At 37.6% G+C, this 144,179-nt stretch overlaps 1 protein-coding gene and 1 long non-coding RNA gene across 3 annotated transcripts; one reads left to right on the top strand and one right to left on the bottom strand.

The window, feature by feature from the left end:
- Positions 1-71: 71 nt before the first annotated feature.
- On the bottom strand, positions 72-3,365 carry LOC113639078. The gene is made up of 2 exons (XR_003439755.2): positions 3,177-3,365; positions 72-2,959 (listed from the first exon to the last, which is right to left on the bottom strand). It is a non-coding gene; the product is annotated as an uncharacterized LOC113639078 (long non-coding RNA).
- A 38,969-nt stretch (positions 3,366-42,334) lies between these two features.
- asic1b (acid-sensing (proton-gated) ion channel 1b) lies at positions 42,335-135,379 on the top strand. Of its 2 annotated transcripts, none has more exons than XM_047810251.1 (10): positions 42,335-43,130; positions 92,404-92,554; positions 99,345-99,472; positions 112,602-112,752; positions 114,854-114,910; positions 117,111-117,264; positions 123,505-123,596; positions 123,820-123,899; positions 130,172-130,273; positions 134,487-135,379. In XM_047810251.1, the coding sequence occupies exons 1-10, from the start codon at positions 42,468-42,470 to the stop codon at positions 134,580-134,582; spliced, it is 1,674 nt and encodes a 557-aa protein (XP_047666207.1). In that variant the 5' UTR covers positions 42,335-42,467; the 3' UTR covers positions 134,583-135,379. The 2 variants fall into 2 exon arrangements, with proteins under 2 accessions (XP_047666207.1, XP_026996558.1); XM_027140757.2 differs by lacking the exon at positions 42,335-43,130 and adding an exon at positions 71,755-72,691 and having other exon boundaries at positions 134,487-135,376.
- Positions 135,380-144,179: the final 8,800 nt, after the last annotated feature.

The following is a 144,179-nucleotide window of genomic DNA, read 5'->3' as shown; positions in this document are numbered from 1 at the left end:
TTACTTAAGTACAGTAACGAAGTATTTTTACTTCGTTACATTACAACACTGGAACCTTACAAACAAAATGATGAATTTTTACATTTATTTTATTATTTTGTACACAGTATCAACTGCCACCACTATCTTAGTATACGCTGAATGTAATATAGCAATACAGTATGTCTTGAGATTTCTACCCGCAAGTTCATTCAGTGGGACTTAATGCGTTTAACCTGATCGATAAGACTGGCAGCTGTGGGTTCAAAACAAGACAGATGTTGGTTGTGACTGCATTGTAAAGAAGTAAGTGCTACCCCTTAGTGCTCCCAAACTGCTGGGGAAAATGCTTTAAAACAAAAAAGTATCTGTAATGATTTTTTGGTTTGAGATGAAAATTAACACTCAGGATCAAAAACATTTGAAGGAGGAGCTTGCAAGCAATCAAAATGCTTTAGTATTTCATTCATTACAAACAAGCTTTACATAAATATACATGTTCATATTCTATTGGCAGATTATTTTGCTAATTCATTTTAGAAAGAAGTACAATGATCAAGAACTTTAGCAGAAGGGTTTAATCAATTTAGATTTGGATTCTTGTATTGTTTGTATTGTAATTGAAAACAGCAGACTATATTTGACTATATTCAAACTATTTGCTAACTTATATATTGTACATAAAAGGTGATTCAACACTGCACAAAGACACTAAAATGTCATTTTCAGCTCTTATAATCCAGTCAGAAAGACTTTGAATGAACAAATGGTTTTTTTAACAACATTTTAGTTTGTAACAATATACTCTATTATTTGAACAGTATGGCTTCAATGTACATTATTCAGAAGCTTATAAAAAGGCACAGTGGAAAAGAAAAGACCAAGAGAAAACATTAGAAAGTTTGTTAATTGTATTTTCTCTATTCAGTCAAAGTTCAGTAGGGAATACAATCTCAGGACTTATTAGATAGCGAACAACATCTCCTTTAAATGGTGGCGTTGGGGGAAGGGGGGGAGCCAATTTGGATGCAAATCTATTTTGCAGATTAGAGATGTGCCTCTTGTTATTACACAACAGTAAATTGCCACTGTGGCAACTATTTGTTGTCCCTGTTATAATTGCGCGTTGTGCACTTGCTTCATTATTGGCTCAATTTTCATAACGAGCACATTTCCAGCCGCTTCCTGACCGCCAGATAAAAGCAAAATGTTCCCCTCCTTCTACTCCTCTTCATTGCTATCTCTTTTTTATCATCTCCTCATTAAAAAAAAAGTTGAACCCGCCGGAGCAATAAACTGGGTTCGCCTTAGCGCTGTGTTAATGATGAGATTGAACCTTCCAGAGCCGGTGTTATTTTCATTGCTTATATTTAGCGCTGTATCTGACAAGGCGTTGTAGAAAACCTCCAAACGGTTTCCGAGCAGACACAGCTGGAGATGGCGAAAGGCTCGTGCTCTGTAATTACGTCTTAGAGAGGGGTGACAATCGATGGTGAAGTCAGGGACCAGAGGCCAAGTGAGAGCACCCTTAACCTTTAACCTGAGCATTGAATGGCTGCCAGTCTTCAAACTGAAAAAGCTGTAATTTTTTTATTTATTTTTTGTTGTTCTTCATTCAAAGCTTTCACGCTGAGGGGAAGGAGACTGACCTTTAAACTGTACAAATGCTTATTAGGCAGGAGCATGCCAGTCTCGGTAGGATTGATTTAACAGACAAAGTAGTGCTAATACTTAAATATAAACGGTTTCTGTCTTGTAATTACAGTTTTTACCAATTCCTTACACACGTTTTCAAAACCAAGTCTCCTTTTTTAAAAACTCTACACACAATTCTCAAAACTGCACACACAAAATGCAAAATAGCTCACATCTCCTTCAAAATGCAACACTGAATTCAAAATGCCATAAACACATGTCAGAATGAAACATTTGCATCAAATGGCAAACACCTCTTTCTTAATAATAAATTTCTGGATATACCATGTAAACACTGCTGTGCTAAATCTAAAGCTCTTTGGTCTTTCATAGGCTTATAGCTACATTTCAATACAATGTTCTACAGTGAAATTAATCTGCTGAGAGGTAACATGTACACTGGAAACGGCAATGCAATGTAGAAACAGAAAACATGTATTAGGCCAAAAATGACTGTTGTATACATTAGCATACAACAAAACAATAAACATGTAAACCAAATACAGTAAATTTTGTATGGGGTCCCGGTCCAGGAATTGGCAAGGGGGGGTGGGGTGTAGTCCCCAGTGCTAAATCTCTTTTCCAAGCTGGGTCTGGCCACAACACTTCATCCACATCACAAGCTACGTTTCCTCTTGCCAAACAAACATCGAGGGAAGTATCTCCTAGCATGGCGTATCCAACCTTGAACAGAGGCAAACTCTGTCCCCACATGCGTCCTCCATTGCCTGAAGAAGTGGCATGTGGGCCAAGGGTTGGCGATCATACACTTTCCAGTGCCAATTCCTCTATGGGATTTAGAAAAGGTGAATATTGGGGTAGGTACAAAATTACAAATTGTGTATTTGTGGCAAACCAGTTTTGGACCAGAACAGCCTGGTGAAAACTAACATTGTCCCATATAACCACGAACCTAGCAGGCGCCTGATCTGGATCAGGGACAAGCATTGTGTGAATTGCATCTAGAAAAGTGAGTATATGGCCGGTGTTGCATGGACCCAGTGTGGCATTGTGATGGAAGACCCCGTTTTGAGTGATGGCAGCACATATGGTTATATTACCCCCCCTTGTAAAGTTGTTTCATTGTCAATTGGTGCCATTGGAGGATGCGTTGTATGGTCGACAGGCTTACAGCATTGATGTTGTTGAATATGGTGTCATTACTAAAGAAATGCTCTCTTGAATCCTAATTGCATTGTTGGCCAAAACCATATTTATAATTGCAGTCTCTTGTACATCTGTAAACAAGCGTCCTCGTCCGCGATGATGTCTTAGCCTTTCCACTCTGTACAGAATTCAAAACACAGTATGTGTCCAGCATAGGAACTATAAGCCATTTACAAAAAAATGAGGTACAACATGATAACCAACCTCATTCATTCAATGCAGTGTAGTAAATGGATGGCTTGGAGTTATAAATGTTTATGCAATACTATGCAGCCATACACGTTTTACAGTACATTACTATAATGCTAAAATATAGTCATTACATAGTTGCATACCTGTTCTCATTTCTGAAGGTTCGAATTATGGACGCCACTGTAAATCGACTCAAGTTGGGCTAAACTCTCAGTCCAGCCTCTCTCACTGTCAAACCATGGTTGATTACATGATCAACAAGTGTTGCCCTAATCTCATCAGAGATGCCTCTCCTTCCTTCTCTTATTTGCTCCTCCTCCTCCTCCTCCTCCTCCTCTTGCTCTCTGTTCATTGTTAGCATCCATTGTTCAAAACAGGTAATCTGATCTTTGACCTATTTATAGGTCTATCTATACTACCGCAAAGTAAAGCAGTGATTGGTTAGTGATCAATTAAGCAATTACTGTATTTTTATTTTTTATATTACTGTATTGCAGATGTGTCTGTGTGACCTGGTGACTAAGTGTAGCATTTTGATTGGTTGTGTTTGGAAAAGGAAAGCAAGTCACGTCCTGATAAATCTTTGTGTTTTAGGTAGAGAATTGTGTGTAGTGTTTTGAAAAAAGTGTTTTATGCAATTGAAAACTGAGTCAAAGGCTGAGAAATTGCTTATGGTTTTGAAGATTTGGCTTGTACAGTAGTTTTGCACTTTGTGTGAGAGGTTTCAAAAAATCGTGTGACATGAAAAGATTTTGTGTGTAAGCAATTGGTTAAAAATTGTAAATAAAAATATAAATCTGTTCCACACCATGATCCTGCATATAACTATCTCAGTCTCAGTGAAGATGGATTGAAAATGTTGATGTTTGAAGATATAAAGTTTAACACAAACTACCTCTACTTCTAATGTTAAGGTCCTGCAGATACGCTGGAGGGCGAAATGCAGAAAACACAGACGGTTTGTGTTTCTATGTTTGTCATGCTTTCTGCGTTATACGTTTGCTGTTTCGTTTCCTAATTTGTTCTCAAGCTGAAGTTGCTCTCATGGTTTTGGTTAGTTGTTTTTTTTTTTTCAGAATTTGTTGTCATGTCTTGAATTAGCTATTGTGTTTTAGCTTTCGCTGTCTTTTTTTTTTTAGCTTTCGCTGTCGTGTTTTAGCTTTCGCTGTCGTGTTTTAGCTTTCGCTGTCTTTTTTTTTTTAGCTTTCGCTGTCGTGTTTTAGCTTTCGCTGTCTTTTTTTTTTAGCTTTCGCTGTCGTGTTTTAGCTTTCGCTGTCGTGTTTTAGCTTTCGCTGTCTTTTTTTTTTAGCTTTCGCTGTCGTGTTTTAGCTTTCGCTGTCTTTTTTTTTTTAGCTTTCGCTGTCGTGTTTTAGCTTTCGCTGTCGTGTTTTAGCTTTCGCTGTCGTGTTTTAGCTTTCGCTGTCTTTTTTTTTTAGCTTTCGCTGTCGTGTTTTAGCTTTCGCTGTCTTTTTTTTTTTAGCTTTCGCTGTCGTGTTTTAGCTTTCGCTGTCTTTTTTTTTTTAGCTTTCGCTGTCGTGTTTTAGCTTTCGCTGTCGTGTTTTAGCTTTCGCTGTCGTGTTTTAGCTTTCGCTGTCGTGTTTTAGCTTTCGCTGTCGTGTTTTAGCTTTCGCTGTCTTTTTTTTTAGCTTTTGCTGTCGTGTTTTAACTTTCTCTGTCTTTTTTTAGCTTTCGCTGTCGTGTTTTAGCTTTCGCTGTCGTGTTTTAGCTTTCGCTGTCGTGTTTTAGCTTTCGCTGTCTTTTTTTTTAGCTTTTGCTGTCGTGTTTTAACTTTCTCTGTCTTTTTTTAGCTTTTGCTGTCGTGTTTTAACTTTCTCTGTCTTTTTTTAGCTTTCGCTGTCGTGTTTTAGCTTTCGCTGTCGTGTTTCAGCTTTCGCTGTCTTTTTTTAGCTTTCGCTGTCGTGTTTTAGCTTTCGCTGTCGTGTTTTAGCTTTCGCTGTCGTGTTTTAGCTTTCGCTGTCGTGTTTTAGCTTTCGCTGTCTTTTTTTTAGCGTTCGCTGTCGTGTTTAAGCTTTCGCTGTCGTGTTTAAGCTTTCGCTGTCGTGTTTTAGCTTTCGCTGTCGTGTTTTAGCTTTCGCTGTTGTGTTTTAGCTTTCGCTGTCGTGTTTTGCACTATTGGGCCCTTGAACAAAAGACAAACAAATTACAAAAATATGTTTTCAGAAATGTGTGTGTGTTTATGTGTGTGTTTGTGTGGGCGGGGCATGCAGCTCTGTGATACTTCCTTCTCTGAATTGAATCAGGTGTGAGGAGAATCCATCATCACCGTCTCTATTCCCCTGTGCCCTCGAGTCGGCATCTTGAGAAACCATGAATACATGGACTCACTTGCTCACACACACACACACACACACACACACACACACACACACACACAATGGCAAACCCAATTACATTGGCTTAAAACCTTAATCCTGTATTTTCCATTTTCTCCTCTCTTCTTCTCCACCTCCGGGCTCCTTCTTCTGTGGTGTTTTTCGTTCGTCCCTTCCGTTATTTATGGCTGTGGAAAGTGCCGTGAGCTGTGTTTCTCCCCGCGTTGTCCTCCTGTGTTTTGGAAAAGTCAGTTGCTTTTTAATGAGCTCCGTCTGCTGGACTCCCATCCCGAGGCTGCTCAGCACTGACCTGGTGGCATTTGTCTCTTTGTCTGTCCCTCTTTCTCTCCCTTTGTCAATCTTCATCTCGCTCATTTTCTCTCTCTCTCTCTTGCACTTTTTCTCCATTTTCTCTCTCACCGTCTCTCATCTTGCTCTGTCATCAACTTTTCTCCTTTCCTGCTCCTTCTGTTTCATCTCTCACTTTCAGGCTTCTTTCTGTCATTCTCTCAGGTCTTTCTCTTCCCTCCATCTGAGCTCTTACACACTTTCTCTTTGCCAACTTACCGTCTCAACTCTTTATTTTTCTTTTGTTGCCTTTTTCTTCATTAAATTTTTTTTTTGTATTTACTTTTTTTTATTTTTCATTCTCTCTCTCTGAGCTTTTTCTTTATCCCTTCCTATATATCTCTACCATTTCATCTCTCTTTCACTGTTTTATTCTCTTTTCATCTCTTCTATCTCTTATTCTTTCTTTCTCTAGTTTAATTCTTTCATTCTGTTTTTTACTCGCTCTCCATTTTGCTTGTCCCACTCTTTTTTCTCTATATTTCATGTTACATTTCTCTCATGTTCAACCATTTTGATTGTCTTCCGCCATCTTTTCATTTCTCTAACTTTCTTTCACTTTCTGTGTTACTTTGTCTTTCTTTCCCTCTTTCACGTTCTCCAACCTTTTTTAAATTCTTTTCACTATTTCTCTATTTTATTACTCTATTATTCTATCACTTTTTCACTTGTCTTTTATCTCCATTTCTTTCTTGCTCTTTCTTTCATTCTTCCCTTAGCCTTTTAGTCTCTCTCTCTCTCTCTCTCTCTCTCTCTCTCTCTCTCTCTCTCTCTCTCTCTCTCTCTCTCTCTCTCTCTCTCTCTCTATCTATCTATTTTTGTCTGATATTCGTTCAGTCTCTTACTGTTTCTTTTTCAGTCTTTTTATCTCTCCTCTCTCTTTCTGTGTCTCTTTCCTTCCCTTTCTTCTGATTTTACTGTAGTGAAGGAGGCAGAAAAAGCTAGCTGTGGATAAAGAACAGAAGAACCCAGCATAGAAGAAGTTAATAATGTTCTTTTCTTTTCTTTTCCTTTCTTTTCTTTTTTCTAGAATGTTCTTTTGGGCTTTTCACGGACAACGGCAGAGACGTGTACATCATAACATCCCGAATCGTCCTTTTCTTTCCCCAGTCAGTCCACTTTGATTGAGCATGACCGACCGAACTGACACTTTTTCGCCTGCACTTTGTTCTGAAAGTGATCAGTGCCATGAGGAAGCTTCATGTCTTCCTGTGAACTGACTTTGTCTTTACGCCACAGACGTGCGATGTACAAAAGTTCTTTTTCACAAACACAGCTTTCCTTCATGGCTGTTAGAGCTGTGATGTTGAGAGAGATGTTCTTCACTTTCTTTAGTAGCATCGTTTAAATTCTCATTTTAGATAGCACTAATGAAATAAGAACTGCTTCTCAAAGCCTTTGTGAGTGTAAGCCGGGTTGTGACAGTGTCGTTAGATTGAAACATGGAGCATTTGGTCGAAAGTGGAAGGACACTCTTTTTCGAGTTTGAGTGTTTGATCAACTCGCCTGGTTTAACAGCCCAATAGTGCAGAGACATTTTCTAAGAAATCTACCACTTTCCTCCAGACCTTGTGAAATCATTTATCTTGGCTTTGTTTTCTTTCTATTTCTTTTATCACTTTTCAAAGCACCTCATGCACACACGCTTATACTCGCAGACAAAGGATAGACCAAAATGTAAATTTCCCATCATGCCTTAGAAAAAAATTGTGTGTATCCATCTGCTCTCTAGCTCCCTACAGTAGGTGGTGAATCAGTATAACAGTATAAATGCCATTTCCAGTAACATACAGTAGCGAGCATTGATGCCCCCTGGTTTTTGTGGTGCATTGTGGGATTTTTTTTAGCACACTAAGTAGCATGTCAGTACACCAGTGATATATGTACTATTTAGGGGAAATATTAAGATTTACTGCACAGAATGCAGATTGGGATTAATGAAATCATGTTGAATGTTTAACTGCTGCTGACAGCATTCAATATTTTTTACGAGAAGGAACAGAAATTCTCTCTTATTATCTTTCTAAATTTTTATTTCACTTGGGCACAATTTTATAATTAATTTTACTTATTTTACTCATTTTAAGATTGGAATAGTCTCGTTTTATTGGCATATGATTCTGCTCATTTTAAGCCTCTATAGTCTTTTTAGAAAGAAAATGACATCTTGAATATACTGTATGTACGGAATTTTCTAGCATTGTATAGAGAGAGAGAGAGAGAGAGAGAGAGAGAGAGAGAGAGAGAGAATTTTAAAGAATTATTTAATTAAATGTTCATGTACTTAAAGAGATTATTCAGTCTATAATTCAAATACCTTGTTAAGAGCCAACATCTTAGATAATAAAACAGATCATCAGTGACCACACACAGAGCCAGTTTTTGCCACCATACCTACTCAAAGTAGGTATTTCAGATCTCCTACAGCTTTGTAATATAAAAAAACCCCAATTAATAGTAAACATTAACACAACATTGTGCTTTTTATAATAACATATATTGCTATTTTTCCATAGCAGCAATTTTAACACTCATACCATCATCTCTGAACATATTTAAAACCAAAACTAAATGTCTTCACTAAAAATGTTGCATTAAACGGTTAGTGTCTGTAAAACGACAAATAATGGTCATAATCTAGAACAGTGAATAAAAGCATGGAGAGAGAGAGAGAGAGAGAGAGAGAGAGAGAGAGAGAGAGAGAGAGAAGGGAGGTTGGAAATACTTTGTTGGAACTAAGATAACATCTCACTAGCATTTTAGTGAATCGTGCGTCTCTGTACTGTACTACAAAGATGTACCGCAGCACAGATTCTCAGACAAAATAAACCCTGAAGAGAAGTTTTATAGTGTCAAATCTAAGACAGACCAAAAAGTTAAAAAGAAACGAATCTTAATTGATAGGAGCTGAACTGAATCATATTCATGTTGAAATGAATCTGATTCAGTAGTGAATTGAATCATCAGTGTATCGAATCATTACTTGGTCAACTGTATGGTTCGTATAGTGTGTAGTAGTGTATTTAAAAGTGTATTGTATCTTCTAAAAGAGTGAGATTCATAGCCCCAATCCTACAGGGAGGGACTGCTTTCTGAAAAGCTCAACTTGTTAGCGACACACCCTGAATGCAGCTAACTAGGAGAGGGAAGTTTATTACTTTACTTTTCTGTAATGCGAATGCGTTGTTACTCTCAAGCTCAGATATACACCCACACGCCCCCCCCCCCCCCCACACACACACACACATTTTCACATTCTCGTTGCCCCTTGAGACCTGTCCCATTTCCATGAACACCATGAGGGAATCCATCCTACCACAGGAATCTACATCAAACCAATCCAGCGAGTACCTCAGAGCGCAGTTCTCATAGATCTGAGCACACGTCTGAGGAAAACACAAACACTGATTACATCTGACTGCAGAAAAGCAAAGGAGACTAAACTGAGGGAGAGTTTCTGATTAGCATCCGCCTGCCAAGATACAGAAACACTTCCGGAAGTGTGTTCACTCAACCTTGCACAATGATTAGCTTTAGAAACATAACATTTCTGCATGAGTGCCTTCACAAATGAATGGTGAAGCATTGCTGACAAGATAGAAACAGAAACAGAAACAGAAAAAGCAACAGAAAAGATAATGAATTCTCTCGTCTTGGGAACCGAACAGATATTTACATGCATTCTTGTTGTTCAGGACTGGGATTTAAGCTACTGTCACACTCCACAACATACTGACCCAAAGACTCCAGCAGCCTGTGACATCAAGAGGCTTTTATGGGGGATCAGAATTGATTCAATTTGGTTTGCTTTCCAATTTGACCCACAAAGTAAGATAAACTCTACAACTCTTATAGAAAGTCATAAAAATGAGTAGCACAGTTTCGTTCCGTAAGCGTGATTTCTTTTTCCTTCAAAAAACTTTCATGTTTCAACTTTCACTTTCATTTTTAAATGAAATGATAACAAATATGTGACCATGACACAGTAAGACCGCCCTGTTTTGAAGCCATATTTTGATGTATTGTCTTTTGAAACAGGAAGTGTTGTTTTTTTGAACGGGATAATAGTTTCCTGCCCAGTCTTCTACAGCTACTGTAGATTTCCCAAATACGGTGAGTAAACCTGTGGGGTTTCATTGTGTAACCATTACAGGGGGTTTGTGAGTCTGTGATGGGAACTTCAAAGTCAAATTAAGTTGAAGAAATGTATTAGCTCATTAAAATAAATAGTATTCTAACATTTTATTGTAACCACACAATTCATTTGAGATCTAATTTGACGACTTAATAATTGATCGAGTAAACATTAAATTACAGAGTTAATTCCATATTTTGTGGCCAAAAACTCATCTCTTTAAAAGCTCTAAAAGATCAGTGTACACTCAATGGACTAATGGACATCAAACCCTTATGTGGGTCTTTTCCAAACTGTTGGCAAAAATATTGCAGCACATAATTGTATGATAACATTGAAATGAAATTGATCTTCATAGATACTTTCTAGCTTCACACCTAGACGCACATAGGTTTACACCACCAGGGTTGGTGGTTTGATTCCAGCTTCCGCCAGGTGTATGTGGAGTTTGCATGTTCTTCATGTACTGTACCTAGGCAGTTGCCTTCGGGTATTCCGGTTTCCTCTCCCAGACCAAAGACACACATTTTAGGATAATTGGCATCTCTAAATTGGTTGAATGGATGTGTGTCTGTAATTGTGCCCTGCGATATACTGGCAATTGGTCCAAGGTGTACCTTGCCATGTGTGCCAGTCTACTGGTATAGGCTCCAGGTTCCTCACAATCCAGTATGATAAGAAGTGTAAAGAATGTGAATGGAAAGACACTATCGTTCTCTTGAGTACTGAAATTTTTAACTCTCCCAGTAAAACATGACTATAAATTGAGTATGTAAAAGAGAGACATGTATTAGCATGGTTTTGGATGGGGTCATTTGCATTCAAAAACAGGCAATCAGCCAGAAATTCAGGTCATTGTCAAATCCATAAAATCCATAAATTGAGAAGCCAGGAAACCACAATAGTACAACTTTTTATAAATGCTCAGTAAATCAGACAGGAATATGCTGAGTGTTACTTCACAATGGAAAACAAATAACTTCAATATACAGACTAATCAAGGGAAGAAATGAAAACAGTTGAAAATAATCATGCCAATGAGCTACAACCAATGACAATACAGGAACCTAAACAACACGCACTTGACCATATATACAACACAAAACCCATCTACCCTCCTCAGCCTATCAACTAATCAACCCTTTATTTCCAGTTTCTTATTCTCTACCTGCACTTTCCCATCTCTCTCCTTCTCTCTCTCTCTCTCTCTCTCTCTCTCTCTCTCTCTCTTTCTTTTTCTTTTTCATGGATCAGTTTCAGCTTTCTGTACGAATATGAAATCCCCTTTGATAAAAAAACAAAACAAAAATGGTGGCAGTGAGAAATACCTTATTATCTCTTTCTCAATCTTCTCCAGCCTGTCCCTCTTCCTCTCCTTGCAGGCCATAGCACTTTGCCAAAAAAAAAAAAAAGTCTCACTTTGAGCCCTGCAGAGACATCTGCCTGTAACTTAATTGGTCTCAGTACACCAACTGGTTCTTCCATCCATGTGTCACTCAGGTCCCTTTGCTGGCACTGAAGCCATATTTATAAGTCTACGACAAGATTTCGTCGTCTTCTTCTTCTTCTTCAATCTGATTATTGTCAAAAAAGTGGAATAGTCACCTCATCCTTACGTTCTTAGAAACTTCTCATCAGAGCAAAGAAGTTATTTGTTTGAATCTTTTCCACAAATAAGTTGGGGTTAACTTTCCTCTAAGCTAACAGTCATGAATTATGAATCAAGTCGAATCAAAGACTTCCTCTGGTTAACGGTGCACAGTCAGAAAAGGCGAGCGACTCTCCCCGAAGCCAGTTTAGAGTGTCCTGATCTGAGTGTGCCATTATACAGAGTGCATTTCAAAAGCCTCCTACCGATGAGTAATGTCACGTATACCGACAACAAAATGCGTACTTCTGCCTTTCAATCATAATATCCCATGAACATGCATTATTCATGCTTCGTGTTTTTTTGCTAGCAAGCCACAGGGCAACAGACAGTGAGGCGTTAATGAAAGCGAACGCACGGTAAGTTGAACAGATCCCGAGGGAAACAAGATACTTTCTACATATAATTGTGATCAACACTATGCAGAGTTTGGATAAAAAATAACTTTATATACTGTTATACACTTTGTAGAGATTTCTCTGTCTCAGATGCAGATCTCGTGACTTCCTCCTTCCCTAATTTTTTATTTAGTTCCATTCTTCTTATTTCAAAAACATTTAAATATCTCTTGCTATATAAAGTAACAGTGAATTGTTAGCAATGTTGCATAACCTGAACTAAGATACTAAGATATTGCACCTGTACTGTATCTTTTAGAACTGCTAAAAACAGTGGATCGTTATGAAGGTTTGTGAGAAAAACTAAAAATAAAGTTTAAGTTAAATGGATAATAAATCTCATGGTAATTTGCAAATGAATAAATATGTAAACTTTCTTTTTTGGCTATTTATTGGAGCTATTTTTGTCATGGACGGCTTGGACTTTTCCCTGTCTGAACAACAGGGGGACTTTCTGGCAGGCTTTGTATTTTACCATTTGTTTTGTGTTCACATGTGTTAGCCTTGCTCTATCCTTAATTTGGTCCCGCCTCTGGACACATGTTCCTTGTGTCGCAATGATTACCTTCCCTATATATTCTTGTCTTCTTGTGTCTTTTTTGTTTTTTGTGTTTTGTTTGGTTTTTTGGCTTGTTTTTTTGTTTTTGTTTTTGTTTTTTTTGGCGTGTTTTTGTACTCCTTATTTCTGTTTTATTTACTCAGTTGTTTTGTCTTCCCCAGTGTTTTTCCAAGTGTTTGTTGGTTTTCTTAATAAATCCCCTTTTCAGGTTATCCCAGCATTTAGGTCTGGATTTTATCCCTGATGACACCCTCGTTTTCAGACAATTATTTTACGCTTGAATTTTCCATCAACCAAGACTTTGCTTAAAGTCTGACTTGTTTACTGAGGTTTGGATTAAACCCAGTGAGTTGTGGACTCATTACTCTCAGTTGTATGCTTCGGTACAGCTGTACATTCATACATTTATTCAATCAGCCACAAACTCAGATACAGGGGAAAAACTTGTGATGTACCTCAGAAACCACAAAAGACTTTACACAGAGATGCAAACAACAAAAAACATCCAGTAAGCAGCAAATGAAAATAACTTAAGTTACTGATAGCAGCTGTCTGATTGTGTGCAACATGCTATAATGTTCCTGTGACAGAACCCTATGGTGTGAGTCTGTTCATGAATGTGTATTTATGGTGCACTACAATGGACTGGGGTCCCATCAAGGGTATATTCCTGCCTTGTCCCTGCAGGTTTTTTTGCATGGATTGTCCACATCCCTGTCCAGGATAAAGCACATGAATGAATGAATGAATGAATGAATGAATGAATGAATGAATGAATGAATGAATGAATGAATTAGCTTGATCAATCAGTTAGACAGTCTGACATAGCTTTGTGGATGAAAGATTGGGTGGGTCTGTTTCCTCATATGGATAACTAGTCTCATGAGCTTCATATTAAAGTACTTGTGCGCTGTCAAATCAGTGAATCTTTCTGGCAAGCTCTTAAAAGAAAAATAAATAAATAAATAAATAAATAAATAAACTAACTATTTGTTAAACCTTTATTTCATATCTCTACTGGATTTCAGCCTTTTAGAACACAATGATTTTCATATCACATAACGTATCTGTCTTTGGTTATATCCCTTGTATACACCAATCAGCCATAACATTAAAAGGACCTGCCTAATATGGAGCTATCAAATATGGACCTGCCTAATATGGTGCTATCAAATATGGACCTGCCTAATATGGTGCTATCAAAACATGGACGTTCCACAAGACCTCTGAAGGTGAGCTGTGGTACCTGGCAGCAAGATTCTGGTTGTCTAGGCAACACAGTTTGGCCCTTGTCAAAGTCCCTCACTTCCTTAAGGTTGGCGTTTTTCCTGCTTCCAACACACTAGCTTTGAGGACTGATTGTTCACTTGCTACCTAATAATTTTCCTGGCAGGTGCCAGTGTAACGGGATAATAAATATTATTCATATCAAATGTCATTTTAGGTGTTTGTAATGTTATGGCTGATCGTTGTATATATCCGAGTTTGTGTGTGGCTGTGTAGTTCTGCTTTTTTGATTGCTTTTGTGTGACAGCTGTAGAGTTGTTGTCCTAAAGCTGGGAACATCTGTGAGGCAAATGGAGATGTATAGGGGCAGGTGTAATAACACTGACTTAGCTAATGAGACAATTTAGCCACAGGGGTCTTTCTATTAAAAACAACAACTGTGAGACACACACACACACACACACACACACACACACACACACACACACACACACACACACACACCAATGCAATGTAATCAGGGAGCTATTCATTGTTGCTGAGGTAAAATTAAAAAGCCTTCAATCAGTCAAAGTACTTATGTCCCAAGTGAGGCTGTTCCTCAGGGAGGGAGGGAGAGAGACAGAGAGAGAGAGACAGAGAGAGAGAGAGAGAGAGAGAGAGAGAGAGAGAGAGAGAGAGAGAGAGAGAGAGAGAGAGAGAGAGAGAGAGAGAGAGACTAAAAGTGGAAAAAATGATTGAAAAATGTAGCTTTACAAGTTTGACATCCACCCAGGTGTTGGATTTTGTACCAGATCTGAGACAGATTGATAAGCTAAACATTTCACATTTGCTTATTGCAACTATTTCTTTTCCTGCACTCAGTATTTCAGACCTATCGCTTATCTGGAATAATAATCTGGAGTGTCAGTCAGGTTGGGTGGCATTAGTGTTGATGACATGTATGACTAATGCAGCTGTCGTGTCTTTATGTATATTGATATTCTTTGCTAACTGTGTTGTTTTAAACCTGCACTGCTTGTACAGTATATTGACTATGGGGTCGATACAGGAATGGAATCTAGGATCATTATCATATTCGACAGATCTGAGGACGTCATTGTGTGTAATTCTGAGGAATAAAATGCTCATAAAACTCTGAAGGGGGTAAGAAATACCTACTGCTTCATCAAGTATCCCATTGTAGATTATTTTCCTGTAACAGTATGGCTCGAAGTGTTTTCTATCATTACTTCTTGCATCATGGCTGTAATGTAGCTGTCACGACGCGGGGTAAGGAAGCGGACCCAAATGCAGGATAGCAAAACAAACGGTGTTTAATAACAAAAGAAACACTAAACAGGACACGGACTGAAGACAAGACAGGACAACAGTAGATTCCGCCCTGCTATTGGCAATGCGGCACACTTAAATACAAAAGACAATCAGATACAATTAGGAACGGGTGTGGAAACAGAGAGGAACAGACGAGGGCAGGGCAGACATGTGACGAGGAACATAAACAAACAAGTGCACGAGGCCAAAGTCCAGGCTGAGTCATGACAGTACCCCCCTCTGAGGCGTGGCTCCCGAAGCGCCTAATCCTGACAAAGTCCGGGAGAGGGGGGCGAGGCACACGCGAGGCAGGTGGGGGGAGCAAGGCACATGGCGAGGCAGGTGGGGGGAGCAAGGCACACGGCGAGGCAGGTGATGTCCACAGCCGAGCAGGGGGAACGAGCGACGTCCACAGCCGAGCAGGGGGAACGAGCGACGTCCACAGCCGAGCAGGGGGAACGAGCTACCTCCACAGCCGAGCTGCCGGGCCGAGTGCTACCCCTGACGCACCGCGGCCAGTCCCACCTCTCAGGAACTAGGAACGGGGAGGGAGGGAGGGCTGGAAAGAACAAAAAAAATCCTCCACAGAACAGAAAATCCATAGGGGCCAAAAAATACGGGCCTGCAACACCCCACACAGACAAAATGTGAAGCGACGCCCCCACCGGACAAATGCGGGGCGATGTCACAGGACACCGAGAAAACAAAACAAAACTCGGACTGGCGACATGGCCCGCAACCCGGAAGTGAGGCGGTGCCCCCCGCGGTGAAACCGGATGTGGAGTGGCGTCCCTCACCGAAAAAAATGCGGACCGATTTCACCAAACCCGCGAAGTATAGGGGGAAAAAAAACAAAAATGCTCCCACGATAAGCCAGTCCAACCTGCTATCCTGCTGAGTCCAGGTGCGGCGGAATCTACTGTTGTCCTGTGAGGAATTCAACATCTAATCAGTGTCAGATATTAGATTAATAGTTAGCATGTTTGCCTGTCACCACTGGGTTTGGGGGTTTGATTGTTGATGTTTGGGTACTCTGGGTAACCTGGTTTCCTATCTGAGAATAAACACATGCATTGTTAGCTGATTAGAATCGCTATATCGTTTATAGTGTGTACAGTATATGTGAGAGTGTGATCCCGATGGTGCATTGGAATGGGTTGGCACCCTGTCCAGGGTGTCCCCCACCTTGTCGTTCCACGTTCCCCACAACCTGGTGTAGGATATGCAATATAGAAAATGGATGATTACATTGGGAAATCAAATCAAAGTTTTTACCAGAGATTTACCAGTTATATATACAGTTACATAATTACAGGTAAATGTATTTTAAATTAAACAGCTAGGTACCAAAGTGATGATTAAATTTTTACATTTGAATGGATGAGTCTTGCCTGCAATCAATTTGTTGTCATTAGCTACATCTACACTTCAGTCATATAAAAAAAAATGTGCATGATGGATCTGAACCAAATGTCATCGGAGTTTGACATGCGTTGTTGCATCATTTCTTGTTATTATGATTAGGCATGAGATCTTTAGGTGCCAGTTATTGAAGTGACTTGCAGTCTCACTTGCAATGCCAAACCCATTAGCAGTTGGCACATCACCATAACCTAGCAGAACACAATTGCAATTAGACTGAGATGAATGGGCTTTTAGATTGATTGTCAAAATATCCTGTAATCTTTCTGTTCGAGTTCTATTCTTCATCAAAATGCTACATCTGAGAAATCCATCAGCTCCAGAACCATTAGCGAGACAAGATGACTCTGAAACAGCAGCGGTCACCTCAAAGTTTTAGAAAATGCCAACTGTGGCCTCTTTGACATGACCCTTCACAAGATGGGTTCACAGTTCTTCATGGATTATCACAAAAATGCCTTTTAATGAGTGTCTCACTCTGAGGAGAAGATGAAGAAGGTTAATGTATGCTGCATCGGTGCAGGATGATTGGCTCTTTTAATAATAGAAGCTAATTTCCCAGTGCTGCTTCCATCAGTTGTGTGTAACCAACTAACAGCAGCAAAGCTGTTAGACTTTTTCATTTGTACTTTTCTCCTCTCAGCCTTCTCCTGGAGTTGTTTTCCTTGACTTCAGCAACAGCCCTGGGTGATTTATATGTTTATGGCCATTACTGACGTTGAGTAATCCATTTCATGTTTTTTTTTCCTTTCTTTCTTTTTTTTTGCCACTCTTGGCAGCACCATGTAGCTTCTCAGAGGAATATCAATTACTCTGTTCTTTTTTCATCACAATTTTCCACATGGCCATGGAGGGCCAGCTAAGAGTGATGGTGCACTGTGACATTGAAGAATTCCTGCTTTGTGTTTTATCTCTATACAGTTATATTCACATATGAGATGAAGGATGTCTTAAAGTATGCTGATATAGATGTACAGACCAAACGTACCAAGATATATTATGCACATACGTTAGATTCACACAAGACACAAAAGCACATTTAGGATTTATGTGCAAACAACAATGTTGTTGTCCAGTGTCAAGCTCAAGGTCAATAAGCAGGTCAAAAAGCAGAAATACAGTTTGTAGTATAACCAAGAAGGGGGGCATGGTGGCTTAGTGGTTAGCACGTTTGCCTCACACAACCAGGTTTGGGGGTTCGATTCCCCCCTCCGCCTTGTGTGTGTGGAGTTTGAATTTTCTCTCCGTGCCTCGGGGGTTTCCTCCGTGTACTCCGGTTTCCTCCCCCGGTCCAAAGACATGCATGGTAAGTTGATTGGCATCTCTGGAAAATTGTCCATAGTGTGTGCGTGATTGAATGAGAGTGTGTGTGTGTGTGCCCCCTGCGATGTGTTGGCACTCCGTCCAGGGTGTATCCTGCCTCGATGCCCGATGCCAGATAGGCACAGGCTCCCCGTGACCCGAGAAGTTTGGATAAGCGGTAGAAAATGAATGAGTAAGAGAGTATAACCAAGGTCAAAGGATAATCCAATAAGTAAATCAACAAACACAGTACAGGGTGAGACAATCTGTTTTAACCATGGATTGGAATTTACACACCGGCTAAGAATGGCACGACTTCGCAAAGGAACGTGACCTGTTTAAATAATCCAAACTTAGGTCAATATGCCTGCAAGGGTTAGAAATACGGTCGATAGTATAACCAAGGCTAAAGGATAATGCAATTAGTGAATTAACAAGCACAGCATGGATGTAGTACACTGTGAGGTGATCCAGAATAATAGGGCATCTAATTTCAACCTAGGCAAGGAATGGAAAGACTTCACAAAAGACTGTGAATTCAAACTTAGGAATTATCTCAGAAATGAGGTCATGCTAGAACTCAGATGAACGAGACCTCTGTTGGTGAGGACAGACAAAATAATGAGTTTATGGAAGAGTTGCATGAAGTAAGAACTCTTTATCCTGCATGGCTAATACTAGGCAAGCTTCAATACAATTTTTCATGTATGTAATTACAATGAGTTCATGGTTTTTGCTGTTCTGTCATATATTGATTAAAGAGCACGAGGGCAGCTGACCTGAAAATGTAAATCAGTATCAGGAGCTTGGTAATTAAAAATTAACTCAATTTACAGTCAATTACATCTCGACTCAAGAGCAAAATATAGACTGTGGTAAAAAGAAACAGGCCTGAATCAGGGCTCAGTGCTTACAGAAATACTGTACAGTGCTCTCTAGCGCAAGTTTTTTGTTTCACTGCTCCACTGATTATTTCACTGCACATTTATTTGCATCTTTTTTTTTTAATTGCCCACCCTCACTGTTACAGTTTACCCTCCATAATGATGTTTTAACAGGTTACTCGTATTGTAGAAAGACGCTGTCGTAGATATCTTTATGTTTTTACAGAGCCTAGTTTGTAGTTTGCTGTTACATTTTCAAAACAAATGACAGTTTCTGGCATTAAGTAATGACAAAGGCATTTGATCTCGTCATATGGTAATTTTTTATTAGTATGGTCATCGTCATTTTTTATTAGTATGTGTATAAAAAGATAAAATCACAGCAGTGTCATTATCACTAGTTACAACAGATCCCTGATCCGCTTTCATATCTTTCCTAAATTCAATATAAAATGTTATTACAACTGCATAAACTGTAATGTTATAGAGAAACTATGACTGTATCATGAAATGTTTTTACATCTTGATTTTAGTGAGAATATTTCAGAGGCAATTCTTTTTATGTTACCTGTTATAAAATGATATGGGAGTAATATCTGCACAATGAAATGTAAGGAAAAAGATTGTCATTGTAATATTAATAATTTGTACTTTAATTCAAATATCTACTATTACAAGTCTGTTTCAGACTCATAGAGCTAAGTTATTAGTGCAGAACTAATGGAACATCCATGAAATCAAAAGTTCTAAAAAACTTTCCTCGAGTACCATATCATTTCCTACAAGATTTCAAATCCTTTAATCACGACCAAAACCCTAGAACTTTATTTTCCCATGGACCAAACATCTTTAAATTTCCTCCAAACCAAACACCCTTTAACTTCCTTCAAACCAAATACCTTTTAACTTTCACAAAATTAAACACCTTTTAACTTCCTCTCTACCAAACACATTTTAACTTCCTCCATACCAAACATTTTATCTTCCTATATCAGCGACGTGGGGATAAAATAGACCCAAATGCAGGACAGCGTAAAATAAACAGGTTTATTAAATAAATAAATAAAAACACGAGACAAGGGCAGGGCAGACACGTGAACACAGAACATCAACAGAAGCACGTGGCCAAAGTCCGGGCTGAGTCCTAACATCCTACATACCAAATACCCTTTACCTTCTTCTATACCAAACACTCAGTAACTTCTACCACACCAAACATCATTTAATTTCCCCCAATTCAAATACCCTTTAACCTCCGTTATAGCAAATACCTTTTTTAAAACTTCTTTTAAAACTTCTTCTTTCCTCTCTAATAAACACCTTTTACACAACTTTTTCCAAACACATTTCAGTTTCAAGCCAAATATTCATCAATTCCTCAAAACTACCTTGTGACATCATCTAATCCAAACATTTTACTTTCTTTCAAGCAAACATATTTAAACTTTCGTCAACCTGCATGTTCTTTAAATGCCTCAAAACAAAATACACCGTGACATCCTTCAATCTTTAAATCAAACATCTTTGAAATTCTTCCAAATCAAATGTCTCCAAACCAAGACAGATATCCTTCCAAATATTCTGCAGTGTCGCTTGTCAGTAATGTTAATTCCTTTTCAGCTTCCTTGCACTCCCTTAATACCATATTAGCTTCCGCTGGGTGACGAGAGAGTGGCAGAAGGAGGTTAAAAGTACATCATCAATATTCATTTGGATGCTGTTCAGATATAATCTTCAGGGAGACTCTAGACTTCCTCTGCCTTCTGTCTATCTGTTGACTCATATCTGAAAGAGATTTTATTTTTATATAGAGATTGATGCTAACTGATCCATATTGCTGATTAACCTGAACTCTCCTACAGTCCTTTTGATTAGATTTCTTATTAAGAATTAGGCAATTAGACTCAAAGTTGTTTTGAAAGTCGTATGCATCCAATTATTTTGTACAATATTACAAAGAGAGTTAAAGGGAATATTTGATCTGCTTGTACACTGTGAAATGACTTCTCGTCACAGATCACAGTAACTTTGAAGGTCATGTTTGCTCTGAGAATCATGACTCATTCTTGTCAGTAACAGTGAATTTAGCAATTATGTCATTATGCAAATATGCAAATACGGAAGTGCATTTATGGTAACAACAATATTTACTAGATTAAGTGTTTCACGGTAAGCGTAATTATCAGTTTTATTCCTACAATGCCATATGGGACAAGAGGACAAAGCATATGGTATTGATCATGAAAATTAGACTGTGCTATCTGTAACTGTCAAAACATCAACACATACAGACATCCCACAGACTAATTGGTGTTAATGGACCCAATCGTTTAACAACTGGAGAATATCTTTTTATGCAACCAAACATTGCAGACCTCATCTCATTATTCCGTCCTCATGGGCTTTTATTGTAATCAACACGCCAAAAAGCCAAAGCCATCTCTGTTTACAGCGTGACTCTCTAATGTGGTGTCCCATTATGGCTGATGCACCATGTATACCGCCTGAGCGCCCCTAATGACCATATTTACACCGTGTGCTGTGAGAACAGATCATTAAGTTCAGTCTGTGTATGCCAAGGTGTAAATTAATGTTTTAAGAGGACTTTATGATGAAAATTGATCCTCTAGCTTGGGGGGGTGGGGGTGGGAATCAAGTATTTTGATTACTTGTTGCAGAAATTGTGTATGCTAAGTGGTTTCTTATGGCATCATGCTTCAGTAATACTGACAGTTAGGAACAAGGCAACAGATTAGATGAGTTTGATTCTTTAAAAAAAAAGTCAAGTCTATAAACTGTGTATCCCATTACCAAAAATTTACAGTAATGAGAAATAAGCAAAAAAAATAGAATCAAGTATTATAGAAGTGTCATTTTTTCTTCCAAGATGCATTTCAAAATTTGATCAGTGACAAGATGTACAAAAGATACGTTAATGATATTCATTCATTCATTTTCTACCGCTTATCCGAACTATATATATCTAATAATAATCTTGAATTTTTATTCTGTTAATTCTTATTCTTTTATTATTCGTTATTTCTTTTATCATTCCTTATGTTTACCTACTGCTCTATGTTTATGTTCTGTAAAGCTGCTTTGAGACTAAATCTATTGTAAAAGGCGCTATACAAACAAACTTGAATTGAATTGAATTGAACTTCTCGGGTCACGGGGAGCCTGTGCCTATCTCAGGCGTCATCGGGCATCAAGGCAGGAAACACCCTGGACGGAGTGCCAAACCATCACAGGGCACACACACACACTCTCATTCATTCATGCAATCACACACTACAGACAATTTTCCAGAGATGCCAATCAACCTACCATGCATGTCTTTGGACCGGGGGAGGAAACCGGAGTACTCGGAGGAAACCCCCGAGGCACGGGTAGAACATACAAACTCCACACACACGGCAGTGGCGGGAATCAAGCCCCATCCCTGGATTGTGAGGCAAACGTGCTAACCACAAAGCCACCGTGCTCCCCTACGTTAATAATATGATATACATGAAAGAGATTCAACACATACAAGGTGCACGGTCATTCTTGAATCCCGCCCTTCCTCTAATGAGACCTACAGCCCTAGAGGCCACACCTCCTGTACTGTAACTGACAAGCATACAGGCTACAACTCCTTTACTGCTTCTGACAGATGTAAAGGCCACACCACCTTTACTTTGACTGACAGGGCCCACAGCATCATTCATAAGGACAGACAAGTGCAAAGGCCAAACCACAACAAGACCTTGGCTCTTAATTAGCTAGTGTTATCTGGATAGCTTGCTGTTATTATCTGTGTACTATGATCTGACCTTGTGGATCAGAAACATGTCCCAGACCACACATTAATGTACTAAAGACACTTTAATCAGATTAACAGATTTAACAGATTAATCAAGTCACAGAGTAGACAAGTGGCACAATTCAAAATACAAGATTTTCTTCCACAAGTAGTTTGCAACAGCATTTTGCTACCAGAGAAGGAATTTCAGAAGTTTTTTTTTATTTAGTTGACTTTAGTAAAGCCTCTTCATCAATGCAGACAACACTCATCGTACATATTTGCTTACGCATGAATCATTGCTACAAATCAGTATTTACAGATCATTGCATCTTGAGTAGGAAATGCAAAGTGTGTGGATTAGAAGTGCTTTTGCACTCAGGCTGATTCCTCCCTTGTCACTACAGAGACTTTAGTAAATAAACCCAATCTAATTTGCTTCATGAGAAGCCATGTGTGAATCGCCTTCCTCCGCCTGCCTGAGGAACTCCACATCTTTACCAACAGGCTGGTTATTGGCTGTCCCCTGGAGCACCTCTCATCTTCATGTGACACGACAAATAGATGGACACTCACACTTCCTCAGGGTCTGTGGAGGAGGATTGGACCATTGCATTCTAAAATAGAAGAGCAGGTGCTTTGTTTCACCTTCTGCCTCTCTGATTGGACGTGACATGCAGGAGGAGTTTAGCGGCCATCTGTGGCATTGCTGACAAAATTGCTAGATCGGTGTAAATATATAAACTGCACCTCCTCCTTGGCTTCAGGGCAATGTTAGTGCCTGGGGTGATATGATGCAGATAGATGCCATTGTCTGGTGTGTGTGTGTGTGTGTGTGTGTGTGTGTGTGTGTGTGTGTGTGTGTGTGTGTGTGTGTGTGTGTGTGTGTGTGTGTGTGTGTGTGTGTGTGTGTGTGTGTGTGTGTGTGTGTGTGTGTGTGTAGCCTGTCAAAATTCCCCAGAAGCACACTAGTGATTGACACCTACTTAAAGTCCCATAGAGTATTTTATAAAATATTAGGGATGCTTGTCTAATACAAAAACATACACAACAGAACGTGTCAACATGATGGGCAAGGCTTAATATTCTAATGAGCGATCTAGCAATCTATTTAAACTGAATTAGACCCTGTATTGCAAGAGACCAAAATCTGCAACTGACAAGGAACCAATTACCCAATTGTCACAGAAGGATACACTCACTAACATAGGCTTTGATCACTGTATTAGCTTTGCAGCTAAAGAGACTGTACAAGCATGAACAAATAATTTTGACTGATTATCCAAGATAAAACATCGGTTATTGTTTCTACAAGACAAACTTTGGCCTAATAAAGGAGCACTCACACTATTTGCCGGCTTTGAATGTTAGGATTAATATTACAGTAGGAGTTTATTTGAACTTTTACAAAGTACTTCAAGACTAGAAGTGCTTACTTCTAAGAAAATGTATTTTGTTCATTGTCATTGGCAAAAAAAATTTAGATGCACATACTGTAACACATTATTAGCAATAAACAGTGCATGATCTATATAATATAATATAATATACTATAATATAATATAATATAATATAATATAATATAATATAATATAATATAATATAATATGATGTAATGTAATATAATTTAACAGTTGGGGTTCAGGTTGTCCCCTTGATTCAGGGGTTTCCTTTGGGTGCTCCAGTTTCCTCCCCCCTGTCTAAAGACTTACACAGTAAGCTGCATCTCTGTAGCATCTCAAAACTGTACAGTACAGTACAGTACCCTGCCTTGTGCTCTGAGCCTCCTGGGATAGACTCCAGGTTCCTTGCAACCCAGCACGATAAGTGGTATGGAGAATGGATAGATGGATCAATATCATATAGTTTATTGGTTACTAATGTTTATTGCTGTAATCCAAGGAATATTCCATCTTCGCACCAAATGAATCCGAGTCTTGATGAAAAATGTGTGTTTACAAAGTTTACACAATTATACAAGCCCTATATTTGGAAATAGACAACATCTGAGTCTTAATCTAACATATCTTTAGCTTTTACAGCCTGCGCATTTGTGCGTCTGGAAGGATTACTCTATGCAGTATTTATTGATGATGATAACCAAAGGTTTTACCTTTTTTAATAAGGATAAACACACTACAGTCTCTTTGCTGAAAACCAAAATAAACAGCAAGATCATCCAAGTGTAAATTAATAGTAAACTTATTAAGTAAACTAATGTATATGACGTTTAGAAGGATGTGTCAGAGAAGCAACACTGAGGGTTCTTGATAGGTTATAGAGTTCTTAGGTCCTAGATAGGTTATAGAGTTCTTTATGCATGTTTTGGTCATGCAATGTTCTAATAATAAAGAAGGCAAAACAACCAGGTTGTGTCAAAATGAAAAACTTCTGGTCATACAGGAATAATTTATTCAGTGTGAATCGACAAGATAACATTAATCATTACATTCGTCTTCAAGCACAAGTGGGATAAATCTTATCCTACTGAATAACAATTTATATTAGCTATTACTTCTATGTTTCAAACTCATCCGAAGCTCACAATGGTTGATTTAAGAATAAACACTAATAAAGACCCAGCACATGTCTCAGTCTTCCACTTTATACAAGCTCACACATAGGCCTTTTTATATAACATTTCTATCTTGCTGTAGCTTGTACTGTATATTCTGTGGAACACATAAATTCAAATAATCACCAACAGATCCTTTATCACTGTATGAAGAGTAATAATCCTCCTCTCTCACCCTGAGAACACACTCTTTTTTGATGATGAGTTTATAGGTGAATAATTCTCTGATTCCACTCTGCCTTGGTCACCATCTTTAATTCTTTTCACTTAGAGGACATTTTTAATCAGTATAAACAAATGAATTATTTTATCTCTTCAATTGTATTAGTCTGTTAGTACTAGTATATTGCCTCTTGTAGGTTAGATAAAAAACAGAAATATTCGTAAAACCCTTAAGACCAGTTCAACACCACTGTGGAGTGTGACATGACAGATATTTAATGATGAACATGGGCAAAACAGGGGCAAATTCTAATTCATCTAAGGTGTTTGGTGTGGTACTTGCAAACAGTCCATAACTAAGAGAGTTAAACATCACGACTGGCAGCAATAATGCAGACTCACTGAGAGAGGATCATATTTTTAGCTGCTCTGACTACGTCTGGCCACACATGGAGTGAGGAAAGAGTGATAAAAAAATGAGAGCACGCTGGTGTCATATTCATGAACAGCTGTGCACCTTTTATTCTGTACATATTGTTCGAGTGTCCTGATGTTTGGTTAGAGAACAGGTCACATTCAGCCAAGAGTAATCTACTGCTAGCAAATGCTTAATAAACGAGATCTGTGTCGTGTCAGTCAAGATCACACGATCACATCCGTTTCGAGATCCGAGTTGAAATGCCAATGATGCCACAGTCATCGAGGATAAAGTGTCCAATAGAATATAATTGGACCTGCTCTCTGGGTGTAAAGGTCAGCTTTCCTCTCTCAGCTCTGCAGAATCTCAGTGCTGGCAAAGAGCAGATGTCTTAGCTATACAGAATATGGCAGGTAACATTCTCCTTCAGGTGTGTTTAGCTGATCTGTTCCATTGTTTAGGCAGCATTTAAAAAAAGATGAAGTGGTTTTTGTGTTGTTGTAAGGAGAATGTGTTCGCCTTCACCCTTTTAGCTATCATGCCATGATGGAGAATAGCTAGCGGCTAAGAGTTTGTTATGGCTAAATTAAATATTTCCGAGGACTGAAAAATATGTCATATAAAACCTGAAACTTTTCAGGGTGATATTAATTTTATTGCTTAGAATCTCTAATGCATCCCTAATAATAATAATAATAATAACATTAATCATAAATGATAATAATAATAAAGTAGTTAAAGCTTACTTCAAGCTGTGTGTCTCAGAACCTTGAGCTGACTAGAACAACCCTAAGCCCTGAGGAAACAATCCATAATGCATGGTGCTACCTTAACCATGCTTCACTGTGTAGATATCTGTGCAACTTTTCTGTTTTGGGTTTTTTTTTGTTCTTGTTGGGTTTTTTTTGTGTTTTGTTTTGAGTTTTCATAACTTGATGTCATATCCATGTCAGAATGTCAACAGAGTTACAGCAGCAGAAGTGTTTCTACATTCTGTTGCTTTTCTAATAACTATGGCTGTAAATAATGGTTATTTGAATTGCCAATGCCTACCTTTCTGGGCAAACCCAACTGATCTCTCTCATCATCAAAGCATTTCCACAACCAGAAGTGCTGCTCATTGTATGTTTTTTAGTTTTCACATTCTGTGTAAACTCTGCTGTTGTGTCTAGGACCCAGTTATAGAGGGGGTTGTTTAGTCTGAGAGTCCTAAGCTTGGAGGCCAGCCTATGTGGGATTATGGTACTATGGTACATTAACTGAAGTTCTTGTTCTGTATCTGAATGATGTACTGCTCGCTTATGATGATGACTGAATCCTTGATTAGATAATTGCGTGAATGAGAAAGTGCACACGTGTTTCTATTAATATACCAAATACTGTGCACATGTCTTTTTTTCATTATGTACTTTACTACCTACTAATTGCCAGGAACCTTCAAATGTATGACTAAGCTTCTTATTTTGTACAAAATAGCCTCTTATGTGTCCTCCCGTCATCACTAAGCTATTAAACTGACCCAATTTTAAAGAGGCCTGCTGTAAAGGGTCTCTAATTTTCTCAGAAAGTGTTGGAAATTAAAAAAAAAAAATTCTGTCACTATATGCTTATGACTAAAATGAGATGATGGGATTCCATTCATTAAAATAGTCAGTTGATCATGATGGTGGACTTTGAAAGGATGTTCTTCTTCAGCCAGGCCATCTTCACCAGTTCTATGCAGCTCTGAATGTCAGTCGAATTAGCATTTTTGCTACAGATGAGTCTCTAATAGGCTTTCTCCTCAGCGCAGCAGCTTATAGTTCATATGAAGGCTTTTAGTGATTCCTGGTGCTGCTCCAAGAGCTGACCATTGCTGTGCATCGAGCTTAGTCCTCAAATTGTGCTGCTCTTTGTCTGAAGCACCTTTGTGTGCTTCTCTGCTTGCCCTTTCATTCTGCCCTATCGGAAATCATTGGCCATTATTTCAAGTTCACGATCCACCTTTTATGTGCATGTGGTATGTTTGCATTTATGTGTGTGTGTGTGTGTGTGTGTGTGTGTGTGTGTGTGTGTGTGTGTGTGTGTGTGTGTGTGTGTGTGTGTGTGTGTGTGTGTGTGTGTGAGTCAGTACTCCCTGACATCGGTCACACCCCTGCAGCGCATGGTAAGCCTACACTCCACTTATGATGATGCCTAGATAAAAAACATTGTCATTTGATTCTGGCAAACCTGCAGCAGTTCTGCCCTTCGCATGACTTTTATCAAATGCTAAAATGTGCCACACAGTGACTGCCTCAGCACAATCACCAGGGTCTTGTTTTTATTTACATCCTAATTGTTTGACCTTGCACATTTTTACAAAAACATTGCAAATGGAAAAAGTTAAACAAGTCATCACAAATGTAGTTGATTCACTAAGGCATGTTTTTTTTTGTCAAAGTTTGCTTCTTTAGTTTTTGCACTGAAGCTACTTGAAAGCCTGTGTGACCCTCGTCTCAGACTGATGGCAGGTCTGGCTTCCATAGCAGCTTTTATTGCCTAAGGACTGCCGAAGAAGGCGTCTGACTGACTAGTAAAGCAAGCAATCCCAGTTCTGTTCAAGGGTGTGTCATCTGAGACATAGTCCTCCTAAACTCTATATATAAGGTTTGTAAATATATATATATATATATATATATATATATATATATATATATATATATATATATATATATATATATATATCAATCACTGACTTACTGGAATCTATAAAAAAAACTCTATTCAGTTTCACTGTTTAGCTAAACATAGTAACATTACTGGGGTAGCCAGTGGCTGTACTGTATATGAGGGTAATTTTCTTTGTCAGTTTACAGAGTCGTGGCTAATTGCTCATATGAAAGGGTGGAGGGTACAATGTGTTTTTTGTAATTGTTTTTAATTGTATTTTATCTTTTTAACAGTGTAATTGTAGAAAGGTGTGATTTCTATTTTATATTCAAATCCTAATCATTTTTTCACACTTATCAGCTGCAGCTTAACTCAGAGGCACAATACACAGTACTACACAATACAAGCCAGCAGTGTCCTGACTAATTTGATATCAGTCTTGCAGTGATTAAAGAAATGAATTTGTTTATACTGATTAAAAATATCTGATTTCCGTTCTGTTCAAGTCCGTTCGTGGAATGGAACAAAAATGTACTGGTAAAAAAGGTTTTTTCTTTAGTTTAGCAGCTTTTTTCCTGTGATTTTTCATAGCAGTTCATTTCAACCTGAGGTTTCATGAATCATATATCCTAAAATGTGGTTGTGGTTCATCGCTTGAGTGCAGAAGAAACTACAGAAGACAATGTCAGACATCAATCGTGTGATCGAATACAAGGATAAAACTGAGTAAATCTGATTTTTTTCCTCCTTTGAAACCTGAGTGATCCATTTTGCCTTATCAACATTCAAAGCATGATGACTTTCCCCTTTCGGCAAGCTCGTTTGCTATCTCTTGACATCCCTCCGCTCTGTATTTTCACATTATCTTTCATTTAAACCCTCTCTCTGAGCTACATGAGTGAAATGATCCAGAAAGTATGTTTAATGGTCCTGTGCCTTCTTATGTTACGTAATAATGGATGCATGTAGAGCTTGACCCTGTGTTCCTACTAAAAGGTGACAAGTCAGTAATGCCAGCGTTTTTTTTTTTCCCCTCGTGTGGTCATGCATTTATGTATTGATTTACTGACAAGATATTATAATATTTACTATAATATTTAAGCAAAGGTTCTAGTTTCTGGTGCTTTAGATCAATAATAAAATACTCCTCTAATATTTGTATTAACTATCTACAGCTTGCAATATATGATCAAATTACAAATAGATACCACTTTTTTAATGTGGGTTCCCTGGCAACCAAAACATGGTACTGGTCATCACACTGGAGTTTTTAATTGTATAATGACTTTTCAGTCAGTGTGCTGCTGCTTCAGAATAGAAGCTTATTTGATATATTCTGTGTAATGTAACAATGGAGTTTTGGTTCATTTATTCATATTGGAACAAATTCACAGTTTGTGTTGGTTCACATGAACCAAATGCAAATAGTAAAAAAGGTGCAAAGTAAGATTTTATGGTTCCGACATTGATTGGGCAGAGAGATTTATTGAAGTCATTTGCATTTGCCCTTTCACTACATTAAAACTAAACTGCACCAAATTTGATCAAATTGAAATTGATCGTCACTTGTCTCCAGGGTAGCCCCCATGAGCTCTTTTTTCCAAGGTTCCTTATTGTTTTCCATGGCCTTGATGTGAGCTCTAAATCTCAGGCTTTGTGATTCAAGGCTTTATAAATACACTCGACTTAAATTGACCTAGCAGTGTGTAATTTATTGACACAAGAGACCAAAGATTTATGAATCCCATGTCCAATTATAGAGCGAAACACACAGTACTCAGGACCACTGCTAAAGTCATCATGTTTGCTTCCGCTTCACAACAGAGCATTTTGTCTGAAATGGTGGCCTGCTGCTTGGTCCCATTTAGCAGCGTTTCACACTGGAGGAACCTGCCATTAATTCAGACAGGACCACTAATGAAGGATTGTGTGAACAGAACAAAGTTTTTTCTTAAAAGCAAACCAAAACACCGTCATAGCTGACCGCTTAAACTGCTCCCAGACTGCTCACAGTCACACAGTAATGTGTGTGTGTTCCGAAGGCCGCTGTGACTAAATGTTGATGTGCGGTTGAAAAGGCTGAACCTCTCGTTGGGCATATCAATAAATGTTCGCTCTTTTGTGTAGCAGCTGGCAAGTATGATGTGCTGTGATTAGACCTGCTGCTTTGTGCAGTCTACACTTTTTTTTATTATTATTATGTAGCACTTTTTCCATACTCTAAGCCACACTGGTGTTTAAGCCCATCCCTGTGGTATTTGTGTAACTTTATTGTCAAGTCAAGTCAAGAAGCTTTTATTGCCATTGCAACCATATATAGCTGTTGCAGTACACAGTGAAATGAGACAACGTTTCTCCAGGATCAAGGTGCTACATAAAACAAAGACAGGGATAAGGACATGTAAGTAGTCTTAGCCACATAAAGTGCAACTGTGCAACCTGGTGCAAACAGTGCAGGACAAGACAAACAAGACAGTGCAGGACAAAAGACAGTGCAGGACAAAAAACAGTGCAGAGATAAAGTTACAAGACAATACAAAAAGTACAAAAAATGCAATACACAAAAGACAATAAACAGTAACAGAAACAGCGCCGACCGACCAGGTTGTGCAAAAAACAGCAAATGACTGAAATATTGTATAGTATGTGCGTAATGGCTGAGATCTTATACAATATGTGCAAAAACAGTTGAAATGTTGGACAGTATGTGCAAAAACAGCAGAAAAGTGTGCAAAACAGTGTGTGTGTTTTGTGAGGGTCTATGCAGTCCATACAGATGATGTGTGTGTGTATGTTGTGCTCAGTATAGTACAGTTCAGTTATTGAGAAGTCTGATGGCTTGTGGGAAGAAACTGTTACGCAGTCTGGTCGTGAGGGCCCGAATGCTTCGGTACCTTTTTCCAGACGGCAAATGTAAATGTAATGTAAATGTACATTGTAATTGTAAATGTAATGTATGTAATATTAAAATTTGCCATCAAACCAGTGAAACCCATCAAATAAATTCAAATTCAAATTCACACACAAACATACACGGTATGATGTGTAGTGAAATGTGTTTTGCAACTGTTCTTTGTAGTGAAAAGAAATACAATAGAAATGAAAATGTAAAATTTAAGTGCAATAAAAAGAATAAATAAAAAGAGAAAATCAACAATAAACATAGATCTATGAATCTGGAAAATAAGGATTAATACAAAAAGTAAGAATAAAAAAAGATCTGTACAACATGCAATGAATGGGATGGGATGCGGATAATTGTGTTATATATCATTTAGATGTGTTATATACACGATAAAGTGCAAAATATGTAAAGTGACCAGTTCAAAAAGAGTAAAAAAAAAATGTGTGCAGTGTGCAATGCATGGTGTGCGAAAAGGTCCGTCTGAGGTAGTATGAGTCCATAGAGACCTGGTTCTAGGTGTTCTGTTGGTCGAGGGCTCGGATGGCCCTGGGAAGAAGCTCCTCATCATATACTATGTGTTTGCCTTCAGGAAACGGAAATGCTCGTCGTTGTTGGAGATGAGGCCCACCACAACAGTGTTATCAGCAAACTTGATGATGTTGGTGGAGCTGGTAGTGGCCACACAGTCATGAGTGTACAGTGAGTACAGCAGTGGGCTCAGTACGCAACCTTGGGGGCTCCAGTGCTGAGGATGAGGGGGGAGAGACAGGTTTTCCCACCCGAACTTCTTGTAGTCTGTTTGACAGGAAGTTGAATATCCAAATATAGTTAAGGGTTATAAATACGCATATACTAATTGTACATACCAAATGAGTGAAGTTAAGTAAAAACTTTTAACCTATTGAAATATCAACATGACTGTACTCAGAGTGTTCTGAATCAAGTTTAACTAATTACACCAATCAGCCATAACCATTTCTATCAGAGTCAGCTTTATCTTTGTCAGCATTTGTCTTTCTGTATCTTTTCCATGGGATCAGATCAAACAAGGTAGCTTTGTCTTTCCAGACACTTCACTGATCCTTGAGCACCTATGATCCCGTGTCTGGTTTAACGCTTGACTTTCCTTGGGCCACTTTTGGTAGCTTTGCTGTTTAGATGATGCTCTGATACCCAGTCTTCTAGCCCAGTCTTCTAGCCATCATAATATTGCTCTTATCAAAGTCCATAAGATTCTTACACCTTCGCATTTTTCCTATTTCCAGCTCATCAAGAACTTCAAGAGCTGACTGTTTACTTTCTGTATAATATTTCCCACCCCGCAGACAGCTGCCACGGTAACAAGATAATCTACATTATTCACTTCACTTGTCAGTGGTTTTTTAATATTCTGGCTGATGGGTTTAGTGTATTATACCGCACTGCTGTTGAAATCTTGAATCTGATTGGTCACTGAATTTGTTGAATCAGATTTAATAACAAACAGCACAGTCATAAGTGCTGCTGTACTTCAAAATCACAGGTTCTTTCTATTGATTATTAATGCATTATTTAGTGCAATATTGTTTCCATAGTAACAACTCCTTCCTGGAGACTTGGACAATCCACATCACCTAAGACTAATAATAAACCAATTTAAAAAGCCATACTGTTATTTAACAAAGGAAAGCATATAATTATGCTAGGAAGCTTTCAATAACTTAATATGTAACATATAATATTTACGGTAAAGCTGTGACTGAGGATCATCATGGGAAGACGCTGTGCTTAGCCGATATTGGTAAAAAGTTGTTGTTTTTTTTTGTCTTATTAACTTCAACAGTAGGTAAAGACTGTAAGTGATAACAGGTACTACCATGCTTCGTGGATATTCTACAGTGCATGTTAGTAAGAAAATTTCAGAAAATTACTGTGGTATAAAACTGACGAATACAACTTTTATGCTGTTATAGGAAATTAATAAACCTTAAGGTTATAACAAGGTTACATATAAAACCTCATTGATTATTTTTATGTTATATTTAACTTTACATCCACACAAGCATTTTATTTCTTTTCTTTAATCACAGAATTTCTCTTAATTTTTTTGTTATCTTGTTTGATTTTAATATTTGTATTTATGTGTTAGAAAATCAGCAGATTTGGGGTTAATAATGAAATTCTATAAAGTTTCTACCAAAGAAAAAAAAAAGGAAAAGTCAGAAAATACTGTAATACTGTAGTTTATTAACTTTTTCTTTTCTGAGTGTATGTGATAGATATACATAATGTATTTTAGCAATAAGAACAGCACACATTTACTGCAGCACTGTGCAACATTTTAGAATCATAAGTGTGTATTTGAATCACATTGTATACTCACAATGTCATATTGCATGAATAAAACTAAACTCTGAGTCCACGCTTTTCTTTCTTCCTGTGATTGTCTGTGTCTCTCTCGTTCGCTCTCTTTCCCATTTTTCTTTATTGCCTTCTATATTTACGCTAAAGCAATGTTAACAGAAAATGTGCTCTAACACATGATTAAGATAGTAGAGTTAATATTTTTTTTAAAATTATATATAAAAGAAATTAATCACATACTGTAAATCTTGGGTGTTTGGCTTTACAGTATATACATGTATGCTTTATAGTCAAACCATATATGCTCAATCCAAAGCAAATCCAAAAATGAAGACATTTAAGATTAACCATTCATGTAAGACAAAAAAGATCCCTATAAGTGGAGGATGAGTCAATGTGTGTATATGACATGTATGTGTATATGATGCACCGCAGTGGCTGAGCTGCATTATCGGAAGATAATAGGGCACACAATATTTATTCAATTTAGTCTTCATTCTGTTGTTTTCATCTCTGTGTTTTTATTTTTCTTGATCGTGATTGGTGAATCAAATTCATCAGTATTCACATCCGAGTATGAACGGAAGCTTGTAAAACTGGTGACAACTTTTAGTTCTGTATACTGTAAGTGCACCATCTTTCCTAAAGTGTTAAGCTTGTTGCACACTGCTATCATCACCCCTCTGTCCTGTGGGAACACAGCACTCTGTAAGAGCTTTTAGTTACTCAGGTCTGCACAATATGATGAGACACCCAGACATGTTTTTCCAACCACAGTTCAGTTTCTTTAAGCTGTTTGTGCTGTCGGCTGTGTTTGATCTGCCTCTTTGGCAGAAATCATTCGCACTCATAGTTCACAGTGTGTATGTGTAAGTCTGTTCGTGTGTGTGTGTGTGTGTGTGTGTGTGTGTGTGTGTGTGTGTGTGTGTGTGTGTGTGTGTGTGTGTGTGTGTGTGTGTGTGTGTGTGTGTGTGTGTGTGTGTGTGTGTGTTTGAGGACCAGGGGTGCATGTTTGGAATACGATCATGGACAGGAATATCTGACAGTTTTGACCTTGCAGGGACATTTGGCTTGTCCCCCTGAGAAAAAAAGCTTTTATGTAAAAGGTTAGGTCAGGGGTTAGATTTTGGTGTAGCATCATGCATCAATCAGACGGTCCTCACAAGTATACTGTCTGTGCTGAAATTCACTTTGTTGTCTATGTATGTCTGTAATCGTAGGTCTTTGTGCATCCTTCCCTCAGCTGTCAGGTCTCCATGGTAACAAGGGGTCCACCACGGTTATCAAGGCTGAGCTGGAGAAAGGGACATAAGGAAAAACTGAAGAAAATATAGTCTTTGTGAACACATTTCACTTCAGATGAAACACAAACCTCTTTCTTCAACCCACTCCTTCGGTGGCCTTGAACTTTGAACACATAAGCATCCTGCTTTCTACCACCTAACATATTGTTAACCTTGCTACTAGCCTGAGCAGTTAAATCAGGTGTTAGAGCAGTACACATAAGTGAAGCAGGTTGGAAAACTTCAGTTTAGACATAGATCATATTGCATACCTTATAAGGAACACACACACTGCCCCCCAGTGGCTTAAATAATAATAATAATAATAATAATAATAATAATAATAATAATAATAATAATAATAATAATAATAATAATATGCACTTCATATTAAGAGCTGAAAGTAGTTTGCATAAAATTTGAGACAAGGAAAAAACAATAAACAATAAGTATACAGAAGCATTTAAGAACAAATATTAACAGCAATTAATAAAAACCTCATTGTAATTAATTAATAAAACTAAGCATTACTATATCCTTTATTATGTGTGTATACACCCTGGTCAATTGACTAGTGCAATATAGTAATATATATAGTAATACTATATTAATATCACAAACACTGCTCTCAGAACAGCTTCATTTCTTCCTGATATGGATGCTAAAAAGTGTTGCCGATGTTACTTTGAGATTCTGGTCCAGGTTGTATTCAATGCATTTCATAATTGCTGCCGATTTGTCATCTGTACATTCAACCAGCCGATCATCTGTTCTACCACATCAGAAAGGTGCTATGCTGGATGCAAATCTGGTGACTGGGGAGGAAACCAAAGTACTAAGAACTCACTCTCAGGATCATGGAAGCAGTTTTAGACTTGTGTTTAATAACATTATGCAATATTGTGCTGAATGTTGCCATTATACGTTGGGTCAATTGCTGCTATAAAGGTATGTATGTGGTCAGCAACTATTCAGAAAAAGATGCTGTGGCATTCATACAACGCTTAATTGCTATAAAGGGACCCAGTAAACAAATTAGAAATCCTTCCTCGCACCATTACGCCACCACAACCACCACCGACTTTTGACAGGCAGTTTAGGTCCATAGATTCACACTGTGGATGCCAAATTCTGACACTACACCTGTCCAGAGCAGAAATCAATAATTAATGTACCAATAAAACACATACCTGATAAGTGCATGATATATAATTATGAAGCAAATGCTGTTCATGGTTAGTTTTTTTACACTTATTAAATTTTTTTTGGATAAGCTTATTTTGGATTAAAAGTTCAGTCATATAGATATATGCATGATAAATGAATGTAATTTTTTTTTAAATTGTGCCGTTTTTATTTATAGTTTAAGGATATATTGATCGGTTACCAAGTATCAAAGTATTATATTAATGCAAAATCAGCGAGGAACATATTTGCATTATAAATCTAATAATTAGCTAAAAAAAAAACTTTAATGAACAAGCTTTTGGGGTTTTTCATGAATGATAGTAAAATTATACAACAGATGCCTGGACACTCAGCACAATCACAGCCAAGACTGACCTAAAACACTTGTACACTATCACATGATGTAATTTAAAGATATTAGTTATAAATTAATAATTGTTTTTTTTTATTTGTCTGAATTTTCTCTGTCAAAAACAAACATGGTGGATGTCTGTGAAATGATAGAGCCAGATCTGTGGCTGGCTAGTTAGCTTGATATCTGTAGTTTCTGCAAAATAAAAAGACTTCTCATGCAAAGAATTGAAAACCAGTGATGCTCTACAATGTGACGTGCTAAAGCACAGAGATTCAATAAAGTTAACAGCTTGTGCAGTTATTAAAGTGAAAAATGAAAAAGGGGATCAGTGAACCTCAAATTCTTTGCTCTGAGCAATTACAATTGTGGCTCTGAGTTCTGTATCTGATTGATCCTCCGGTCGATCAGCCTTTAGTAAATGTCGCATGGTACCACACGTATCCCAACATTTATTTAATCATTAATGCATATCTGAGCACACGGCCACTTTACTGATTAAAAATAGCCCTTTCTTTCTTTCTTTCTTTAACACTAACTTTACAGGATATGAACGATCAATCCACTGCAGTGTTGCATACGGAGTGCTTTAAAAACACTGCTCCTATAGTCTGAGCTTTCAGAGTAATTGAATGGCTTTGATTTATTTGACAGGAAAGTTTCATGATCTGACTCAGGAGTATATGTGTTGTGTTGTGTTGTCACTATTATAAGGAGTAAATGGGTTTGTGTTTGTACTACATAAATGCTTAATATAAAAATAGGAATAAAGTGCTTTTTAGTTTAGGAATAATAATAAAAGTATTTATGTTAGCTACATTTCGAGTGAGTTTGATTACACGTCTTGTCGGGGCTTGACTATTCTGGGCTGTTACTGTATGTTGACAACGACTGTAATAGGGATTTACTGTAGGTGACAACTTTTTAAGTATATCAGGAATACGTAGTTCAACAGTTTTCCTATAGTGCTCAGTCTTTAGTCATTATTTCAGTTCAATAGTATTGATTGTAGACAAAATTTAAAAACTTTATGTAATTTTCAAGAGAACCTAAACTGAGACCAAATTTAGACCAAGGCCATAGCCTGGGGAATCCGAATCTAAGCACGGCAGAGGGCACGACCAAGACGAGACCACACATGGTGTTGGGGTCCACATAACATTTACCTCTAGTATGAACTAAATATTAGCCTTCATCACAACATGAATTCAGCCAATCACTCTTCCATACCCATGCAATAAACATGAGTAGTACAGCTATTATAGAAAGAAATGACATATGTGGCTTCGCTTATAATAGTTTGAAAGAAGGAGAACCCTTTTTTGCAATTTCAGCAATTCATATAAACTTTAACAATCACACAACAACTATCCTTACAAATAAATCTGATCTGTAAATAAATTAAAAAGAAAGAAAGAAAGAAAGAAAGAAAGAAAGAAAGAAAGAAAGAAAGAAAGAAAGAAAGCATTGATTGCAAATATGTGCAAGCACACAGCAGGTTAATAAAATGCATTAAAAGCTAGAATCTGTTTTGATTCGTACAACATTTTGAGACCAAACACAAATGTGCATTACATTGATTTTGAAACGTATGCTCACTATATACCTAAACATGCAAATATAGACATAACATTACAAATAAAAAAAACATTACTCCAAAAAAAATTGTTATGGTCTTTGAATGTTTTTGAAAAACTTTTCAAGTATTTGTAGTTTACATTCAAGACAAGACTGAGTAACATTTCACCCAGTTTATAACAAGACTGAGACAGCTGATATGTTGACGGTACAACAGATTCATTCATTCATTCATTCATTTTCTACCGCTTATCCGAACTTCTCGTGTCACGGGGAGCCTGTGCCTATCCCGGTCGTCATCAGGCATTGACGCAGGATACACCCTGGATGGAGTGCCAACCCATCACAGGGCAGTACAACAGATTTGTAATGTTTATTAGTGTGTTCTGCTTTATTTACTTTGAACTCTATTGCCATCTGGTGGCTGATGATGGCACAAAATGATGGAACTGTTTTCTCCATTAAAGCAGCTTTATTGTCTTTGTTGCTTGAGTTTGACCACAAGTAAGACATTATAAGTGTCTCCTTTGCAATTACAAAGGATACACAGATGCTCTTTTTCTGTCTGGGTTTTAACAAAGGATTGAAAATGTTTGGTTTGGCATTAAGCAACAAAGGTATATCTCATAGACTGATGATTAAATCTCTATGAATTGTTTGAGCTAAATGGAAATTTCAATCTAAAATCTTTTTTTGTTGTTGTTGTTTAAAGCAAGGAATATGTTGAACCTTCAGCAAACGTAATACATACACATCTTTTTCACTAGTGTACTTCATCAACCCCAAATAAAAGGCAAAAGTTTCATTCTAGGCTTTCCACGTTGCTTAATACAAAAGAAAAACGATACCTGTACTGAACTATAATAAGGTATTTACTTTTAAAGTAAATGAAATGTTCAGTGTGTAATAGAACAGAATGCAGCCCACCTTGAAATGAAGTCAACTTTATTATACAGCCTCGAGCACTTCAAAACTAAATGTCAAGTACCTCACATTGCATTTCTCTAAATATTATTGTAGTCTTATAATCACAATCCTCTACTGATTTGGGGACACAGTTGAGGTTACATAGTTTCACAGAAGGATGGCTCGGCTCCGCAGAGACGACACTTTTCATTATTCAGCTTGTGCGTAAAGACAGACTGGTTACCCTGATACGCTTCCCGTTTCCCTCCAGGACACTGATTTGACAGTAATTTTATTAAATTCTGGCACAGAACTCCTGCGATGTTGATGGAACAGCAGAAAAAGATGGAAAGTAATGCACCCCGCAGAGCTAATCAGTGAGCTATTTAATATTTAGTTAAGTCACTTGTCTCATATTATATTGTCTGGAATACTACTGTAGTTATACATCATTTATAACACAGAATATAGTGTTGAATTCCCAAATCTGATTGGTCAGAAGGTGTTCAGAAGGTTTGTGTTATCTATGTAGGGGTTGTTGATGAACAGACTTTCAGTTCAGACATGTATTATAAATATTATAATCATTATTATATTTACAACAACAACAACAACAATTATTATTATTATTGTTATTATTATTATTATTATTATTATTATTATTATTATTATTATTATTATTGTTGTTGTTATTATTATTGCATTTTAAATTTTCCACTCTATCTGTGGGATTCTGCTTCATCATTTCCAAGATCATTGGAAATACTCATTGAGCTGCAACCTATTTTTGATGAAAAGAAGGGATTTCTGAAAATAAAAACCAGGTAATAATCATTCTTTATCTCTGTAGTTATTTGGCAGCACAGATGTCTGTTAACTGTTTTTCAGTTAAATGTTTAAATAGTGGAAATTTCCTTTGGGAATAGATTTATAATAATAATAATAATAATAATAATAATAATAAGAAGAAGAAGAAGAAGAAGAAGAAGAAGAAGAATACTAATAATGTACACAATATAATAATAACAATAATAATAATAATAATAATAATAATAATAATAATAATAATAATAATAATAATAATTGAGTGCTTAGGTTTCTGCAGAATTGATTTTTGAATCAGAATCAGCTTTATTGCCAGGCATGTTTTCACATGCGAGGAATAATCTCCACAGTGTAACAGAATGACATATGTAGTATAGATGAAATTGTATGTACACATATACAAGTGTGAAATGTGCAGTTTAAATAAGCACATGAAATCTACATATGCAAATAGTATACAATATATACAATTTGTATGTACACATGTGCAATTGTGAAATGTGCAGTTGAAGTAAACATAAACATTCAGACAATATGTATGTATTTATGTACAGAGTGCAAGTATGAAATGTGCAATTGAGGTATACATAGTGCAAATATTATGTGTTGTGTGTTCCATGGTGTTAATTGTTCATCAGGTGGATTGCTTGAGGGAAGAAACTGTTCCTATGTCTGGTCGTTCTGGAGCTCAGGGCTCTGTAGCGCCAACCAGATGGCAACAGTTCAAAGAGGGAGTGTGCTGCATTTAAGGGGTCCAGAGTGATTGACTTCGCTCTTTTGCTCACTCTGGAGGAGTACAGGTCTTGAAGAGTGGGGAGAGTTGTGCCAATGATTCGCTCAGCAGTCCGGACTACCCTCTGTAGTCTTCTGAGGTCGAATTTGGTGGCTGAGCTGAACCAAACAGTGCCAGGTGCAAAGGATGGATTCCAGCAAATCCTGTGGCAGGTTGAACTTCTTCAGCTGACGAAGGAAGTACAACCTCTGCTGAGCCTTTTTCACAATGGAGTCAATGTGAATGTCCCACTTCAGGTCCTGGGAGATTGTGGTTCCCAGGAATCTGAATGACTCCACTGCTGTGACAATGCTGTCCATGATGGTTAGTGGGGGAAGAGCAGGGGGGTTTCTCCTGAAGTCCACGATCATCTCCACTGTCTTGAGCGTGTTCAGCTCCAAGTTGTTAAGGCTGCACCAGACAGCCAGCCGCTCAACCTCCAGTCTGTAAGCAGACTCGTCACCGTCCTGGATGAGGCCAATCAGTGTGGTGTCGTCTGCAAACTTCAGGAGCTTGACAGATGGGTCATTAGAGGTGCAGTCACTCGTGTACAGGGAGAAGAGTAGTGGGGAGAGAATACAGCGCTGCGGGGTGCCAGTGCTGACGGTGCGGGTGCTGGATTTGAGTTTCCCAAGTCGCACTAGCTGCTGCCTGTCTGTCAGAAAGCTGGTGATCCACTGGCAGACAGAGGAGGGCACGGAGAGCTGGGTTAATTTGGGCTGTAGGAGTGATGGGATGATGGTGTTGAAAGCAGAGCTGAAGTCCACAAACAGGATCCTCGCATAAGTCGCTGGTCTGTCCAGATGCTGCAGAACATAATGCAGTCCCATATTGACTGCATCATTCACAGACCTGTTAGCTCTGTAGGCAAACTGCAGGGGGTCCAGTGATGTCCTTCAGATAAGCCAAAACCAGTCTTTCAATTGATTTCATGCCCACAGATGTTAGAGCCACAGAGAGATGCAGAGAGAGTTGGGCTTTAATCTCTTTTCAACATAACATTACTTAAGGTAAAAGCATTTGCCAAATGAATTCATGTACTTTATAAGCAAGCAGTATAAAACATCAAGTAAACAGGCCATTAATCAACTTTTTAAATACAGTTTAAAAGTCTTCATGTTTGTTTTATTTAATTCATTTGGCCATCAATTCAGCTACCATTTCCTATGCTTTCCTACATTACCAACAATGCTGTAGGAATGTGATGGCTATATGAAAGCTAATGAATTGTCAGGAGTTAGGATTCTATTATATTATTACCTTTTGTTGCTACAAAGCCAACAATAAGTTACGAACAGTTTGTATTTCAAAGTGCTCCGATGTTTACTTCATACACCACATGTTTGTTAAGGTACTCAAGAAATATGGAATTGGCCTACATATTAGCAAGAGTGGTTGTCCATAGCCGGCTTCATTGTTTTGTTAGGGTTAGCAGCTGCCCAAAAGTTGATGCTTGGATGATTTAAATAGATGTGAGCTTAGCAGTTACAAGCCACTGACACATTAAAAAAAATAGTCGCTTATATCCCCTTATGTGAAGGCGAGAAAGATGATCAGGTTCTGACATCATGCACTGAGTGCAGCAGTGGCAGGGCCTGATGGGAGTATAATGTATCAGTGTTGGTGTAGGGGTGGGGTGGGGGCAGCAGATACTCATCCCAACCTTGCAGAGCCTCCTCAGATGCTCCGATCTGACAAGACAGTCATGTTTGGGACTTCCGACCCTTCATGCGCATTCTCTTTATAAGGTTTCCGCATCTAGGTTAAGGTCTTATAACGCACTGGCAGCAGCACCTTTTGAGTTCTAAGGCAGTTTTTCCAGCAAGATACATAAGTTACAATTTTTTGAGGTACTTTTATTCAAGAGGATAGTGTTCTAAGTAGATCCGAACTACATTATAAGGATAATTTTTCTATCCCTCTTCTGCTGTACTGTTCATTTTGGACTTGGTGTCATTGACTTTTAACAACAAGCTGAAAATATCGGTTGTTTCCAAATATCTGTCTAAGTACACTAATTTATTTGAGTATATCCCTCCACTTTGCTTCAAAAGCCATCTTTTTAATGGTGGACGCTTCTCTACCGCAAGCAAGCATTCTCTAGATCTGGACAGTTTTTCTTGAAGTTGGACATTTTCAACCATGGTGCGAATTACATGCACAATCTCTGTTACATCAGGAGATGAGCATACTGCGGGGTCTTACGCGAGCAGCTTCGATGATCACTACAAAAGGGTAGTGCGGAGTGGCGACAGCGAGTCTGGCCATTACAAGGAAGAGTGTGATGATCTGGAGGTTTACGAGGAACAAGTAGAAAAAGAGCCACCTAACATTGACTTGGCAGCATTTTTCAGCGGTTGTTCTCTTCATGGTGCAAACCACGTCTTTGTGGAGAAAAAAAAGTTTGGGGTGAGACAGGGTCTCTGGGCGGTAAGCTTCCTGACAGCCCTCTGTATGTTCTTGATCCAAGTGGGTGACCGAGTTGTCTATTACATGCAGTATGACCATATCACAATGCTAGACGAGCGCAATGCACCCAACATGACCTTCCCAGCCATCACTATGTGCAACTTCAACAACTTCCGTCGTTCCCAGATTAGCTACAGTGACCTGCTCTTTATGGGACCACTCATAGGGTATGAGGACAACATGGCACCTGGCTTCCAGCTTGCCCCTGAACCTGATCGCCAAGGTGCCCGGTTCAGCTTGGCCGAGTTCTATAACCGCACACGCCATCGTATGGACGACATGCTTCTGGAGTGCAATTTTGCTGGAAAGGATTGTGGTCCGGAGCACTGGAGAGAGGTAAGGCAGTAAATGAAGGTCTGAACCTAATGTCACTGCAAATACCATTTGTCCAGAGATTTAATTTGAGCAGTGCAAGAGAAAATGAATATGGGAATACAAAGCAATTAATAGGAGCCAAATAGCCATTTATTCTGCTCGCAGAGTTTGTGGAGGAAAGACAGTTAGCTATAATTAGAACAGGGTGCATTGTGAATGATAATCATGATGTTTCATGCCTCTTTGTTGCTTCTCTGAGCGCTTGTAATTGCAAAGTAGCTTTTAAAAGTTCTATAAATGACTAACCCCAACAATAATAATAAGTGGTGTATTTGCAAGAGTCATGTCAATATTTTTCGATTACATATAATTTTAGGTAAGTTAGTAATCTGTAGACCTTAGTAATGGAATAATTGCTTTATATAATAGAAAACTTGCCATTTACCAACACGTTGTATAGCTTTGTATTTACAGCGGAAAAAAACATCATTTGCATACCAAAAAGAGTAAAAGTCATTTTTCCATTTACGTATTATCAGCTCTGCCGAAGCTCACCAATTTAGCAGAAAGCTTTCAGTTTTATCAGTTGAAGCCAGAGGTTTGCATACAAAAGAGTTTTAAAGAGGGCATCACAGGCAGCTGGGAAACATTTCCAATATGTGCTTATGGAAGGTCAGACTCCATTTATAAGAAAACATGTCTTGCTTGGCATGGCGCTAAATAATCAAGCTGTGAAAACATCTCTGATACTAAGGCACATTTATTTTCCCTTTTCGTAATCTCTATTGAGTTTCGCATTATAAAATAGTTTTTAGTATGGTAAAGGGCATTCACTTTTAATGTATTTGTTTGGTGTTTATATAAAAGGTAGTCTCTCTAGAGTATTGGAAGGTTAAAAATGGCAAGTTGTTTATCATTAATGGCTTAACATGGGCAGAGATCCATAATGCACTTCCTTGAAATCTTCTTTAGATGATCTGTAAACACACACATGCATGCACACATCCACAGCTACAGTGTGTTGATAGCCTTCCCGGATTCTATAATCCATCCATAACAGTGTAGCGGCTTGCCAGATAGCCTCATGGTATATCACCTTGCACATTTATCCGCTTACTTAGTCTATCATTGCTGTGTGTTTATCCATGCTAATCACGTTATCGGCATCAGCAGAGCACTACAAGCAATGACGAGTGGCTGGCTACAGAGCATGTTAACTAATTACTGGTGTGCTAGAATGCTCAGAGCATTTTGAGTTTTGCTGGTGGTTGAATAGGCATTGACCATCTGAGAGGATATTTAACAGATCTCCAGGTCAGATCGATAGAGGGCTAGACTGTGCCAAGAAGAAGGGCATCTCAGATTTCCATCCGGTGGCAGAATTTGAGAATCTACAGGCAACGTCGACATCCGCAGCCTCCATTAGACACAGCTCTGTTTTCACTGTCCAAAGATCGAGTCGCGTTTCGTTCTCTTGAGTGCCTTGTAAGAGCAACTGTTCAATAGAATTTTAAGTAGATAAATGAAAAGGCAACTACTGTGGGGTCAGAAGAGAAAGGCTGGCCTTTGGGACAGTCAAATGAAATTACATTGAAAACTTTGCTCTCAGAAATGCCTCAGATCTTTGTGGCATGGATTTCACATGATTGCATCATATAAGTGCTACGGATTTGTGAACCTTGTTATGACACATCCCAAAGGTGCTCTCTTGTATTCAGAGCTGGTGATTAAAGAGTGCACTGAACTCACTGACATGTTCGTGGAAATAGTTGGAGACTTGTGCTTTGTGACATAGGATGTAGCCATTATAAGAAAAGGTCAACATGTGGTCAACATCAAAACTCTTAAGCTTAACCTGTGGCAAGCAAACAATACTCGGGTGATAAAATACAGGTGGCAAAAAAACATTACTCACCCCGTTACACCTACACCACCAACACTGTGAACTGTTGGCACCAACCAGACTAGGTTCATGGACTCATGCTGTTAATGACAAATTCTGACTCTACCATGTGGACATCAGCAGAAATCGAGATTCAATAGACCAGGAGACAAATTTCCAAATTTAAACTCTATAGCTCCTAATTCTTCCAATCTGAGAAGAATAGTAGCCATCATAGTTTAACATACTCTGTGTATTGAAATACATTTCTGCTCCTTATGGTTGTAAAGAGTGTATTGATAAGTTACTATCACCTTCTCTGAACGTTCTATCTTGTGTAAACTCTAGATAAATGGTGCATATGGAAGGCATATGATTACATTATAGAATTTCCTTAATTATAACATGGACTTCTAGATTTACTAGATTCTCTTGCATCAGCATGTCATGAGTCATGTGTTTGGTGCTTTGTCACATAATACTTTCAGATTTTGAGCAATCACAGCTTAATCTCTGCTGTCTAATTGGAATTTTTAGAGCAGAAAGGTTCTCAGGGGAGCTGCGACAGCAAGCCATCAAATATTAACAAAGCTGCAGCACAGATATCCTTCTGAAATATTTCCCCTCAGATTTCTCTGCAGAGGTCATTTTAATTAACTCTTCTTATTTTTTTCAACACTGGGAGAAGTGTGGAGTCACTGCTTATAATAATCAGTTTATGTGACTAGACTCCTGTTTGAATTTTGTCAAGGTTTTGCTAATATAAAGGTTCCTTAAGTTGGCAGAACTGCCAGTCTTATTTTGTTCATGCAGTCTCAAGCACAATTCAAGGATTTAAGGCTTTCTTACAAAAGTTACAGCATTAATTAAGGCTAACAAATAACCAGATTTATATTTGGTGAACAGAGTGAAAAATATATGATTGGTTGGACAAAATGTCTGGGTTTTTTTTTGACAGGTGGATTGCTAATACTTGTTTTAGTATCATGCGATGTCACCTGTTCATAATTATCCCTAATATGCCTTACTTATTCCTACCCTTTTGTGTCTGTCTTTGTCGAGTTATGTTCTATTGTCATGTTTGTTCGGTTAGGTTGTGTTTTGTTTTTTACAATTTTTGGATTGAGTATTAATGCATCGCTTTGGTTGTCATGTTTCATGTAGTGTTTCTTTTATGTCCTTTTACTAATCAAGGACATGGTTTCAATCCTGTGTATGGGTCTGAGTTTCTGGAACTTACAAAACCTGACAGAGGGCTAGTAAAGAGGTTTGCCAAGGCATCACACAAATGTCTTGTTCATATGAAGTCTGCTCATTTTCTAATGCAATTTCTTAGAATTTGCTTAGTCAGATCTATGGCATATCCTTAAAAATTGTGTATTTATTGAGAACTACATAATTTTACAAACAGGACGTAGTGGAAAAGGATTATTTTACATTGATACTGCTACCCTGCTACAGCTGCTGGTGTTTGGGCACTAGATGGTGCCATATCAAAAGTTACTGCTGTAATGGCTTAAACATTAGAAGCCAACATGTAAAAATAAAAGCACAGATGCTCCCATAAACAGGACTACAACAGGACATTTTACATTAGACATATTACACCTGGAATGAATGGTAATATCTCAAGTCAATCTCAAGTAAATGGGGTAGAGATACAGGGGGTAGCAAGCTAACAAACAAAAAAGCATTTAGCTTATCTGTAATGCTTAGATTTGGTACTTGAGTCTGAAGTGAAACAGATTCCATGCATCCAATCTATTCAGTTGAGTTGAGTTGAGATTTGAACTTCAAGTCGAATCAAATCAAATTTTATTTGTCACATAAACATACATACAGGGTACGATATGCAGTGAAATGCTTTATGCAACTGTCCAGTATAAGAATAAAAAATTATTTTAAAAAAAGTATATAAAAAAAAGCAAAAAATAAAATAAGAATAACATAATAAAAAGTATAAACTATATAAGCTATAGATGAAAACATAGATGAAGAAATAATGTATATACATATGCATAAATATACATATACATAAGTGTATGGTTTTAAAAGATTGTCCTTAAAGTGTCAGACTAAGACTAAGATTTCAGTTTATAATCTCTAACCTTTGTTTTTAATATGAATATGATGAATATAATAATTAGGTGTATTTAGCTATCAGCTAATGTATTAATCAGCTTAAGGGACAAATAGTGACTGCAGTTATTAGCTAGTTCTTACATTCAACATTCGTAGTATGTGGTCAAGCTCATGATGACATGAAAGGGCATAATTATAGTATTTTGGGTATTTATAGATATATATTTAGAACTTTGTTGAGGTCAGACAAACATTATATTTTTTTTTAAAAAAAGAAAATGAACTAAAAACCCTATTTTTATGCAACACTCATTTTGGGTTTATTTGAATACAGGTACAAACATTTGAAGCATTAAACAGATACTCATACGGCCTCTGATATCACAAAGTGTAATGTTTAATACTCAGGAGGACAGGAGTTGTTTTTTTGTTTTTTGTTTTTTTTTTGCTTTCTCATGAATAAATTTAAACTATTTTCTGTCAGATGTTTAATAATTAAACATGGCATGATGTGTTAGAAATGAGGGAGATTTGATCAAACCAGCTGTTGACTATGAAACTAAAAGCATGTTGGCATCTTCAACGATTAAGTATTTATTTAACAAGGCAAATATCTTGTTCTGAGTGTTTTTCCATTAAATTGCTTCATGATTTTTGAAAGTGGGTTAAAAATAAAGTGGGTTAAAAATTTGTCCTTCTTACAATGAATATAATGCATGATCTAGGTTGGACATCTAAAGGATTCAGGCACTTACCGTTAGCTAATTAACTCTGTGATTAATTTTCTAATGGTTTCTTGATGTTCTAATTTTCAACATACACCCCTGTGTTTGGCGTGGAGTCTGTGAGCAATCGTTTATTTTTCAAAACCAATTTTCAAGTGAATGATATTTACTGTTTCAGTGGTTGTGCTTAGAACAGTGGAACTTGAACGTGCATTGCAAAGTAAAAGAAGACTAAAAGACAGCGGCTCCTCATTTACTGGTTCATGCTTGGCTTCTGTTCGATATGTCAGCAGTTCTGTGAGTTTTAGAGAATTTAGATTAAAGTTCAAATTCTGCAGCCCTAAAGCACCACCAAGATCATTTAAAATGGCATTTTGCTGGAAGTCTCAACAGTGCTGGAACTTGTTGACAATGCAAAGATCAGCTTTGTATATTAACTTAAAAAAAAACGAGTGTGCACATAAGTGTCTGTATTCAGTGTTCATAATGAGGAGTTAATAATAACAATTGAGACCTCAAGAAGAACTACAGATTTAAGTGCTATTCAAGGGGGGAAAATTCTGCTCAATAAAAAAATCTGAATTTAAAGCCCATTTTCCTTGTGTGAAATTGGCTTGAGCAAGAAGAAGTATTAAGTCTGGTGCCACTGACTGACAGGTAGATGTAATCACAATATATCACGTGGACATTTATCGGTTGAGCTATAAATATGCCAAAAACCCAAAAACACACTCTCCTGTTACTTTTTTTGTAATATTAAAATAGTTTTTTTTGTGTGTGTGTTAAATCATATTACATTATAGAAAACTATGCATGATCTGTGTCTTCATTCAGCATTTTCTATCCCTGAGATTTTAAAGCTCTTGTGTTTAAAAGTGGTGTCTAGACAGTATTGAAAACTGTCTCTATTATTTTTACTCTATGCCTCTACTCAAGAAAAAAATTTGCTGACCTTGAAGGCATGAGTTACATGCAGATACTTTTAATATTCTGAATGGACTGCTCACAAAATAGCTTAAGGACTTGCGTAAACCAGCTCTTCATGACAAATGGGCTGGATTGAGTCTTTTAAAGAATTTACACAGAATGGCTTGAAAAACAAAAGAGACATCAGAGGAGACTGACTAGCTGGTTTGAGCTGATATGAAGGCTAAAGTAAGTCTTTCCAAAAAGCATCTCAGAACACAGAGAACATTGAGCATAGGGATGGAGGAGCTACAACAGCAAAAGGCTACAGTGAGCAGAGGATCAGACGAAACAGACCGTTGAAGATTACTGAAAGACCCGGAGAGTCAAGCAATATCTGGTGACATCGGAGACTTTTGATAATGTGGATGAATGACCTGCTCAGAAAATCTGCACAAACTATGGATACAAGGAACTTTGATTCTGTAAATGCTGTTGTAACATCTAAACTCTGATAAATAATTTCTGTCTCAGCTTCACTGTTGATGCCGAAGATAAATTCCCTTTTAAGGACGAAGGAAGATCAGTCTTGTTATTGCTCGGATCTGTTGGTCACAATTCCAGTGAAAAGCTTGTTTGCTTTTAACCTTCCACATACTTTATGTCCTCGTATTTATCCAGTTTCTTGTAATTCTTTCTTAAACTTACCACAGCTCACACACACATATATCACCACATAATCACCACAGCAAATATAAATCGATGTTGAAAAACTTGCTACAGTAATTCATCTGGATTGTTTTTATATACCTTTATAATTTTATTTTCTTTCAAAAAAAAAAAAGAGAGACTACTAGGACAACTATGGATTATGTACTGTACTGTACACCACTATAACTTTTACCTAAAATCTACATGTTACTGCTTATCTTTAAATTCTTATAAGGATGTGAATTTTAATTAAAAATGAACTAGCAACTATTTTTTTTAATCTATCTGATTACATTCTATTTATATCTCTCGTTCAAGTAAATCATGTTAGTTACTGCATAATGAATGACAGCAAATCTTTTTACCTCCATACATACGTGACAAGCATAAGTGTATCTCCAGCATTTTCCAGTCTCAATCTTTATCTAATATGTTTGAATAGCCATAACATCGAACCTTGTTTGGTCATGTTAATGAGCTTATTAATATAATCCGATGAGATGGGGACAAAAACATAACCAAAATGGAACAGATTGGAGGTTATATAATCCCTTTAAATCAAATTATACAATCTTGATTAAATATACAGTAATGTGCAAAAGACTGACGCATATAAAATGCTGTAAAACAAAGATCTCTTCAATAATAATAAAATGAATCCTTTCTACTGTAAAGAGAAACAATAATAAACTAAAATATATATTTGATATGACAAAACGACATTAGAAATTCTTTTTGTCTATTCACTTAAAAGACTGTTAACACTTTGCCTGAAGCTAAAGGTAATTTGTGAAAGGAAGCTTTTATAGCCTGTGGCTGTACTTTACTACCCAATCCCACTCTGCTAGTTTACAGTCAGATCAGAAAGGCTGATCCAGACTCGGATTTCAGATGATTTTCAGATGTGGAATTGAGCATGGCAGAAAAACTTTCCAGAAATGGTATAACATCCTCTATTCAGTATTGTACTCAACTCTTTTTACCAGATGCCAAAAAATGGAATTTCCAACCATGGAGGTGTCCATGTTCAGCATTAAATTTCTTTGTCATGTCAAATTAGACAATTACATTTTAAGTGTCGTTGTTACTTAACCTATTAGAGACAATATATTCACAAGAAAAGTAATAATTAAATTACTAATGAAATAATTAAATAATTTAAAAAATCAAATAAATAAAAAACAAATAATGTTTTTTTTTTTATTTTCCAACCTAGTGCTTCTATCCTTTATATAAGTAAATGCTGATATCAAACCGATTTCTGCTCTCTGAGATGCTTGATCATAAGCAAATAAAAATTTGAAGGTGGTATCTTAATTTACAGCATGTAGCACACGCCCTTATCCAGAGTGACTTACATTTTTATCTCATTTTTTATACAACTGAGCAATTGAGGGTTAAGGGCCTTGCTCAGTGGCCCAGCAGTTGCAGTTTGGTGGATGTATAAATCGAACTCACAACCTTCCGATTTTTTTGTATTTACATTTCTGATTACTAAAAATTTGCAGTCACTGTATAATAAACTCATTGGTCACTATATTAGAAAGACTTGTAGAATTGTGCAATCACCCGAACATGTTGCAGGACAAATAATGGTGGGACAAATAATAGGTTAATGTTCACACCAACATCAGTGTTCATGTACATGCAGAAACCTTGTTGAAGAAAGAGACTAGATGTCCAGATTATGGACTTGTTATTTTGTGTTTCAGACTCTAGAGGTCCTCATTGTTCCCTCGTTTGTTTCATTCATTCATTCATTCATTCATTCATTCATTCATTCATTCATTTTCTACCGCTTGTCCAATCTTCTTGGGTCAGGAGGAGCCTGTGCCTATCTCAGGCATCAACGGGCATCACCTGTCTGTTATTGGTGTGTTGCTGCCCATGTCTCAGTCCCCTCTGTGTATTTAAGTTGCTTTGTTTTGTTGTTTCTTTGCTTGATGTGTAGTTTTGCTCTGGTTCTCTGTGTCTCAGGTTTCTCTATAGTTCTTGCCTATTATTTTAGTGCTATCTTGTGAGTTTTGTCATTATCCTTGAGAGACTATTTATTGACAACTGAGGTGTGTTTGTATTGCTTTTTTTACATCTTTATCTTCTTTGGACTTTCTGACTGTACAGTACTTTGTGGATGTTGTGTATTTCGGACTTTGGAGTGCATTAAACTCTTCAAACTTTCACCCTGTTTGAATTCATCTCTGCACTTGGGTTCATCCCCTTTCCCTGATTGAAAATCTGACTGCCAGGCCTCCGACCTGAGTTCTGGTACTGGCCCTTTCCAGTTTTGGTAAGCATATGCAGCATCTGCAGCCTGTGTTCTGTTCTTCGCAGACAGAAGTGAAACCCGACCTGATTTTCTGTTATTGTAGTCCAGTCACCTCAAGGTTCAACGAGTGCATTCTGAGATGCTTTTCTGCTCAACACAATTGTATGGAATGGTTATTTGAGTTACTGTATCCTTTCTGTCAGCTAGAACCAGTCTGGACATTCTCTCTTGATCTATCTGTTTTTCCAGCTGCAGACCTGCCATTCAACGGATGTTTTTCTTTATTTCACAATTCTGAGTAAACTCTATAGGCTATTGTGTGAGAAAATCCCAAGAGATCAGTAATTATAAAAATACCCAAACCAGTCTGCCTGGCACTAATCATGTTACTGTCAAAATTATTGAGGTCATATTTTTTGCTTCATTAGGATGATCGACATGAACATGACCCAAAGCTACTGGCCCATAAATGCATGATTTGCACGGTTTGCCAGACAACCGACTGATTAGATAATTGCATGAGAAAGCCTGTGTACAGGTGTTTATAATAAAGTCCTCAGTGAGTGTATTTCCTCCGTTGCTGCACATCTGCCTCAGGTTTTGAGGTGTCGCACATCTGAGAGGCTTAGGGTCATTTCATTATACTGCACAAATGCTCTCAGAAGACTCACGTCTCTGTTTCTCTCTATAGTGTTCCATTAGGAGCAATACCTTTGAGATGACCCGTATTATGCCTTGGGAGAGCCCATCTGAATATGATTATTAAGCATTGAGCAAGAATAATATTAACTCCGATCATTGATGTGAATCCAACCATGTACATCCTCCTACATGCATTAATCCATACACCTTTACTGTCTTTATTCACTCGGTGTATTGAAAATACAAAGTTCTATTCTCACACTATCCCTCACTATCCCTCTCTCTCTCTCTCTCTCTCTCTCTCTCTCTCTCTCTCTCTCTCTCTCACACACACACACACACACACACACACACACACACACACACACACACACACACACTCTCTCTCTCTCTCTCTCACACACACACACACACACACACACACACACACACACACACACACACACACACACACACACACACACACACACACACACACAAACACACACATGCACATCTTCCCAGACCTCACACAGACATGTCTTGCCTCATTGCCTCATTAACCCTGTCTGGCTGACAGCTTCCTGACACGAGCATCCTGTTTTTTGAGATCTGCCTTCTCCACCCTCATCTTTTACCAAGTGTTATGGAAAAATGAGTAAGTAAGGGTAAAAATGTCCAAGTACAAGTGGAAGGAAGTGTTATTAAAATCTGTCTGGGATGGTTTCATTCCTCCAGGTCATTTTATAATCCAAGAAGTCTTTAATAATATGGCTGTCCAGATTCAAGGGCGATTGTTCCAGTTTGATGTACACTGATCTTGCCAGTTTACCATTTACTGAAGCTCATCTGTTGTGTTTCTAGGAGCTCCACTTTATGCTACAGTATCTAGCAGTAGAGCAGCTTTTATTTGGACAGTGGTTCATGTTAAGTATAGCAGTGTTTCTGACATGATATTGTGTGTTGTGGTGATGTAAGTCCATTTGAGATATGTCACTCAGAAATCACCCATAGGTGTTCAACTGGGTTCAAACAGGGTGAACGTGAAGGCCAAAGCATATAATTTGCAGAAGTATTGTACTACAAGAAATATAATACAAAAAGTTTAATATTATACAGAGATTAATAGTATAGTAAAGTGATCGAAATGATCGATTCTGAGGTGATTGAGGTGACTGTGACGAGGAAAAACTCCCTTAGGTGGAAGAGGAAGAAACCTTGAGAGGAACCAGATTCAAAAGGGAACCTCATACTCATTTGGGTGACACTGGAGGGTGTGATTATAAACTGTTATAAACTCCTTTCTATAGTCATATACAGTCCAACAATTGTGTATTAATAAGGAGGTTGTTGTCATCAAAGTCCACATGTAGCTGGCATCTTCGCTTTAAATGCCCAGAATAATATCCACAATACTCTGCTAGCAGTACAACAAAGTAGTAGTATGTCTAAAAGTCTCAGCATTCTTAAAAGCGTAGGCGAGAAATACCCGAGTGGCCTAATGCTTCGGCTAAGATTCTGCTGTTTGGATCCATTGGACACTGCACTATCCCATAAGGCGAAGGGTTTGATGTGAAGGAGCTTTCAGAATAGGCTGTTTTTAAGCATAAATGCTATAGGTATTAAACATTATTCCTCTGTGTTCTTTGTGGTACTTGTTTAAGAACGACAGGGTAAATTATTATCTTTTTGAAGTAAAAGCCGTTGAAAAATTAAAGGTATTGCAGTAGATCACATGACAATGCAAACATGGCAGATGTTGTATGTCTGGTTTGTATTTATATTACACACGTACAATATGTACTGAACAGAACATATTGTATTAACAGATGAGCACTATTACTGTCACACTATGGATTTTCAAATGCGTGTCCTGTAGATGGAGCGAGGTCATCCTGAATGGAGACCACACCCATCAGGATAAAAATGTCCTTCATAGAGTAATAGCAAAAGCAATCAAATTTGTATTGACTTCCCTATAAGGACATGAGTAGATCCAAGCGCTGTCAGCTATTAACTTTTTCATCTATGTCATTTCCAGGTATAATGTATTAGCCATGCTTCCTGCTTGCGTTGACAGTTAGCTCAAATTGCTGTTCAAGTTCAAGTAAGTTCAAGTACAGCTAATGAATGTATATTAAGGTAACCGCAAACAGCCATGAACATTCAGTCAAGCTTCGTACACATATAAGTGTCAAGTAAAACCTGTCATTTTCTATTTAATTACCCTGTTTTATTGCTGTCACACTGAGCAAATGAGAAATAATACTCCTTCCTGCAGAATGTTGCGACAGAAACTGATTGCTGCTGAAGACCTGTTGTAATCATTTGGTGAAAATCTAATGGACTGAATATAATACTCTCTTTTTCTATGAACAAAATCAGGCAGAAATTTCTAAATTGTCATTCAAATGAAATACTACATTTTATACTAAATACTAATAGTAATACTAAAATCTGAACACATCTATGGCCAAGTAAGTTATATGTCTGCTGTCCTACAGTTTCGTGAAGTTTTGGATCGGTGCTACATCACCATTCCCCAGACACACCGCACACTGTACATGTTAAATTTCATTGACATTTCAGAAAGTTCATGAAAGAATCAATTTGAAAGAAGATTATTGAAATGAGACAAATTAAACCAAGAAAATCATTTTAATGAGCTTTCTGATTGCTTAAATAAGTCTTAACACAATCAGTCTCCTTTCACTGCACTAAGTCAACCCTAATTCTTACCACAGTTTAATAGTAATCAACGGTAATCGTATAATCACATGCTAATGTCTGCAAAAGAAATTTGTGAGAGATTCATTTTTTCACATTTTTGTCTGTGAGAGAGACCCAAAAGGAAAGAATTTGCCTTGACTGTTGTATTTAAATGTTAAATGCATGGTGCTGCTCACTTTTCTTATGGCTATTGTAACTGCTGAGAGAGAAAAACAATCAAAATTTTGGCAAAAAGATTGAAATATTTTCTGCCAGCTAAATTTAAGTAAGCCACGGAGCTGTGCGGATCATTTATTGTAGCAAACCGAACTGGAAAAAAGGTTATTTTATATGAAAAATCTATATAGTTCAATAGCAGATCTTCTGTTGTGGTTTATTTAATCACATGTATTTATAATATTGTCATTTACCATGTTATATACCAAGTTATACACTCACAATGACAGGAACTAGCTACAGGTTTAGAGACATTAACTCAGAAAAATAACTTTTCATATTCTGAGATTTTCTTAGATTTTTATTTTTATTTATGTCTGATTACTGAAATGATTGCATGCATTTTAACACGTTCAATCCTTTTTACCAATACACCGGATTTCAATCCCAGCAGTGAAATAGATCAATCTATTTATCTGACATTTTCATTCAATAAAATGGCAGTAAATGTGGCTGCAGTTTAGTATAAAATTAGTCAGACACTGTTGGGATAACCTTACGCAGAATTTTAGTGGTCGTAGATAACGCCTACTTACAGGTATGGACAAGTGCGTAGGGGAATCAAAGAGAGCAGCATATAGAGGGTTTGATATCACCTTTTACTTTGAAGATTTCTAAACATTTGTGTGACAAAAATCTTTGTTTTACACCCCTGACATCCCCATTGGGTTTGTTAATTGTCAGATGCTTTTTATTTTTTAATTTTTTAATTTTTTTTAAGTAAGGCCAAATCCACTGTCAGTGTAGAGCCGAACAGCTGAGCTTTTAAAGCCTTGCTCAAAGTCTGAAAAGTGACCACTGACAGCGCTGGGATTTCACAAGCATCTGCTCCTTTAAAATCCACGCTTGCACTGTCACCTTCAAGCATGAAAGAATTCCCATCCCAGTTTCTCAGATTCAAACAGTTTGTCTTAGTTATTTAAAGCATATGTGCTGTCAAAATTTTAAGGTTCCACTAGTGTGTTTTTTCCCCATAGTAGATATGTTTGACAGCAAATTTAAAAAAAAAGCATTAAAGAACATTAATTACCACGCATAAGTTAATGGATAGTTACGCAGTAAACATTTATACAGTATTTAATGTTTTCGCTGTTGGTATTTCACTATTGCACATTTATATAGATCATAGACAGCTTAGGAAACGTAAAATACAGTTTTATATATAAAATAAATATAGAAAAAAATTACAATTATAATTTAAATATAGCAGCAATGTGTACATTTTCTGTGTGTGAATAAACACCTAGCAAATCTGAACAATTTCAGTCTATGATAAAATGTAAGATTTGGTGTGTACAGTTAGTGTATCGCTTCTGCTAAGGTTCGACTTTTTTGACAATTATCAGCTCGTTAATGTTCAGATGTAACTAAATTTATAAAAAGTTATATATTTTAAATATTTTCAATTCGATGCAGTTTTTAAAGTTTTTTTTGAAAAGTTTCGAATTTGGACAGCCTGATCCGACTCGCTCACTTTCTCACTGAATGAATAGTATATAAAATAGACTTCCCTTCTCCTCATTGACCCAAGCTGTCTTGACTACATTGGATGAATTTGCTTGGCCAGATTCAGCCTTCTGAGACATTACCATGAATTGTCTGCTCGTTCCCAAATACATTGGGAATAGATTCTTTTTCACAGTAACACTTTCTCTCTCACACACTGCTGGTCTCTCACTATCTTTCTTCACTTCATCTTTTTTCCTCAGCTCCCCTCACTCTCCATCATTAGTGTGAGCTCTAACTCCACTCATCTCATCACTTTCTTTCTACCATCAGCTCTTCTTCTAGCATGTCCATGAAATAGGTGCTTCTGTCTTTCTGTTGCACTACAACCCCCAACACACACACACACACACACACACACACACACACACACACACACACACACACACACACACACACACACACACACTGCAGGGCTCATTTCATTCGCTTTGTCTGTCGTGCCTATACAACCTTCCTTTCTCTGCAGTCTCCCATGAAACAACCATCTGCTTCTTTTTTCTCTGCACAGCTCATCAAAGTGTGTGTGTGTGTGTGTGTGTGTGTGTGTGTGTGTGTGTGTGTGTGTGTGTGTGTGTGTGTGTGTGTGTTTGTGTGTGTGTGTGTGTAGAGCAGGCGTAGAGTGGCCTTGAAGCCTGTGTAGAGAAAAAACACCTTGTGCTTAAACAGCATATCATATACATAATTATTCTCCAGACAGCCTCATGCTGACATGTAGTTGACAACCAGTCATCTTCACCCGTTGTGTTTACTGGTGTTTCAGTTAAAGTCTACAGCTTTGGGCTGGGCTTCTCAGGTCCATCTGGTTGTTGGACAGGTGATGCAGTTTTTGGTTTTTCCTCAACACACCTGATCCCCCCAGCAGGAATAGTGAACCGGCCTGATGGAACATTGACCCTCTTAGTTCCAATATACGGAAACAACACATTCTAGACAATTGTGTGCTTCCAAAATCTTTGGCAAATGTTTGTTGAAGAAGGACATACAAGTGTTATGGCCAGGTGTCCTGTTGAGGAAACTTGATCTCTTCTTGTGTGTCTGTTTTTCAACCTAGGTACACTTAAGGTAACCTTGATTTTGATTGTCTAGGGTTCCTTCAGGTCAAGGTGTATGAAACCCCCTGCTCCTGGGACTAACTGTTAAATGTTTATTCCTGTATCAAGTTTCACAATGTCAGAGAAAAGGCTGCTGTGGAAAGAAGATTTGTCAACGTGAAGCGGTGTAACACAATGCCACTGCCTGTACAGTATCTGTATCTGTGCCTGTATCCGGTCCTGCTCTAAATAACCATATACAGTATATATACTGTATATAGATTTATTAGAAATGGCTTTGAATGGAAGATATTTACAATTAAATATGAACTCTTATGCCACTGAAAACAGTGGAAAAAACAACCCAAAAGGTAAAAAAAAACCTCACTATCAGTGTGAATTTTCATTTTTATACTTTCGTTCACACATACATTTCAATGAGAGCTGGTGACTTCTGGCGACATGAGTGACAGTGACATTTGGTGACTAGATGTGAGACAGCAGGGAGACAAGTTAAGAAAACTTGAACTTTATGCAAATATTGAGCGACTTGGTGAAGCGTCTAGCAATGAGAGGGAAGCACATGATTTTTTTTTATTTGTATCTGCCTGTAGTAGTTTCTAACCCTGCAACCCTCTTACAAAGGATGCTGTAAATACACTGTATGTTCATGTTATTGCTTTTTGTCCCTTAGACTTCACATCTATCCACTCACTTTAGTCCGCCCGCATTTAAGTAAAGCATTTCTCTTCATGCAACCTTTTTACTTTGCCCCAGCAGGATCCTAGTTCCAGCGAGCATCTTTAGTCTCAACCAGATGTCCTGTGAACCTTTTCTGGCAAGGTTTCTGTTCGTATCTGTATTTGCATTCATTTAGGACACATTATCTGTTTATTCCAAATAATATATTCATAGTCAGTTCCATCTGTAACATGCAATGAGACAACATCTTCTTGATGTCTGGAGTGAAGTCTACAAACAGTACTCACTAACTCATTAAAATGCAGATTTTATCTGGAGTTTTTCTGTATTTAAGTCAACCTGCTTTAGGTAAACTCTTTACTTGAGTCTTCAATTTGTGACAAATAAATAAATGACCTTTTCAGTTTTTTGTTTGTTTTTTCCAGTTTTGCAGAAAATGTCAAGGTAGGAAAGTAACTTGCAGAAGTATACAATAAATACAGCTTTAAATAGTAGTGTGAAAACAGACCTGGGTTTTCTTATTAAATATTCTATAGTTTACATTTAATTAGTATGTATTTATGACTGCCGTATCTACCGGGGTTTGTTTTAAAATAAATGTATGTATCTTGATGGATCAGACACCAATATGGATGGTTAAGAAAATATGCATGTTAAGTGGATTGAAAGAGCTTGAATCCCGAGGCTCTGGACTGGAATTAGCCACAAATAATACTTTAATACACTTTTCTATCCAAAGCTTTAGAATCAGAGTTGGCTTTGTATTGGCAGTTGTATGTAAATGTAATTGTGGGACAAATAACTAAAATACTGTGACACAATGAGTTCTGTGGAGGAAGGTACGATCACTAGATTAAAAAAACTGTTAGGGACAAGAAAACTTGTCTGGACACCTGATATCTCAGGTTTGAAAGTAGGTATATTTGATATTTTTAAAACATTTATATTTTTGACATATTAAATTATTTATTGACAAAATACCAGACTCTCTGGGGAATGTTAAAAAATAAGTGTTTCAGAGTTCCTAAGGGTAAAAGCTGTAATTGTAGTACAGTAAGTGGACAATAGTAGTACAGTAGTACAGTAGTACTGTCTTCTTATAAATCTCACAGTTTTATGAGCGAAATGTTCTTGACCTTAAAGTTATTTTCCTATTGAGTATGTAGACCGTGAAGTGTTATTTTCCATTGTGGAATCAATAAACTTTCCACCCAGGCTTCTCACTGACTTTACTATTGGCAGTATAAGTGAAGGGAAATTAAACTCCCTCTATGGTTTGTGCACTGTGATCCAAATCAATGATGAACACTTTTCTCTCAGAGTTACCCATGAGCTGTAAATGCTGTTATTTCCACACCATTTTCAGACTCACTACCACTAGCACTTTCAGCAGCAAGCTTTCACTGAAACGAGATACCCAGGCCATTGATTAGTATCCGGCCTTAAAGATTTATTGTCCGGACATTTTTTGTTAGCGTATATTTAACTTGAACTCTGTAACACAATCTACTGTGTAATTCATGAGTCAGATACCAATGGAGAAGTTTGGAGGTCACTCAGGCGTTGAATTAGTTAGGAATGTTTTTCGATCCTTAGATAATTCTCATCAGAAATATTACCGGAGGCAGTATCATCTGAATGCGCTTTATTAATGACATGTTACAGCTCATTGTAATTTATTGCTGATTTGCTAACGGCAAAACTGTGTTTTTTTTTCCTTCTCTTAGTCCTATTAATTTGATGTTTTTGTCCAAATTAACACAAGAGATGGCCAAATAATACTTCTCTGGGCATGAAATTTAACCTCTCCATGAGATGTGGTAGTTTACTAATCGGAACGTCATGAGTTCTAATCCTGGAACCACGAAGCTGCCCCTGCTGGGCCCTTAACCATCAAATGCTCAGTTGTATGGAATGAAATAAAATGTTGCTCTGGATAAGGCCATGTGCCAAATGCTATAAATGTAACTATTACTACATCCTAATAAAAATGTTATTTAGGGTTTTTTTTGGATAGTGGTTATTTATTTGGTTTCAATATAATTAAAGGATATTTGCTCTGTTGTAAAATATTATTAAGCGTTTATCATCTTTGACATAGTTGTGTTCACCTGTTCTGTGTTGCCCCAAATAATCTGTTTATGTATACCTTTATATTTTTGTGTCTTCACCACTTAATGGTGTGTCCTTGTGCCTTTGTCACTCTGTCAGAAATTTCTGGGGCATTTCAGCAACCTGTCATGCGGAGGATGCTCCCTCCCCACCTATTTAGGATGCCGCTCTGACTCCCTCAGTTGAGGAAGTCAATCGGCCCTTTTAGCTCTTCAAAGGACTTTGCTCCGGCCTCTTGCTTGGCTATGGACATTGCTAGATATCTCTTTGTTTGACTACAGTTCCCTTTGCTACCCCTTGGGCTTTGCTGTCCCTTGGGGCCTAGCGGTGCTTCTCACTCCCTTTGGGCCTCACTGGGACAGTTGCGTAGTTAAGTTTGGCTTCAGAAGCCATGCCTTGGGAGCAGAACTGTTACGAAGTACTGGGACATTTCCCTACCAGACCACCAGAGGGGTACTGGCAGGTGTTTTGCTATTATTATTATTATTTTTTTGTGATTTTTTCCACGTGTGTTGTGCCACGCCCTTATATTTTTCTGTTTCCTGCCATGTTACTCATTTATGCCATACATCTCTCTGTGTGTCTTCAGATTCTCAAAGGTTGGAGCAAGGTCAAAGCCAGGGGCACAGACCATGTCAAAAGTCTGAAATAGTTTTTTCCTCAAAATCTTCCACTTTGTTTGAAGTATATTTTAAGGGTAGCAAGGCATACAAAATTAGTAGCAAGAAGGGTCTAGTCTTGTTGGCAGCAGAGGAACCCTTGCTGATGTTTTTGAATCCTATTTGAGTTTACAGCTCCTTTTTTTTAACTGATTTTTCACCCCTATCACCCCGTTTACCGATTATGGATTATTCCTGTTTGATATCATTCTGTGTTTTGAGTCCCACTCTGACAGCGATTGTTGGATTTGGTCTAATAAAGTGTTATTTATGCACTTGCCTCCTACATGTACTCACCACACGCTAACATGCTATTGCCTTCCTGTTGCAGCACTACATTAGAAAACATTCCAGACAATCTTCTACATATTCTGAGACATCTGTAATTGAAAAATCTCCAATAGAAAAAGGGGAAAAAATTCTGTTGTGTAATTTTTCTTTTCTTCCCACGTTTGCACTCTCATCATTGGAAACCGATTATGACCATACAGTATAAAGGCAGAGTCACTTTGGCAGAATGTAGTTATTTGGCTGTTTGTAGTGTTTGCATTTTATGTATACAGTAACTACCCACACAGTCGCATTTTAAATAAGCAATTTGTCACATAATCAGTCAATGTTTGTACTTATATCAATTCACCCGAGCCCACTCACGTTGTACAATTATGATTGATTAAGCCGAGGGTGAGGGGCGGCTTACTGTTTAGAACCTTTTATTGCAGTTTTATTCATATCAATTTTTTATCATTTTGTACAGTGTTATGGCTGATCTGCTTATATAACAACTACCTAATATACATCCCTGACCGGTTGAGTCATGGGGGATGTGGTAGCCTAGTGATTAAGGTGTTGGACTACTGAACGGAAGTTTGAGTCCCAGGTCCACCAAAGTGCCACTGCTGGGTCACTATCCAAGGCCCTTAACCCTCAGTTGTATAAATTTGAATAAAGATGTAAACATAAAAATTGACATCTGTATGTATATATGAGAGAAAGAGAGTCAGTTCCATAACTCCCCTGCATAATATCCCTTAAAAATATTGTATTATTTAGGGTTTAATGTCTGAAAAGGAAAATCGGTGCCAACCTTCAACTGAAAATTAAATCTGAGAAACTGATATTAGAACGTGCCAAATGAAGCCTGGTTTCTGCTATTACCTTGCTGTTATGGGTGATGCTATCTGCTATTATTTGCTGTCTTAGAGTCACTGATCCCACTGTCCAATCTGATATTAACTGTGCAATAAAAATTGTGCGTGTCATTAGAATGGATGCATTTTCTCTTTCAGCCACGCACTACAAACCTTCAAAATCAGGATCAGCAAGAGCTTTAGTACAGAGAGAGAAACGCTGTTTGCGCAAAAGCATTGTTTGCTTTCGGTGACTGACGTCATGTGCTCGGGTCAAGCTAAAAGAGGTTTGTTAATTGTGTTCCATGTGTGAACTGCTGATGAGAACCATGTGCTCTGTCTGATTCACATTAAATTAGCAATGAGCTTCAGTGATGAGTGGAAGAGACTCACTTTAATTGATTTGGTACTGTTTTTCTCTCTACAGGCTTCCATTGAAGGTCAAAAAAGACAGCGTTGCTATAACTGCAAAACCAGGCGGATATATTTAAATATCATGGAGCTTTTAAACTGTAACTGGCTGAGCATCAGCTGTGAAATGTACTGATCAATGCTTCTGTGTTTCTTAGATATTTCGGGATAACAGTCAGCCATTATATTGGTGCAAGAAGCAGTATTTGTGGTAAAATCTAAAAACCTTAATATTTTTTATTAAATATATTTATTTAATGGCATTTAAAATTCACAATTCTTAAATGAGAGCCATAATTGAGGACTGCACACTTTTTTTTTTAATAGATTTGTTCTGGAAATATGCTATGTGACCAGAAGGGTCATCGACACATTGTTGGAAGCATTAAATAGACTAGAATGTTCTTTGTATGTTGTAGTATTATCTTCACTGGAAAAAAAGAGTTATAAACTTTTTCCAGCATAACAATGCCCCTGTGTACAAAGAGAGGTCCAGGAAGTCATGGTTTGACAAGGTTGGTGAAAAAGAATGTAAGTAATCTGCACAAAGCCCTGACATCAACCCCACTGAACAGCTCTGGGATAAATTGTAATGCCAACTGCAACCCAGGCCAGTGCCTGACCTCAGTAATGCTCGTGTAGCTGAATGAGCACAAATCCCCAGAGCCACACACCAAAATCTTGTAGAAAGCCTTCCCAGTAGAGTGCAGCTTATTATAACAGCAAATAGGGAATAAATCTGGAATGGGATGTTCAGCAAACACATATGGGTGTAATTGGCCAAGTGTCCACATTCTTTTTTTAGCCATATAGCATATCTACTGAGTGAAATAGTGCAGCATGATAGCAGGGCTATCAAGTGTCACGCATTGAGAGTGACAGTCATGCATTTCAGTCTTTTGTCACGCTCTTCCGTCACACATCGTATTTCTCACTCAGAAAACCTTTTTGTCTATTCATCATATATTTAATAAGCCGCAGCGCCCAAAATGTATCAATAACCGGGCAGGAATCAAGCGCATCTCAGTTCTTAGTCGAGCCTGACACTTATCAGCCAATCAAAAAAAGAGGCTACACAACAGCCAATCAGAAAATAGCACTATCTGGGTAAGATTTAACGCAACAACCAACCAAACAAAAAAACATTAGCGAGGGTATTTTTGATGGTCGGTTTGAACAAAACCTCAACACAAAACAGCTTGTCTCTGGACGGGACATTGTCCTCAATCATGACCCTAAAAATGGCTGGGCTTGAGCTGAACTGTTTTAAATGGGGTTGGAGATGTCTCACTTGCCTGTCTTCAAAATTTGAGAGCCCTGTGATAGGAACACTACAGTCCAGTTCCAGTTAGCTAGCTAGCAAAAACAGTGGAACATGTTTTGGAAAAATACAAAACATATAATATATACAATATGATTTCAAATAAAACTATGTGACAGTAAACAGGTAGATAATGGGAAGCAATTGATCATTTGTAATGCTTTTAGGGTTTTATTTTTATTTTAGGTTTATTTCCCAATAAAATATATTAGGTGCTGTCGTATATACCCGTGCCAATTTTTTTCCTTTAAAAGGCTGTGGTTCATTTAATAGCTGGCTGTTTTCTTCAGGTCAAGTCAAGTCAGGAAGCTTTTATTGTCATTTCTACCATATTTAGCTGACGCAGTACATAGCAAAATGAGACAACCTTTCTCCAGGACTGTGGTGCTACATAGAACGAAGACAGAGCTACATGAAACAACACAGAGCTCATTCTTAAATTTAACTGATTACTGAAACAAGTTGTTATTAATTGGGAATATTTATGTCACTGTTTAATTAATATACACCAAATTATGACCCAGTATCCAGACCTGTTATACTGTATATATTTGTTGTGATCAATTCTCTCCAACAAAAGAAACGAGAGGAGTATAAGTGTGTGTTTCAAGGCCGTGCTGCCAACTACAGACTGCTTCAACTGGTGAATCCACTAAGACTTTTTCGAGACTCCATCTTTGAAGCAGTTCTGATTCAACCACTTCTTGGTAATAAGAGTGAATCTTAATGATTCAGAAAACAGGTGCAAGTAGCAATGGGATGTGACCTGAGGGCACAAAGCCAATTCCTTCCCATATCCACATGTCCCAGGATTCAGATCAGAGCCCTACAATGGAGTCAACTGACCATGAAAAAGACAGATGAGGCATAGAGAGGGAAAGACGTGTCTCTATGTCCGGGACGTGCGGCGAATACTAAGCATTGTTAAAGGTTTTTAAAAAATAGTCAAAATGAGTGTCATGGGCAAAACATTTAGAACATTTCTTTTAACTGAAATAACTTTTAGAGTTATTAGGGGTGTAAATACACTTCAAATTTCATAATCAATCAGATTATTGTGTGTGATACACATGGCTAATACCTTCCAGGTCTGATCTAAACAACAAACACACACAGTGGATAATAGTGAGCAGTGGGGGCTGGTGGCTGAAACTATTATGGATGAGCAATGCATTATATCAGGAGGACTCATCCATGGCATAATAAGAATGATATGGAACGATCTCTCTCTCTCTCTCTCTCTCTCTCTCTCTCTCTCTCTCTCTCTCTCTCTCTCTCTCTCTCTCTCTCTCTCTCTCTCTGACTTTCTCTCTCTCTCTCTCTCTCTCTCTCTCTCTCTGTTTTTCTCTCTCACTTACACTCACACACACATACATTTAAACAAACACATATAGGCAGGTTAGATCATGATTTCCAGTTTTTTAGGCATCCATGAGTTCTTTGAATTCCAAACAGGAAAATTCACAAAACCTCCATTTCTTTTCTTTTTAGTAAAATATGTGCACGATTGCACATAAGTGTAATGCTTTGATTATTAAAATGTATGTTGAGATGCATATATTGCACATAGAATAAAACCATTAGAGACATATTGCACATTGTATTAACTGACAGTCATCTGACATCACTGTTACTATTCGGCTGCATGAGTCTATAGCATGTGCTAGGAAGAGATAGTCTCAGCCTCTCTTCTTATCATTAGAAGAGCTACAATTCAGTGAATTTTTCTTATGACCACTTGTGGTGCTGTTGTGCTCGGTTCTCCGAAATTCCACAAAACTGTTTTAATCCATTTGTTAAATGCGAATAATAAAATGCAAACCCTTTCAGTGAATTGACTTATCCACCAGATGAATTTAATTTGTGTTTCATCAGATCACAGCATTAGCTGAGAGAGCAGAAAAGCTTTCAGAATTCAGGTCTTCTGTACTGCCACATGAAATCTATAGATGTTGGCACCACCGCTTAGTGGTGAGCTTAGTTTGATTTATGGACAAATATGTGATTCAGTATATGTTCTGTAGATATTTATGAAGTTTATGCAGCCATATTTCTCAAGCCTCAAGGGAAACCATAGCAACTGCAGTAATTCAGGATTGTAGTGTAGTGTAGCAGCATTCAAGGTTAGCTCGCTGTTTTTGCTTCTAAAAGCTTCTTGGGCATGTCATGAAAATAGCTTTTTTATATCGACAGGAGAAACCGCTATGTTCTCTGACACTTGTTGATAGTATGGTATATCAGGAAAATGTGGGTTGCTGCTTGAAGACTTAGATCTTTGAATTTTCCAAATATATTTAAGCTGAAACTGGAACTTGATTGTCAATGTCTAGTGTATTATATGATTTCAAGAGGATATGGAGTACTTTTATGGATTTACTGAAACTTCACTGCGATCCTCTCTCAAGTTTAGAAACCTTTAACAGAACAATTCAGTAACAGTTCACTCACTAAATAGTGATTACTTGCGCACCCTGAGTGCACTATGTGCCAGTGATTGAAGGGTACATGATTGCACTCGAAGCTAAAAAAAAAAAAAAAAAAAAACAAGCAAAAGACAAACTGAGACCCACTTTTTACATGGTAAATGCCATGCTATATAACACAGCCATTAAACCCTTGTCAGATTTGTGGCAGATCAAGACTGATTGTGTCGGCACTCTGATTGATTCCAGCTTCTATGTCAAATCTACAGGAAATCCTTAAAGTCTTCATACATAGTTAATATTTTACATGTTATTTCCCGATGGCATTTAAGAATGCCTTTGACAATATACTGTATCGCATTGAATTTATTCTTACTATTCGATCAGGAATCGAACTTGTAAATAGTTACGTTTAGCTCAAATATGTTAATATCTCCTATTTACAAAGACTTTAAGGACACCTTGTATATTTTAAAAAGATGGAAAAAGATCATCAGAGAAGATAGAGGAGCTCATACATCTACAGTGAAAGTGAAACACCTGCTTTTAGACCACAATAATTTATTAGTATAGTGTAGGGCTTTCTTTTGCGCCCAAAACAGCAGCAATTTATCTTCGGAATGACAGATACAAGTCCTGAACGGTGGCCAGAGGGATTTTGAGCCATTCCTCTTGCAGAACACTGGCCAGGTCAGTACGTGATGCTGGAAGAGGAAAATGTTTCCTGATGCACTCCTCCAAAAAACTCAATGGCTCAATGGCAGTGAGAAATTGTTAAGAACTTTATGCTTTACCTGTATAAATAATGATGTTACATCCACAGTCTTTTAGTTTTAGGATTTATGTCTCAGAAGAAAAGAAAGGGTTAAAACTGTCCATGTCAGATATGTCAGCTAATATACCAAAAAAAAGCAGGATGATTTTCCTACAGAACAACAACATACACCATAGCACTGCACTTTCTTTTCACAAATTGTTGAATGATAGAAGCATTCTATTTTCTATGGAATAAACATTAATTATATAAAAAATTTTTTTTTTAAATATATCACAAGGTTATAATATAAACAAGACCCCAGGGGGAATATAATCAGTCAACAAAATAGAGAATTAAAATAGTCTGAATCACATATTGCATCAAAACCCACTCTACAAATTGACTTTAATCTTTAAGGTGTTTGTTTATTGATTATTGATATTTTACTATATGTAAAGGGTTTTGGAAAAAAAAAGTAAGAAACTTGTATGAAATCGGCTGCTGTATAGGAGGCTACATGGGAGGAATTGGCCAGCTGCATTTGCTAGAAGTTTTTTTCAACTTTCCTAAGTTCTCACACACCACCTCATTGCTACTCCCCCTCCTTTGGCTTCTGGTAGCTGCCCACATCAGATTTAAAACACCACCCACTTACCACAAGTACTTATCACACTCCACACTGCACCACTCTTTATCCAATCCTCTAGCACTGCTTGTGATTGATCCCACCATTTCTCAGGCTTCAAGGAACACATGGATCAAGACTCTTCTCTGTTCCTGGCACCTAGCTAGTGGAATGAACTTCCCCTAGATGTCCAAACAGCTGAGTTCAACCGATATCTAAAGACCTACCTCTTCCAAAGTAACAAAAATCTTTGTTTGTTTGCTGTTCTTGCTATATTACCTCCCAAGAGAGTTTTTAAACTGATTGTATTCTTAGTTCATGATCTAGTGAACCAGAATCAATGTAGTGTTCAAAGCACCGTTAGTCGCTCTGGATAAAGAGAGTTTCGAAGAAAGAAAGTTGGGTTTTTTTTTTGTTTGTTTTTTTTTCCAGAGAGACTGAAAAATCAATGCAGATGGTAACTTTATAACTAAAAATGCAGCGACCTCAAAGTGATCTCTAGCTTCTAACTAAAAAAGGTGTCATCATAGATGTGTGGCATGTCTTTAAGTCAAGGGACGAAGCCGAATATTCCTTTCCTATCGGCGCTCAACAGGCGGCTCAGGACTCCACTAAAAGGATGCATTCGATCTTCTGCATTCGTCCAGTGCCTGAATGCCAAATTACTTCCCACACCTTATAAGTGCACCACATATAAAATGAAGAAATGGCTTATATGCACTCGATAATAGGTTATATATACAATCCATTTTGGGAATTATGCATTCTGATTTTTATGTCTGATTTCACGTTCTGCAGTTGGATATCGACATAAAGAAACTTAAAAAATCACATGAACTCAATTAACATTTACATTTAAATATGTGGCATTTGGCAGGCACCCTTATACAAATCTTTAGAGAAGTGGTTTAACATCACTATTAATGAATGCATTGACACTGGTTCACTAGGTCACAGACTAAAAATACCAACAGTTTAGAAATCTTTCTTTGGAGAAAATATGACAAAAAAAAAAAACAACTTATCTGTTTGCTTTTCTTAAGTATGATGTGCTAGTTTAAGTACTTCAGGAAAAGGTAAGCCTTTAGACATTGTTTGAAATCAGTTTGTTAGTTTGACTCAGCTGTTCAGACATTTAGGTCAAGTTCGTTCCTCCTCCTAGGTGCCAGAATGGAGGGCGTGAGGTGTAGTTTGTGGTGTGATAAGTACTTTGAGGTAGGTGGGTGCTGGTCCATTTCTGGCTTTGGTGCAATCATCAATGTCTTATTAAATATGATGCAGGCAACTGCCATAATCCATTGAATCGAGCATGGTAATGGGATTATGTGTGTATAAAACTAAATGAAAGCAAGATAGAATTAAAACGTGAACAATTAGAAATAACATTCATTCATGCATACATCTTCCGTAAGTGTTTGAACCTGGTCAAGGTCATTGTGGATCCAGATGCTATTCCAGGGCACAAAATATGCTGATACGTGGGCTGACCCCTATCTGTGAATGTGTGATAGGGATGGGATGCTAGTCTATTGTCATTCATAGCTAGGCGTCTGTCCACCTATCAGCATGCCTTTGGTTTTGGGAGGAAATAAGAGAATCCACAGGAAGCCCACATGTGGTGCAACATGGAGAGAGCATAAAAAAGCATGAAGAGGATTGAACTGTAGACCCTGCAGCTCTGAAGTCACATTGATATCTGAAATGTATGTCTTGAAATGTGAAATGTGATATGCAATGTTACTACATCATAAAATACAAGAACCAATCACGTTCCAGTATACAAATCTGGAATAGACAACACTTATGTACTGTATAGAGTAAGGAGGTAGATGTGGAGATTGTTTCTCATTTGCTCATAGAGCTTGATTTCCTAATACGGAGAACAAATGTAGGTGTATTTGTGCCATTAATATAGAGCTGAGAGATCTGAGAGTGTAGATGTGAGTGTGCTTTGCAATATTTAATGAACTATCACTTGGAGGTTTGCAGTGGACCTCATGCTCACTTATCATCACTTCACTGAACACACTGAGTTAGTAAAAATTTGTTTGAGCATGCACAGATAGTCTTATTGTCTTTACAAAACATGAATATAATATAACCACAGTGAACAGGGGATTTGAGCCAAATGAATCACAGCTGCCTAAGAACGGATTTATAGCCGGAAAGCTGGCACCAGAAAACGTTTACTTGTTTCTTTTGAATTGACAAAGCAGGGCAAACACAAGACTTGTTTTTTAATTAGCTCTATATCTGCTGTCATTCATTATTAAGCACATAGAAGACACCAGGTTGCCAGGTTGGTCTCTTTTAAACATACAGTGCTTTTGATAGATGGTTGCTGAGTGCTGATCTTTAGAAAGCAGATTGCACACTGCCACATTTAATCTGTCTTAAGGAACCTGGTGAGGCAGCACATACTTTTATTTCCAGAAACGCCCGGGATGAAGCCATAAATAGAACTGTGCGTATAATTTTAGGAAAATTTTAATAATACTAATAATAATAATAATAATACTTGTATCACATTCTTATAAGTTGGGTAAGCAAGGAAAAAAAGAATAACCGAACATAGAAGGCTGGAAAATTTGTGGAAGTGTAGAACATTACATTTGTTTCCCGTTTTATATAGACTGAATTATACGGAAGTTCATTCCAACCACAAAGCCTGTTTGACTGTAATACATTTTAGCTGATCTCAGCATTAGTTTTTTTTTTTACCAAATTCACGAAATTCTGCCGATGATATTTCCACAGACATATGACATATATTCTGGATCTTGGGTTGGTCAGATTGAAAAGAAAAGTCTAATCATTGATCAAGACCAATCACTGATCACCATTATTCACAATTCCTTGATGTCTATTTCTCAACAAATTATTACCACAGCTTAACTTTGTCTGTGTTCTTAGAAATGATAATATTTTCTAAATAGGTAGATAGTTTATTTGTGGTAATATGACCAAAAACGCCTTTTTTTATATAAGAAATAAGCTCTCTCTTGGGGAAGTCATGGCCTAATGGTTAGAGAGTTTGACTCCTAACCCTAAGGTTGTGGGTTTGACTCTCAGGCCGGCAATAACACCACTGAGGTGTCTATGATCAAGGCACCAATACCCCCCCTCCAACTGCTCCCCTTCTGCAACATTCACAGTACCTTGCAAAGTTTCCCAGCATGGAAAAGTCTTCAGGATTCAAAGCAGACTAGTTTGTACTTTCTACTTACTCTGTATAATGACAAGCTGTGTGGTTAGAAGAGGTAGAGAAAGTGAGGTAGAGAAAGTGACAGAGAGAGAGAGAGAGAGAGAGAGAGAGAGAGAGAGAGAGAGAGAGAGAGAGAAACTGGAGACTGAATAAATGACAATAGGAGTTCGACTCTTTTACATTCCATAACATTAATTCTAACTGTAAACTGTACGATTTGTCATTTGTTTTAAAAATTAAACATTTTAATTTTAGGCAAATTGCTGTGATATAAGTGGAAACACACTGGAGACCTCAGTGTTGTGTGGAAATAATGCAGCCCAAAGTGATTAGTTTCCCATAACATAATGGAGCGTTGTGTGTAATGTGTTATTTCTATTCTGGTTATTGTAGTTTTCCGTAAATCTTCCTTCTTCCTATTGGAAGTTTGCTACACTCACATGTAACCAGACCAATTTAATGAATATGCTAATTATACTCTTGCGTCATCTGGTGACTAGAACAGACTGTTGCGTCATCTGGTGACTTTTTGACTATTATTCTGGCCACTTTTCCCTGACACCAGTTGGCAACACTGTTTTTCTTCTTTATCACTTCTTTTCTCTGCTCATATTCCATTTTCAGCCCCTTAAGCAAGACAAAGTGTTTCTAATTTTAAAGGGAAATTCAGCTAAAAGTGTTTAGATCTATAGAGTCTTTGCTGACTGACGCTTTAACGCACTCGGACACACCCCTTAATCTGTAAAGCGCTGACGGTGAGGTGGAGCGCACGAGGTAACGTTCATCATGCCACGTGCAGAGCGTAAACGTTACACCGTGTGACAGAGCAACAGGGCGCGCGCGCTTTAACGGGCACCGCGCGGCCATGCGCCTTCGCCGCGCTCCAGAAAAGTGACTCAGACTCGGCGCTTTTTTTTTTGTCCCCCGGGGAGCCGCGCGCTCACTCCGCATCTTTCCGGTTGTTTCCTTCAAAATGTGTTTGAGTGAATCGGCGCCGAGGGAAAAGCGCGAGCGGAGCTCCGTGCGCGAGGCCGGTGAGCTCTTCCTGAAGCACACGACCTTTCACGGGCTCAGGCAAGTATTCCTCGGAGGTTCATATCCACGCCGCGCAGCTTGGCTCATCGCGTTCCTCGCCTCGCTCGCGCTCTTGGTCGCGTGGTCCTCCAACCGGGTGCGCTATTTGCTGTCGTCGCCCGTGCACACGAAGGCGCACGTGGTGTACGCCACGCGCCTCGTCTTCCCCGCGGTGACTATCTGCAACCGGAACCTGCTGCTGCCGCGGCGCATGAGCAAACCGGATATCTTTAGCGCGGGACGCTGGCTTGGTTTACTGGGGAAAAACCGGCAAGTGTCCGCGGGCGCAGCGGAGGCTCTGGGCGCGCGAGAGGATTCGAACACGCCGTTCCGTGCACTGGATTTCAGTCGCTTTCTGCCCCCGCCGCGTGAGGCGCAGCCCTCCATGAGGCAGCTGTTGGACCGACTCGGGCATCAGCTGGAGGAAATGTTGCTGTATTGCCGCTTTCAGGGCGAACGCTGCGGCCCGCGCAACTTCAGCACCGTAAGTGTGTGTGTGTGTGTGTGTGTGTGTGTGTGTGTGTGTGTGTGTGTGTGTGTGTGTGTTTCTGACAGTTACACCCAAGGGATTCAGGACCTACAGTTGCACAACACTGTAACACATGAGTTCGTTCAGTATCAACAACAGAAAAGTCTGGTGTTTAACAAACATAATCCAGACGCACAAATACTCTGTTTCCCCCAAATGGACACAAGGTGTAAAATCTTTGCTGCTTTAGTTTTGGACTAGTTTTGGAGAGTAACGGGAGTCTGTTTGATCTCAGACCTTAACGGGAGTAACGGGAGTCTGTCTGATCTCAGACCTTAACGGGAGTAACGGGAGTCTGTTTGATCTCAGACCTTAACGGGAGTAACGGGAGTCTGTTTGATCTCAGACCTTAACGGGAGTAACGGGAGTCTGTTTGATCTCAGACCTTAACGGGAGTAACGGGAGTCTGTCTGATCTCAGACCTTTTCCATATAATATAGCTTAATACACTTGCTTCAAATGTCAAGTTAGAAAATGTTAACATGGTGTTGTACAGTAAAAGCGACAGATCATACCTATAATAACCTTCAACTATCTAATTACCCCATTAATACTTCTACCTTAGCTACTAATTATTATTACAATGACACTTTTATACCAAAGTCTCTCTCTCTCTCTCTCTCTCTCTCTCTCTCTCTCTCTCTCTCTCTCTCTCTCTCTCTCTCAGCACTACAAAATAACTCCTCTGTGTGAACAACTCAGTTCTGTAGCCTTACCTGTAACAGTAAAGTACTGACACTGGAGACTTCTTCCATAAATGTTTATATAAATGTCACTATATCAACACAATTATATCTGTGTTTTAAATGGCAGCCCTTTTATTTTAAATAACATTTCAAATAACCCTGTTTATTTATTTATTAAGATTAAAGATTAGAAATAAAGATTAAAGATTAGAAAGATTTCTTAAGATTAAACAGAGTCCCTCTCGTAACCGTGCTGTTTCACAAACATTCATTCAAGTTAATGTTTTAACACGATTTTACAAATGTTCTAATCAAGACTGTAAATTGTTTATATACTGTATATTCATATCTTGCATTTAAATTAAAACACCCATAAATGCTATTTAAAATTCACACCAATATGAAAGAAAAACACAGCCTTTGTATTCACCGACTATAGCCTGCGCTGCTCCCAAACACTTCAGAGATATTGAATTGGTACAAGCTTGTAGTCAGATTAAAAATGTTTGTGATGTAATGCAATTGTATAGTCGGTGTGTTTAACAAACGAATACAGTATGTCTGCATGTTGCTTAATCTAAAGCTCACGCTTGTATAAGCAGTGTAATTCCTTTAGAGTTAAGAACATTTGCTCACTTAACTTTCTTAAATTGTTAATTGACTTTTTGAACAAAAAAATAAAATTCACCACAAATCTTTAAGCAGATAGTACACAAAAGTCAGAATCCTACTGTACCTTACCAGAAGAGAATAAATTCAAGATCAAGAGCTAAAGCACACTGGAGATTGAGCTGATACAGCTTCGATATAAATCACTAAGCCCTGCTCACAATTCACACCTTTAGGGAGACTCTGAACTACTCTTGATTAATCACCTATTGCTATACAACATAACAAAATTTAAATAATAATATTGAGGTAAAAAGGGGGGCACGGTGGCTTAGTGGTTAGCACGTTCACCTCACACCTCCAGGGTTGGGGGTTCGATTCCCACCTCCGCCTTGTGTGTGCGGAGTTTGCATGTTCTCCCCGTGCCTCGGGGGTTTCCTCCGGGTACTCTGGTTTCCTCCCCCAGTCCAAAGACATGCATGGTAGGTTGATTGGCATCTCTGGAAAAATTGTCCATAGTGTGTGATTGCGTGAGTGAATGAGAGTGTGTGTGTGCGCCCTGTTATGGGTTGGCACTCCGTCCAGGGTGTATCCTGCCTTGATGCCCGATGACGCCTGAGCTCCTCGTGACCCGAGGTAGTTCGGATAAAGCGGTAGAAAATGAATGAATATTGAGATAAATAGATAAAGCACACTTAAAGATACTCGCGTATCTATGGCAGAGCAGTACCGAGTACCGAGACGAATACAGCAGGTGCTGTTACGGTACACGACTTTGTCAAAAAAAAGAAGGGTTTATTAAGTTGTGTAAAAATAGAGACAGGGCAATCTATAGCAAATAGTGTGATCTATAGTATATTGTTATAATTAATGCTTATTTATATACATTATATAATGATTTAAAAAAAAAAAAATTTTAAATGAGCTATTGCATATTTGTTCTTAAATGGTACAAGTACTATTTTTGCACATCTAGTTTTTCCAAAGTCCGTTTCAATAAATTAAACACTTTTGAAAAATTTTCAAGAATATTTTAGCTACAATAGCATTATGTAATGTAAAAAAAAAAAATGGAAACGGGACTCATTTATGAAGTAATTTTTTTTTTAAATATCCCATTCTGATGTCTAGAGTCATTGCTCTAGAAATATTAGAAAACATTCACATATTTATCAAATCATTTCATAGGTTATAGTTTTCTTAACCACATCAGCAAGTTCGAGTAACCACAGTGAAGAAAGCTTTCGGATGAACCGTTGCTATGTAATTAAAAAGTGAAGTGTTCATTCGGCACTGGAAAAGTTTATTTGCAATTGGACAACAAGGTTGGATGCTTTGCAAGTTCATCCATCTGTGTAATATACAGTAGATGGCCACAGCAAAATTAAATGGTTATAGGAACAAATACAAAAACATGTTTTATCTTATTATAGCAGGGCTCTATAGCATGAGTATTTTGCTTCAATTTGCTCTTGAGAGAACTCATAAGATTAGATTTTAATTTGTGTAGCCCGAGACCCTGATATAACATTATTTATTTGTATAAAAACGAGGATATTGGTATAGATCTTTCTCGTATAGTACTTTGCTCCACCTCTCTCTCCATGTCACAAATCAGAAATCCTATTCAACAGATTTTCATTTTATTTTCTGTGGCATTCAATAATGTTTAGTATACAAATGCTGGAATTTATCCAGGGCGTGTACACACCTCATGCCCAGATATCCTGGTGTTGCTCTGGATCCACATCTGAAGATAAATAAATGAATGTGTTGAACACTTGTCAAAACTGTTCAAACAGACACAACACAGTAACATTCTAACTGAATCTGCGTTAGTCTAAAGCATCAGATGATCAGGAGTCTTTGTTAATGTTGCTGTTATTGCTGTTCCTGTAGAACAATATAGCATGGACTGCTCCAAATCACAGGCTGATACATGCTGGTAGATCTGTTGTATTTATTTAAATATATTTGCAGTTAGGCAATTAAAAAAACTCCTTTTCTATGCTTGTCCACTCAGAATTTCATCGTTTGTTCTAATAACAAAGTTACGGAACAATTTCCAGCTAATATTTTATGACACCTGCATGAATGTTTTTTATTATTATTCTCAAAAGTAACGGCTGTCATAGAGCCCAGAACATTAGACTTTAGTATTATTACAATAATAAAGAGCTGTTTGTTCATAAGACTTGATTAACGCTTCTTAGGTACCTGTATGTCCCTACATATTGATAACCAGTAATGTGTTTATCTAAAAAGTTTGTTTTTCAGACTAAAAATAGTGAAAATACAAAACGTTTTCTTTGCAGATTGTAACATTTTTACCCATGCTGGTGTGGGGTTTTAATGCTTCACTGCCATTTTCATTACATTTCCATTAACAGAAATACTCTGGCGCTCAGCCTGAATCATAGTTTTACATTTTTTCCCACCTCAGACCTCTCCCCTGCTTTCACCCACACGCATGCACACGCATCCCGATACTCATTTTTCATACTACCTAATTCAATTATGGGATATTTCCAAAGTGCAAAGCCTTTGCATAGTTGAGACGAGATCAACTTCCGTGTGGGTTGCCGGAGTCTCAGAGGGGCCTTTGCGTAGATTGTTTCATTTAAATTTCCTCTACCTCGCGCTATCAGTGCCGATACTGTGGCTCAGTTGAGCTTGAAGGAAACATCATAATTACTGTGCTGGAGTGCATACCCCATGTTTGATTCATTTACATTTTCATCATGCTCCGTACTACCTTTACCAGCATTTCCCTTGAGGCGATCAGACAAAAAGTCTTCACAAATTAGTGCTCCACTTTACACAGTCTTACAAGCAACTATTTAGCTTGGCGTTTGAAGAAGGTTTTTTTTTGTCCAACTATATACAATTGCATGCATTCATTTAGAAGAAGCTTCAATTCAAAACAACTTTACAACAGATTTGGAATCCCGTACTGGCCTAGCGCTGGGGTTAATGTCAAGTGCTCGGATTTGTTACTTACGCTGTAGCCGCTAACACAGAATATTAATCATAAATATTTCATTCTTGTAAATTTCGGTTGATGTTGACTTTGTTGGATATAATGCACAGCACCAGGAATTTTTCCCCTGCCACGTTTTCTCCATTTGCATCACAGTTCCCATCATATTTGTTTTGGTTTTTGTAACATCGCTGTCCTAGCAGTAGTTTGTTACCTGACTGTGTCCATCTGTTCTATGTCACTTCTTGATCAATTTTACTATGTATATCCTGTTCTTTTTTGCTTTCTTAAAAAATCTTTCTGTACTTCCTGGTATTGATTTGCCCCAATTAAGCATGAGTCAAGTTTAATCACTTCTGTCCTGGCTCTTACAGAATGTTACATCTCCTATTTGGTGTACAACAGACATGGTTAATCATAGCTGAAACCTTTATTCTCAAGGCTGCATCTGACTTTCTGTACTGTACCTATGAAGCACAGAATTGGCATAAATTTTGCGTTTAGTGGGAAAAAATCTAAATGTAAAAACGTACCAATGCTGACCTCTGTACTTTGCTGAAAGTGCCTACAATTGGCACATGACCATCGGAGCTCAGATGAAACTTTTTTTTTATACATGGCCGAGTGTGTGTGCGTGACTTAGCTAGGGAAGAAATGGCACCAGGATGCCCTATAGTAAGAACCCAAGTCAGCAGAGGTAGTGTGATGCTCTGTACAATGTTCTGTTGGGAAACATTGTGTCCAAGGTTTCATGTGGACGTTTAACTGCCACATACCACCTACCTAAACATTAATGCAGGCCAAGTACTTCTCTTATGGCAATGGTATTCCCTAATGGTACTGGCCTCCTTCAGCAGGTTAATGCACCCTGACAGACTGCAAGAAAATGTTCAGGAATGCTTTGAGGAATGCTACAAGAGTTCAAGGTGTCGACTTGGCCTCCAGCTTCTCGAGATCTGTGGGATGTGCTGGACAAACAAGTCTGAGCCATGGAGGCACTGCTAACATCTCGGTGTCAGGTGCAAAAGCATAGATGTCCCGTGGAGTCCATGTCTCCATAGGGTAGAACTGTTTTGGCAGCACAAGGAGGACCATCACAATACTAGGCAGGTGTTTTTAATTATATGGCTGACTGGTGAATTTATTTCACATTATTGAAGGAGCCTCCAGTGTCAATGATATGTAAGAGTCAGTAAGTTTTCTGCCACAGTGGCATCTTCAGCACAGAGGATATTGCACTGTCTGGTTTTATTATAACATTAAAAAGTGCAGGGTTTTTTAGTCTTATTAAATACTAAATGCTAGTAAGGTCATGATTGTCTATACCTGCTTGTTTATAAGCTTTTCCAAATGCCCCACAACTTTGGGACATACTGTTGTAGTAAAATAATCAGCTGTCCGTCAGGCCATATCACCTAACCCTGTAAGAGAATATTTTCCTCTGTACTGAATATAACCACATGTCCCAATGTTTTATTCCTTATAGAAAGCACAATTAAATGTGGATTGTTAGGCTTTTAAAAAAAATAATGAGCTATTATACAGAATGGAGAGCACCACTGCAGTTATGCTTTTCGGGATAATTGCATCATTGATAATTCTGGTCACATGTAAGTAAGATTTAGAGCATTAGATGGAATGAACTGTGTTTAATCACTTTATGTGGCCTTCTCATGGCACAATATAAAGCTTCTTTGCCGCCATTGGGCTGTGTTTCATCAAGCTACAGCACAAAGTCTGTATCCACTGCAGGAATAAGTAATACAGTCTTGTGAGAATGTTCCCTCTTAAAAAGTACTATGACATGGAGTCTACAGGGACCAATTTATCCTCTAATTCTGATCTTTTAGACCTCATTTCTGACGAGACCAGAGTCTTGTAGATGGCTATAACAAGGAGCTAATATCTAAAGTACCAGAATAATTGGCACTGTAGACTTTTGTATTGATTTGAAATGATTAAAAGTGCATCGCTAAGCATTTTTGCCATCATGAATATGAGCACAGATTGGCTACATTACCCCTGGCAGCATGGGGATATAAACCTATTGTTATCATTCATATAACTATATTTATCACAGTCTCGATTCCATTTTACAGTTTAAGGCATGGCCCTTGGCCATATGGATGCAAGCTATATCGCTTTATCTAGCACGCTGTCCATGAGTTTAATGCCCATTTTGCTGTTTAGTGCCATTACTGCTCATTCATTACTATTATATACTGCCCTTGAGACTGAAGTGGCTACACAGAGGGGCACACAAGTTAAAGGAGGACAGAAATAGCATTTAAAAGTACATTGTGTCTATTTACTAAAGCAGAAGACCATACACTACATGGCTAAAAGTTTGTGCACACCATAATACTCATACGTGCTTGTTGTACATCAGACTCCAGATTTAGTCCACTTTTTTCTTTTATTAATAAGCTCCAATCTTCTCAGGAGGCTTTCCAATAGATTTTGGAGCATGGTTGTGGGATCTGTGATCTTGAGGCCAGAGATTGATGTTGGGTGAGGTTGTCTGGGGTCTAGTCAGTGTTTGAGTTCATCCCTAAAGTGTTCAGTGGGATTGATTGCAGGCCATTTGAGTTCTTCCACTCCAACCTTGGCAGACCTTGTCTTCATGGAGCTTGCTGTATGACCAGAGACAGTGTCATACTGGAATAAATTTAGGCCACTTGGACCACGTTCATACTGCAAGTCTTAATGCTCAATTCGGATATTTTGCTCAGATCTGATTTTTTTGTTTAGCTGTTCACATTACCTTTTAAAATGTGGCCTATATCAGATACCAGTGTGAACTGTTTGCTGTTTCAAACTGACCCGCATGCGCAAACGAACGATAACATTGATGTCACACGCAGCACGCCGTTGCACTAAAAAATTGGCGAGGTTATGGAGGAAGTCTCCCTCCACTGACTTGCTCCATCACTGTTCTCCATTTTGTAGGCCTAGTCACGTTTGTTACTCGCCGGCTCATAATTATGACGAATGTCGATGTAGATTGACGTAAAAGTCGCATCAAATCCGCCTTGGTTGTTCATGCAGCGGCCACATTGGGAAAAAATCAGATTTGGGTCAGATTCAGGACCACATATGAAAGTGGTATAAATCTGATTTGAAAAAATCAGATCTGGGCCAGATTTGAGTTTTCATACTACTCCTGAAGAAGACTGACCTGGTCACTTGACCCCAAAAAAAATCTAATTTGGGCCACTTTTACCTGCAATCTGAACAGGTCTAGGTGGCCCCATTCACACTGCAGGTAAAAGTGGCCCAAATCTGATTTTTTTCCAATGTGGCCACAATGTGAACAGCCAAGGCGGATTTGATGCAATTTTTACGTCAGTCTACATCGACATTTATCATAATTATGTGCCGGCTTTTTTTTTTTTTTTTTGTGCCGGCGAAAACGAGACAAACGTGACTGGTAACGTGTGTGTGTTAAGAGTGTTACATAAAGTGCCTATGTGAACCAGCTCATAATGTTTGCATTGAATACATCACATTATAGCATTACATGATATGTTTGCTTGCACCAGATGATACAATACTTCCTCCATAACCTCGCCAATTGTTAGGCGCAGCGGCGTGCTGCGTGTGACGTCATTGTTATCCTTCGTTTGCGCATGCGGGTCAGTTCGAAACAGCAAACAGTTCACACTGGTATCTGATATAGGCCACATTTTAAAATGTAATGTGAACAGCCAAACAAAAAAAATCAGATCTGAGCAAAATATCCGAATTGAGCATTAAGACTTGCAGTGTGAGACGTGGCCTAGGTTCCAGTGAAGGAAAATCTTAATGCTCCAGCATACATTACAAAGATATTCTATTGTGCTCCAAACTATTATGGTTAGGTGTCCATGTTCATTTGGTCATATAGTAATGTTGTTAGGAGATTTCTATAGTGATTATGAATCATTTCTATGGGATGAGATGTTTGCATAAATCATGAATGAATACTTCAGCTCTGTGTGTACTACAAACGCCTCACTTTAAATAAGTCCTTGTTGTAGTGTGATCAACACTAGTAGGTTATCAACACTAGTAGGCTATACCAGCACTGGGAATTCTAGGAATAGGCTTTGGACTTATCCAAAGTCTCTCGGAAGTGTCTCTCCACTTATAAGTCCTTTTCAAATCTATGTTTTTAACTTAATCTTGTTTTAGGTATGGTTTTGACAGGAGAAGTTCTATTTGGCAGGAGATGATAGACAATTCAGGAAGCTTTTACTCTTCCTGAATCGTCATATATGATAAATGACGTAGTTCAAAAACCACAGGAATGACATTTCCTTAAAACATTTACATTGTCAGTATTTATCATGCACTAGTATTTTGAAGGTCTGATCATACACAGAAACATTGAAGACACAGTTATAAACTTTCTAACATCACTTCTCGGAGAAGGCAATGGTGTTATTCGGTTCGAATAACGAATCAATATTTTGGATGTGAAAATACAATATTGGAACATCAATCTGTGCACCTTAGGTGATTTTATTCTAGTCAATGTGACTAGTCAACAGTCACTGTGACTCAGAGCCAATTCAGTAAATTAAGAGAGAGAAGGAATAAAGAAAGGTAGTGACATGATGGGAGATGGGAGTCGGCTCTTTTCCAGTGTCGTGACATTGACTAATGAATAACGCGCCTTTCGCCTTGTGAGATTATCTCACCAAACTGCTCGGCATTACATACTTGACTCTTCTATCAGAAATATCTGTGACTCCGAGCACTCTGCCTGTCAATAGCGTCATCAGCATCGATTTCTTCGTGACTAAACAGTCACCGAGCACAACAGGGTCCCTCAAGCCATCTTTGTTCCTGTATTGATCTCCTCAGTGTTGTCTCGTTCCCCTTCCAAGCACAAAGAATAGAAAGAACATTGTGTGTTTTTCAGACTTGAGCAGAAACAGCACAGGCAGCTTGCAAAAACAGAAAAAGAAGAAATGAAGATAGATTGTGGACAAAGAGATAATGTTGTAGCGAGGCTGAACTGCAGACCTTTAAAACTCGGTCATACCTAATCGGTGGAAGTAAAAATGTTATGGTTCCATAAAGCAGGAGACTTTAAATCAGTCTTGGGATCATGTACAGAAGGTGAAAAAAAAAACCCCACTAAATTTTACTGACCCACAGGAAGTGGAAATGCTTTTATTGTTCCAAAAAACAGAGGACCTCAATCTGTCCTGTCAGTGATGTGAGTGATCTAACAGATGTACTAAAATAAACCCAGCAATTCTCATCTAACGTTATTATCCTCTGCATGGCTGGACAGTTTCTTTCTTTTTTCCTTCTAAGACTATTTCCTTGTTGTCTCTGCAGTTTTGCTGTTATGTTTACTTTAATTTGACTTTTCAATTTCCAGACCCATTTAGAAAGCAGGATCAAATCCCTTCAAATTAATGCGTGAATATGATGAGAAACCAAACCTATAGATCTTTTGGTAAATCTTTTTTTTTTTTCTCCTATCTGCTAAGATGTTCTTGTCCACAGTGTTGTGGCTGTCGATAAATGATCCATTTAAAGCACAGCATTTACAATTGAATCGTTTACCTAGACACACTTATCTACTGGCTGCAAAACTCTATGGAATAATGTCCTTGAAAACATTTGCTACCGCTATGCTGTTTTTCAACATGTCTTTTGGCTAAAGATGAATTATTCATTTGGAAAGGAATAGCTGTCAATTGAAGAAGTGGGATGACTACATCTGGCTCTATCAATCTGTGCTTGCTGGTGAGAACAAAACAGTCCTCAATCTGTGACTGTTTTTATTTCATTCCATCCTGATCCCAGATAAAACGTGCATTAATTGTGTTGTTTGTGATGGCGTTTATGCATGTGAGACAGTGTTGCTTTGAGAATTGTCTTTTTGTTATATTGCAACATTAGCTATTTATGTACATATAGGGAGCATTTCAGTGACATTCTGCATTAAAATTCATCCCAAATGCAGGTATTTACAGATTGTAGTCAGATTAGTTTTACCTGCGGGGGGTGGGTGAGGATGGGGGTGGAGGGATAAATAAAACTAGGCAATAATGCGTAATAAAGTAAATTAAACCTGCATTTAATTGACTTTATTGCTCAATTTAAATCATCTGGTCAAATCTAACATGTCTTATTTTATGGTAAGTGATACTAAAAGATTAAAACACAGTTATAATCAGTCTCAGTTATACACAGGAACTATGAAGCAACTGTAAACTTTTGCAGTTTTGTTTATATCTGTATAATAAATCAGTCACACTCTTCCTAAACCACTTTTTCCTAGACTGTGAGATTTTGCTGACAAACTATGGTTTGAAGAAGATATTAAGAAAACGTTCCATTGCTTGTTCGCTACATACATTAAATACATTGAAGCTCCCAAGTAAAATAGAGCTGTAGGGGGAATTTTGTTCACTTTTTTGTTTTTCACAGTAAAAAAAATTACAGTATCACTTACCATAATGTGCATTGTAAACAATGTAAAGCTGTAACAGATGAACACCATGCAGCAGTGTAATGGTGTAACACTGTAAAGCTGTACCAATGTAACACTCTACATCCCCACAGAAAGGCTGTACTAAAACTGTAACCGTATAAATCTGTACAGTTGTAAAGATGTAACACTGTAATTCTGTAATGAACAGTATAAACTTGTAATTTTGTACAACGGTAACACTATAATGGCTGTAACACTAGAAATCTGTGGCACATTGATGATGTAACACTGCGAAGCTGTAACACTAAAGCTCTACGGGTGTCCGCAGTAACAGTGTAAAGCTATAAAGATGTGTAGCTTTGTGATGCCGTAAGGTGTAACAGTGTAATATTGTAAATCTGTAACACTAAACTCTATAGCTGTAACATTGTGAAGCTGTAACACTGTATACTGTAAACCTGAAGTCTGCTGTACAGTAATATTAAGGCTGTAAACCACTACTACAATAACACCGGTAACACGGTAAGAATGAGCGTCTTGTACATTCATATCCACCAATTTCTTTGCACTTTTGTCGCCGTTATGGTATTTAAAGGCATAAAAGATTTTAGCCTTGTAGCACATAATGCAAAATTTAAGAAGGAAATCTGATGCCAAACCTCTCTTTACTGTGACTTTTGAATAAATGCCTATGTTTAACTTAGCTGGGTCAGAACATTTTTTGGAACTATTTTCAAACACCTGCTTTGTAATTCACTGTTTTTATGTTATACTAGACGAGGTTAATATGCTAATTTAAAAAAATTGGATAGAAACCTGTTTCCCAATGTCACACCCCTTAGTCTCTCTCTCGCTTGCTCTCTCTCGCTCACTCTCTCTCGCTCGCTCTCTCTCGCTCTCACTCTCTCTCGCTGTCACTCTCTCGCTCTCTCTCTCTCTCGCTCCCTCTCTCGCTCTCTCTCTCTCTCACTCCCTTTCTCGCTCGCTCGCGCGCTCACTCTCTATCTCTCGCTCTCTCTCGCTCAGAGGCTTAATCTCCACTGGTGTGTAAACCAGTTGTGTCCTGAGATCAAAGAAACTGTCTGTTTTAAAGGGTTTCTCAGTTCACACTAATTTTTCACAGTAGTAGAGTAATGTTTGATGTTTATAGTTTTTCAGACGTTTCAGATAAATGAAGCAGTTGAAAGTGTTGTGCCAGAATGCTTGACGTTTGTTGTAAAAATCCTTTGTGTACCATTCGCCGTACCTTTTACTGCCCTCTATACACAATAGAAGTGTGCCTCTCCCTATATTACATGAAGCTATCTTGCCTTCTGGTAAAACATCCAGTCTGGATAAGTAACAGGAAAAAAAATGTGATGCAAAAGTATGAATTACACTCTTTTACATTCTGAGGAACCATTTTTAAATGCTCTGTGAATGACACACTGATGAAGTGTTTAGTACGTGTGGAGGAACAGACAACTCTAACTCTAATTATTATGGAGACATTTTTGTTTTTTATATATAGAATTTTACCTATATATATCTGAATTATGAAGAAATTCTCAGTTTCACCGTCATTCTGTCTTTATACTGTTTGTACAAAAGACTTAACAGTTAAACCATTCACCTGAGTTACATCCTAGGTTTTCTCTGCGTCCATGTTTATCAGTTGCCTAGCAGCAGGGTTCTCATGACTTATTGTGTGTTTGCCATTCTATGTTGAACGAACGTGTGGTTTGTTCTTTACATGGAAGCCACAACATGTGGCAAGTTTGTGTATGTCTGTAACATTAAGAATTGGGACTGAGCACTGAGCTGGTTTCAAAATGCTGCAAGCAAATAAACTTTATGCTATTAAACTTGGTTATATAGCTAGAGCTCTTATTTGATTATCTTTTTTATGACCTGTCGGACTTTAGACAAGTGGGTTGATTTATGTAGTGTGCTGTGATATATTACCGTTAACTTTTCTTGTGACAAATCCTATTAACATTATACTAAATTGTCCCATTGCATATTACTAGCAGAGAAATTTCAGCCATATTTCACCTTATTACTCGCAGCTTTAGAGAAAACATTCACGATAAAATTCTACTTTATCTTCATCTATTTTGACCAGAATTTAGATCAGGTTTGGATCATGGATAACGAATAGATGTCTATGTCTAACTCCTACTGGTTCCTCTTTTTCTTACAGACGGAGCGGTTACTTTGTGGTGCTTTATAGGCTAAAATGGATTTTTCTATATGTACAAGGCTTCTCCATCACAAGGTCATCTCCCCATTTCTTTCAAACGAACAAGTTACCACAGCAACAAGAAACAACCCAATTATGTTTGCCCTTATCTGTTCATTGTATCTCAGAGACAACTCTAGCTCTTCAAGTCTGGTCGAGGCACACATACACTAAACCACTCAGATGCTCAAGTCTTCAAAGGCTTAGAGTTATGTTTATAGCCTTTGTGGAATGATGATTTTCAATCTCTTGGACACGCGTGTTCTAATGAAATGTTGAAAATGTGACTCGTATTTGTTGCACATGTGTGCCCTGTGAGATTGATTGTTTAAACAATTAATAGCTCTGAATATTTACTCTTGGTTTGAACACTGGGCTTCACCTGTAAAGAGTACATTTGTTGTTAAAAAGGTCAAACATGCTTGAAGACCTGTGAGCTGTCTATGAAAGAAATGCAATTCATTTTGAAGCTGAGGAAAGAGGGAAAAATCATCAAAGTCATTGCATAAGCATTATGCATATCCGAGCCAATAATTTTTTAATGTAGTGAAAAGAAAAAACACTGGTGTACTAATAATTAAACGTTAAACAGTGCTGTGTAGACAAGCTCAAAAACAACCGGCAGTAACATTGCCAACAAGCTCCATAGGGCAGGGCTGAAGGTATCGCCCACAGAAGACTTCAACACCAAGAATACAGAGGCAGTCCAAGTGAAGAAGGTGTGGTCACTTTGCTTGTCAGTCTTAATAAAGAAGGCGTGGTCACTTTGCATGTCCGTCTCAGCGAAAAAGGCGTGGGCACTTTGCTTGTCCGTTTTTAGTGAAGAAAGTGTGGTCACTTTGCTTGTCAGTCCCAGTGAAGAAGGCGTGGTCATTTTTTTAGTCCGAGTGAAAAAGGCGTGGTCATTTTGCTTGTCAGTTTTTAGTGAAGAAGGCGTGGTCACTTTGCTTCTCAGTCTTAGTAAAGAAGGTGTGGCCACTTTGCTTGTCAGTCCCAGTGAAGAAGGTGTGGCCACTTTGCTTGTCGGTCCCAGTGAAGAAGGCGTGGTCACTTTGCTTGTCGGTCCCAGTGAAGAAGGTGTGGCCACTTTGCTTGTCAGTCCCAGTGAAGAAGGCGTGGTCACTTTGCTTGTCGGTCCCAGTGAAGAAGGTGTGGCCACTTTGCTTGTCAGTCCCAGTGAAGAAGGCGTGGTCACTTTGCTTGTCGGTCCCAGTGAAGAAGGTGTGGCCACTTTGCTTGTCAGTCCCAGTGAAGAAGGTGTGGTCACTTTGCCTATTACTTTTAGTAGGCATGGCTTCTGTCACTGTTGATTTTAAACTGAATTATTTACTGCCTTTATTTTCTGTAGCGTTGTTGACATATTGCGAGGGGCATCAACATGCACACCCCTGTTTTCAACCTTTATGATCAGGCTATTGTTACACTGAGTCCATTAAGTTAATGCATTTTAGGGTAAATAGGAGTGTGTGGCCTGCAGTGGCTTTTGAAAACACAAAACATCCATTAGTTCTGTTGTTGTCTTCGTGCTTGAGGTCCGGGTCTCAGAATGCAGACGGAGCTTTCTCGATTTGCCTCCCAACATGAACATATGCCAAATGGTTTCATGTTGTTTCTCATTTTCATTGGCTTGAAGTTATGAGGATGTGACTCAGCAGTATGACAACTCTGACATACATTGCCAACGATGCTCTTCAGAGGATCCTTTGTTAAATTTATTTCATAATCAGTTTTGTTTAGAACAAATTCTCTTCATGCCTGCTGTCATTTCATTTAAATTAAGGGAACTATCAAAGAAAGTAGAAAAGAAAATTAGCATATGATTACAAACAGTACTCTACTGCAGAACTCCCTGTAGTTTTTCTTTTGAAATCATTTTTATTTCTTTTCTTGTCACTGACTGAGCTTACTATTTCACTGTAATGCAAAATAATAATGAATCTAATTGAGATAGCAAGCTAAGCCTGCACTAGCAAGGTATGATTATGTTTGCAATAAATACGTACATAGAGCGATCTGCTTTACTTCATAGCATAAAAAGCAATCCAGTGAGCAATTTTTACATTTATTTAAAAAAAATAAATAAATAAAAATAGCCTGACACCTCCTAAAAAAGCAGCCTTGAATTTCCTTTCTCTCTAGAGCTCCAGTCCACTTTTTATGGGCATGAAATGTTAATAGGAGTTGACATGTTGTTATGGACATCATATTGCATACGATTGAAAATACCTCACAAAAAATTTGAATAATTACAAAACCTGCCTAATTTGCTGGCATCACAGAGATGATGAATTAATCCCTTTCTCTACCATCAAAACATCCTCAGTTCTTTATGGCATGAATTCCACAAGGTGTAGGAAACATCTCATTGAGATTTTATGTCGGTGTGTTGCAGATTTTTCAGCTGCATATTCATGCTGCCCCAAAGGAGCTCTGTTAGATTCAGATCTTTTAACTGTGGTAAAAAATGAAGTACACTAAATCCATTGTCATGTTCATGGAACCAGTTTGTTTTTGATTTTTATATTATAGTGCTGCAAGTATCCTTTATAAGACGGGTAATTTGTGGTCATTAGTGGATGCACATGGTCAGCAACATTTAGACAGGCTGTTGAATTCAAACAAAGCTCAAAATGTGTGCTACAAAAATATTCCCCATGCCATTACACCACCACCATCACCAGCAGCCTGAACTGTCAACACAAGGCAGGTTGGGACTATGAATTTATTCTGACCTGATCATTACAGTCACATTACAGCATTATAACAGATTCATTAAACCAGGCTCTAAATCTTGTCCGGTGTTGGTAAGCCTGTGCAAATGTAAGGTTAGTCTCCTCTTCTTTTCTAACAGAAATGGAACCTGATGTGGATTTCTACTTTAGTTCATCCGCCTGAAGGTCGGATGTGCTTTCTGAGATGCTTTTCTGCTCACCACAGTTGAAATGAGTGCTTATTATTGTTTCTGTAGTGTTCCTGTAAGCTCAGATCAGACTCAGATCGGCAGGCTGTTTCTGTTTTCTGACTCACTAGATGCTTTTTTTTTTTTTTTTTTTTTTTTTTTAATATATAAACTTCTAGACTGTTCATGTAAAAAAAAAATAGAAGTTTCTGAAATATTCAACCCATTCCAGAGAATGACATCACCATGAAACACGCCTTTATGTGGTCCATTTTGTAACCATCTAGGAACATTTTATGATTATTCATGAGTCCATGGAGTGTCAATTAACATTAGCATAACTAAAAAGGAGGTCACATTAGTCCGACATAATTGTATAAAAAATATGATTTAGCTGGGAAAAAAATGAAACCTTTGAATTTCAATTGAAAGTCAATAAGAGCATCTACATTATTCTTTGCTGGAATTTATTTTTATTTTCTTTCTTCCTTGCTAGACTTGTCCACACCTCTTCATCGGTATTTATAGCTATTGCACATGATTAGTTTTGTAAGGACTCATTCGCCTGTAAATCTTTCCTTTGGAAAAGCTTGCATGTTTTTGTTGCAGTTTTGAGATTCTTTTTTACTTTATTTCCATAGTACTAATTTCTGAATTTCTTAGTCCTGCTGAAATCACTGCTGGTATTAATGTGAACTCTTAATCATTTGGAAAGTCAGAGCAAATTAACACTCATTCATTCAGACACTGACACATTATTTTTATTTTTTTTATCATAGCTTAATACATCTTTTAATCTTTGATTTCAGGATGTATTCATGATTCACACTCAGTGTTCCCCATTGCAACCCTGACCAGGATAATTACTTAATGTGAACGAAGTGAGAGAGCTTGTTTTCCCTTTTGAATCTGGTTCCTTTCATTTTGTCTCAGGGAATTTTTACTCGCCACAGTCGGCTTTGTCTTGCAAATTAGGTATAAATATCAATCTAAATGACACATTTTGTAATTTCTTTTCTGAATGTATATATTTCTGTTTAGCTGCATTGCGACAGCATTCATTGTACCGACGCTATACAAATACAATTTAATTATCCCTGTATTTCACAAATCAAGCATTTGTTGTGAATACATTTCTAACACTAAGACTGCCTACTTAAATTCAAGTTATGAAACCCAATTTGAAAACATTGTTTAAAATGAACAGATAATGTTTCTGAAACAAATCTAGCTACAGTATTGAATAGGAGGTGCGGAGAGAATATTGTGAGGAGATAGAAACAAACAATAACCTTGTGAGCGAGTTGAAAAAGAAACCGAGCTAAAGAAAGCATTCTAAGGTTGAGGAACTGTCACAGCCATCCTTCACAGAGACCCTGCTGACATTGCTGACATTTCCACCTCTGTTTTTGCCCCCTAGTGTTTGTGTGGGCAAAGAGGGAGGATTCATGTTAAATTTTGGTAAATATATATATATATAACGCTTTTCAATAAAATGCACCATGCACCATGCACCAAATACATACTGTACAGATACAGATTTACACTCTGGGTGTGGAAGAAGACTTGGAAGGCAATTTCAGCACAGCTCAGAGACTCAGAGAGGTTAATAATATGGCAGCTTTTCAGTACACTTTCAGAGACAAATTAACGGAAATGTAACCTGTTCACGTTTCCAGGTTGAAATGATACTCTGTGCATGTTTGTGTGTGTGTGTCTCTCTGTCTCTCTCTCTCTCTCTCTTTCTCTGTCTCGAGTTCACTCATGCTTTCACTCACTCACTCCGTCTACTACACTATTTTGTTCCCTGTCTTTGACCCCTTGTCAATTAATTACTGATTTTCCTGCTAACTCTACTCTGCCTGAACCTCTGCGATAGCCTCTGTCCTGATCCCTGGTAAACAGTACCTTTGCCCCCTCTCACTCCTGACTCGCTTGCATTCCAAAATATTCTGTTCTTATTTACACCGCACGGATTCGGCACATGAAGTCCGATCTCTCTTTAAGCCCAGCTTAAAATCAATATTGAGATTCAATGAAAGCAGCCTTGCATTTCCTCACATCTAATCAGACAGTTTCTCTGAGAAGATTATTCTGAATGAAATTGCACCTCCTGTAGGGATTGGCCTGATGATCTAGTTAAGATATTCATTCATTCATTCATTCATTTATTCATTCATTCACCTAACATTCCTATTAATCCTTTATGAGCAAATTTCAGGGATGTAAAGCAACTCCTTTCCTGAATACGTTAAGAAAAAGCATGCAGATATCCAAGGGAAATAAATAACTTTCTCGATACCGGTGTGAACTTAATCGTTGCTTCACAAAGACTCCCAATTACAAGATACTGCATTTTTCATTTGGTTTTCTGTAATCAAAGGCAATCTCTTGGGGTGGATGAAAAAGATTTTCATTTAAAACTCAACTCTTTTTGGTTCTGGGTTATCTCATAATTTTTTTTGCTATTGCTTAGCAACATAATGTCCCATTCTCTCGTGGGATATTTCTGCAATCATCATTTTCAGTGAAAATGTCTTTTCCATGTTTCCCCAGGGGCTGAGAATTGAGAAGGGTTGGCTGGAGAGTTAAAAATGACTCCTTCTAACTAATTAGAAAACCCCGACTCATGTGAGGATGGAGATGTGTATTCCGTTATGTTCTTCTGAATTGGAAATCTGTGTAGTTTTTTGTTGTTGTTGTTATTTGGTGTTGAAAGACCACATGAAAATGAAGCTATGCAAAGTTAAATTTGATATAAAAAATTACCTCATGGTATTTTTTTATAACTGGCAAGGGACAGGAGTTTTTTTTTTTTTAGTGAAGGATATTTTATATTCAGATCCGGTCTTATTGGCTTGGTACTGTAGTGCTGAAAAATATGTTCTCCCCATACTTCCTTCCAGGCTTCCCATGGGAACTCTGGTTTCATCCGAAGTACAAAGACCTGCGTTGTAGACTGATTAGGATCTCTGAATTGTTCGCAGTGTGTGAAGGGATGTGTGGTTGTGCCCTGTGATGAGTTGGCACCCCATCATGGGTATCCTTCACCTTGTACCCCATGTTTGCTGGGATAGACTCCAAGCTTCCTGTAACCATACAAGAACCATACAACCGTGCAAGAATCCATGCAATATAATTAGAGGGTTAGGGTGTGTGTGTTAGAGATGCACTCAAGAAGGTGCATATCAGTTTGAGTGAAATTTCCTTTCTTTTCTCATAATTTCTCCTGCCCATCATTAGGAATTGTTTCTTACTTATTCCTTATTGTTACTGAAATCCTAGACAGAACGTGCTAAATAAATTTCTACAAAACAAGCAACTTGCAGATGGAAAGGTTGTAGAGATAAAACGGTGTATAAATTTTGACTTGGGTACAGTTTTCATTGATGGTTATATGATGGGGGGTTGAAGTGGGGTGGGGCTTTTTAGTTTTTTTTATTTAATTCAAGACAGAGAACAATGGGAGTGTTTTTCTAGCTGATCTAATGAAATTGATAATAGGAACTTGTTTCACAGATGTTCCACAACATTAGGTACAAAAATAAATGGAACTATAAATATTGCAGTTGTTAACAAATAGAGGAACTAATAAGCTGTTTTTATACATGCCCAAAACAGTGACATGCAGTCTGCATATTTTAAACAGTTTTATGAGACTGATGTGGTGCATTTTGTAAAAAAAAATTTTGTATAAAGAATATATACACTATATATCTATAAGTACATAAGTTTATATACAAGATTTAACAGAATTGTATGGTTTGCTGCAGTAATAATGCCAAATTGCCAAATGTTATATACTGATTTAATGTTCTTGTTTTGTTTCTCTGCAGATTTTCACTCGATACGGCAAATGCTACACGTTCAACTCTGGCCAGGATGGACAGCCACTCCGCATCACCACGAAAGGGGGTATGGGCAACGGCCTGGAACTAATGCTGGACATTCAACAGGATGAGTATCTGCCAGTGTGGGGAGAGACAGGTAAAACACACTCTCACACACTATTGTACACACTCACTGACTCGCATTAGCTTACTGCTGGGCAACAAATGAAACCAGCACATTAAGATGCTAGCAGGGGAGAGAAAAACTGTTAAAGCAGATGGAAGGGAATTGTGTGTATAAATAAATAATATCACAAAAAACAATTAAAGGATGCACGAGTAATACACTGCATCTGCTGTTATATATAACAAGATCAAATCAGGACGAGGTGGTTTCAAACAATATGTTACCACTTGGTAATGAGTTTAAAGTGGTACTCTGAAACTCATGAAAATGATGTTTTCCTGTTTTCCCATTAGTCAGGAAATTATAATAAAATGAATTCTCAAAAGTTACATTTTAACTCCAGTACAATGAATATAGATTTTTTTTTCTCTCTCTTACTTTGATTAGTTCTAAACAAATTTGAGTGCAAATGCATTTTGCCCAGAGCCAATATAAAATTCTGAAAAGATAACAGCTTTATCCATTTCTTTTCCCCAGACATGCATTTCATCCTTCCATCTTGTCTTTGGTAAACTAAATTAATACGTACAATATGATTAGGAGCAGGAACCTGAATGCTGGCTTCCTTCTCGTATTCTGTGTCATGTGGCAGTAAATCACATAGTGATGTCACTGCATGTTGTAGGCCACCTTTGCAATGGTTTCCTCTGTCTCCACTGGAGAAGACAAGCTCTCCTCACATGCAGACGGTGGAATTGAACAAACAAGTCCCATACAGACCCAAACAGGCAGCGAGACAAGTTAATTACACATCAGATGACATGGACGTGGTGAGCTTTCGAGTTTGCCTTTTGCTTTCCATTCAATAGCTTAGTTAGCTAAACTTAAGCTTCTATTGTTGTAATTGAAAGGAAAGCACAGAAACAGATATGGGAGGGACACAGTGACAGTTTAAACAGACAGCCAGAGAAGTGCCTGTCTATCAGACCTGCATTTCCCGAATGATTTCACAAGGCTGCGTGTAACACTGTGTGTCTTTTCATCTGAGATAATATAAAGCACAAATACACAAGGGCAATGGTAGAGTTTATAAAATATCTTTTCAAAGCAGCCTGCGATAAATGTGATATGATTTATTTAATCATTTAATATGATGTGTGCATGATGTAATACAATTTAATTCAATATCATGCAACAAGTGAAGGTCCACACTTAGACTGTCTCCATTACTAGTACTGACAGACAGACAGTGGCCACACCCCCTCACTGGTAATGAAAGGAATCAGAAGTTATTACCTCATTTACGATGTCTGATAGGCATAAAAGCCACACCTCCTTCAATAAGATTAACAGGTACACAGTCAGTGAGAGAGCGACATAAGCCACACCTCTTTCAATGGAACTGACAACCACAGAAGTCACAGAGGTCAAGTTCACATCTCTGAGAAAGACCGGAACAGAGGACACACCTTCACTAAGACTGGCAAGTTCTGAAGCACACATCCTTTACTGGAAATAACAGTCAAAGCCCATGCATTCTTCATTGAGACGTACACAAAGGCCACTCCTCCATCCCTGAGACTGACATACACAAAGGCCACACCTCCCCCACTGAGACTGACATACCCAAAAGCCACACCCCCTTCACAAAGGCCACACCTTCCCCACTGAGACTGACATACCCAAATGGCACACCCCATTCACAAAGGTCACACCTCCCCTACTAAGAATGACAGACACAGAGGTCACACCTGCTTCACTGGGACTGAGGGACTTTTTGTATGGATCAGACATCCACAGCACTCTTACCATATTCACTGTGTTTGAGCCATAGAGGCCACGCCTCCTTAAGTGGGAGTGACCGATTCAGACGATAAACTTTTGCTGGGTTTAATTCTGATCTAAAACATAAGCAAAGGTAATAATGTGCAATTTTGCCTTCTACTATTTCTTATCAGATCTTTAACCAGACACAGCACATCTACAGAAGATATCATTTGCGGTCATATCACTCTTACAAACCGCAATTTTTTTATGTACATAAATTTAAACTCATTAGCAAATTGCTTGTATGATACTAATACTAATGGATATTAAGAGCAAAGATGAAGACTTCTGTTTACGCCACATTTTTATTAACATCTTTTAAAGTTTCATTGACATGGTTCTGCATTTGATTTTGTTAATAAAAACGAAGCAAAATGTCACCCCTCCTGCGATGCACCACAAAGATTTCCCGACATAATTTGGGTCACTCCTAGCTTCCGGCATTTTTCAGCAGTGCTCTACCCATAACGCTGAATGCAGAAGCTCTACACACTGCTGCTCTACAGTAAGTGCTTTTCCACCAGCTATAGACTGATTTAAATGTAGTCAGTACACCAGGCAGGAGTCGGAAGTCATGCAAAAGCTGATTGAATATCGCATTATTAAAAATAAAGACAGACAGGAAACAAAGCCAAAGGAAACAAAACCACAGGAAACAGAAGACTTGGACTAATAATAGAGACGGGATAATTCCAGCTTGCTACCTCACACAGACAATAGTTCCCCCACACAGAGTCCAGCAGAGGGGTATAAGTACACAGATGAATGAGGGGTAATGGGAAACAGGTGGAACTAATTAACTACCGTAGCAACACAGTAATAAGAGCAGGAAGCATTGACCATAAACGGAAAGAGTAGGGACTAATGAGGCAGATGGTGCACAGAGCATCAAGGGTAAACTGACAGGATAGATTTGACGGTGATAAACAAATTGTGTATCGTCAACACTCGAACAGAATATAAAGCTGTTTTTTAGTATTACACTATATAGCCTAAAGGTTTGCAGGCACCTGACCATTACATTTATATTTGCTGTGTTGAAATAATAATGTTCCATATTTAGTTCATCTTTGCTTATATGGTAATCTAGTAAGTAAGTATAGTGCGTGTAGTTCATTCCAGTTCATCTTAAAAGTGTGCAGTTGTCAGCAACTCGGGGATAAAATAAACCCAAATGGAGGATAGCGTAAAATAAACCCAAATGGGGGATAGCGTAAAATAAACGTAATAAAATAACTTTAAAAAAAAAACCACGAATGTGGACACGGACTAGAGACAAGACAACAACAGCAGAGGATTCTGCACTGCTTAAGGCAACGCGGCTCAACTAAATACTAATAACAATTAGAAACATGAGGAACAGGTGTGCAGAGACAGGGAGGAAGAGACAAGGGCGGGGCAGACACATGAGCACAGAAAATCAACAAAAGCACGTGGTCAAAGTCTGGGCTGAGTTCTGACAGCAGTGGGGTTGAGGTCAGAGCTCTGAATTTCTTCTATATCACCATTTCATAGGCTTTGCTTTGTGCACAGGGGCATTGTCATGCTGGAACAGGTTCAGACCCTGTTCTGTGCCATATTCTATAAAATGTATGATATAAATCATCTCTAAATTTGTTTAGTTGAGTAGAAATTTATTATTATTATTTATGGCTAACTGTGGCAGAATGTTTCTACATGAAAAGATCAAATAAATGAAAAGAAAGTTAATATGATGCCATATAACACCTTAGCTCTGTATATAATACCTACAAAATCAGTGAATAACTTTACACTTTGCAGGAATTGTGGTATTTTGCCATGATTCTAAGATTTTTCTTTTTTTTATGCTAACTTCAGCTATTTTTAACATGTGATTTTGAATCTGAATAAATTTTTTTTGTGTAACAAATCCATCTAAAATGAAATATCGAAGCTTATGTATGTATAATATACATTATAATGCTGTTTACACAATTAAAATATACCTGCATTTAACGTTTGTTGATATTTCTGAGCTATGTATATAAGCTGAAAGATTAAATGTTCTTCCCTAAGCTCTGTAGGTCCCTCAGCTCTAACATGTTTTTTTTTTGTTGTTGTTGATTTTTTTGGGACATTTTGCATGCCAGATTTCATTGTTCAGCTGATGAAGCCCTGCTTGGATGTGTGTGTTTAAATACTGGAACTTTTTTTTAATCATAATTACCTGTCAAAAAGAAAGACACAACATTTAAACATCAGTTCGATCCATCATGCTGTTTGAGTAACCCGAGTACGTTGCCATCCCAGTAGTTAATGTAAAATCCATAAATGAAGAATACATTTGAGCTCACAATGCCAGCTAGTATCGATTTATCTACAATCTTAAACGTGTGTTTATTCACATATTCATTACTGAGGTTCCAGTGCATTCACGTTTAGCGATCAGAGCTGCAGTTAAGACTGTATTTTAGTAGACTTCAGTACATGCTCTTAGCTGTGTTTGTCTGCTCTGCTCCTCGGGGTAAATATACAGCAGGCTATAAGACAAGCTAAGAGCTTGGCAGCCTTTCAGCAAAGCAATATGATACATATGATTTAATCAAGGACAGTGTAGACCTAATGTTCAGTAGAGCATTTTATCACCACTTTCCTGATGACCTTTGCCAAAATGCTTCAAAGCGATATTTCCGGAATTTATCTCATCTCGCAGTTTAACCAGACTAAGCACTAACACTGTGGCTTTTTTTCAAGATCTGTAAAATAGTTTATCACAGTATGAGCAGAGTGAGCTTCCGTGCATGTAAAATATAAATTTTTAATCATTTTATTTTTTTCAAACGTCTTACAAACTATTTTTAATTCTCTTCAGAAGTTCGTTTATTTATTCAGTGTGTAAGCTTTAATTGTTCAATCAGCATGAATGAGGATTTATCACATTCGATTACATTTTAATGAAACAATCTACAGATTGTTTTTATAGACATCAGTCCCTACCCTACACCGCTCTTGAATTCTCTGGTCTGATTGGTCAGGGAATGGTTGGTAAATTTTTCTTGTTGGTAATAGCAGGTTTAAATCAAATTTAAAAAGAAAAAAAAAAAAAACTCATCTTGCGCAAAATTAAATGTAACCATAAATGGTGGAAAAAGAGTAGGTTTGTTTATTAGTAAATTTTAAAAAAGTATTCTTTGGCATATTGTTGTGATGTGTTGTGGCTATTTCACACCATCTTATTTTTGATTATTTTCCCATAACAACCAGGACACCCCATCATGTTTTATTCCTCACTTAGTGAGCTAGCCAAAGGCAATGTCAGACAAACGAATGGGATGAAGGTAAGAGAGAACCAAGATTTAGGAGGGGAACATCCTTCTTTGTGTACCTGTTGTGTGAATTATGAGGGTTTTTTTTTTATTACACATTCTAGCATATGCCATTTATATGAAAGAATAGATAATAGTGTTGTTCATCAGTGAAATCAGTAGGGAAAGGAAACAGCTTTTTAGTCATTGATATATTTTACAGCATATAATTCAGTATCTACAGTACAGTTTTACTTAGGAGGAATAACTAAATAAGAGGTATAGGTTTAAACCTGAGGATGTATTTTGTCTTAAGGAAGTCGATTGGTTTTATTTATTTATTTATTTATTTTAATGTACATGTTTATTTACTTATTACTTACTTAATTTACTTATTATGCAAACGAAAGAAACTGGAGTGTACACTGATTAACTGTGTACACTCTGTTAACTGTTAACATATTAACTGTGTTAAATGTGCATCAGAGAAACGATGTACAGTATTATGCTATTTGTTTGATATGGCACTGCAGCCGACTGATCAGGTACACACCGATTGAAGGTTTTGAGGGATATGCGTTTGCTCAGTTTACACAAAAAAGGTGTAGCTTGTCATTTCTTCCTCTATCCTTTCATGTGTCGGTGTATCATTTAAAGCTTTACATACAATGTATATACTGTAGAACATTCAACTATTCATTTTATGAACAAATGTTTGTGTGGTTCTTAAATATCCCATTCCAAAATTTGGCTGTTACTTCCAATCTCTTGGGAAGCATTGGAGTGAGGCTGTGGGGAGTTGTGTTCAATCAGCTAATTCATTCAGACAAGTAAGACTGAAGAATAGTCAGCATTCAAGTTCATCCCAGAAGTTCTTTAAGTTCACTTTTGGCTTTGTGCACAGGGGAATTGTCATTCTGGAACAGGTTTGGGCCTTTTGGTTCCAGTGAAGGGAAAATGTAATTCTTCAGTATACAAAGACATTCTAGAGCTCTCATTGCTGTGGCCCAGGTTTGAAACCTAGGCAGGGCGTTAACCCAGTGACAGAAGGGTTAACTCTTAGTGCCGGTCCCAAGCACGGATAAAAATGGGAGGGTTGCATCAGGAAGGGCATCCAGGAAAAAACACGTGCCAAATCTAATATGCATTGTGGGGTAGCAGCTGAAAGAAAAAAGAAGAAAATAAAAAAACATTCTAGAAAATTGTGCGTTTCTTTATGGCTGTGATTGTCGGATGTTCACATACAGACATTTGGCCATATAGTCTGATTAGACACTCTATTATAAGAATTAAGCATTCAACAGTGCAATGGAAAAATCCTTAGAAAGAACAAGTACATTTGTTTTATGTATTTAAGAAAATGATTGCCTCTGGAACTTTGGCATAACTTACAAAATCTGCACAAAATGTCATATTGTAATAGATTACTAATGTGCGCTGGTGTGGCTCATGGTGTTCTCATGATGTATTTGTAAAGTTTTGCTGTACAATGCCTAGGAATGTAAGAGCTATCAGTGCGGACTATCGTATACCGAGCACGATTCCTGAGTCATATTAAGAAGTCAGTGGTCAGCACACTGTCAGTGATCCAACATTGTAAATCTGACTCAAGTACCTTTTCTGGAGCATTTCCACATCCGTCAGCAGAAACAGGATCCTAAATCATTAATGCCACCACGTATAGAAAATCACCGTATCGTATCTGAATCGGTTCTGTCTCCCTCCAGATGAGACGTCTTTTGAAGCCGGCATCAAAGTGCAGATCCATACTCAGGACGAGCCGCCGTTCATCGATCAGCTGGGATTCGGAGTGGCGCCAGGCTTTCAGACTTTTGTGTCCTGCCAGGAGCAGAGGGTAAGCGACTGCTGCTGTTACAGTCTCTGAATTAATCTCTGCAGATGTGACGGCTAGTGGTAGTCATGCAACAATAATTAAAGGGAATTTTCCAAATTGATTTCAGCACCCTGAAATGACATTGAGAAACTGCTACTGAATGTCATAATGTGTTAATCACCCGAAGATTCAAAAAATCAAATCAAATGTTATTTGTCACATACACATACATACAGGGTACGATATGCAGTGAAATGCTTTATGCAACTGTCCGGTATAAGCATAAACAATATAAAAAAAGGTATAAAAAAAAAGAATAAAATAATTAGAAAGTATAAACTATATAAGAAAACTATATAACCAAAACTATATAAAAATCTGAAATATATGGAGAATATGAAGAAATAATGTATATACATATACAGTACATAAATATACATAAATGTGTATGGATTTTAAAGATAGTCCTTAGAATGTCCAGGTTAAGTATGGTGTGTAAATAGTGTATGGAGTGTATAAAGTGGCACTGTGCAGTCATGGACACTCTTTAATACCAAAGCTATAACACCAGCAAATTTGGAACAATGGAGCTGCTTTGGAGAAATAAACAAATTTCACATATACATTTATAAATTTATCCCTGAGTAAGCCAGAGATGCTGGTGGAGAGAAAAAACTATTTGAGATATTCGGAAGAAACCTTAAGAGGAACCAGACTCAGGAGTGAACACATCATCACCGAATAGTGTGATTATGAATTTTCCTTCTATAACTATGTACTATATAGTCAGATAGTGTGAGCAACATATGAGCAACTTATGAGCATCAAAGTCACTGAGTTCTTTGTAACTTAATCTGAAGCCTATTATGTTAGAGTTATCAACTGTTCAGCGATGGAGACTTGAACTGTGACGATGGAGAGCAGAAGAGTTCAGGACAATTGCAATCCCAAGCTGTTGTAGTAAAACTGTTCATAGCAATTGCAATTGTAAGTCAGTGTTATGATTTCTACAATCCACAGTACTCTCACAGATCTTTAGTGGGCCATCCTAAGCAGCAGCTAGTGCTTTCCAAATGATGAGAACTCCAACCAGACGTAGGAAAGTAAAATCCCAAAAAAAAATCAATATTAGCTCACTGTGTTGTATAATGGAGCTTTCATATTTTGCTGCTGTATTTTTTTTGGGGAGCAGCTGCATGCTTTTTGTAAGAGCGGAACGTCTAAAAGTGAAAAAAGGTCTCCTGTTTTGGAAAAATTCTGATTGACGTCAAATGTATTTTTTAACATCTAATGTCACATGTACTCGTGAGATTCTACCAGCAGAATGCAAATCAATTTATCAGACATTTTTAGTCAGTATAAACAAATGAATTATTTTATGTCTGGGAGTCTGAGATATAATTGAGGACACCATTGGTCTTGAGTTTGAGACATGAGGATAACCTTGAACAATTTTAGTGTTTTTAAATATATATATATATATATATATATATATATATATATATATATATATATATATATATATATATATATATATATATATATATATATATATATATATATATATCTCACCATTTACTTTGAACTTTGAAGAAAAAAGAAGTTCTATTTGTTTTAGTATGCTCGCCAGTGCTTATGACCTAATGAAAAAGCACCCTCTGTTCGTGGCACAATCCCTGCACACCAGAACTCAAACCACCTCCTACAGATGGTGTACCATTGGCCTCATTTTCTGCAGTTTGATTCCTAGTCCCCATGACCGCTATCAGATTATCTCTATTTTTTTTTTTCATGTGAACTATGCTTTGTTTTGGAATAAACTTCCAGTATGAAAGTCTCTGAGACTTGGAAAGCAGAGATCCAAGGACAAGAATGAGTGTCTGAGCTACCAGATTTTAATTAATGGTTGGCCAGCATGCTAGTATTTTGCTTGCCAGTTGATAAATAAATAAATATTGACTAAGATTTTTGACCCAAAAAGAATTAAAATTTGTGGCAGTGCAAAATAATGAACAGTCTTGGAAGCTGTTAAGAAAAAAAAGATTCTTAGAATCTAGAAGTGGCTATATACTCACAGATTTTTAAGCCTGTGGAGAGGAAATGCCACTCTTAATCCTTTCAAAGAGCATGTGAAAGGTGATGCTGATATGTGACCGGTCAGCTCTCTGGCCTTCGTAATTGGAGACGAGTAAAATCTCAACTTGAATCAAATCGATTTCTTTAACGTTCAGCTTACTTTTAACTCTGTTGTTTCATGCAGATCCAATCACAAGTACCTAGTTTCTCTTTCTCTTTTCTCCCTCCTTAATTAGCATGTGTATGCTACTCACATCTCTTTCTTATCATAAACTAGTCTATAAATCTCACAAACAAACACAGCACAGAGGAAGTACTGGCTGATACGGCGATGTTATATGGTTAAACCAATATGAGCGTGTTTACATAGCTATATCGGTTCTGTTCAAACACTCAGCACAGCGTGTGTAGGTGGATATTTTCCACTTGTACGGCTGTTGTGTTTGCCATGCTGTTAGCGAGTTGGCTACAGGCCCTTGTTTTTCGAGACTGGTGAGAGTGTTAGCAGCTTGCATTAAAAGCAGTTTTCTGTGAATTAATGCCCCACCCTGTTCTTCAGTTTCATTCAATTCTAGGTGACTACATTTAGCTGGAGTTCTTCATGTTCAGAAATGCTAATGCACTACACACGCATGTCTCTCTCTCTCTCTCTCTCTCTCTCTCTCTTCTCCAGCACAGACTGACAGAGAAAACTACTGCAAATTAAACAGCGTGTTTTCACTATATGTAATTAGCCCGGTCACTCAGGCTGTCTCTCCCATCTATGACAAGTTGTCTCCCCTGTTTACTCAGACTAAATCGATTCCAGAGCTTTAGCTTTAAAGCTTTCCACATAAACTCAATTCATATTTTTAGTTTTTTAGTCTTGGGCTGATTTGACCTTTTGTTTTTTCCTTCTGTTTGTATGTGTCAGTATTTTCTTTTCTTTTTTTTTTAAATTTGATTCAACAGTCACAATAAACAAGTTGAAAATAAACATTGGTATAGGACATAGACAGGTGTGTATAAAACGGGGGAAAGTAAAAAAATATATACGTGACATTATTACAATCACAGCTTTTCCTTAAGTGACTACGGAAGTAACTCAAAAGTGTATGTCAGATATAAAAAGGCTAATTATTTGATTTGTCAATGTCAAGGTTTCCGTGTTTAAATTAGTTAGTCTTCTTAGTAAAATGAACAGTTTACGAATAGATCTGCTTGATAAATGAGGCCCAGTTTTTGTTCAATAAAATAGGGCATTTATAAAATAAGTTTAATGAATACATTGACCAAGTGGCTTCATAAAAAGAAAATGTTACAGTTCTGGGACACACAGAGAAATAGAAAATTCTCCCAAAACTCTTGGTAAAGTTTTACATATCTGTATACTGAACATAATGTTGTTTAGAGTACTGAAGTTTTGTTTTTTTTTGTCTATTTTATTTAGAAGATTTTGTTTCCTGTATTATCCACAATGCTTTTCGGCAACACTAAAATAACTGAAAACTGTGAGCCTTCTAGTTTCCACATTAGAGCATTCACACAAACTCAGCCTAAAGTCTGGAATGAAACAAGACAGTGTACACGCACTGTACGCTGTATGTAAAAACATGAAACTTCTTTTAAGTGCTTCATTTATTGGTTATAAGTAGATGTGATGATTCATTATTAATAGTCCTGAAAATGACATGAAAGCGCAGTTTGATCCAAATATTTTGCAGAAAGCAAATTTGCATTTCAAAGTATCAATCCGCAGCTCAAAATACTGCTCAAGAACTTGAATGTGGTTTTAAGTCTTGTTTTTACTGGTTCATCATGTGATGTCACACATTAGCAACTCTGAGAAGTCAGAGATGTTGAAATTACCAGCTGGAGAGTCATACTGTACCAACAGATCTTTTTATCTAGAATCTCCATGAACACATCATTTAGCCTTCGATTAATCACTACCTCTAAAGTGGACAGCACTCTAGTCCTTTGGTCTGTCCAGCTTTCTCACCTCTTCATTTGCGCACTCTTTTCAAACAGATCAGCGTATGAAACATTAACTTTCTTGCTAATGCCACCGTCATCTTGCAGATCACTAACTATCCGCGCCGAGTCTCGGCTATAAATCAGCCTAACTGCGTCATAAAACCGAACTGCATTCTGGAACCCTTATTAAAATGACATTGAACATTGCTGGTAAATGGTGAGTGAGACGAGAAGCACTCGCGTATTCATCTTTAGGAGCTAACTCTGATATCTGACTATTATCCGTTAAGTTTGTAACTATTTCAGTTTTTCTCCTATTACATTTTATTGCAACTGCAACTGTGCTAGCAATGTCATCAGCATGTCATCAGCATGTCATCAGCGTGGAAGGCAGCCGCTAACGCCTTACTGGAATAACAAAAATATAACATCAACCCAAGGATTTGCACCAAAATCAACAAAAGCATCATGAATATTTTAACATAAACATGTTTTATGTGTTTCAGGGTGGTTTTGTGACAGCTGCCTGCACATATCTGAAACAACGCTGTATTTTTTTTATGAGTTTCTGCAAAAAATAAGAATTGTCCATGTTTAACCCTTTTTATTAGTACACTGGTGTTCCGTTCAACGGGTGAAATGAAAATCGACTCACAGGACATTTTCACTCCGTACAAAAAAATGAATGCTTTTATGGCATCATTTTTAAGTCTCACTCACTTTCTACCGCTTTATCCGAACTACCTCGGGTCACGGGGAGCCTGTGCCTATCTCAGGCGTCATCGGGCATCAAGGCAGGATGGACCCTGGACGGAGTGCCAACCCATCACAGGGCGCACGCGCGCACACACACACACACACACTACGGACAATTTTTCCCAGAGGTGCCAATCAACTTACCATGCATGTCTTTGGACTGGGGGAGGAAACCGGAGTACCCGGAGTACCCCGAGGCACGGGGCACACACAAGGCGGAGGCGGGAATCGAACCCCGACCCTGGAGGTGTTAGGCGAACGTGCTACCCACTGAGCCACCGTGCCCCCCTTTTTTAAGTCTGATAAAAATCAATAAACTTTGAGTCAGGACAATGTTGGTTTTCAGTGTGAGATGGTTTTTACCTCTGTTGGGATAACGTTACACAGAATTTTAAGTTAGGTAAAACCAGAATATTTATGGAAATTTACAGATTCTTAAAGCCCTATGTGTCATCGTTCATGTGAATCAGTAAGCACCACTGTGGATTATGACACGACAAAGAAATTCAGTGCTGAACACGGAAGCACCAAAACAGGTTCTGCATCTGTAAAAAATAAAAGAAATTAATAAAAACCTCACAATTTAATGTTGGAAAGAATGGAACCTCAGATCATGCTGCTTTTTATATACGCATATATCCATAAAAAAAGGAAAGCTGTCTTTTGTCTTCTTACAAAAACTTCCATGACGCATTTCAGAGAGCAGCCGTTTTGTTAATCTAGCCTCTGTGAAATCTGTGCTAATAATCTCTCCCTTTTCAGAATTACTTTAATAACTATAATATATTTTTAATGAATACATTTTATTATCAAAGAACTTTTTTTTTTGATAAAATAACCTTTAGGCACTTCATCTCTTTCACTCCACTGAGCCAGTCACACGGTCCAGCTGCAAGGGACCATGTAGAGTGACTATTCGATCAACTGAGACTTTCATTAAACATTTTTCATTAAACTTCCTGTTGTCCTGGTTCAAAGACACGTGTAATTTTATTTTTAACCTGTCCTGCTAGCTGTCAGTGTCAAACTGCCAGAGAAGCATTATTGTGCCAATTCGTTTGGCATTTTAATAGACACAGTACTGTACCCTGTTACATGGCATACAAGTCCAAAGCAATAGTGCATTAAATAAACAGAATGATCTACACAACCTGTGTCACTGAACCGTAGAGGCAGTAGAAGTGTAGACTTTTATTTTAAAAGGTGCAGTGGTCGCTCAAGCGGTCCAGGCTCTGTGTTGTTGTTGAGAGGATTGGGGTTCAAGCCCCAGCACTGCCAAGCTGTCACTTTTGGGACCTTCAGCAAGGCTCTTAACCCTCACTGCTCCAGGGCACTGTATCATGTCTTACTCTGTGTTCTGACCCAAACCTCTAAAAGCTGGGATATGCGAAGAAATCATTTTACTGTGCTGTACTGTAGATGTGACAAAATAAAGGCTTCCATTCATCCATCCATCCATCCAGAGTATAAACCAAAGCAGCAACACATACCGTATTTACAGACTATGAGCAAGGTTATGGAAGGCTAAGCAACAAAAACAAGCAACATCAACTGATGCATGACAAAAAGACGCAGAAATATATGAAATACTCCCTAGGTGAGGGTGCCTGGGGAATGGACAAGGAAGCACGGAGGGGCTGATAGATAACGTAGATCAAGCATTGATTTAGCATAAAAATGACAATCTGTATCTTAAATCAGTTTCAGGAGACTAATACAACAAGCAAAGAAAAATGTCTCGGTTAAAGAGGACATCCTTGTGTATATTTTCAAATCTTAAAATAGGGAAGTAGACCCTCTACTTACTGTATATAACAAAGGATTTAGAATGTGTCCACACCGCTTTGTTTTTGTTTTGTTATATTATAGTTAATAATAGCCTCATATTAAAATGGGGCTAATAAAATAATTTTTTATCAATACTTGTATACATATCAGCTACAAAAATATACGAAAACAGGTTTCCACCCTTATTCAGTACTAATTTGAAGCAACACAGCAATTACAGATTTTAATTATCTGGAAGCTTGACCCCGTGCTCTCATTGCTGCGGCCCGGGTTTGATTCCTGGGCAGGGAGCTAACCCAACAACTCTGTGTCGGTCCCATGCCCGGATTAAATGGGAGGGTTGCGTCAGGAATTGCCTAATAAAAAATCGAATATGAAGACCATGTGATCCGCTGTTGCCACACTGAACAGGGGGCAGCTGGGAAAAAAAATCTGGAAAACTTGCCACATCTGGATCTTATTCTGCCTCCACATTTACTGAATCACTTGAGTTTAATCAGGCAGAGTCTCTATTTTTAGGTCTCTCCAGATTTGTCCCATAGACTTTACCCAAAGCCACTGCTGCATTGTATTGGTTATGTTACTGGGCTGGAAGTTGAACCATTTCCACAGTCTGTGGTTTAGGTTTTTCTCCATTGTGCATGTGGTCTCTATATTTTGATCTATTCCCTTTCCACCACCAGCTTCATAGAGGCCCGAGTAATAGAGTGTGCAGAGGCGGCTGTCCTTCTCGAAGGTTTCTCATGTCTCCACAAACTATCTGAATGTACAGTATATTACTGAAAGATGTAAATTTCTGTCAGAATCTTGTCACTTACAGTACTTGCCATCTTTACCTACATGTGCATGTAGGTTTGATTTACATGTTGTGTGCTAGACTTCATACTAGCTTCAACTGCAGATTAGCAAAACAGGTAAACATTACTCCTATAAACCAAACACACTCCTTAGAGGTATTATTCTTAGTAATATCTCTATGAGCAATTAATAAAATGTTGTATATGATGGGATAAGATAACAAATGGTTTGAGGTGTTTAGTTTTTTGGCACCTGAGCGTGAACGGAAACTAATTTCAGGTATTAACTAAAGTAGTAAAGAATTGGAACTGAAAAAACATCAGATCACACATACTTTTGAAATTATTCAAGCCAATTGTTTGTCAATCAGTAAAGTCATACCTGATTAGCATAGAATTGAGGAATTTGTCTGTTTATTGATTCATTCATCTTTGCTCATTTCTTTGTTGAAGATTAAGTCCAAAGCCAATCCTTTTAATACATAGAATAAGGCAAAACAATTCATTCAGGAATATCTGCCGATCCATTGCAATTCACTGTGCTTGCATGCATTTATTTACACCCAGAGGCAAATTAGCAACACCAAGCCAACCAAACACTGGGAGGAAACTAGAGAACACAGAGGAAATATGCGGAATGCTGCACAGACAGTAGCCAGACCTCAGGCTAAAGGCAGGATTCTGGAGCTGTGAGACAGCTACGCTATGATCACACTTCAGATGTTGCGTTGTTTGTTACTTGGTGCTGTCAGTGGGATCGTGGTTCTATCTCACACACTTACATAGAAACTTATCAGTCACTTTACAGCTCGCTAGTGTGAACATAGTACCTGTAGCAAATCTCTAAGAACCTGTTCTGCATATCATGGCAACAAGCCTGACAACACTATATCACGCAATAACAGGAAATAACAGGCAATAACAATGATCTGTGGTTGGTTGATTTATATATGAGTCAGACCACCTCTTTTTGGCAGAGTAGGTGTTTCTTCGAGACACTGAGTGACACAAAAAAAAAACAAGAAGTCAGGCTACATATTTCACAAAGTAACGAGGTCGTATAAAAGCAGAAGGATACAAACTTTTACAAATGGGAAAACCTAAGGAAACAAACAGAAGAAATACAATCGATGTCGTAGAACAAAATAAGAACAAAAGCGGATCATTTTCTTTACACGTAACAAGTTAGTTTCCTTATTTATTTGGATTTCTGATATATTTCTGATATATTTCTAAGCACAGGGGATAGGAGGTAAGTGATGCATCCTCTTCCCATTTCTGATGGTATGAAAATTGCAAGTTTACATTTCAGTATTATTCTGTACTTTTTGGACCAGCGGAGTTGCTCATGTACTGTCAAGTCCTGGCCCTGACCTGGTCCTGAAAATATTTTACACCACAAATAAAGTACAAGACTTACTAGTACGCAGTTCTAAAGTGTACGTTTAGAGCTGTTAATCATAAAAGGAGATGTTAGTATATGGATTTTGGACAGTCATTCATCTGTTAATTTGAAGAGTTAGTGAGATAATAATAATAATAATGCAACTGTTGGTAAGTGATTGTCTCAGGGGTCTAAGCCCATCATCCCTTCCAACCCTAGCAATCCCCCAGTTTTGGACAGGAGATTTACTGATGAAATGTTTATGGGATGTCTTTTCTTTCAGGTTGATTTTCTTTTTCTGTTGTGTAGGAAATTAAATAACACAATACCAGTGCCATGGTTTTATATTAGATGTAAGAATAATACAATGTGCTTGGCTGACTTGTGTTGTGCTGGTGGAATAGAAATCGACTTGTCAGACATTTTCAATCAGTATAAGCAAATTAGTTATTTTATTGACGCAAGTCTAATATAAAATTAGTCAGGAAACTCTTGACATTGGGTGGGAAATGAAACTTGGGTTTTTCCCTCTGTTGTACATCAAATATTAGATGCTTATGAACGAAAATTTTTGGGGAGCAAAAATAGGTTTGATATCACCAATTATTTTGAAGATATAAATATTTGTATGGAAAAAAAACTAACTCTTTAATTTTATTTATTTTTTTTAATTTTCTGTGAATATTTTGCCCTTAGTACAGTGGGTGAAAACAGAAATGCTTATGAAAACCTACAAATCCTTACAACCCTGATTGTTATATGGTTAAGCTGTCAGAGGTATAATCTCTCATCAGGCTTTTGAAACTGCGCAGGTTCTCCGTGTGACTGGGCTTTGTTTTAGATGGTATGGGAATACAGTGATCCCTTGTTTATCGCGATTAATGGGGACCGGAACCTCGCGATAGGTGAAAATCCGCGAAGTAGGATTGGCCTTAAGTTTGACCTTTTCACTGATGGTCATCATCTTCCTCTTCCTCTTGGGCTCAGTAGAGGAAGTTTTCACAGGGGCATTGTAAGGGCTTAACGTAAAGTTAATTTCGAACACAATACGCGAGACACAGTTGACCGCATGAACGAGAGTGGCGAGATACAACAAGGGAAGAAGCTGGGAGAGGATGCCATGATGCGCAGCCAATTAGCTAAGATCTCGTGCCGGGAACCAATCATGTGCCTTGTCTGAGTGCCCGTGGGTATGTACAAAGCCTCTGAGAGAGTTTCTCTCTTTGTCTGGCATCCTGGGAAACCGTTTTAATTTTTATTTTCGATGAATATTTTTGAAAAATCACAGATGCACTGAAACTTGAACCGCGAAGTGGCGAGGGATTACTGTACTGTTGAAATTATTGTTTCAATGATTTAAAGGATAGAATACTTAAGTTTATTTTCCACTCAAATTTTCAGACACTAGATGTTTTGAATGGGGCAAACTGGTTTGAACAGTGAAAATAAGTCGGTTTTTTGGTATTAGGCACCATGATGGCTTTGTGGTTAGCATATTTGCCTCAAACCTTGTGTTTGTATTTTCTCTCCTTGCTTTGGGCGTTTTCTCTGAGTATTCTGGCTTCTTCCCTCAGTCCAAAAACAATGCATTCGCATCAATAAATTGTCTGCACTGTGTGAATGTCTGTGTGAGTGTGTGATTCTACCCTGTAATGAGTTGGCAATCCATCCAGGCTGTGCCTCCTACCTCATGCCCAAAGTCCCCTGTAAGAAAATCCAGCCTCCCCACTACCCTACATAGGATAAGTGGTACAGTAAATGAATGGTTTTTTCAAGCTATTGTCATTTTTATAAAAGATATTCTGCCATGGAGAGTGAGAGAGGTTGATCCAACGTTGAAGGACTCCCACACAACATGAACTCATCTGACACAGTTGTACAATAAGCCCTGGCCAAACTGCCTATTTGGGTACTAAAATATCTTCCCAGCTGTCAGTACTACCCAAACTCATCCTTAATCGATGACTCAGAACTATAAAGTTGGCTTTGTGTAGCTCTGACAGCTGGAAATATATTTTAAAGCTTTAGTTTATAAAAGTAATCAGAGATTTTCTCTGTGTGTTTTAAATATATCAAAAAATTTTCATATTGTAAATGTGGATCATGTAGAGTTGCTGTGTTTGTTGGTGGTGAAGTAATGTTTGGTTCGAGCCAGGATGCATCTATGTTTACTTGTCATCTTGACATGAATGATATTTAGGAAATCCAAAATTCAAACCCAGAGCTCAGTACACTGGTAACATCACATGCAGACTGAGTTAATATAGAAGAACCAATACTCCTAAACATGGGCAAAAGGACAAGGACACAAAGAGAAAGCATGCTGAAAATTCATAGAATTTATCTATGAAAAGGCACATGGAAACATCAAAGTTAGAAATACATACTAATTAAGAGGGCGACGATGTAGAGGTGAACACAATCAGGGGAACTAATAAGGATGAGGATCAGTGCCCTGACTGGGGAACTAGGGAGCCGATTGAGACACAGCCTATGATAAGTGAGGAAGAAACTGTGACACTGGTGTGTTCGACCCAAAAAATACAGGCAGGTAAACAAGTTAGGGTTTGTGTTGTATTCACTAAGCAAACGAATATGGAATGATGGACATTTTTTTCCAGTCATGCACCACAGAACAGAAAGAGACACAAAAATGGCTTGGCAGTACACGAGGAGAAACTTTGCACCTGATTTATAAAATTATTATTATTCAGAGGCTTTACATTAACATGCATTTAACAAACGTCTGTGATCTGTGTTGATATATTTTAGATTACTGTGTAACATGTACCTTTATGAGGGTTTTAGTATGCAGTGTGAAACACAGCTTAGGTGCTGCATAGTGATTTTATTGTTTTTTTTGGTTTCTGGAAGTCTATCTCCAGGCACACACACACACACACACACACACACACACACACACATCCTCCATATCCCCTGCAGCAAAGCCTCTTTCAAATCCTGCACAGTCTGCATAGTTGACTTTAAAACAAGTTTCCTGTTTGCTGAAGGAAACAGGTAAGTGAAGCGGATTAACGCTGTACACTTTGACTTCTTCATTTGGCAAACACTTTTACCCAAAGAGAATAACTAGTATGGCAAGAATTCAATTCAAGTATTTAGCTGATTAACTGAGGGTCATACTCCTGGGTGCCAACACTGGCTCTAGAAGTCCTGGGATTTTAACTCACAAAATTAACTACCGAGCCACTTCTGTTCATTCGCCATGAGTGAAGTCATTACTGGGCAGAATGTATAAGAACACTGCATCTTCTGATTGAGATTCCCTCCACTGAGCTGTCAGTTGTGGGTTGTAATTTTTAATATTATTTTTTCATCCCCTCTAATCAGAAGAGAAAATGATTATAGGGAATTTAGTAATTAGATTGGGCCATAAACAGTCATGATGTGAGAATTGATGGATCTGCATGCTAATGCATTAGTGCATAAGTCCTTTAGAGGAATAGACGTGTGTGTGTTGGGGGGGTTAGGGGTCCTTTTGCTGGTTGCCATGAAGAAAAAAATCTAAGAAATAACATAGCGTTAATTATGCGTTATTATGGATATAAAAACAAAGGGCAGGTCTATGCTAATTAGTATTTAACTTTTGTTTGATTGGTTGGTTCTGAACACTTCCACATTCCCAATTTTTACAGGGTGTGCACATTTTATGCAACCAGGTTATTGTACATATTGTATTTTTTCATTTTATTTCCATTTTCTTGTTGTTTTCCCATTTGCTGTTTATTTTTATCCCCATTTGCTGTTTTCACTCTAATATATAGGTTGCAGTTTCACACTAAAAGTGGAAAAGGATGAAAAGTACAAGACTTACTAGTACGCAGTTTTAAAATTTGTTTGAATAAAAAAATGTTTAGAGCTGTTAAACAGAAAAGTAGATTATATGGCCATTGAACAGTCGTCATTCATTCATCCATTAATTTGAAGAGTTAGTGAGATGATAATAATAATAATAATAATAATAATAATAATAATAATAATAATAATAATGCTGCAACTGTTTGGTGAGTGACTGTCTCAGGGGTCTAAGTCCCTCATCCCTTCCAACCCCAGCAATGCCCATGTTTTGGACAGGAGATTTACTGATGAAATGTTAATGGGATGCATTTTCTTTCAGGTTGATGATTTATGACATTACACACAAATTATCCTGGTTTAAGTTTATTTACACAACAAAACCCAGCCATTTCAAAAGGTTTGTGTAAACGTTTTCTATCCACAGTAATTGAGTCAGTTGAAGCACCTTACATGTGAGATTGTAACACAAAGTGTCTTCAGTAATTCTGTAATTGCCTTCTATTTATAAATATGAATGAATTAATTCTTTCTTTCCATCTTTCCTGCTTTTCTTTCTTTTTGTCTGTCTATGCAGTTGACCTACCTGCCCCCTCCATGGGGTGACTGCAGGACCGAACCCATGGACTCCGACTTCTTTACCACCTACACCATCACAGCATGCCGCATCGACTGTGAGACACGGTACCTGGTAGAGAACTGTAACTGTCGCATGGTGCACATGCCAGGTGAGGACCTTACATTTATTCCGTCATTACTCACAGTAGGTAATGCTTTTTTGTAGCAGCATTAGATATGTTTACATGCAGCCTATTAATACATTAATAATTCAGCATAGACTTCATAATCCAGTTAGAATGGTATTTTTATCCAGTTAAGGAATCTTTGGAACTGTGCATTTGTATCAAACCATTTCCTTAGTTAAAACATAAATGGGAGGATAGTGAGTCTTCCAAGTATTATAACATTTCAAGGCAGAGAGAGAAGTACACAGGGCAAAAGTGATTCTGCTAGTTTGAACAATCAACCTATTAAACAAGACAGACAGCTAGGTGCTGGAGCCTGAAGGTTTATTTAGTGTCTCACTCAGCCTTGACAGTGACTTGGTTGCTATGTCTGCATGTCAGTGGGGTATAATTATGAAAGATGTTATGAGAATAGGCTCCACTTATCACGTAGGCCTCTGGAGCTGAAGGGAAAACCAAAAACGTGTCTGAGATGCATGAAATGGGTACCTAGGAACTGTGTTCTTCAGGAAGTTTGAGAAGGTAGCTTGTGCATGGTGGAGGAACATATTACGGATGTGCCAAGTTCTGTAAAGGCTCATGGCTTAATCCTGGATCATGGGAGTTTTAAGAAAATCAAGTATCCAACAAATTTCCAAGATTCTCAAGGCTACGCTCAAAGAGATAATAATTTCACATGGAGTTCTTAACTTTCTAAAACAGATCCTAAATAGAAACTTCTGGAATTGGAAAAATCTTTAATGTAGTGTTCTACAACGAATGCCCAGGAGGACACAACAAGGTTTGTGGTCACCTGCCAATTCCTACCCACCAGCCAGCTCTCGCATATCAGCTGCTGGGGAGGGTGAAGGCTAAACCAGAGTCTTTCTCCCTTGTATTTTGAAGTCATCCAAGCTTGTCATTTCAAACTACTGCTCTTGCTGCACTGCATCATATGGCAGTGTAACACACTCAGAGGAGAGCAATGTCTACCCTCTTCCTCATACAAGAGCTGACAGACACCCATGATTGGCTAGTGTCAGTTACAGGTAAGAGAGAGACATTGTAAGATTCAAGGATTTGCACAACTGACTACATGTGCAATTTTGGCTCCTTTATTCATCCTATTGTAGCTGTTTTCAATTTTCCAGTACTATAAATCAATGCTGTAATAATAACGTTATTCTGTGATAATATGAACAGAATGGCACAAAGATTCTGCTTTAATATGAACAGAAGCAAAGACGTTGGGTGAACCTGAAGGTCAGGGATCATGAACTGTATTTATTTTTAACCCGAGGAAAAGAAAAGAGTAGGCTCGGTGAGATCAGCCGACATTCAGAGCTCAGATATTAGTCAGGATCTTCCAGGAAATGAAAATTGTTATCAGCGTAAAGCTACTCAGTGCAAATTGTCAGGATGTTTTGGATTTACATGGGTTCATGTTTCCAGCTTGATGAAAGCAGGTGCATTTGTAGCTGTTCCTGTGCTGTGTAAATGGCTCGGGGAGTTTGGGGTGAGCTTTTGGCTCTTGAACACACCGTGCTCTGATTGATAATTTCTCAAGACCTTTCTCATTAGTGTGATGTGTGAGTGACAAAACATAATAAGCAATAAGCGTAATAATGGCATATGGTAATCTGCTGTATCTCGACTATGCTTGTTATTCCCTCCCTCTCTCTCTCTCTTTCTCTCTCCGACTCTCTCTTACATTTAGAGCAAATAAGGTGCAGCATTAATGAAATCAATTAAATGATGAGATCAGATTTGAAGGAGAAGTCACAGGCAGATAAGGACAGCGTGATTGACAGAGGCATAGTTTAATTAAAAGAACTGACTGCAAGATGCTCGAATCACTACATATTATCTACTTTCAGAGCCAGAACATCATGTTCTCTTTGTCCTCCTTTCATTTCTGTTTCATCTCCTTTGTTTCTTTCTAGTTTAATTGTCTGGTTTGCTTGATATGTGATTCTGATTGGCTCTCATTCTAAGGCCTGGTGTTTATCATAGTGTTTTGTTTTGTTTTACTGCCTATGTGATAAAGTATTTCTCATCTCTAATATTGTTTTTCCTCTCTTGCTTGCGCTTCCTGCCTTTCTAGGAGATGCTCCATACTGCACGCCAGAACAGTATAAAGAGTGTGCAGATCCAGCTTTGGGTGAGTACAAGCAGAAGAGATTTCTGTGAAGTGGAGATCAAAGAATAGATATATGCCTAAACACAATTAAGTTCCTGCTCTACATGTGCTGTTAAAGTGGCCTTATTTATCTTTAAATGAATGCTCCATCCGAAAGACTTGCATGTTAATCTTTTTCTTTGACATCTGATCTTCAATAGCACCCAGAGTTCATTTTGTGATGAAATTCTTTACTTTAATTTTTTTAATTTAAACTTCTTTCACTGACATTTTGGTTGACAATTTTTCTTTAGTTAATGGTTTCCCACAATGCTGTTCGACTCCCTGCTTATAATGGCACCAGTGGGAATTAGAACCTTGCTTCATCCTACAGGGAGCAGTTCAGCTTTATTTCAGTCTTTTAGTCTTTCCAGCTCTCTCATTTTCTTATCTGTACACTCAAACAGATCTGCTTCCAAAGCTTCAGCTCTTATGTTAATACCACCATGACCAGCATTGTGCTTGTTATCTTGTAGCTATTTCCGGCCCCTGTCGTAACACAACGCAACTAATTCGTGTTTGCATTTTTGGAACTTTGAGTGTGTTTATCTCAACTACTTTTACATCGAATTCTGGATCTCATCAGGAGATGAGGATCAGTTCTCTTATGGGTCTGATTTGATAGGTTTCTGTAAACCTGACAATGTCCATTGTTAAAAGTACATAATTACATTTTAAAAAAATGGAACTGAATTTCTAATTATTATGAGCAAAATCTTGAAATAGTTAGTAAGAAAAAGAAGCTGCTGTTCTGTCGTCTTTCGAAGCCAATAGAGAAACCTGATTGTTATTCTTTATGTTGTGATTTTTTTCCCTATTGCACACCACTGTAACGGTACCAATATACGTATGTTTCACGTCAGGTTGAACACGGCTACTAATTTTCAGCATCTTACAAAAATACAGCACCAATATATATATATATAACATTTAATTGCATGATTTAATTTTATTTATTATTTATTTGTTTTTTGGGAAACAAGTGAGTTAAAATTGTCAATGTTTTTTCCCTTTCTGATGTCTATGTAGATGTAGACAAGTGAGCAAATCCATTTGTTGTAGGAGCTAAACAGGTGTCCTAATGCTTTCTCTTAATCATCAGCATAATTAGGAGTGGGATCAGAATTTTGATTTTCAGTCACTATGACCATTTCATTTAAAATATGCAAAGATGCATCAGTGACTGTGAACACGCACATTAGTCAACCATAACCTCTCATTTATGGAGGTCATTTCATTTTTGTGGAAATCTGTGAATATTATAATGACAGAGGGACTGAAGAAGAAGACAGCTTTATTTGTTACATATATGTAATAAAATAAAATATTTATTTTTTTTGCATATCCTTGCTTATTAGGAAGTTGAGGTCAGACCACAGGTTCAGCTGTGATGTAGTTCCACTGGAGCGGAGAGGTCTTTAAGGGCCTTGCTCAAGGGCCCAACAGCGTCAGCATGGAAGTGCTTGAACCCATGACCTTCTGATCAGTAGCCCAGAGCCTTAACCACTGAGCCACAGCTGACCCTGTTGAACTCCTCAGCCTTGCACTCAACAGAATTCTTAAGTAAAGATTTGTGTGACTAAAGAGAAACCTGAGCTAAGAGGCTGATTTGGTCTGAAAAAAGTGGGCAAATTTGCGATAGCCAATCAGTTTTTTCTATTTTTACAGTTATGCAGTGTTACAGGATTTGTTGTAGTTGAAGGCCTTTTTAATTTAAGGTAGAAGTTGGTTTCAGCTGCATGATGTATGGTATCCATATGTCCACTGTGTTTTATTTCATTTCAAACTGCTTCTTTTAGTGCCTAAGAATGTACTGAACTGAATGTACAGTGTAGAGAATAGTGTGAGAGACAGAAAGTGAAATTAGCCCATTTAGACTGAGACAGCCAGATCTGCCAGGCATCTCACTCTCACTGAGCACAACCACTCGTTATGGATAGCTGAGCCTGAGGCAGTGATAGGGCTCAATTTATGAGGCTCTTCTCATCCCGTTCCTCTGTGCTTCCTACATCCACCCCCATAGCTCTTCTCATTGCCCGCCTTTCCACACTACATCACCCATTTTTACTTCTTCACTCTTTCCACATTGTTTGATTTTTTCCTCTTTCCATCAATTTTCTGTGATCACCGTCCAGCCTAATGGCACTTCTTTCTCCTCCATTCCCTCCTCTGTTCTTTCTAGATTTCCTCGTGGAGAGAGACAATGATTACTGTGTGTGTGAGACCCCCTGCAACATGACACGCTTTGGAAAAGAGTTGTCCTTTGTCAAGATCCCTAGCAAGGCCTCAGCTAAATACCTGGCCAAGAAGTTCAACAAGACAGAGCAGTACATTGCGTAAGTGCCAGTGAATCCTTTTACAGTACAGTTTGTATTTCTTTGTCATGTTACCCTTTAGGCCTTAAAGGCTTACATGAAAATAGAAACACTGTCAGAGTCGAGTGGCTCTATTGGAACAAAATCCAGACCCAAATGCAGGGATAAAGGACAGACAGTTTATTAACCAAACATTAACACCAATAGACACAGAAAACACCAGGGGAAAATTTTAGCAAAAAAAATACAAAATAAGTTACAAAACCCAAAAAACATAAAACAGAGAACATCAGATAGCAAACAACAAGCGCAAAAGCGCACACAAAACAACAGGTATAAATAGGGATTTAATTAGCAAGAAATGAGGAGGCAGGAAGGGGATAAGGTTTGGCCAGGGCAAGCACACATGAGAACATAAAAACATAAAAGAAAGCACATGGCACAAGACAGAAGACAAACCCTTGCCAGGACACCTACTGGTGTTTCGACAGGGAATTGTCCAAGGTATCATGAAAACACTCAATTTCTGGATTTCTGTTTTTATCTAGCTTACTCAGAGCAAAGTTTTCAAACAAAGTTCTTAAAAAATGTTTATATCTAAATGATTTCTATTGTCCAAGCTGCCCCAAGTACATGTTCATCCCTAGCCAACTTCAACCCCTTAAAAGTCTGTTTGAGGTAATCCAAACAAAAGTTAAAATATCTCACACTGAAAGACAACAGCGTTCTAAATAATTTTACATCAGACTTGCAGTGATATCATAATTCATTTGTTTATACTGAGTGAAAATCTCTGTCAATATTCAGGGAATTATCTACTTCATTCTGTCTTCACTAAACCATTTTTTTGTGGATCATTGTCCTGTTGAAAGGACATGACTCGGGTGTAACATTTTGACAGAGGCAGCAAGTTTTTCATTCAAAATATCCTGGATCTTCATGATGCCATTTGTTTAAATAACATTCTAGCTATGACCTAGTTTTAATATTCTGTAGGATGGAGATTTTACTTCAGTATTTCTAGATAATCCTCCTTACTCATGATGCTATCTATTTTCTAAAGTGCGCGAGCAAAACACACCCACATGATGCTGCTACCCTGAAGCTTCACTGGTAGAGTGGGGTTCTTTCGATTAAAACAGCATTCTCAAGAACGGTTACACAGTATTCTAAACAACGGCACATATTGCAAACACTTTACACAGTAGTCTAAAAAAAGATATTCATTAGTCTAAACAATAACAGTTACACAGTAATCTAAACATCAACACGCATTGTAAACACGTACTATAGCACAGTGGTTTTAACAATAACACTTACACAGTAGTCTAAACAACAACACATATTGTAAACATAACACAGTGGTCTAAACAATAACACTTACACGGTAATATAAACAACACCACATATTGTAAACATAACACAGTGGTCTAAACAATAACACTTACACAGTAATATAAACAACACCACATATTGTAAACATAACACAGTGGTCTAAACAATAACACTTACACAGTAATATAAACAATAGCCAAAACTGTAGTTTTAAACAATACATTGCACAGTAGTCTAAACAATCAGTTACACAGTAAGAATAACAGTTGCTTAATAGTCAAATCAAAACTAGTTACACAGTAGTCTTAAAAACATTTGCACTGCTGTCTAAACAAAAACAGTGACACAGTGTTCTAAACAGCACATTACACAATGATCTAAACGATACTTACAAAGGAGCTTAATGAAGAAACCAGACAGCAGTTTATCAGTTTGTCACCAGACTGGATATCAAAAATCTGCGACTGCTCATTTGAGTCTCACCCTGTGCCTTTGAAGGAAAGAATCTGAATATTAAATTAGGCTCTCATCCAAAGGACTTCAGCTGTCACAAGAAGATACATTCAGATTGGAAACATTCAACAGATCTGGATCATATAAGGAGGACATTGTAGTTCAGTAGATTAAGTTCTTATACTGAATGTCAGTGGGCCTTGAGCATATCCTTTATTATCTGACACAAAGGACACAATGTAGATCTTTGATATTTTGATTTGATAAAGTGTTTTCATTTTCATTTCACACACTAAATGACCATTTACATGAAAGCATGACATTTTTGTCATTGTAGTCGTTCTTTTGGCTGCTCCCTGTTCGGGGGCACCACAGAGAATCATCTGGTCTGCATAATTGATTTGGCACAGGATTTACATTGGATGCCGTAAAATATTCCATAGTTTGTGTGTGATTGTGCCTTGTAATGGGTTGGAACTCCATCCGGGGTATGCCCCACTTTGTGTCCCAAGTCATCTCTGACTATGAGACCTGTGTAGTATAAGCCATACACAACATGAATGGATGTATTTGTCTCACAGATCAATCTTTTTCAAAATATTGTGTAGCTGCCTATTTACCTAGCAAAAAAAAAAACATTTAGAACCTCTAACATGAGACTCCATTAAAAAAATTTTTGTCATTCCAATTTGATGTATCAGAGCTTTTTTTATGTCTCTCATCCTATTTGTGTGATTCCAGAGAGTTTCATGGACATTCTCATTTTGCATTACTTTATTTTTTAAAATACTTTATTTCCTGCAAAACTGTAACATCATTCATTATTACATTCATTCATTATGTGATTGGCATCTCATTTGATGCTCTAAGGTTGAATCTCTAAAATCTCCCATTTATTATTTTGTTGAAATCTCAAAGCAAGTGACTCCTAAGCTGTTTCATGGGTAGCAAAAAAATTTCAAAATGCATTGATTTATTATCAATATCATCTTAATAACATCAATATCATCTTTCTATCATTGGAATCGTGTTTTTTGGGTTAAAAAATAAATTGTGCTTCTAGACTAAAAAAGAAAACTGATCCACTCCATTTCAAACTGAGCTGTAAGTGAGTATCTTTTATTTAGTCAGAACAAAAGCATGATGGTAAATAATGAAATGCATGTAGTCCATTTGCTGGCTATTAAAAGTCAATTTGGTTTGTTGTTTGGTAAAAAAAAAAAAAAGGAAGAGATAATGTTGGCCAGCCTCAATGCAATACAATTATTTAAAATAATATAAAAGACCAGAAATACAAGAGCATGAATAAGTTAAACATCATATATTCAACAATTATGTAATGTGTTCACTAGGTACATAAATAAATATTTGATAAAGCAAACTGTAAAATCTATTCTCCAGTGAGGTTTATTTATTGGTTAAGAAACGCCTTGTGTTCCCCAGGTCAGAATAAAACTGTGCTCAGTGAGCATGAGTGATTGCATTAATCACATATTATTGGTACTAAATTTCTTCTTCAGCATAAAAGTGATCTATGGAGCAAGTTTATTGAGAACAACTGTACAGTATAAATAAGCAAGCACAAATGAAGGTCTCGCACTGACAAGACCATCCAACTTTTTTATATAAAATATAAGGAGGAGTACAGTATTGATTGGGCAGTTATGAACCTGAAAGCAAATGGAATGATAAATAGCTAAAGGAGTTTTTTGAAAACAAAATCCAGTTTATCTGTAAATAACCTCTCCATAACAAAGGAACAAAACCCACTGTGATCTTTCAAGCGTAATGTTTTGTTTCTATATAGCCAGAAAAGTTTCACTCTTAGTTTTCAAAATGTGCTTTTAAAAAAAAAGCTTATTATTAAGCAAAATGCCACCATATTCATTCACCATCGCACTCCCCACTGTGCTATTGCCCTGCTCCAAAATGCCAAGATATTTATAAATAAAACACAATCATTTATCTGCCATCTAAATTATAAATATGGATTTTCCTGTTTTCATGATTTATGGCATAGGAAAACTGAATAAATTTGTTCCATCAGCATTTATCTCTTATTTGAGATTTATTAGCACCTTTTAAACATTATTAATGCAGCCTGAAGGCTTTTCATGTGCTTCATCATGTCATCAGAAATGAATGAACAGAAATATATGGAAAATGGGAAAGGACCTAAATGGACCTTTGTGGGACATCTATGCTTATATTGGGAAAGCTGACCTATTAGGGTTCATAAATGCCAAATTTTCTTAAGCTACAGAGCAGTAACCTCTAGACCCAAGGTCTGAAAAACATCAGGTATAGATGTATATCAGGTATACCTTTAAAATAATATTGTCAGATGTAACAGGTTTTTTTTTTTCAGTGTATATTTTTCAGTGCACTTAATTACAGAATTATGCATAACTCAGACACACCACTGTTTTACTCCAACTCCACCCATTACTTTACTTCAGAATAGGGCTTAAGTCTGGAGTTCAGTTTGATATTTGAATACTGATTTGTAATAAAATCTTTACACACTTACCTCAAATCTGCATATAATTTTGTGCGATTTAATGATCGTTTATTTTAATTCCTCTTAATTAGTCTGAAAGTTGATTTGCATTTCTTTAGCCAGCACAAACTTCATGTTTGAGGGCAGAGGATACAATAAGTAATTATTGTAGTACTAAAATTATGAATATGATTGTGCACACGGTCTATAGAACCACCCACACACATGCACATGTAGCTTTCATCTGCAGGGGAAGCGTAAACTTAACAAAATCTAATATACAATATTATATACAAATATACTGTATATCTTCATGCCTCAGGTCGTAATACAATCTCCATTTCTTTAAGCTCACCCAAACACATCTGAGTCAGAAAAACAAAACCAGGGCAAACAAACACTGGGGGTTTGCCCTTTGATATGTTCTATTTAATAACTAGCTCAGATCTACAGAGAACGTGCCTGAGGCTGGATGTTCCACTCGATCTGATTCCTCGATCTGAGGTCAGTGGAGGTCAAAAAAAATGTAAATATGAGTTTTTCTGGGTCAGTGCTTATTTCAGTGTGTAAAGCAGAGGGAAACAATTGATTTTGACCAGTATACAAATAACTTCAGAGTAAGTAACATTTGGGTCAGACACTACCTAACATTGTAGACACACTAACACATTTACATGTGTTCATAATGAACAATTCTGGACTGTTATTGAGTTAATATATCATCTAAGTATCATCTGTACGAGGCCATTAAAACTGAACAATCAAACACTGACGTGAAAGAAAACCTGAGAAATATTTGAGAATTCAACCACGTTAAAATTGTTCATAATTTTTGATTCTTATTTTACAGAAGAGTGTTTATTCATGTTTATAACAGAAACTCTGACAGCAGTGGCAGCTTTAATTCAAATGCCATTTATCAGTGTACTAATACAATGTTCAAATACACTCTTTTCTATAGTAACCGCTAATTCACATAGACTCGAATAGTGGATGATCTACACAAGCTTTGTTGTTTGTTTCAACACGTTGGAAGTAAATTAAATGACATTTTTATTTCTTCGACTGTCAACCTCCTAACTCTATTAGCTAAGCAGGTTCCTGTTCCTTATATATGTGCACTGTTGCCATCTCCAGGTTACAATAAGAATAAGTGATTATCACGCAAATGAAGGCTAATAAACAGATTTTAAGTCATTTGTAAGGAGAGGTCTAATGTTTATCTCACGTGAGTCTCATGCTCTAGCAAGTTTTCCACCAGGGAACAGTCAAACACAGAGGTTTAGAAATCCATGTATTATAAAAGATACAAAGGAATATTAGGGTATATAAAGGCTAACTAGTCAAGCGATTGATACAGGTCACAATCAAAAAACCCAGCAATGACTGGACAGGAGCAGAGACAAGACTTGAATCGAAACATAAGCACATGGAGTAGACTAAATCAAAACATAATGCTCAAAATTATTTAAAAAAGCTCTGCGTTCGGAAAGGTGACATTTTTGTGTGTCCATACAAGTCTTGAGCACAAAAGGTATCAAGTATGTATTTACATTTCAGTACATCTTAATGGTAAGAGATTATTCAGTACTCTATTCAGTACCAGTCATCATTTTTGTGTAATTTCCTTGTGGTCCAAAGGCCCGTGTTCGATTCCTGGGCATAGAAATGACCCAGCCACCGAATGGTTAATTCTCAGTGTGGGTCCCAAGCCCAGATAAATTGGGAGGGTTGCATCAGGAAGGGCATCCAATTTAAAACCTGCGCCAAAAATCAAAACGTACGGATTGGACGATCTGCTGTGGTGACCCAGAAGAGGGAGCAGCCAAAGGACAACAACAAAATTTTTAATATAACTGTAAAATTGGAGAACACTTGCTGCCATTTGACAGGTGTAAATGGTCCAAGTTGACCTTCTAAGAGAAATATATAGAAGTTTGCTCCCCTCAATAAACTCTTGAATCTGTTGACAGGGATAACATCTTGGTTCTGGATATCTTCTTCGAGGCTTTGAACTATGAGACTATTGAGCAGAAAAAGGCCTATGAGCTGCCTGGGTTACTGGGTAAGTCATACTTCTTGCTCGGATCAATCATTTGGAAATTTATTTTACAAAAGTTGGTGATAGCATCTTTTTAATATTTAGAAAGGATAAGTCTGTATGATCGGTATTGTACTGTGTATTTATAATCTGTTCACTTTACATGTAATTTGGCCTTTGAGTATATCGTGATTACTCAGAGAAACTAGCAATGCCCAGTATTTGGTGTACTCCTTCTCTTCTCTAGGTGATATTGGTGGTCAGATGGGTCTTTTTATTGGAGCCAGTATTCTGACAATTTTGGAGCTCTTTGACTATCTTTATGAGGTAAGATCTTTTAATGAATTTTAGCATTTTGACAGACATACATGATTTTATAGATGGTGCCTTGGGTGCATTTGGACTTTCTGTGATATGGATGAAAATTTAATGGAAAATAGGTATGATTTAAATATGATAGAAAGTATTTTATTCGTCATTGTTTAATTTAAGCTTACGCTCTAAAATTGCTGAGTTAAATGTAACCCAGTGCTTTTTCAATATATGTCACAGAACATGCTATGGGATTATGTGTAGAATCCAATATGCTCAATTACCTTATTGCCTAAAGCTTGGTTCATTATGATACCACAACAGGTAATAATTATACTTATTTCTTTGTTGTTTGTTCCTAATTATTCATAACCCATGGGATAAGGGATTTGAATACATTTTATATTAGAAAATGGCAATGTATTTAGTCGTTTGAAATTATTTGAAGAAATCTTAACACTAATAATAAGATAATAAGATAAATACTTACGTTAATACTCAAGTTAATATTAAACAAAAATATAAGATGATATGTCCACAAAGTGAGTCTTGGTGGTGGTAGTACTTGTCATGACTTACAACATTTCTCTGCCCGTTGCAGGAGCTCCATTAGTTTTACTTGAATAGAAAAGCTGAAATATTTAATCCCTGTGTGTGATTAAGACTTATCGTACCCAACATCACATAACAAGTGTCTATGGCCAGGATGATGATGTAGGATGGTAATGACGCAAATCTCCCTTCTGACACCTACCCATGTTGTCCAGTTATCTAGATACTAATCTTTACTTGCACATGGTGTTAGTACAGAATATCCTATATCTGTTACATAATATTAGTTGGGCTCTGTTTGTATGAAACCTATTTTTATCATTATATTTATTAGAACTATTAATATTTTTAATAAGAATTTAAATAAGTTATGGGGGGACACGGTGGCTTAGAGGTTAGCACGTTTGCCTCACACCTCCAGGGTTGGCGGTTCGATTCCCGCCTCCGCCTTGTGTGTGTGGAGTTTGCATGTTCTCCCCGTGCCTCGAGGGTTTCCTCCGGGTACTCTGGTTTCCTCCCTTGGTCCAAAGACATGCATGGTAGGTTGATTGGCATCTCTGGAAAATTGTCCGTAGTGTGTGATTGCGTTGAATGAGAGTGTGTGTGTGTGTGCCCTGCGATGGGTTGGCACTCCGTCCATGGTGCCTCGATGCCCGAAGACAACTGAGATAGGCATAGGCTCCCCATGACCCGAGGTAGTTCAGATAAGCGGTAGAAAATGAATGAATGAATAAATAAGTTATTTAATTTATCTCTCACCAGTTGACTGCATGTTTTTTATGACACTGCTGCAAAAAAACTGTCACCAATACTTAGCTGTTATCAAATGCTGGGTTATAATGGCAACCCAGCTGTTATGCTGTGTGAATAACTCAAACACATGATTAATATACAACTAAAAAATCTCGAAAAACCCACTGACTCACTGAATCCAGTGTAATCCAGTGTAATGTAGATATCACAATATTTTTAGATTGTAGTGTTTTGATTGTATATATGATAAGTGATTATATGACATAGGTAATGAACATTTGGGGTTATTTTAACTTAGTGGTTATTAGTTTGATTAGTCTGTGCATATTTTAGTCTTTCTGTTACAGCATACTTGTATTAACTGAGCTTTCTTCATTGTCACACATGTACAAATGGTTATGGGTGAGAGGAATAGAGTCTTCACTCCAGTCAAGTTCAATCAACAGAAGAGAGTCAAAACTCTGTATTCTGGCTATTTTTCAAGGAAATTATTAAAGAAGAAAAAAGTCATACAGTACGGTGTGTGTGTTTGGGATGCACATGAGGACACTGGAAAGGCGTTAAGATATTGTTCGGAGTAGTGACCTGATGGTGATATTCAGGACCATATTGTAGTTACTGCTTTTGATTTGATGAATTACTTTGAAATGTTCTGGTTTGAGAAGCCAGTTTTTTTGACGTAGCGTTTGCTAGTAAAGCCGATCCCTGCACCAATCATTTTTCAGGGAAAGTTCTTGTCCAATCAGCAGGAATATCCTTCACATGAGGTTAGAGAACTCCACTAAGGTCTCCAGACTCAGGTGTCTGTGGGCAGACAGATGTTTTCCATTTGAAAACTTTGATTCTAAAGCAGGAAAACATAAAGCTCACACTCATCAGGCTAAATTCTCCATAAACTTAAAAGCTCTAATTTTAAAAACATTCCAGGAATTTGACATGTATACATTTATTTATTGTTTGATTGACTTTTGGAAAATGTTCCAACAAGGACAACATTGAATTTAAGCAAAGTTTTAGCACCTTCATGCAGAACATATTCTACCCCCATGCATAATGCCTGACTGAATAATGATATATTTTATGTGGCCCAGAAAATGCAAATCTGGTCCAGTCTGACTGGAAAATGAGCCATATAATAGCCAGCTCCTTGAGGATAAAAAGAATATCCATCACGCCTGTTGTAAAGGGTGGAAAGTAAAAAATGTGATGGATGAAGAACTTTTTTTGGTGTGTGGCATATAGAGTGTAGTCCTTGAAACCAAAAGCAAAGTCCTTCAAAATCCTTGACAATCAAACAAATGCTGTTGAAACATTCTTAGTATATACAGCTATACACTCCAAGGAGAATACTGATTATATACTAAAGCAGAATGACATGCACAGTCAAAGTTTATAAGTTTCATTACTGACTAGAAATCAGGAGTTATTCAATCAGAAAGTGGAGGCAGCAACAAGGGACATGGCAACAGATAATTTTCCAGATAGAAAGTAGGAACAAAGCACTTGGCAGCAGTTATCATCCAATCATAAACCAAAAGAGGGAAGAGCATACATGGCAGCAGCTATCATCCTACCAGATGATAGGATGACACCATGAAGCTGGAGGGAGAAGCAGGAGACATGGCAGCAGCTTTTATCCAATCTGAAACTAGAACTAGGTATGGCATTAATTGTCATCTAATAAGAAAATGGACGCAAGATATATTGCAGCAGGAAATCAACCAATCCGAGAACAAAAGCAGGAACAAAACACATGGAAGCAGCTATCATCAATTTAAATCCTGGAAATAAGAATAGTGTAATCAGGGATATGGCTGCAGTTATTATCAAGCAAAAACCAGAGGCAGGAATAAGGTGCATGGCAGCATTTATCAACAAATAAGAAAACAGAGGCAGGAATAAGGCACATGGAGAATGATTATTATCATATTAAAAATAAAGGCAGGGATAAGGCATATGGCAGCAGTTACCAACAAATAAGAAACCACAGGCAGGAATAAGGCACATGGCAGGAGGCAATTATCTAATCAGGAACTAGAAGCAGGAAGAAGTCGACACATGGCAGCAGGCTGGTCATGACAGACAAAACAGACACCTGAAGCAGCTTTCATCCGGTCAGAAATTGGCAGTGTAAACAAGGCACATGGCAAAAGGCAATCATCCAATCAGAAAACAGGAGGTGGAAACACAGCGCATGGTAGCAGGCAGGCATCCAATCATAAGCTGGAAGTAGTTAACAGGGAACATGAGAACAGACTACATTTGACATACCTCAAATATCCAGCGCATGATACGAGTCATTATAGGACCTATCATTACAGAAATGCATATCCTGTGTCACATAATATCTCTTTTAATCGGTGCTAATTTAATTTTTTTTCAATGTTGCTGCAACAGTTCAGGGTCAATTCATTATAATAATAATAATTCTTATTATTATAGTAAATCGATATCCACTTAAAAGACTTTAAAAAGTTAAATCGTTTCTTTGATGGTCTACATTGTTTCCTGTGGACACAAATTTTATCATCTTAATTAGCATGCAGTCTGTTAAAGTATAAGCGGATGTTGTTTTGTTCTCCAGGCTAAAGATGATTTATTATCCTTGGTCTTCAATAAAAACTAGTAGCACAAATATTTCAGAGGCTGTTAGCTCAGCTCTTCCAAAAATAATACTCATTGTTTTTTAATAATAGGAGAATTTGTAACTTGAGCTATAGATATCTATCACCAATTCAGAGGTCCGTGTACCATGAATAGTTCAAATTCAAATTTATTTGTATAGCACTTTTAACAATTTTAACAATTTAACATTGCCTCAAAGCAGCTTTACAGAACATGAACATAAACAAAAGGTTGATATAAAGATTAACATAATGGAAAAATTCAAGATTAATATTAGACTTGTATTTAAATGTGTCTCATAGTATTTATCTGTAAGGAACAAGTCTGAGATGACTGTGGTGAGGAAAAACTCTCTTGAATGGTAAAGAAAGAAAACTTGAGAGGAACCAGGACTCAAAGCGGAACCTCATCCTCATTTGTGTGACACTGGAGGGTGTGATTATATAAATATACAGTCTGACAAATGTTGTATTGATGAGAAGGTTGTTGCCCTCAAAGACCACATGGAGTTTGCATCTCCTGTATATGTCCGAATACTTCATAAAGCAGAGTCTAACTGGAGCTGGTAAATCTCTATCAGTCATTGTTATTCAAAACATTTTCTATTACATCTTGTTTATTTTTCAAACATGTTGAGCGCTGTTTCTTTAAAAGTATTTGAGAGATCAATTGATTAGTTTTCAGGTTAGGGTTACATGGAATGGAGATTGTTCCTTACTTAAAGACACTTCTTTTAGTTTTGTCTTTTGCCGTGAGTGTACATTTCTGTACATTTACAGTAAAGTCTGATTAATTTTAGAGGCTAGGTTAAGACTCTAATATTCATATTACATACACATCAAATTTATTTGTGTGTGTGTGTCTTTATAATAAATGACAGCTCAAAGCTACAGGAGTTAGTTACTCCACCGAGCCCAAAACAATTCACACTTGCAGGATCTTCAATGAATTACCTTCTAATTAGAGGCTGTAGATGGACCAAACATATGGCTTCCTGATCCACATTGGCGATCCCTAAAGCATCTGGCTCATTTTCACATTCCCATTAGTACAATAATTTGTTTATGAGGCTTGATTAAAATAGTTCAGAAGGTTTTTTGTTCCCACACTGAATAAAAGGGGTTACATACATACAGTGAATGGTTTTGTCATACTCAGAAATTATTATTTAAACAACCTTAAGACTAAAAAATGCAGTGCTAATGTAAATTTACTAGAAAAGAATGAATGCTAATTCATTTGTTTCAGATGTACCTAACATGCTAAATAAGTTGTGACTATTGTATGTATGCAGTGAAAGTACACAATGGAAAAAGAGAAACTTCAGGTAAGACTCCTGTCTTCAGGTGTTCTGGCCTGCCAGACTGAGGAAAATGGTATTTGGCATAATGAATCATATCACAGCTGCTGTTTTGAGTGCCAAAGCTGCAGTTTTGTAAATCAGAGCTGGCATTTGGTCTACCAGAGCTGGCATTTTGAATACCAGAGCTGCTGTTTGGTGTACCAGAGCTGATGCTAACATACCAAAGCTGGTGTTTGGCATCCCTTTCATACACACATTGTTGTCTGGCTTACCAGAAGCGCTTTAGCACACCACAGTTGGAGCTTAGCATTTCGGATTTGGAAACCACATACCACAGCTGGAGTGTGGTGTATCAGACCTGCTATATTACATACCACAGCCAGTGTTTAGTGTACCAGACCTGCTATGTGGCATACCACAGCTGGGGATTTGTGCATCAGGCACACTAGAGACAATGTCTGGAATACCATATCTACCTTTGGCATACCACAGCTGCTGTTTGCCATGCTTGAGCTGGCATTTGGTTAAGCACATCTGTTGTTTGTCATACCGGATCTACTATGTGGCATACTATACTATAGCTGTCATATGGCATACTAGAGCAGTGTTTGGTATAGGAAGTCACCAATGCTGGTACAAAGCTTTTCAAAGCTGCTCATTGATGTTTGTAAGATGTCTTTTGGCATACTCAGACTAGGTCTTGCCACTCAGAAACCGAGATCAAGCACAGTAAAGCTGACCTTTACTATACCAAAGCCTGTCATTTTGCAGTGTGGAGCTGACATTTGACATCCAAAGCTTATGTTTAGCATTTTAAAAGCTGGTGCTGGTCATTGCGAAGCTTCCAGAAGCTCCCATTTCCCATGTTAGCACTTCCTTCTAAAATAACAGGACATGTTCTAGCGTAATCAAGCTGATGCACCTTCTCTAAGAAGAATGTATCCTTTGTTTTCACTTATTTTATAACTTTTGCTATTATGGATCTGTAGAACTTGGTGTGTCCTAATGTGCAAATCCTCCATGTGCTCTCTCTCTCTCTTTTTTTTATTTTAAGGTGATCAAGTACAAGCTGTGCCGTTGCAGGAAGAAGAACCACAAACGGAGCAACAACAACGACCGAGGAGCCGTGCTGAGCCTGGACAACGTGCAGTGCCATGTTAGTAACTCGCATACAAACACTGCGACATAAAGCAGAGTGTGAAATAGGGGAATGGAGATAAGACAGATAACAGAATGACCGATTCATCTAATATTTAACATGAAACGGTACATAATGATTATCATTAGTAGTCATAGCAAAGTAGTCTCAAATTAGGAGAACAAATCAAAATATCTGAATTAGAAACATTTCCCGTCTTCTCAAATGACTTAAATATAGCACAAGCCTAGTAGATACTAGGATATAATTAATACAATTTGAAAGTAGTTTAAAAGAAAAACAACTTTAGGCAAAAAATTCTGGTAAACAAAATAAATTTGTCAACGGAGTAAAACTGTACACAGCCGTAGGGCTCCATCTTTTAAAGGTTTGCTCTAATCCGATTTAACTTGAAGCAAAGCTTGATCAAAACTAGCTGTGAAAATGGGAAAGAAATGACTGGGGATAGTGATAAGAAATGGAAAGACTTTTCTTACACACCCACACACACACACACATACAAGCGTAAATAAAAAAGCTGCAGTTGCACTTGCAGTAATCAGTTGCAGTTGAGGGATGTCAGTGTTGATGACTGGGCGATATGTTACAGCTCTGTGATTTTAAGGAGACCAGTTTGAGCTTTAATTGCATTTGAAGTGGAGCTAGTCAGTGTGATGCTGTCTTCTATCCATTTCTCTCCTCTCTTCTGTTTCTTTGACTCTATACTTGTCAGCTCTTATCTTCTAATTTGTTCTCTCTTTCACACACACTCTCTCTCTCTCTCTCTCTCTCTCTCTCTCACACACACACACACACACACACACACACACACACACACACACCATAATACATAAATCTTCCATTTTGGTCATTTTGTGCTGCACTTAATCACCTTTTCCGCTTTATTTCTCTTTCTTGCCTTTCGACCCCTCATTTATTCAATAAGTCACTCTGTGCAATTAGCTTTATAGACATAACTTTAGAAAGCTAAACCGAAGAACAGTTTATCTTTGAAAGACATCCAAAAAATTATATTACTGTATATATTATGATACAGAGTAGGGACACTTTATTAGGAACATGTGTAAACCAGCCGTTTTTGAATTTGCATTTATTCAATCAGCTGGGAGCAGTGCAATGCACAAACAGGTCAAAAATCAAAATGGGGAAAATTGAATTTTAGTGGTAATCTCCAGAAGTGATTTCACTGACTCTGGCCATGTAATGTTGTTGGTTCAGACAGACTGGTTTGAGTATTTGGGAGGTTTATGTAGGGAAGCTTATTCAAGCTGACAGGAAGTTGGTGAGCAGAAATGCATGTCAGAATGCACAACACGTCTAGCCTTGAGGCAGCTGGATAACAGAATAAGGCACATCGGGTTTTACTCCTGTCAACGAAAAACAGGAGTGTGATGCTACGCTGGGCACAGACTAGGCAGCTAGGCAGCTGAAGATCAGGTGATGTTTTTCTAGTCTTCATCAGCCTGGTATTGGCCTAATGTAAATTCAGATTCCTAGTGAATTAGCTAGAATATATCATCAGTCAATATCTTTTTTCACCAGGTTTTATATTATTAATAAAGAAACCAATGCCATGAATAAACACATGTACATTTACAATTTGTGAAATTAATTCAAATCTTTAAAATTCTTTGAAGTAGATTTATTAAAGCTTTCCGTGTCCTTTAATATTCTCTCAGGAGCTTCAAACACATTTTTCAATTATCTGCTTTTCCTCATTTAAATTGTACGTAAGAATACCTTTTAATTTTAAAATGTACTAATACTGTCACGAACACGGGAAAAAACAGACCCAAACGCAGGATAGCAAAAATAAACGGGGTTTTATTAACAACAGGACACGAAACATAACACGGACTACAGACAGGACAACCAGACCAAACCACAGTAGGTTTCGCCCTGCACAAGGCAACGAGGCACATTTTAAATAGACAAAAGGTAATGACAATGGGAAACAGGTGTGTGGAGATGGGAGGAGTAGACAAAGGCGGGGCAGACACATGACGAAGAACATAAACAAATGCACGTGGCCAAAGTACAGGCTGAGTCCTGACAAATACAGAGACTTTCATTTCACTATTTATATTTGTTTTGCATGTAGGAAATGATATATATCTACCCTGCCTCTATGATAAGACTTGGCACATTTTTCCCCCTTATAAACACAATGTTTGTGTCGTTCTTGGTGATCTATGATTGAGGGTTTATTTATGAAACACTGCAGTTATGATATTGTAGCATTGCAGGGAGGCTTTATATTTAAAGTATGTCATTATAATAGCCAATTGAATCCTGCAGAATTGCACTCTTTTGATTGATTTTCTTGCTAATGAGCTTTCAATGAGGTCACTGTGGAGAGAAAGTAATAATGATCCAACTTACTGGTCGCTGCACTTTTTACGAATGTATCATTCCCAGATTTCTTGAAGTAGTGAAACATTTCTGTTCAGGTTTGCAAAAATTAATAAAAATTACAGTCTAAATGATTTCCAACGCAAAATGTAGTTTGTGCTTGTAAAATGGTGACCTGGGGGGGATGAAAGAAGCTGAATCAGGTGAAAAGAGAAACATACCATCATGCCAATGTTCAAAAGAATGAAGGTATTTTGAGAAAGAGAGAGAGAGAGAGAGAGAGAAGCGATCATGGATTCTATAATCAGTTAACTAGTTATCTCTAAGATGATCATTAACCTGATTTCTGATCAACACTATAAACATGTTTAAGATTTAATATAACCGGTATAGTAACATTTTTAGTTGAAGATTATACTGACTGCTCCCTACACTACCTCTCCGACCATCTAGGGCACTGCAGTGTGTTTTCAAGGATCAAAATATCTATAAAATAAAGATATACATATTGCTTCAGCACACAGCAACTGAGTTCTTATACTGAGCTGCATCTTATAAGCCATGTCTCAGACTATGTACCTTTAAAGCAAGTAGTGTATCCATGTTTAAAAATCATCACGTACGACACACATTCAGAACGTAACATTTTACATTAAGTATCCTAACATCACTAACTTCAGTTACAACATTAACACACATTTACAGCAGCATTAATACTTCTTTTTTTTTCCATGTCTAATTTTGTTTTAAATGAGCAAAACTACATTTTAATTAGAGCATGTTTCTATGGTCGGTTGTGGTGCTTAACTTTTTTTTTTTTTTTTTTTTTTTTGCTTCAGTGTTGGAAATTAAATGGACCGAAAAAACTAAATATTAATTAATTAAGTAAATAATGTCACCTTTAATGATGAAAATAAAATAATAATAAAAATAAAAGCTCTTTTTATTCCAAAATAAACCTAATCACTGATTATATTCAAATCATTTTACACTTAATGGATGCAAAAGTTTTGAGATTCCTGGCAGTGTGTTAATATAATGAGACCTAAGACAATCTTAGTGTAAAGCATTATCATTACAAAAAGGTTAGCTGAAATTTGGATTTCAAAATCAGTGTTTGTTACCGTTGTTTCAGTATTCTTCTTCTTTCTGCTTTTCCCTTCAGGGGTCGCCACAGCGAATCATCTCTCTCCACCTATCCCTATCTTCTGCATCTTCACTTGCACCCACAAGCTTCATATCCTCATTAATCATATCCATATACCTCCTCTTTGGCCTTCCTCTTTGCCTCCTGCCTGGCAGCTCCATGTCCAACATTCTCCTACCAATATACTCACTCTCCCTCCTCTGAACATGTCCAAACCATCTTAATCTGTCCTCCCTAACTTTGTCCCCCAATCGTCCAACATGAGCTGTCCCTCTGATGTACTCGTTCCTAATCCTGTCCAATCTTGTTGTTATCGTTGTTTCAGTATTTTACCAAAATTCAAGTGCATAGTGCATGGAGAAAGATAATAAATATGGTTGACATTTTATACAGAGAGTATGAGGAGGAGCTTCTTCCTGTAGGTCGTTCAAAACCAAACCCAGGACAACATTTAGGACTTTTTCTTTTCTGGACCTGTCTACACAACACACATTGTCTCAAACAGTTTAGTGCACAGTAAATACTGCATACATGCACTAAAGTTAGCCTTAATTGATAATAATCATACTGTATCCTCATCTCATATGACTCATAATATGTACATCAGTATTGACACACAGTAGGAAAAATGCTTTGTACTGTATGTCATGCTGTGTATGATTATTTACGAGAGGAATAAAAAGTTGAATCTAAAGATTTCTCTGTTTTCAGCCTCCATGTGAAAACCTTCGCACTCCATCTACATATTCGGCTAACATCCTACCTCACCATCCAGGGCAGGGTAACTTCGAGGACTTCACCTGCTGAGTGAATGAGTGAGGAGCTGTTAGGGTTGGACTCCAGCTCGCAGTATACAACCAAAGCCGACTGACTCCATCCTCGCGAACACCCACCCATCCCGGACGACACAGAGCTGATTTTGGCTGGATGTTTTAACACACCGCATTGTGTCATGTAAAATAATCAAAACATTAAAACCACAAAATACTGTAGTACTGTTCCACAACACAACCATGTGTGTACTTTTAAAGGATTTTGGAACACTGCCTCGAACGGGAACTCCTTCTTGACTAAGCCTTTGAGACATGGAACATCACAGCTCAAACGGACAGGCTTCCTGTGGGCGGAGTCCCCTGCCTTTTCTGTATATAACAGCGGCTATACACCGTCTTAACTGAGTGGCTTAATTAGATTGTTAGAAATAATATAATGCTTAATCAATGTAGCAGCATTCGTGGTGACTGATGGACTCCAGTGACGTGCCACTCACTATCAGTGTGTCTCATTTAAGAATGTATTTTTCATACTGACAGGAAATTATCAACTGTTCGTGGAGAAGAAAGCTGAGTTCAGCAGTCTGTTGTTCCATTCAGCTCTCATCTTGTGACTGCATGCTTGTATTTGTCTTCCTGTGCATGTTTTTTAGTTTTTTTCAGTAACCATTGTTATTATTGCCAAGTTTGCCTCAATTATATACAGGTGCGTGTGTGTGTGTGTGTGTGAGTATGTGTGTGTGTGAGTATGTGTGTGTGTGTGAGTATGTGTGTGTGTGTGAGTATGTGTGTGTGTGTGAGTATGTGTGTGTGTGTGTGAGTATGTGTGTGTGTGTGAGTATGTGTGTGTGTGTGAGTGTGTGTGTGTGTGTGAGTATGTGTGTGTGTGTGAGTGTGTGTGTGTGAGTGTGAGTGTGAGTGTGTGTGTGTGTGTGTGTGTGTGTGTGTGTGTGTGTGTGAGTATGTGTGTGTGTGTGAGTATGTGTGTGTGTGTGAGTATGTGTGAGTATGTGTGTGTGTGTGAGTATGTGTGTGTGTGTGTGTGAGTATGTGTGTGTGTGTGTGTGAGTATGTGTGTGTGTGTGTGTGAGTATGTGTGTGTGTGTGTGTGAGTATGTGTGTGTGTGTGAGTATGTGTGTGTGTGCGTGCGCATGTGTGGGCGTGTCTTGTTTGGGTACCTTAACCCCACAATTGTCTGTATGTTTGATTGGATTTCTCATCATGTGTGTCTGTCTGCCTGAGGTGTGTGTGTGTGTTAGTTATGTGTATGATTGACATGATCAGTCAATCTGTATGTATGTGTGGGGGTATGTGTGTCGTGTGTCTGTCGGTGTGTGTGTGTGTGTGTGTGTGTGTGTGTGTGTGTTTGATATGATCTGTGTATGCAAGACATGACCAGTCTGTGTGTTGATAATTGTGTATATATGATATTTGTATGAGTATGAAATGACCCATTAGCGTGTGTGTGTGTGTGAGATTTGCCGCTTTTCAATGAATTATTCTCTTCTGTGAGTTTATTATAATTTCTCTGAACTGTCACTGTTTCAAATATCATATCGAAGCACAAGACCACCATTATGTAAAAGATGATAAAAATGAAGGCAGGTTCATGTTCTTTCAAAGACTATGACCTTCACGATAATTGAATCGTTACAAGTATATTATTCCGATTTTTGTATTTCTAAAAAAAATAATAATAAATAAAAAAGGTAGACATATTGCCTGATAGTCCAGTCACCATCTTTACAGATACTAGACTGTTCTATTAACTATGAAGGTATAATAAAATATCATTGAGAATTTTAGATGAAATATTTGTACTTTATGTCTGGGGCTTATTTTGGGAAAGAAGACATTTTTAATGTGTCTCAACTAGGGATGCGTGTGATGTGAGCATGATTGTCACGCTAATGAACAGACGAGACAAAGTGACAGCAATCTGGACACATGTCATGATTAACGATGGCAATCAAAGCAAAGCAGCCTGCAAACTGTGCTCTACAGGAACCACATCATCTTCCACAAATACAAGTAACCTAATAAAATGTTTTTATAGAGGTTAAACAATACATTTAATAGAGAGAATGACAACTCGGTCACTTGGAGCACTATCAGCGGGCATAGTCGTTAAAAATTGTGTGCAAGGTGCAGTGACTTGCACACACAAGTATTTATGAGCATGGAGCAATGAAGTGAGCGTGCAGGTAGAGAAACTTAATTTGTGTTTGTGAGAGAGAGAGAGAGAGAGAGAGAGAGAGAGAGAGAGAGAGAGGGAGCACTTCATTCATGTGAGCACTGATAACACACCCATTTCTTTGCTGGCATTTACATGTTGCTCATGAGTTAAAGTGAAAGTTACATAAATGCCACAAGCTCTTAAACATAAAACAGCATGTGGACTTCGTTTATAGGTGAGTGGTTATAGGATTGGGGGAAAATGTCTACACACAATGATACAGTAGGTGAGCAAAAATGATTAGCTCTTACCCGGTGTGATGTTCTTGCCACTATAGCTTATTGACTATGATGCAATGGAAACCGTGAAACATGCTTCACTTACAGCTGTACTAAAGCACTCTTCTGCAGTGAAACAAAAACCTGCACTTCAACCCTATTCAATCTAAGGGAACTAATGTAGCTGGCACTTCATTTAAAAACCAATTAGCTAATATTATATGAATGAGTCGAGTAGCCTGAGCTTTTCATTGGCAATGTGTAAATCAGAGGAAAGATAAACAGACCTTAGTAATAGCTAAATAAGTAACTTTTAACATAATAGATATTTATTTTGTTAACAGTATCTGTATTATTGAAGACCAAAAATACAAGGTTAAAAAATGGTATCTGTGTGTCAGATGCTGTGAGCCCTTCCTTGCATTAACACTAGTATTTATATGTATTCTCATGCTGGGATTGGATCTGTTTCTCCCTCATGATTTGCAATTGACCTAGCTAATCATGTAGTGTGGGCAGTCAACAACCTCTCAACATGGCAGCAATCAGATCACTGAAGATTATTCAATTGTATGGCGTCTACTTCCTCTCGAACTGGTTTTGCAGCAAGTATGGAAAATTTGACAACACTTTCAAAAGCTCTTTCAACTTTTTGTTGAACGTCACAGACATCAGGGTCAGATGTTTTCGCTGTTTTCAAAAAGCTTTCAGCACTTGAGGAGGCAGAGCTAATAGGTTTGTGACCAACTTTGTACATTGTCGTTCATTATTTTATTTATTTACTTTTTTATTATTATTATTATTAATTTATTTATTTTTTAAGAAATTGCTTATACTTCAGAGACAGTGCAATAGGATCTCCTATAAAGTCTACTGCACTGACCCGGTCCCTACAGATGAGGAAATGAAGTGCTGTCTCTGGAAAGCAGATCAACTGGAGGAAATTTTGACTCAAACTTCTTTCCTTTCATCAGACATCAAAGGAAGGCGTAAAATGGAAATATGGAATAAAATAACATGAGCTGCCAACTCACTTACTGCAGACAAAAGTGCAGGGGATGAGGAATGGTGTTTGAAGTATTTTTATAAGCATGATGTAAATGACAAAGAAATATGCATATATAACAAATAATATTTAATTTACAGTCACACTCAGTGTTTTCTCAATTGCGTAAGCTTGACTTTATTGGACTGCGTTACTTTGACGTCACTTTCACAATCAACTGCTTAGTTGGACTGGAGCCAACACTTAAATACTGCATATTCCTCATTTCTATTTTTAACTGAGTTAAATAACAGCATTCCAGTTTCAGTACAATTTGTAAAACCTGTGGAGTTTTATAACCATGGTTTTTAAACTGGAGTCCTCGGATCATGAAGCATAGCATACAATTTTGTGGGGACAAAAAATCATAATACACTATTATTACATTTATTATGCCTAAGTTTTACTTGGAATAAAAAGAAAATTATTTGTTTGTTTGTTTGTTTGTTTGTTTGTTTGTTTGTTTGTTTGTTTGTTTAAATTTAAGAGTTTTAAGGTTGGAAAGCTTGGGAAAAAATATCTGGCTCAAGTAAATAGCTATAATGTTGTTTTGTGGATTTAAATATATTACTGTATTAAATATTAAATATTGTACTAAGCAGATCATTTTTTAAGTTAAAGGGATCACTGACATTACTTCTATAAATAATCTGGCCTTTTTACCAGAACAACAGCTTTCTGTTGTCTCGGCAGAATAGAAATTGACTTATTAGACATTTATACATTAACATAATTAAATGATTTATCTTCACAAGTATAAATATTAAATAAATCAGGACACTGTTAGCTTTTAGCGTGAGACATTTTATTTAGTGGTTAAAGCTAAATCCTTCAAATTTTAGACATTTATGAACAACCACTTGTAGCATCTTTGGCAGCAAAAATAAGTTTGATGTTGGGATGATTTACTTTGTAGATATAAACATTTTTCTTAAAAAAATAGCCATTTTGGGTTGTTGTTTTTTTTTCTTGAACATTTCTGTGAATATATTGCCCCTAATGTAAAAACAGAAATACTTATAAAACATGAATATCTACTTTCATATGAGACATTAACCACCACTGTGGAGTGTGACATGCAAAAGTGTTCACTGCTGATCATGGGAACCTCAACACAGACACACATTCCATTTTTTTAATCTCATTCATGCTATCCAATCTCTCCAAACTACAATAAGCAGTCATGTGGCAATAGTGAAATGCATAAAATCTGATTTAGTTGAAGAAAAGACCCAGCATTGATTTTCCAGTCATTGAATGTTTCTGATTCCTGTACAGAATTTTTTCTGCTGTCGTAGTCCATCCAAATCACGGATCTATGTGTTGTGTTTTCTGGAATGCTTTTCTGCTTACTGTGGTTATAAAGAGTGGTGGATTGTGTGTCAGATATCTGACCATTTTCCTATTTCCTATTTTTGATTGTTGTAAATTCTAGAGATTACTAGATAAGAATTTGCAGTTTCTGAAACCAGTATATCTGGCACCAACAAACAAGTCTCTGAGATCACATTTCTCCCAGAGGGAACAATATGCAAACCAAGTTTTAAAAAAAGGATAAATTATTAATATGTTACAGATTATTCTCGGCTGGAATTTTACATCAGATTGTTCCGGTTGCTGTACTCTTCGAGTTGTAGCCAAGCAGCTACCTCTGTGTGCATTCACACTAGAGGTCACTAGAATGAAATTACAATCTTGACATTTGAAGCCCAGAGGGCAGAAAAATGTCATTCCCCAAAATGTAACATCTCATTCTCTGGTGTCTGACACGTTGCAGTCACCCCACTATGCAGGTCTTGCTGAAAGACTTGTGTTAATCAGGTAATATAATTGCATTCTGAATGACAGGACTTTGTTATTTCCATCTACAGCTTCTGTTGACATACACCGCACTGAGAATTGTGGTGATATTTGTGGTAACCGAGTGCCTCCGTGCATTCAGAGGAGCATGTCTTTTCTTGGGAGGGAAACTATAAATATGTATATATCACCTAACCTTTCGACCTTTAGACAGATTTAACCAGTGATGCTAATGACACCATCACAGCTATCCTGTTTAAACTCTGATTTGGCTGATTTGATTGCCATTTGTTTTATTAAAAGTTGACAGGACTATGTATTGACTTTATTACTCTGTCACGTAGATTAGAACAATATCAGACAATGCCCATAAACTTACATTTTCTGCCTATTATTATTTTACTTTTCCTCGCTTCCAAAAAAGGCATGTTGTTAGGTGATGAAACACACAGGCTACCAGACTGTGATCTTCTGGTGTTATAAGAATTTAAACTGAAAACTCTGGAAGTCTCTGGATTCTACGTTGCTGGCAGAGCTTCTAAATTTATGAATATTATTATTATTATACTAGCTGTGTTGGCAGGGGTCTTCATGAAAACCATTAACCATGAAATTATGGTTTTTAATTGTCCATTTATGCCTCTCAATAACCTATCAAGTGTGTTAAGAGAAATGCTACATGAAACTACTTCACATAATAATATATACTCTAAAACATACAGTATGTATTTCAAAACCCCTCTCCTTGTTTTTTCCTCAAAACTCAATAGTAACATTAACAGTGTCTTGTGTAATTATTTGTTCCATCCCTGAACTTGATATAAATAAACCCAGAGGGCGTCAGACCATGCATGCATACAAACAGCATCATGAAGACCGAGGAACGTTCAAAACATTTTTAGGACTTTTGTAGAAGTATCAGTCATGTTGTAGTATTAAAAAATATCTTAAATATCTAACATGCAGGGAATATGGCACAAGTCTAACTCTAGAATCTAGAGGCCCATCTACCAGATCTACCAAAATGACAGAATTCCAATTAGTGGAAGTATACTGTCATGGATTTTATTAGGACCACCTTTACACCAACTTATGTAGCAGCAGTGCAATAAATAAAATTATTTAGATACACAGCAGCGGTTATGAGTAATGTTTAAACTGTAAGAATTGAGTAAAAATGTGATCTTAACCATTTTGACCCTGACATGACTTTGAATGTGCCAAACGGGCTGATTTTCTGAGAATTATGTAACTGCTGAGCTGTGAAGCATATGCCTGGTTGAGAAGAGAGAATGGTGAATTCCTGTCTTCTAGTTTTAGAATCATGTAGTTCTACAAGCAGCAAGATAATGTAACATGTCAATAAAGCAAATCAAACTGGTTTCATGAACATGACAATGAGTTTAATGTTCTGCAATGAGGAAACTGAACTCAAATATTCAAAACTTCAAATATTATTGTCATATTATCTGCACTGGCATCGTCCTTTAATCTACAAAGACTTCTTAGGAACCATTAAGCATGAAATTAAGCTCTAAAGCATTTTAATTGCTTATTTATAACAATATAACCCTATCAAGACGATTGTAGGAACTTTTTAAATGATTGTATTAGCCTACTTAAGCCATCATAGCATTTTCCTCAGACTAGGAATGAAGTTATCCTGTCAGATCTCGAAGGGCAATTAGCATGTCCAATCGTTTGTCGTCTGTAAGATTTCCACAGTGTTCCTCGGGGCATGACTTTCCCTCTCCCTCATTAGATGGATTGATACACTCTTCACTGAAGACCATTTATAAAGATACAATAAGAGACTGTGCTTTGATGGTATCCAGATATGCATACATTCATACTGCCAATTTAGGAACAACAGCATTCGGTTATTAAGTCTAATGAAGCTGTCGAACATGTATATACATCATTAGTAATGATTTTTTGCTGGGAGAATGGTGCAGTGTTTTTACTGATGAGAAAGTCTGACATCCAGGTATGCATTATGAATCTTTTTTTAATAGAATGTACATAGATCTACTACAACAGATAATAGCAGCAACAGTTAACTATCCAGTATTTAATGAATACAAAGCCTGGGACAGAATTCAATGGACCTCCTAGGAAGACCTACTCAGCTTTACGCTCGGACCGAGCTCTGTCTCCTAAAGGCACTTTGGATATGTAGCAATTTTAGCCCTTTTAAGAGGCTTTCATTTTTTAAAGGTCAAGTTTGATGTTTCATTATATTACAGTAATATACATAGCATGGAGACATTTTTACTAGACTAGCTTGCTGAAACTACCTAGAGAACAAACAACATCCTTACATTGCTAGCTAACAAATTTCGTAGTAACGGCGTGATTCTGTCATCATTTGTAGTAGGAAAGATTTTTATAATTCTAAAATGCAATCAAATAAATAGTGTCAACCTTCCAAGACATAGTGATGGTCATATGTACTTTAAAACAGAATCTGGTGCTAATCTTGTGTTTTAAGTGCTGTAGTCTATGTCCACCTCATGATTGTGAGTACAGACTGTCTATGTCTCCTTCAAACCATATGCTTTAATATCAGCTTACTATCTAACTAGCTAGCTAACAGGCTTAGTAAATGTATGAGTCTGTAAATATTTGCAGTAGGGAAGATTAAGAATTGCTCAAGGGCACCTCAGTCGTGGCCGGTCCGAGACTCAAACCCACAACCTTGGGGTTACAAGTCAGACTCTCTAATCATTAGGCCACGACTCCCCCCCGTGCATCCTTCCTATATTTATACAGCTATATTGTTAAAGAGGAAAATATTTCTCAGAGGTTCACCTTTCATTTATGTTTTCTCTCTTAATAATTTTGGCCTCTTTCACATAATTTTATACCCCAGTAAAGCAGGGCATTCAGTATGACCCCCTTAGGTGTTCCTAATCACAGGGCGTATGGGCCAAGCCCAAATGTTCTCCAACATGACAATGCAACAACACTGACCTCGACCCCACTGCCCACCTTTTGGTATAAATTGGAATGTGTCAAACCTCTTGCACTCTTGATGAATGGGCAAGTGCATAACCTGCCCAAAAAAGTCAAACTGTTATAGCTGTAAAGGGGAGTTATAAATCAGTATTAATGCCCATAGTGAGAGTGTGTGCCCTGCGATGGGTTGGCACTCTGTCCAGGGTGTATCCTGCCTTGATGCCCGATAATGCCTGAGATAGGCACAGGCTCCCCGTGACCAGAGGTATGAATGAATGAATGAATGAATGGCCATAGTTTTTAAATAGTTTTGTAAATAAAGTTCTGAACAGTTTTTATTAGTATGTTTGCTTACTTTATAGCATATATTTTATATAGATTTATCTCTCACTTTTGGAGCTGACGCTACAGTCTCACTTTTTTTTATGATAACAAGCTTAAGCAACAAGAATGAAATTAAGGATCTTACCCAAATCATTGGTGTTAATTTTAAGAATTGTTATTGTGTTATTAATAAAAAATCATTGTGTTACTACAATATCAAATCACATATGCACAAAGCAACACATTCAAAATAGTAGTAGATCAGCAAAGTCTTTATTGCGCAACTCTGCATGTACCATATCAGAAAAGCAATAACAAAGGCCAGAGTGTATTTATTGTTTTTGGATATGAAAGTGTAATACAGTGACATTTGGTTGGGATTGTTTTTTTTCCCCCTAATTGATGGTATATAGATCCTAGACATGCATAAATCAGTAACAAAAAAAACAACTCAGATAATATATAATATTTTTTGGAATATTTTATTGACCGAATAAAAACTATTTTGATATCTACCAAAAAACAGACAAATCCAGTTTAATTTTCTTCATCTCCTTAAAAGTTTCACATGATGAGCAGTGATATATCTTCAAAATGTCAAAGAGGTAAAATGTGAAGGTGAATTGCTTCACATCTGCTTGCTCCTCAACTTCTCTTCTGGGGATATATAATTGATGTATCTTCAAAGGTAATAGGTACTTTAATAAGTAATGTTCCTAGAATTTGGGTATTGGGTAATACTGCCTTATTATCTTCTTCTCGGCATAAAAAAGCCTTCTGGATGGAACTGCTAGGAAACAAATGTCTAATAATGAACTCTAAAGCTTCACATCCTTTTCAACTCCTTTAAAACACTAAAGACTTTTGAAAACATTTTGGGCTCTTCTTCGGCCTGTTTATCTTCTTCAGCACTGGTTTTGGCCACAAAATTGCAGATAAGAACTCCATATCCCTGCATTTTTGTAGTAGGTCAAAAGATTTGCTCATACACGTTCACATTTTAGATTGAATGGGGTGGTGTGATGAAACCCAAAAGTTGAGACTCTACC

The sequence above is a fragment of the Tachysurus fulvidraco genome, chromosome 2 (genome assembly GCF_022655615.1).
Source record: "Tachysurus fulvidraco isolate hzauxx_2018 chromosome 2, HZAU_PFXX_2.0, whole genome shotgun sequence".
Taxonomy (NCBI): domain Eukaryota; kingdom Metazoa; phylum Chordata; class Actinopteri; order Siluriformes; family Bagridae; genus Tachysurus; species Tachysurus fulvidraco.
This window is presented reverse-complemented; position numbering and strand designations above follow the sequence as displayed.

Coding starts and splice junctions, on each gene's coding strand:
- asic1b (XM_047810251.1), top strand. CDS start 42,468: ATGGTGCGAATTACATGCACAATCTCTGTTACATCAGGAGATGAGCAT. Junction 99,473..112,601: donor TGTCCTGCCAGGAGCAGAGG/GTAAGCGACTGC, acceptor CTGTCTATGCAG/TTGACCTACCTGCCCCCTCC. Junction 114,911..117,110: donor GTGTGCAGATCCAGCTTTGG/GTGAGTACAAGC, acceptor TGTTCTTTCTAG/ATTTCCTCGTGGAGAGAGAC.